The sequence below is a fragment of the Chelon labrosus genome (assembly GCF_963514085.1).
Source record: "Chelon labrosus genome assembly, chromosome: 17".
NCBI classification, from domain to species: Eukaryota; Metazoa; Chordata; class Actinopteri; order Mugiliformes; family Mugilidae; genus Chelon; species Chelon labrosus.
The window spans coordinates 5,664,135-5,783,409 of record NC_140350.1 but is presented as its reverse complement, the minus strand read 5'-3'; the positions used below and the strand labels follow the sequence as shown (position 1 = coordinate 5,783,409).

The following is a 119,275-nucleotide window of genomic DNA, read 5'->3' as shown; positions in this document are numbered from 1 at the left end:
TAGAAAACACAAGGAAATGAGGATGGGGGAGAACATTGACTAATTTGGTGGGGGGAAGAGAGACTATCATGGGACTGATAAGAAACCAGAGGGGCTCAGTTCAAAGGGTGAAATCGGCATTTCAATACAAGTCTGATTTTTTTCCAGCTCACTCGGGGCATCGTTGTTTATTTGTTTCTTCACAGGGGTAGATACATAGACTCCCTGGGGAGAATAAGAACATTTTAATAGTTGGTACCATAGAGAAATGATCAAAGAGCTCAGAGGCATTAGTGCTGTGGGTAAAAAAAAGAAAAAAGAAGAAGTGGTAGCGCTGGGTGTTTTTGTCATTAACAGTGCCACAGTGAGCTGTTTGTATGACGGGGTCTGAGGGGGCTGGTAGAGGAAGAGCAGCCTTCCTGTCCTTGGAAGCGGGATATCCGCTGCTGTGTCCACGCTCTACGGTGCGATGTCCTCATGTCTGCAGGTTTGGCAACCTCATGTCCTCTGAGACAGGGACACAAATAAATGACACTCTCATTGCGGCCTTTGCCCTAATATTGTTTCTGTTTGCTGTTTAAAGGTGGTCTACGTGTGTTATTTTAGTTCTTAGTCTCTATGATTGACAGTAAATAGACATACATTCGATCAGCCACAACATTAAAGCCACTGACAGTAGAAGTAAATAACATTGACCATCTTGAGACAATCCAGTGTCCTGCTGGGAAACTTTTGGACCTGGCATTCATGTGGACGTTACTTTGACATGTAGCACTCACCTAGACCAGGTACCCCCACCCCATAGCAATGACACTGGGGGCCATCCCCAGCCGGATGCAGCCTGACACAGACACAAAAACAATTTAGGAACAACTAAAAAAACATGAAAAACAGCACAAGGTGTTGACCTGGTCTCCAAATTCACTAGATCCCAAACTGATGAAGTATCTGTGAGGCCCCTCCCCTCAAAGACCCCCACTAACAAAATTCTGTTGCCAGACACCACAGGACACCCTTAGAAGGCCCATGTCCATTCTCTGATGAGTCACAACCGATTTGGAGGCACAAAGGAGACCTACACAACATTAAGAAGGTGGTCATAATGTTATGCCTGACCACTGTATGTCATATAAATAGTGGCAGTGTGTCCCTTTGATCATTTCAGTCAATGATATTATTAATTTAATATCATTCAGATGATGGCTTAATGCCGCCTTTGAATTACTTTGCTTCTTGGCTACAAGGAGCAGCTGCAACTTGTAGCTTTGACAAGATGACATCAGGAAAATCCTGAAGGGAAAATAAATGAGTAATACCCTCTCCTCCCTCCACATCCACTCTGAGGGTAGTGAACTGGTCCAGTGGAGCTGCTCAGTGGTGATCAGCTGCAGTCTGACAGAAGTGTGTCAGGGGGCACACGTAAAAATAATGTATGGTCCGGTATATTACTGTCACGCAGATTTATGTGACAGTAATATAAGTTTCAGAGGCACCCAGTCTTGATATGCAGGGCAGCAACGTCATTGCTGCAGGCAAAGTGGATGGAGTGTCCTCCTCAGACTCCATGCTAACAGCTCCATGAGTGCTTTGAGCTACATGCTAATGTCAGCGCAGTGGTGCTAACAAGGTATATTATCCATAAGAATCATTCTAGCTTGTTATCATGCTAATACACAGTGGACACCCCAATGGTTTTGCCATGTTTTTGTCTTAAAAGTCAGTATTCAGTGTGGATGCTGAGATACTTCTCATAAGAAATTCAATCTTTCATGTGCAGTGTTAGTGCTACACAAAAAGAATATTAAGTCACCGCCTCCAGGCTCCATGGATGTAAATATAGTAGTAGTAATAGTTGTTGAGATATTTCACTAAAAGCCAAAAGTGCCAGTCTATTGTTGCTGCAACAGGAAAACTCGGCATGATTCATCTTCTGGGAAGAAGAAATGACTGAACACAATGTCCTGGCAAACAGTTTGTGAGATATTTCAGGTTGGAGAGAAGTGGTGCATGATGACTGATTGACACTGCTGAAAGCCATGCTGCTATCATGACTAAAACGTTACAAGGCCCAGACAGTGTCCCTAGGAGTATCCATGTCTCTGCAAGATGATTCTGCTGTAGTGAGACACTATCAAAACTTCACACTGAAATGATGATCCTGGATTCTTCAAGAATTAGGTAGAGAGGTTTCATGTATGTCAAGTAGATATTAGTTTGGGCCTGATTTTGTCTTTCTCTGTGTCTCCGTGAGAAACGATATTGTAGCAAAAACACAAGATTTCAAATAAACTGTGAAAGAAAACCGGTGTTGCCGACATTCCGCCTCTAAGGGCTGATTGTGAACCACATCAGACCCCTGTCGGAAGCTTCTCTTACGTTCCAGCATGTAATCTGACCTCAGAAATATTTTCACAATGACAAATGTAGACCAACATGATTCAGGAGAGGTTTGTAGCTCTTCCTGGCTCCCTATCCTCCGAGCTAATAGTAGCTCTTCCGGTTTCCAGGAAGTTATTTCCCTTCACAGAACATTTGTGGCAGGCAATCGTTGGTGGTAGGGTTAGGGTATTTCTTTTGTTTAGTGCGTCCGCAACCACCAGAACACAACTATAAGTAGCCCCCTAGTTCTTATGGAGTGTTCAGACCAGCAGTGAGAGAGCCAAGTTACAACACCTTTGCTACCTTTGTTAACGATAGTTTGAAATGCTTCAGTGGATATGAAGCGACACACCGACGTTGCCACAAGTTGGGAAAGAGGAGCGACATGAAAGCAGTGCTCGCCTCAACTTTTTTTGACGCATCTCAGATGGGGCGATGTGTCAACCAGTCAGGCTGGTTGCTTCACTCATTGCCATGTACAGTGACACTCAAACAGGATCTTGGCGACAATGTTGTAGCTTTTGTTGCTCGTACTGTCAGCGCACCATTTGGTCTATTAAGTAAGTATGCTTGCATATCTTTTTTCGTCAACCTTAGAGCCCCCTTGCGACTTTTGCCATCTACTTTAGGAGGGTCACAAACCACATGTTGTGAACCATGGATTTAGAGTACTCTCAGACAGGACTGAAACCGCAACAGCAGACTGCACCTGGTGAGACTACAGAAAGAAAACCAAAGCCAAACAGACATTGTCGAATAATTTATCAAAACATTTTATTTCCTTGAACAACAATACAATATGTCACAGAAAAATCACAGAGGGATTTAAGACAGGTCTGGCTCAGGTTTTCTTCTATGTGAGTTCTTTTTGAAACAATAAGTGCAGCATAAATCAAACAAGAGAGGGGAAAAAGAGCATCATTACATCCTCCAAATAATACTAATAATGAGGACAACACACAAAAAACCTCGACGCCATTACAAGTCACATCCCTAAAAGTCTCTGCAAAAGTGTCAAGAATTACAACTACTGCTAATGCTCATCAGAAAACCACTAATGCCTCACACGATTATGAATTTCATACAATGGAAAAAAAGGTTAAAAAAGATCTTGTATTTATCTGTTAGATACAGTACAAAGACATCATTCCATTTCTGTTCCCAGTCAACTGTGTTGAAATGGTTCTAAGCACCAAATGGTTTAAGTTGTATCAATGACTTATGTTCATACATCATTATATGCTGTTTAATGAGGGGGCATTGAGGCAAGGAGGGGTCTAGCACCATGAGAATTAAACCGCCCCCCTGATTGCACTTCCCCTATCCACACAATATGACCATACTACATTTTTAAAATACCTTGTAGCCTCTCATCAAGTGAAGTATCCTTTGATATGCAATAAATATATAAGAAAACAACCATGTACAGTATAAATAATGTCACAATTTACAATTTTCCATTTTCTCTGTAATCCAAAAAACAGAAACTGACAACAAAAAGAGGTATAAAAGTGGGAAGAAATTCCCATTGCAGTAATTTAAACTAGAGTGAAACTGGATATTTTTTAGGGTGTATTATAATATAGCAACAACAAAAAAGAAACAACAACAAATGACTGAGGTGGACAATTTTGACCATTTACAACTTAGATTTCTGATTGAGAACAAAACTACATAAGCTTTCTAGTAAACCTCAAAAACAGATATATTATGTACATGAGATGGTGTGCACAGACTGGTATGGGCAGAGCTGTGATCTCGAAGCTTGAGTGGATTTTGTTGGAATTATTGAGCCATCCATTGAAATTCAAAAACAGATGTGAATACGGTCCAGTGCGGTGAGTAATAAAGACATTATGTGTGGATTATTGTAGCAGAAACTGCACGGCACAGAGATGCCAAATGACATCTGAAGTCATTTAGAAACAGTGCACTGACGAGTAAAATGTATAATCGGCATAACCATAGACTGTGAATGAAAGATTGTGCATTACCACTTTAAAGCCTTCATTTTTGCTTTTGTCCATAGCCATCCCGTTTTTTTTTTTTTTTGGAACCAAGTAACCACATTTGGACTAGAAGGAGGAGCTGGGGAGGAGCGAGGGGTTTATCAAACTGAGAACCAGACCTGTTAATGATCTACTTAACTATGAAATTATTTTTCTAAAAGATTTCCAGCGCACTGATCAGAAGAAGTGAAAGTAAGCTAGATACATGGTAAAGACTTAAAATTTGGTGACTTAGTATTTTAGAAAAACAAAGAGATTTTTAAATGGGAATCTATTGCACCACCTAGTGACAATCAGCGGTATTGCAGTTTAAACTACTTGTGCAATGGCATCACTTTTCAGAGTCAGAGGCTATATCCATCTTTTATATACAGTCTATGATCATGATTCCTAAAACAAACGAATAAACTAATATTATAAAGGATCTGTGCCAACCTTGTTTATGTTAGACGTTTAATAAAATTGGTCACTATGGCATTAGAACGTGTTTCAAATTCCCAAAAACAATCATAATTAGTATCAGTCAGGTTATAAGTTGTCATCCTTGCATTGGTCCTTTGTGTAACCAAAATCAGAAGGGGAATTCAAAATACAAAATAATGACCAAAACTGGACTGTTAAACAATGGCACCTGGGCCTTTCATGTAATATTTCAGTTCATCTGTTCTTCCGCGTTACGGTTCAACTGGAACTAATTCAATATTGTGGCAGTGCACGGAGCTGAACCTCATTGGGACGGTTGTTTGGTCAAACTGTGAAATGCCCTGCAGCCTGCGCGTCCGTTTGGCCTCACTGGTTTTTGCATTATAAGATTATGATTGAGTGTCTCTTTGGACATGTTACTTTATGGGCACTTCAATGACACAAACATCAATAGTGACTCCCTCCAATTTTATTTTCTCTCTCTCTCTCTCTCTCTCTCTCTTTCTGCACCCCGTCTATGCACACCACTGTGTATTCCATAAATTCATTCACAATTTACAATTCTTTATTTTCTTTTCAACAAAAGAGGTATAAAACTGGGACGGTTTGACCATTCCAAAAATAAAAACGACAATATGTCTGTTTTTCCGGCGTATCATAGAAACCACACCAACCACCGTTTAGCTGGGCTTTTGAAAAAGTAAACAAATATTTTTCCAATTTCCTCTCTACACACTTGATTTTCAACTAAGAATGAAACCATATTAGTCCTCCAGTAAACCCGTATTTTAGAGAAACTGATAACAGTTGTTGATTTGTTTTATTTTAGTTTTTTTTAATACTTACATAAAACCTTATTTTTGTGTGTTTAATCCTCTAATTACCTCTCCTCTAAATACAGTTCACAAGGCCAATGTGGTGTACTTCTAGGCTGGTAAAATATTTTAAGTATCTAACGAGAATAAATAAGATTGGAATAGCACCTCGAAGAGTTTACAGACAGGAATAACAAATGTCAAGAGTTTACCTGAATACCAAACAAAAACAAGAACCAATACGATGCCAAATGTGACAATCAGCTACTTCTCCTGTGAAGTGATTCCCCTGCTGGTACGTTAGGATCACAGCAAATTCATGGACATATAGAATAACTAGATTGGTGTAAAAAAGTTCTACTGAATTTGCATAAAAGTACCTGAATCAATACACAGAACCGGCTACTTGACGCTTTTGAATCACAGCAGTGTCCGTTGAACATATATAACCTGATTTTCAGTGCTAGCAGTGCTCACATTGTTTTCTTTTTGAACTCGTCTGAAATGCTTTTCATGAGAAGAACCAGTCTAGTCATTCTATTTCAAAACACACGTCCAATCAGCAGCTGGTATGGGGAAGACAGTGAGCTATTGTTGGATTGGCTGAGTATCCATACCTTATTGTGTGATGTAAACAATACTGAGTAAACGTGATTGGCTGATTGAGAAAGTGTTAGCAGGAACAGATTGCCTTGAAGACAACATTTGTGCTGCCGTTAGAGTTTTGGTTTATGGCTGAAAGACAACGTGGAGGAGTCCTCACTTTGAAAAGGGTGATGGAGTCTGGAGGAGGGAATAAAAGAGGAAGAGACAGAGCTCAGCTGGAAGAGCAATAAACAAGTATTTCAAACACAAAATGTACAACCACAAACTGCATATTTTGAGGCATAATGATGGTATTTGTGACATTATATGCATTTTCCAGCTGTTGCTTAATTTATTTTTGTTGTTGTTGACTAGTGTTAAATAGTTTGTGGTGCAATGTGGAATTAATCCCCTAAAATATATAAATTTTACACATTTTATTCAGACATTAAAAATACAGTGTAAGAAGGGATGAGATCATATACAGTATGACCTTTGTTGCAGGTTGAATGTTCAAGCATGTCAGCCCCCCATGCTTGTTTTCTTTACATTATTGCTGACCATTTTCCAAAGCATAGTGTACGTCTTAACGTGCAACTCTTCGTCTGGGGGCGGTAACTTGAGTCGTATGATCCTGCAGGAACTTAAAATCAGTGCTAGAGACAGTTGGTGACCCACCGCAGTGGACAATAACTTTGCATCACCAAACTTAGATTTACTGTTTCCTGGCTGTGAGCAGAGAGCGCTTCAGGGAGGATTTTTACGCCTTCATTAATCATTTAGCAGATGACTGGAAACGTGGGGGGAGAAACACGGGAAAAAACAGGCAACAGGTTTACAGCTGCACTGTACTATTCATGCTTGGCCAAAGGCTGTTTTGAAAAATCTTGCTTTCTTTTAACTATGTCTGCTGCCAAGATAGAAAGCAACTACAAGCAAATAAGGCATTTAATTTCAAGGCACCAACGAGGTAGAGCCTGACTGCTGCTACACTACTGCAGAACAGAAAAAAAATGAACCGACAGCTGCCTTAAAGACATAAAATCAGTCTAAATTCTAATATTGTGGATCTTTCCATAACAGACAGTAGTAATGTAAAATTGTAGTAAATGAATGGAATTGTGATAGTTCTCATTTTGCTTCCAGCTTCACATTTATGACTGAGATATTTAAGTACATACCAGCACAAAAGTGTCGTAGATCCTCATCAAGTCCTCTACTCGATACTGTTCCAGCACCACTACCCCTGCCAGCAACGGGCTCTTAGCTCGGGCACAGTCCTCACAGTGCACCACGTAGGTCTTTTTACTGCTGTTCTCACTGGTCACAAACAGCAGGTCAAACACCTCCACCTGCGCAAACACGGTTTGGAGCATTCAGGTTTGTTTCATGTTTGCATTGCATCTGAGCCACAGCAGAGGATGATGGACTCACATCACAATCATTGCAGTAGTAGGCCGGCTCGTCCTTCACACGGCTCTGGTAACAGATTTTCTTCCCTGCAGCCACCAGCTGGTCTCTCAGAATCTGGATGTGCTTGATGGACTGCATCAGGCAGTGTCTGAGAGAGACAGGAGAGCAGACAGAGTTAGATGTGAACAAATGCCCACTCTCACACACACACACACAGATGCGTGCAGACACATATCTTACTTGATCATCTTGAAAGTATCCTGATCTGTGATTTTGATGGTGCGCGCCACGTTCCAGGTAACGTGGATCATGGGGACGATTGACTTTACCTTCTTCACCTCGTTCCACTCAAAGCGCTCCAAGGCCAGTTGATATTGGTACGCTGGGCGGGTGGAAAACACAAACAGTGGAGTGGTTGAAACACAGCTGCACAGTTAACAGTATATTTAATTTGTTGTTTGAGAGGAACAACACCAGACAATCGAGGTTCCAGTTCAAGTGTTCTCTTCATTTTGGGTCTTTGTTGTAACTCACAGTTGAGCGGTCCAACATTCCATGCGATGTTGTTGCACCAGCCCACTGCCTGGACCCAGTGTACAGTTCCTGCATTAATCCACACCAGGTCTCCTGGCCTCTGAATGAAGCGGTACACAGGGATGTTGGAGCTGTAGAGGTCTTCTAGGACTGGCCACCAGGACCCTGTAAGGTAGTCTACTCCATGCCTGAAGGAAAAGACAAAGCAACTTAGTGGAGACAGATGGCTTTTACTAGGCCTCGCTGTCAGACCTGCTCAAAAATAACATACACTGAGTAAATCTCAACAACTACGGGGTTTATTTGTATAATCTTTGTGTAAAGTTTACTTCAGAAGTGTATGAATGGGTCAGGTCAACACCTTGAGCTGTTCTTCATGTTTTTTAGTTGTTCCTAAAGTGTTTTTGTGTGTGTGCCTATGTCAGGCTGCATCCTGCTGGGGATGGCTGCTGCCATCAAGGAGTGTCATTGCTATGGGGTGGGGATGCCTGGTCTGGTCTAGGTGGGTGCTACATGTCTAAGTAACATCCACACAAATGCCAGGTCCAAAGTTTCCCAGCAGAACACTGTACTGTCACTGTCATTTACTTCTCCTGTCTTAATGTGTATGTTACTATGTCAGAGACATTGTAGATGGTACACAACATAAATTTAAGATTTCATTTCTGTCTTACAAAACTGTACATTTTAACAGTGAATATTTTGTTGGAATGATGTAGTGGCAGCCAGAATAACATCTTTCTATTACCTGTACCTAGACTAATGCTAATAAAGTGAAGCATAGACTGAATGTTACGGGCATTTAGCCGTGCTTCTTCCTGTTGGGGTATATGCTGCATGTGTGGGTTGCTTCATGGTTACCATGCCCTTACATTTTATCACCAGATGCCGAGTAGCCCATTCTAAAGAGGGCTCTTGAGTTCTTTAGTTCACAGCTTCATCTGTTGTTAAGTTTAACAACCCCTCAACTCACTTCTCGCAGAATTTGTTGATAGATTCCCAGTAGTGTTCATGGACGGCAAACCACTCACAGTCACCAGGCCCGATATTGATGTTGACGGAGCAGAAATTGTTGTTTTCTTGATGACCTGATGAGACATGCAAGCCGTTAATTCATTCAAAATCAGAGACTCCTAAATACCTAACCGTAGCATATTCCGATACCGACCTGGCGTGCGGCTGCCTGGCACCTTCATGTAGAGCTGGACAGTGTTCATGCCCAGGATGGTGTGACCGACATGACTGAGCATGTTGTTGCTTGATTCCACTCTCATGAAAGCTGGCAGCTTGAGCAGCTCCTGCAGCTGTGGCTTCCACCTTGTTAAAAAAAACGGCAAGTGATGTGAGACAATGACCCTCAGTGAGCTCAGCTGAAGTGGGCGGAATTTAAAAACAAGATCTCACCTTTTAGGGTCAGAGAGGTCAATGTTGGTGCCAAATTTAATGATCTTTCCCGCTGCTTTCTGCTCTGAGCTGTGGGGGGGAGAAGAGTGAGGTCTGAGATGCGTATTGTTTAAAGAGTAAAACAGTGAATCATGAGTTTGTGCTGACCTGAGTGTGCTGGTGTCGTGAACAGGGTGGGCTTTGCTGAAGACGGGAGGAGAACTGGCTGTCATGTTCATTGAGGTGAGACTGCCTTTACTGTTGGCTAATGCCAGAGCAGTTTTTGTGGTGGCAGGTGAGTCTGAGGTCTGCTCCCCTTCCTCCTCATTCTCACTCTCCTTCTCGTCCTATAACACATCTACATGAGCTTAGCTGACAGCATCATCAGGTAGTTAGCTTATAAAGTTCGTCCTGGACAGGGACTCAAATCACTGTTTCCTACCACATGAGTTGATTTCATTAAATTCGTGCTTAGTTCAGCTATATAGTGAAAGTGGAACTAAACCACATCAAATACAACCACTAGTATTAGTAAACAAAACCAGCCCTGAAACATTGTTTCACACCGGAAAGTGTTCAAAGAGCTTCATATACTTTTCAAGAATACTATGCTTTCAATGTTTCTTTTACTCCCTATTCTAGAAGAAACTCACAAGGAACTTTTAACATTTTTCTGAGGAATCAACAAACTTTCTTCTTTTCTACACCTGAACTTGCCATATAAAGCTACTCACAAATATTCCTAAAAAGAAGCAGTCGCAGGGGACGTGACATTCACAGAGATATTGGACAAGAGAATATTATAGTCTTCAGTAGCCTACAGGGCAACAGTGGCTGCCTCTGGACATTAGCCTGCAGCCACCACAGTCAGTGGCTCCGAAGTAAGGAATTTACTAATAAGCACTGACCTGTAGAATATAACGTGGTGAGAAATGCCAGAAAGATCATAAGCTATATAAAACCTCAATGTGCCAATTTAGAATAGAGCTGTTCGTAGGAGTGGTTCTGTGTCTGTAACTCATTAAAAGCATTTAAAGCAGAGTCGGTTTTCAAGCTGATGTAAGTCAGTTAATAACGCCTTCAGTTACCGTGTGTGTGAATGCATGTGTCATGATAGAAAATGTCTACCTGCAGGCTCTCCTGGAAGCTGGAGGCCTGGTACTGGGCGTATTTGGCAATGGTGGTGTGCGAGCGGCTGCTTTCACAGGGCCACGTCTGCGCCGAGCCACTTGGATCCCAGTTCTCGTCAGCAGGCTGCTGAACCTGAGTCCTCACTTCCACTGCGTGGTCCGAATTGGCCTCCACCAGAGATTTGGTGGAGAACAGACCAAGGTCTCAAATAGGGAAAAGAAAGCAGAGATAATTATAAGACAAATACAAATGTCTTGACAGATTTTGGTCAATTTTATATTCATCAAGACACTGGGCACTTTAAAAACACTCAAAAAAGTTGCACTAATCTATTTTTTCTGGCTAAAAGCTTAAAATACTTGGTAGTACAGATACACAGAATAGGTGTAGAAACAGAAATAAGCTGAGTTTACCTACACTGACGGTTGTAAAATACAAACACTGAATAAGCAAATGTATTCAAAGCAACAATCCTCTATCAGCGTGCAGCCTCCCAGTAGCCCAGCCACCACGAAACGATAAGGCATTCAAATATGGAAGATAATGACACAACGTGACGTGGAATGACCGTGTAAACGTGGCACTGTGTGGTTCTTTGTTGGCAAATTCTCTACACAGAGTTTTCAAAGCACAGTATTTCTTACAGGCGACATGTTTTGCCAAGCGAACCCAGAAACCAGACGTATGATATGCTACATGCCCAGCTGAAGAATCAGTGCCTTCTTTGCCTTTCTATATATTACTAATCACTAAAAACATAACTAAAACAAATGTTAAGTTAAGAGTTCAGTTTGAGTAAAATCACTGAGATGAGTGTGGCGGGTAAACTTACTAAGGCGGAGGGAGCCAGCAAGGCCCCTGATTACCGTCACAGCATTCTTGGGATCAGTGCAGAACTGAAGCAGAACCGGACTGAAGGCGTCCCTCTTGCTCTCCAACTGCAACACAGTGTACGACGAGTGGTCAAACACAGCAAAGGAATATATTTGTCTTGACAGCAAAAATGCAAAATGCTGATGTTAGGTTGGAAGTGTAGACGTAAATGTCTTGAATCAAAGTGCTATAAAATGTCTCTCTGACGATCTTTTGGTAGGGACAGCCTCTGTGAGGCTTGGAGCTAAATGCTAACACAGGCATGTTAACATATTAGCTGACCACATTCAGCATCTGATTTGTACTGACTAATTAGAGCTAACACCCATCAGTCCCCCAAGTCTCACTGTAAACTAGCACGATTACCAAAGTCAGCAGGGAAGGTACCGTTCATCTGTCAAGAGCTACGTGACATTACTTGCTACTGCGCTAACAAGTGTGCACTCACATAGATGCTTGGTGTGGGAGGGTTCAGCTTCTCCCGAGGAATGGGGATCTTGACGGCAATGTTGGGTTTAACAGAGAAGGTTGGAAGTAGGTATGACTCCTTGAACTTCCCCTTCATCCTCGTCCCCCTACAATAAAGATAATACAGCAATTGAACATGACACCAGACAGAAGTAAATGAAAACTCTCGTGTCTGAGCACTCACTTGCATGCTCTGATCACTTCAGTGGCCGAGTTGTCGATGCTGATCTTAGAAAGCGGGATCCTTTGCTCCTCCACCTCTGATATGTTGAATGTTTGCCTTCCAGCGCTCTCGACTTTAATCAAGAGGATCTTTAGCTCCTTAGACAGGCCCATGGACAGTGCTTTTAGTTTCAAGGGGTCCACTGGAGTTGATGAGCAGGGAGGTTTACTTGATGGTGTCGGAGCACCTGTTTTGGATGTACTTATTGTTACAGCTGATACCGAGTTTGAGGTGTTGGTGTCTGGGTTCCCCGCTGCTGAATTTGCCTTATTTTGTACCTCACCGGCCTTTTCTTTCTTCTCAGTCCCTTTCTTCATATCCAATTTTTCTCTCTGGGTGTCTTTGCCATGTGGGGTTTGATTTTCCTGAGCAATCTGGCCCTTCGTACTGTTTTTGAGAGGTCTGGGTGAGTTTCTGGAGATGGCTGAAGATGAAATATCCCTTACTTCCTTATCCTTCATTTCATTTTCCTTTGTTTTGGAACGGATGACCTTGCTTTCTTCTGTCTTGATCTTAATCTTGATCTCTCCTTCTCTTCTTCCATCCTTAGCCTTGTGTTTTCTCTTTCGCTCTGTACCCGTGTGTTCAGTCTCTTTGCTGTGTCCTCTTTCTTCCTTGGTAGAGACAGTAATGAGGCTGGTGAAAGAGGCTGTGTGTGTTGTGGTCAGTCGCAGCTCCGCTCTCAGCGACCCGTCCAAAAGAGACGAGTCTGTTCTCTCTGGCAGGATCTCTGTTTCATTGTCCCCTTGCTTCTGTTTTATATCAATCTCGGTTTCTTCCTTCTTTTCCAGCACTGGTGTGGTGTTGGTGACAGACTCACTCAGATCTGTCTGACTGGGGAATTTTGCAAGTGGTGAGGTAGTGTGAGTTGGTGACTGATTACCAGGTTTCGAGGATGCTGCAGGATCGGATTTGGGGGAGAAATCTGGATTTTCAAGACATTGGATCTCTGGTCCTAGTTCAAGAGAAGAAGAATATTTCACCCCTCTTGTGGAACTGGCAGGAGGCCCACCGAATGGACCTCCTCGACATGTGACCCTCTGGCCTTCGAGGAAGGTGACCAAACTCTTGAAGACATCGTCCAAACCTGCTTTATGGTGGTGGAGCTCATTAAGTAGAGAGCCAGACGTTTCCCCGCTGCTGTCCACCTCCTCATCATTTTCTTTCTCACAAACATGTTTTGTTGTACAAGGTACATCACAGATATTAGACACATCACTGTGACACTGATCATCCAGTGTTCCCTTACAAGGCTCCTTATTCATATGGTCATTGCTTTCACTTTCTACAAGAGGAGGTGAAAAGCACTGGGTGGGGCTGGGCTGGAGGACAGGTCTACTTAACACTCCTTTTTCTAGCTCCTCGTCTTCTCCCAGAACTGATACTGGAGAGCCCTGCCAGCTGAGTACAGGAGGAGTGTTGGCAAGGTTGTCTCCTATTTCCCTCAAATTTCCCAGCACAGCAACAGGTTGAAGGTCTGGGGCATTGAGAACCCCTCCCTGCCCACCTTCTTTTTCTTGGGTGGGCTGCTCTAAGCTAACAGAACATGCTGTACTGAGAGGGGCCAAGGCTTTAAATAAGAGAGAACGGAATGTGTCATCAGGTTTTGTCCTTTGTCCATGCTCTGATTGGGTTGAGACACTGGTGGGCTTCTTGTTGGTCTGACTGGGGCTGGTTTTCTTGGGGACAGACTGTACTCGATGAGCCTTGGGTTTCAGGGAACTGCTGTTCTTTTTGGGCATTTTGTGATTTTCAGATTTGGAGCATGGCTTTTGTGTAGCGCAACTGGAATGAAGAGTACCTGTGGACGGCCTGTGGGATGTCCTCACTGCTTGTCCACCCTCCCTGTGCCTGTGTTTAGGTGCCGTCTGGCATTGATTTTCTGAGGAAGCCTCCATTTTACCAATTTTGGCTTCGTCTGGACAGGTTGAAGCAGAGATGGAAGGAACCATTTTCTTTTCTGTGACTTTAGCGTCTGTGCCAATTTTTTTTTCCTTTTTAGTGGATTTTTCTTTTTTCTTTTTCCTCTCACCCAACCTTTTTTCCTCTTTTTTCTTCCGCCTTTTTCTTTCCTCACCCTTTCTATTTGTCTTGAGAACTTCAACCTTTCTCTCGTTTTTCACCGGCTTATCTTTTAGCTTGTACTCAGGTTTTTTGTGTTCTAACTCCTGCTCATCCTTATTTGCTCTCGACCTGTCGTGAGGAGACTGTCGCGAGCAGAGGGGCTGGGGGGTCTTTCTATATTTAGGGTCAGAAAGCCTGGCCTTAGAACCAACGTGAGATGTGGTAGATGTGATGCTGGGTCTCTGGGTTTGACTGGGGCTTTCTTGGGCTTTCTGCTGTCCACTGAGGCCGGGAGCACACTGCTGAATGACTGATGGATCTTTTCTGCCACCGGCCGCTGTGTATGATGAAGGACTGGGAAAAACGCCTGGACTGCTGGAAATAGAACCTCCCTCTTTAGGACTGCAGTGGTGGGATGAATAGAGAGCAGAGTCCACACCAGAAGACTTGGAGAGGGCTGGATCCCTTGAATTTCCCCTTAAATGATTGCGCTGAGTTTCCTGCAGATTTCAAGTTATATTTGTTAGGGTTGTTTTCTTCAGAGATTGAAGACTCAACTATGTTTAGGTCTGTATAGTATGTTTACTTTTATACTGAGATAAAAGATAGTAGAAAACTTGGCCTTTTTAATGTGTGTAAAATGAAACCTTGGATAAATCCTGCGAATGCATACAGATTTATATGTGAGCAAATGTTTATCTCTTACTGTGCTTTGTTTGTGGTGATGGCTCCGTGAGTCTGTTCCCTCCAGAGGCTGTAGCAAGGTGTTGTGCTGCGGGGGCCTGGGGTGGCCTGTGTGCCGTTGATGGTGGTAATGATGGTTTTGGTGGCTGTAAGGCACACGAGTGTGGTCTGCTGGTGAAGATGAGATTTTCCGGTCGATCTTCCCTCTGCTTCCATGATGTGGGGGTCTGCTGCCGCAGCTCTGGTTCAGGGGTGTTGGGTTATTGAAGCCATGTCCTCCAGCTCGCGGTTTAGCAGAGGTTTCCTGCAAATTTCAAAAACAACAACATAAATAAACTGTATCATTAGTAAGTATTCAGAGGTAATGCAAGCTTACCTGTTGCTGTGTTGTTGAGGTCCTGTGGTCAGAGTGGTGGCAAGGACCTGCCCTGTCATTAAGAGGCTTCCAGTCATCGTGGCTGCAGTGGTGGTGGCGCGGTGGTGATGGGGCATGGGTGAGTAAAGATAAATGTCTTGATCCAGGGTGAGATGGCTAAACAGAGAAGCATATACATATTGTCAAACAGTTTGCCAATGGAGGGCGCTGTTGTACAGTAATGAAATAACATATACAGATGAACAGGTTGTGTTTAAATGAAATTAAGTCTGTTTGTGTAAAGTTGAACAGGTTTACCTGATCAGGGCCAGAGTCCCTTCTCCTCTTAGCTGGACACTCACCCCTTCGGGCTATAGGGTGCTGTGGGGGTGGACTGTGATGGTGTAGCTGCTCTCGCCGCTGGTGGTGGGCCGGCCGTTTCCAGGGTCCTGGTCTGTTGTTTACCATTCTTCCTGGAAAGCTCCTGTTGCAGTCTGAAGGGGCCCATCTCTCTGGTGGAGACTGGAGATCCCTGTTGTTGCGATGCAGGCGAGGACCCCCGTGCTGACAGAAAGAGAAAAAGGACACGCATGATGCAAAAAAAAATCTTCAAGCTTTGTTGCTAATACAAAGGCCTTTCAGGATGACAACGTTCCAGATCGGCGGGTCTCACCACAGAGTTGCTGACATTGTTGTCCCAGTTTGTGTAGCGTTCCCCTGGTCCCGTTGGATAGCTGTTGTTGGTGCCGGCTCGGTTGTGGAATGAACGGGTAGAGTTGTGATGCCAATTCTGAGCCTCAAACGTTTGCTCCTTACCATCCCAAATTCGAAGCTGCTGCCGCTGCCCCTTTGAGATACCCTTTTCCTGGACATGGTTGACTGTCCTGTCCCCCCTAAGAAAAACAATTATGCACAGTAAGACACAAATTAGATATAAATGATAGCAAGACTTACTTTTACTATTCATGAAATGGTTTTAGCAACAAATACATTGTGCAACTTCCCTTGAATCCACACTACTTGATCGATAACCACAGTTTCACTGACCTGTTATAAAGACGACTTGATAGTAAATGATGTGACTGATTGCGCCCTTCTTGGCATCTGTTGTAATGAAAAAAAACATAGAGAATCGATATTGTCTCAAGATAATAATCCAGTTCATGTGAAAATCTAGCAAATCTGGGAGCTCAGACACTTTTGCGAGTCACTAGAAGGAGATCTGAAGCCAGACCCTCATTTTTTTTTTCTTCACTCTTGACATACCAAGCTGTCACTTTTTCTTCACACGTTTCTGCTGTGAATATATATTCTTTCTCTGAACGCCTTAATCAAGTGTACCCTCACAGCTGAAAGCGACTTTAGAAGTCCACAAAAATGAGACACAGCATCCGAATATTTCCTTAATAGTGCCTCTAATTAACCATGACTGATTAAAAAAACATCCACTTTTGTGGCAATTAACTTATTTGACCTCACTCAGTTGCCACAGCTTGTTAATTAAATGTAGCTGCAAGGATCATTTAACCAGAGGGGCATGTTATAACTGTGACCCAATTGAACTCTCTAAAGAAACAACTTGATAAGTCAATCAATTCTGTCTCTTACTTTTCCCTAACATTTCCTCTCCACACAAAACATCTTATCCGTTAGAGTTCAGCGTCACATCTCTTTATCAGAGTCACAACTGTTTATATTTACCAAAGCCACAAACAGATACGCAGTTGCAATCGTATTCCTTTGAGCTGCGCTCGACTGAATAGTTTGACTGAGGCTCCTGTCAGCTGCAACTGAAGATGCCACAGTTTCATTCACCACAGTCCTGCCTGTTCGAACTGCACATTGGCTCATTCTCACAGCTGCAGCTGAAATAAGAGCTTTTCATGAATATGCTCATCAGAGTTTCAGTTAATCAGTCAGCCCCATAAAGTGGTGCTTATTTTGAATCGGCCCAGACAACGGGTGAGGTTCCACCTGCTGGAATGACCCGTGTTGAGGATGTTGAAGATTCACGTTACTCCACACTACCAACTCCCACTCAGTTTGAATTTATTCAAAAATGTTGCATTTTTATAGTATCTGCCTTCTTAACTGCTTCAGCCAACAGCGTCTCCCATGACAATGAAGGTTAGTGTAGTCTTAGTGGGAGTTTTGGCTGGCGTTCAAGACTTCAGTTCACACCGGCATAATCAGAACAGAAGTGGAAAAAAAAACACACAAGCACACTCACACACTAGAGTACAGTAAATGCATAACAGGCTGCATCCGCTGCATCTGAAATCAAATGTGTGACCCTTGTTAATGGAATACAGCCCTTTTAGAAATAAAAGGTTAAAGTATGGAAACATTCAAATATGTTGTGATGCTGCTGCCGCTGACCTTTGTGTGTGGCTCCAGGGGCGACTGTTTACAGGAGCCCATTGTCCTCTGTTAGGACCTCCAGCTGGATAGGAGTCCCATGTGTTACGGCCAGAGTAGAGCTCTGCTGGGTGATACATGCAGCCTGCAACACCGAATGTATACAGCGTGAAAATACTGTGACACTACAGAGTTCTCCAGTGGTGAACATAACATGCAATGCTTGCGTTGAAACAGTCATGCCTACACAAAGTACAGTGGTTACCAGTCTTGGTCCGTGTTTGGGAGGCCCTCTGCTTCACACCTGGGAGCAAAAAGAAGCCACATGCTTGAGTGAAACTGACAGAGAGGCAGAAAAAAAAAACATTAGGGCATGTCTACAAATTATTTGCATTTGTTCCGACTTCATATAAATATAAGCTTTTTATCAGGTGGGTTTGTGACCGAGCCACACCAAACTGTCCTTTTGTGTTTCAGTAGCAGATTTAATTCCTCATGCTGTATTTTCTGCTGCGCTGTATCTGTTCATATCATCAGTCAGCCAGAGCTGCATTGTGCACTCAGCCTCTCTAATCACTGCTACCCAGAAGCCACCTCAGCCAGTGGCAATCCAATGATAGAAAGAAAAAAAAAAACATGGCAGTAAGACCGAGGACCATGGCAACCCCACTGTAAGAGGAAAGAAGGGAACGAAAACATGGTGGCCTGCTGTGGTGTTTTTCTCACACTTCCTTTTAAGCCATGACTCCTTCATTTACTGGGGGAACTGGTGGTTGTTGATGTGACACAAATCAACATCACGTACCCTCAAGCCAGCTAGTTCAGCAGATCTATATTTCCGTATATACAGTACCACTTACTTCAAGCACACCAACTTCTAGATGCATAGATTTTCCTCGCTTCAAACTAAATTACTACACATAGTATTTTTGTTACCACAGACAGAGAAGATGGTTTACTGTCTCTACAGCTGTTGCGTTGAGGTGACCTAATGTAAAGATGTGCGTAGAAGATAGCATAGCTGTACTGGTGACAACCTTTCGTGTGCATGCATTTCCCACAGCCATTTTTAAATTCTATCAAGAACTGCCGCACAACATTTTACCACTTCCCCAGTGGTATATTTCTTTGTACTAAAAGTTGGTTCCACAGGTTTGTTTGTGGTGAGGCTGCTGCAGCTGTGCTATATTAACCTTTCTGCGAGTGCTCAATGAGAAGTAAGCAGCCTCTCTGAGAGGTTGCTAGAGCAACTGAAGCCAGACAGTTCTTCCTGCTGTGGCTTTAGGCTTTTTAGACTCAACTGCATTTAGATGTATTTTTAGAGCAGAGAGAGGACACAACAGGCCTTTATGTGCGTACAATGTTACACTGCAAACATACGATGAAACAACACCGCAAGCCTCTGTTTTCACATGCAACACCGTGCGCCTTTGGTGGCTGCATAAAGCTGACACAACATCCACACTAATCCTCGTATCACCTCCTGTTCCACTAAACTCTGCCGTTTCAACAGACCAGCTCTCTGAGTGTCTTTGATTCTCTACAAATGCTCAAATGATCTCTTCATCAGAGTAGTAGTACTATGTGTTTTTTTTTTTAAATTTGAGACACGCCTGTTTGGGTCCACAAATAGCGGCTTAGCTTAATGCCACATTGTTGTCAGCTCTGAATAGTGACAAAGATGTTCACTGTGTGCTTATTTCAAGCTGATTACTTGTAAACTGTGCTTCATAGTTATTATTATTTTTTTTTACAACATTTTTAGACAAAGTGTTGCAGCTGCTGTGATTGTAACCCTCGGCTTGCTAGTGCAGCATTAGGCAGGGAGTAGATATACCATCTGTTGTTGACCCTCCTCGCTGCTGAACACTGGAACGCACACTTTAGTTACATGGTCGTAGGGGGAGCTGTCAGTCAGCAGCAGCTTAAATTTGACTCTACACAACAATGGCTCCATGCTTCCATTATTAAACCCATGTGTGCAGGGTTAACTCAAGACATCTGGAATTCAGCTCTGAGGCAAAATGATGTAATGTGCAAAATGGGTTAAGTTGCTGTTGGCTAAACTCACACTGAGATAACCTTAAAGAAACTATGCGAAGTGCAAACAGTCCAGTATGTAAGAGTGCCATGTATTAAATACCAGCTGTTGTGTTCCTGTGAAGTGTGCATGAATGATGCTTTTCATTTGTTACGGTGTCAGGTGATCAGTTGACACAGGCGATCCCTGCCGCTGCATGTGTCAAAAGTAAACATGCTGCAGTTTAACCACACACTGATCCCGTTTGCAGAGTGTAACTTGGAGACGTTTATTTGAAACCTTAGAAGGAGTCTGTGTGTGGGGTGGGTGTATGCATCCATGTGAGTCTTACCTTGCAATGAGTGCTGAAAGAAAAGGGGGAGACCGACTCTGTGGTCCAAATTCAGTGATGCAGTTGGTCAGGAATAGAAAGACAGCAGACCCGTGCAGTTTCAGATCCCTTTAAATAGGCATGCTCATCCTCTGCAAGCTGGCAAATACACACACACAGACACACACACAGTGGAGAGACTGAGGAAATACCATAGCCAGTTGGTGCACAGATGTACAAGACAGCAAGGTTTTACTGTTTCAAATCAGATCTTTCCCCTGTCCCTCTGGTATAGTAGTTGCCGTTCTTTTAGTTCCAACAACAGCTGCACAATGTTGCACTTCTCTAGACAAAGAAAGAACGTGCAATGAGATGTAAGAAAGAGGAGAGAGAGAATATGGGCCAGCACTCTCTGACAGGCATTCTTTTCTCCTGCCTTTCCTCTTCCTGGCCATGCTCTATTGCCTTTGCTATCTTCAATACTTGTTTCAACAAGGCTCCTTTTTTTCTTGATACCCAATATCCCAGCCTCTTGCTTTCCCTTTCAGGCAATGTGTATGGCTCTGCCTATGCCTCGCCCTCCCCTTTCTCTGCACGCTGTGTCCTTGTATCCCTGGCAACCGATGATATCATTTAGTCCAGAGCTGGGAGGAAGGCCTCAAGCAAAGAGGGGAGTGTTTGCATTTGTGTGCGATTTTGACATGGAGAGAGAGAAACGGGGGGGGTGGAGACAGTCTGTAGGATTTAGTGTATACGAATTCCCTGTTCACTCTGTTTAAAGGTTTGCAGAATACACTTAAATATGCAATGCAAAGAGCTGCAACTACACTACAATTGGAGTGTAGGGGCAAACTGTCACATTCATGCATGTCTCACAGCATGCTCGCTGCAGTGAACCGCTGCAGCTGTGCATCTCGTCTTGAGACCTTATGTGTGAATGTGTGTGTATGTAGTAAGAATACCGCTCCAGTACCATAAAAGGATGGGCTGCAACAGAGCAGACATGCCTCTGGTGGCACCTAGGCTAGCGAACACGAGGACCAGAGATGTGAGGAGAACAGATGGAGGGAGAAGCAACAACGTACAGACAGACAGACAGAGGCTGGACAGGCAACCCACCCTGAATGCATGCACGTGCATGATTTTATTGGCCACGGGCCTGAAATAGCTTCATGATCACAGAGAAAGAATGTACAGTACAAGCCTGATATCAATCACATTTCTAAAAATAACATCCCTGCAGCCCCGCTTCCCTCCGCTCTATCCCCTTCTCCCTTTCTATAATAGCAGCTTCTCCCGGCGTATGCTCCATAAAGCACAGCCCTCTGAGGGGTGCTGGAATGTACCAAGGCAAGGTCAAGAACAAGAAAGAGGGGTGTCTTTTGGAAAACAATACAGAATGTAGAGGTTTTTTGTGAACAAAGACAATGAAGCAGGTTAACAGGTTTGGAGAAGACAGTGAATGCATGAGCAGGAGTGTGTGTGTCAGACAGCTGGGCTGTGTGTGTAACGGTAACCTAGAAATGCACATCCAGGTAGACGTCTAAGATGACAATCATATCAGCTGAAATCATACACCGGTTTCATGCTGTACGTTCGTGAAAGTAACTATAGATGCCCTTTGATGATTCCTCGACAAACAAATATGTATGTCAGATATAAAAGAATGATATTTGGGCAAATTATTATATTAAATACACTGTAAAAGCAAAATAAAAAACAAAAAAAACCTGTAAAATGTGTTTAACAAACTGAACTGAACTTTAAGTGGAGCTGACTGCTGTATGTTACACTGACACAGTTCAGACTCTTACTCCAAATCAAGGTTAATCATTCCACTTGGCCACACTGTAGCTTCTTAGCTACTACTGCACACCTCACACACAACACACACGCACACAAGCAGGCTGTTATTCAACAGTTTTGTAGAGCACAAACGCGACCGCAACACAAGTGCAGCCGCAACAGTTCCCCCTCCACTACATTCATCATTTCACATCTCTTGCTCCTGCGCTCAGTGTGTCTGCACGTGAGCATTGCATGTGCATGTATGTGTGTGTGAGCTTCATGCATGAATGTGCAGCAGTCTGCAGACACACACTGCAGTATGTTCAGCCAAGACAGATCGTTCAGAAACAGTGACAGGGGAAATTCACAAAATGAACAAATGCAGACCAAACACCAAACAGAAAAGATACAATAACATGCACACACACTTCTTTCTCAGTGTCCAGTGCATGCAGTATATTTCCATTTAGCCATTAAAGCAACATCAAGTTGCTCCACTCTAGTTCTCTTTACCTCTTTTTTTTTTTTTTGTCTCCGTTTTCTTTGGTCCACACGCCCCTCTGCTCCCCTTTTCCTCCCTTTCACTCCTCGCCACCTTGTCTCACCCGATCCTCTCCTCTGTCTCCTTTCTTCCCCTCTCCTCCTCTTCCTGTTTCCACTCCACTCTCTGATGCTCAGGCTCTCATAGCAGACCGATCCATGTGTAGAGACCGACGGGGCGGGACGACGGCCTGCCAATCACGAGACCCGGGCCAATGGGAGGCGAGAGATTTCTTATCTGTGACATTTTGCAGTGAACAAGAGGAGGCAGTAGGAGGGGAAAGCAGCAGACAGAGAGAAATAAGAGGGGCTCTTTATTTCCCTTCCTCTGTGTGAGTGTGTGTATACTGTATGTGTGCGTGAGAGGAAGTTGGAACACAGCCAGTACAGTAGAGGAGATATTTCCAATCCCTCCTTGGCTGTAAAAGAATCTCTATGGAGGTGATACAGGAAAAATATGCAATATCATGCATGTTACCTTACTGGCAATATTTTTGTGTTACAGCACTCTTCGTGTTACCACCTATTTTTTAATCCTGGGAAAAACGAAGGTGTTAGAACTCATAGAAACACAGAGCACAGTGTGCGCATGGGCTATGCATTAGTTTCTCCCATTTCTGCGGCTCCCGAAGCTGAATACCCTGGCACCTTTTTGGATGAACTGAGGCAGAGTGAAATGGTGACAGAGGGGCTGCCAGTGTTGGCTGAGCTCAAATGTCAAGTGACAGGATAACCAGGGGAGGTGGGGCTTACAGCTCTCGGTTCATGAGGGAGGGTCTAGCCTTTGTGGCTCACAATGCAAAACAACCACTCACTCCTCTGCTCATTTCACCCGTCGCCGACCAATAAAAAGCAGGCAAAGCTTCGAGCCCTGAGAGCGCAGCGAGTGGCAGAGACCGAGGGAGAGCTGATGAGGAGCCAGACGAGTGTAAGAGTGAAATGGAGGAAGCAGACTGCTGACAGATTTTTTTTTTTTTTTTTTTTTTTTTTTTACTTCTGAAGTGCCTTAGCAACAGCCCCCGATCAGCTCAAACTCTATTGGTCAGCGCTCTAGCCCATGTGGGTATTTGGACCAATCAGCAGGCTTTGGTGCAGAACTAAGTGGGGATAGCTCCATAGGCAAGAATAGCTGCTAAATGATGCCCCCTGGTGGCTGAGTGAAGGAACAGACTCTGTCAGGGATGCGTTTGCGATGTTGCCTGTGAACTTCAAAAGCAGTAATACTAATCTGGATTTCAGTAAAAGTAATGTTTGTTAAAAAAAAAAAAAAATAATTAACAACAAATGTGAAAACAATTATAAAAACTTAAATAATATACATAAATGTACATTGTTGAAAAATAACACTGTGATGCCTAACATCTACTTAGATAAATTCAAATTCTAATCGAATTGGCCTCAGGCTTCAGACTCATTGAAGAGTGTCAAAGCGTTTACACATTTACGAGGGAAGAGTTTGAGGTTGGATTATAAATAATGTTCATCATGAAGCAGGAAGTAGGAATAAGCAACCAACCAGTCTACACTGCCCCCACGTGGACAATATATGGTACAGCCTGATGGCAGAACATAAAGTTGACCTGCTACGAATATTGTCTTTATTATTGTTATTTTTATATTATTAGATAATAATTAATCATTATTAAAAGGTCATTAAATCTCTGCAACGGGTTTATCAAGTGAGCCAAACATTTCTTTCTTCTGAGATGTTTTTAAATTTATTCTAACTGACCACTTTTGAATGCCAGCCCAAGGAGCATTTTATTTAATTTACATTTGTAAAGGACTTTGTATATAAGAAGTGCTCAATCACACAGAAAGCAAACATACAGTCAAGAAGACATTGTCTTTGGCACAGATGTCTTTTCTCTACTGGTGAGCAGCAGAGGGCCTCTGAGCTGGTCTGCACTTGGCCTGAATTTATAATTCTAATTGGCAAAAACGCTGACAGCTGAAAAATGTCGGTTCACATAACTGCATCATCAGCCCCAGCTACATAAGTTATGATTGTCATAACTCAAGATTAGATTAGAGAGGCAAGCTGCTCCCTCCATGAATAACAACACTCAGTCACTCAAATTGACTTATTAGGGCGGTGAAGGATTGTTGCTCCAACTGATCTGACAAACGGTTTCCATTTGCATGAGGCAGAGTTTAGCAGAGGGCAGTATATAACCAGAAATTCCAATGATGATCAAGGGGTTACCAATCATTCTTTTCAGACCTACCCTGACAGCCCAAACATGTTTGTTTGAACTGATTTTAAATGGGCAAACATACTTACACATATCTATCTATCACTTTATTACACACTTATTTAACACTTATATAACCTATTTATGGTAAATGTCCTTGTTTTTATATAGTGATTTTCTACCTATTGGTACTCAGAGCGCTTTACAGTCACAGATGCATCTACCTATTCACTCACACAAACACACACACAGTGCCACTGCACTGGGAGCAACTGGCGGTCCAGTGTCTTGCTCAAGGACACTTCGGCATGTAGCACATTCGAACCGCTAAACCTCTGGACAACCCGCTCTACCTACTGAGCCACAGCCGCCCCCATATATACTAATTGTGTATACAGTATATTTATTTAAACAATTCATCTCTTGTTCATAGGGATTTTATTTATCCTTCACATACATATCTGCAACTATTATTCCATTATTTATAACTGTTTCAACTATTTATCCATTACTGCTTGCTAAATGTTTGCTAAAAGTTGAAAAGCATTCAACTTTTCTGTTCCCTTGCTAACTAGTTGTTCTGAGAATCTTTTTATGCAATGAAATTGACCAGCTGAGGCAACGTCACATGCTGCAAGGAGTTTAGAGAAGAGATATATAACCTGAACAACTATGCAGTACGGTTCCAAAAACTGTTATGGAAGACTGAGAACTAGAAAAATAGTGTTGTAAACAGGAAAAAGTTAAATGAACTGCTCTGTAGAAAATGAGCTGCTTAAACAGGTGGAGAACCTATTTTGGAAAATAGCTAAGCCATTTGCTATGAAAGAGTTTCTTGGCGTCTTCACATTCATTAATAATTTCACAAACTCTTCTATATACGTTTCTTGTTTTCCAGTGATATTCTATCACAGCAAATTGCCTTATTTTATTCCATCCCAAGTTCAGCTATACTTTTTTCGATTATATAACAGCGAAAACAAATGAGGGTGTATCTATGCACGGGCCGTCACTTGAAAATTCATACGCTCTCTGTCAATATGCAGTTCAACTTTCATGCTTTATCTCTCTTTGGTCCATTGGCTTATCCACTACTCACACAGGGCAGCATAGTACCTCTGAACCACGCTGGTCACTGAGTCTTTTGTCCACCACTGAGAGAGATTAAACAGTTTTGCATTTCACGATTACACTGCAGCAGCACATTCCTGAATATCTCATGCGTTGTATTCATCACTCTGCAGAGTTCAGGCTTCTGTGGGTTTGAATACCAACAGATGAAAAAAAGACGTCTTCACTGTACATCACTTTACCCCTGGAGGAGTCAATAATCTAGTATCTTGGTGCCCGATCCTTTTGATTACACGTTCAGTATAATATTAACCTTGATCTCAAATCAATAACTTTTAAAGGACTCCCAGAGACACACCTGAAAAAATAAGTAGCCACTGAGATGACACACCTAACATAACAACATCAGCTCTATAAGTTTAATTATTATTTTATTAGTCATTCATTCATTCATTCATTCATTCATTCATCTTCTGTAACCGCTTGTCCTGTGAAGGGTCGCGGGGGGGCTGGAGCCTATCCCAGCTGTCCTTGGGCGAGAGGGTGGGTACATTCTGGACAGGTTGCCAGTCTATCACAGGGCTTATTTTATTACGTTAAGTGTAGTGTCATGCTTCAATGACCTGGATATTCACACCCACATGTGTTAGGAGGCCTGTCTGCTGGTCACACTCTTCCCGCTTTGCATATCTGCTCTGTGACATTTAAATCATAACTGCAGACTTTTTTTCTGTCATTGTTTTGCAAAGGGCACAGCAGGAGACTTTGCAGAGACGTTTTGACCATGGGGAAGCTGACGCCTTTAGTTTTTGCTCTTATAATCAATTACCTCACATCGGCGACCGTCGTGCATGACTTTAATCACGTAGAGAGATGCAAGGACTCCCTGTACATGGGGACGCCACCACGGGGGATCATCGACGTCAAACTGAAGAAGATCTGTCAACGCTACGCTGACAAACCTCGATTCGTGACCCTGTACGACCCTCAAAAACGGATCCCGGTTTACTCGGCTTACACCTTCAAGAAAACAGAGGGAGACAGACGTGTGGATTACCCTTGGATGTATGAGCCACAGGTCAGTCTTTTTAGGAGAAATATCTGTATTCATAAAAGCTAAAAATGTTTTTCAAAGAAACTTACAGAAGCTAAAATGGCCAATAGGGCAACTCCAGAAGCAAATTAGGATAAAGCTGAGGGAACTAAAAGTCCTCATAGATGATACTGCTACTTGGTATCTGTTTTTTTTCCAGCATTTATTAATAACCCCTGTCTTCTTCCATGTGTCTGCAGCTGGCAGAAGTTGATGGAAATGGAAACATGCTGCCCTTCCCAACTGGCTACCTACACATGAAGTTTGAGGACAGCCAGGCCGTGCTGGATGACTACTCTGATGTGGTTCTTTACGAAAGAGGTCACCTAAACCCAGACCAGCACCAGTCCACTCCACACGACCGCGCTGCCACTTACACCCTGACCAACGTGGTCCCAGAGATCCGGGAGTTCAACATCGGGCCTTGGCGCGAGTACGAGGAGCGGATCCGAATCCGCCTCAACAACTTCTGCCGTGGCACTGCCTACATCGTCACTGGAGTGACCACCAGGGGTAACACGATCCGCCGCAACAACCAGGACCGCGTGGCCATCCCAGAAGATGTGTGGTCTGCTTACTGCTGCACCGACTACGACCGAAATGCACCCCACAACATTCGCATCCGCTTCCCGTCCCATGCAGCTTTGGCCAAAAACGCCAAAGAGGGCAACAGTGTCCACGAGATGACCGTCCAGGAGCTTGAAATCTTCCTGAAAAATAACATGGATGTTGACCAGAACCTTCAGATCTTCTACGACAACTGCATCTCTCCCTCACCCCTTCCTCTCTACCTGCAACACACCATCTGAAAGCTCTCCCAGTTACACCTACTGTGTGTATGTGGCTTTCTATTTACGTCCATGAATAATAGATATTTGTGCTGTTCTGCAAAGCTTAATATAAGAAAATACAATCAGATATACTCATAATTCCCCTCACTGGTGATTTAATTTGCAGCTTATTCTTTCAAAAATAATTCTTAAGGAACTAAACAGTTTTTGTTGTCAATGATATTATCTAGATGCGGGTTTCCTTTCATTACCTCATTACCTTTTCATTACCTTTGTTGACATGAATTATAATATAAGTGTGTTAGAGGCTATAAGAATTGGCTCATTCAATAAAACATCCTTAATTACTTCCCTGAACTGTGTTTGTGTTACTTCCATGCAAAGCATTTTTATATGTAAAACATGAACAAAAATGTGTCATTTTTACAGCGACACGGGACAAAAAAAAAAAGAAAGAAACACAAGAACAACCTTCTTTCACTGAAACTACTGTCCCCTGTAGTCATATACTAATGTACAGTTGTGGTGGGACAATAAATGGTTTCCCTTCATCATATTATAAAGCCAATGACAGTTATGCCTGTTATAAAAATTAGATTTGAATTTTATGGCTGCCTGATGGGTTTAGTGTCTTTAATCATTTGGTTAGAAATAAAACACTTCTAAAATATATTACTACATCCACAGGCAGACCCATACATTTCTTGTGAAGCTGTATAAAATTTTACTAGAACACCAACGGGACTGGAGAACTCGTACAAACATAACATCTACGTTTAATAATTTAAAAGAGACTTAAAGTCATAGTTGGTTATCCAATCGAACTACTTAATTTTTCTGATAGTAAGGACACCTTCTTCCTGTGAGCTGAGGAGTTAAGTTATCCTTAAATACAAGGTTAATTCATTTTAGAAGCGGAACGCTTATACTGAGGCAGGCCTGCTTTGGATACATTTTAGTTGGACACTGCCATCTAGTGTCTGAAGAGAATTATTGTCTGATTCTGGCTTGCAGAGAGCTCAAGAGAGTATCATCTGCAGAGCTAATTGAGTTGAGCTCAAAAGAAAAGTGCTATGACATTACAATGTGCATCAGTCATCTATTAATGATGAATCCTATTAGACCTAGCAGGGTGTAATAACTACATTCTTATTGCAGCAATAACTCAACACAGTTATTGAAAGAACAAATACATATTTGGTGTTTCAGATATAGAAAACTATTAAACACGAACAATATCTGATATATAGTAATCCTGTTAAAAATGACTGCACACAATTTTCTTTCTTTCCTTTAGGGAGCTCTTGTACATTAATCTGAATATGTTTAACACATAATCTTGCAACACAGCTGCAGGAAAAATGAGTATCAAACTTATCTATCTTTATTGTTTTGCCAAGGCTATTATTTACAGTCTACCCGTGTTACTTACAAAGCCAAAGGTGTAATTGAAAAATGAAATGATCAATTGATTAGGGAATAAAATGTGACTTTGGAGAGGTAAAAAGAGGAGCAACACACTCTTAACAGTACTTACTCACCAGTGATAACAAACGAAATAAATGTAAGAGTGGCGAAGAAGGTATTAAATTATTTCTACACTGGGGCTCGAATGAATGGAAAGCTGGCCGTTAGAAGAAATGCCTTATTCAACAAAACCGGTGCGTCAGTGTGGTTCGGTATATTTGCTATAATAATCTACTGTGTACAACAGCTGAGTAAACATAGATGAGAGGACAACTCCCCTTGTAAAACTGGTGCTTTCGTTGCCAGTGCCCTCTTCTATGGTCTAACCTGCTGGGGAGGCAGCACTACGAAGAAGGGAACCTTGCGGCTGGACAAACTGATATATAAGGCGGACTCTGTGGCAGGGGCAGAGCTGGAGACCCTGACATCGGTGGCTGAGGCAAGGACCTTGAACAAACTCCGGGCCATCATGAGCAACGTCCACCACCCTCTACACGACACCATACTCAGGCAGAGAAGCGTGTTCAGTATCTATCTATTTATCTCTTTAATACTCATAATGGATAAGCTTAATTTACTATTAATACTTGAGTAAAGGTATGGAAGTGTATAGAAAGGATGAGATTCTGTAAAAGCTAGTGTCACTCCTTAATGTGCACAACACAAAAGTGAACCTATAACATATTAATTTAATGTATGATGATAAAGCACAAGTTTATTGTCAAGCCATTTCCGGACTTAGCTGAGATTTGGTAGCTTTGTCGTCCTTTCAGTTAGTTTACAGATGGGAGCAACTCATAACATAATGATCGGCAAGCAGCAGGGCCTCAACCATGTCAAAAAAGTATTCTTGTATAACTTGGATAGCGGAGTGTGACCTTTGAGCTCACCTGAGAGTTGGCAACTCACCTGGCTGGGTAGGTTTGAGTCTGCGCTGCTCAGACTGATTCTAAGCTAATAAGCACGTGTTGCAGTCAGTCCAAATATCATACTGAATGCAGCAATATCTTCTATCTTACGCTCTCCCTTTTCCGGGAGTGAATCACAGATGTGACCCGTTTAGTTATTATTATTATTGCTATTTTGTTCATGTCTGGACACATTTTATTGAAAATGTATGTTGCAGCTTGAACCGCACAAAGACACACGTGTAGAGCAAGGTGAGCAAGCTAATCTGTTCATTATATTCACTGTAGTGGAATAAAGTACTCAGGTAATGTACAGGCAGTGCAGTTTGGACTGGAGGGACGTAGTGTATAATGTAGAATGCTAATATAAATAGACAGTTTTTTTTTTCTCCATGCTTGGACTGGTGACTAAAGCTAGCTAGCTAGCGCCTTAGCTAGCTCTAAATTTTAAATATTTTTGCAGCCATTATATTTTCAACAAAATAATAATAATAATAAAAATGGTACAAATAAAAAAAGTTTAGAGGTTACAAACTTTCCTTTAAGGAATTCTAATATTATTTTCTCCAGATGTTTTCTAATGAATTTATAAATGTGCAATTAAGCGGTAGATTAACATTGGGTTCGTCAATAGTTACACCAAAAAGAGACAGAGCTAGAGACAAAAGGCAACAGTAAAAACACACAATTAACCAACCCGGTTAAGCTCTTAGACTTTGTTAAGACTTGCATTTGTCTAATTCTCTCTGCTGTTTTGTGAAGTTCATAACACAGACGTTAGCAACTGAGCTAGCTATAATGACAAAAACCCTTTAGCAGCTCAGGACCGCTAAAGACAACTAAAGATTTTTATTCTGAAGTTGGTTGAGACCAAACCAGAATATTAAAAGGTAAATAAATACTGGACTTAAATTCAACAAGCGGCCAAAAAATAAAGCATTGCTCAATTTTTTCTGGTTCTTCTGCTTCAGGTTAGCATAGCCTTACTAGTTGATTGAGTCTATTTAGTTATCACTGAGTTCTTCTGCCCTCAAGTGGCCGAATAAAGTCCTACAGCTTTTAATACCACATCTCTGATAAAAAAGAATGGCAATGCTTTTGTTTAAGAATGTCTTTTAATGTTTTCCAGTTCAGATACACAACATACAGTGTGTAATAGCCTCTATTTGAAATAGAAATATTAACTTTAATTCTTTCAACCCCTTCTGGTCATTATGCTCTCTCACAGTATCTTAAGCCTCAAGCAGGTTACTGAATCAGACTAAATGAAACAGACAAACAGGTGCAAGCCTTCACTTTACGATTCTGGCATAAAATGTTAGAAGAAGAAGAAGAAGAAGAAGAAGATATTTGGATCTGTGTGATGCTTTTTCCCCCCGTTCCTTTGCCTCAAGCCAACATCAAAACTGTAGTGTAAACATGTAAACCTGGTGAGTGTGCTTCCATTATTGGTTGGCCGGTCCAAACCCTTGTTTTAAAAGAAAAAGAAGTAGTATTCTGCAATGCTGTTTTTGGTAGCATGGGGCAACTCACATCAAACAGCTGGGTCAATAATCCCATAAACAGAATGTGCAGACTAAATTGCAAAAGGTGACAAAACCACTGAGATTCGGAAATAAGACCAAAAGAGCACCAAGGATTTCACAACCTTCCACTTACAGGTTCAACTGTATGACAATGCTCAAGACAATGCAAGACACTAACAATTAAATCCAACAGCATCGCAAGTAAAATTCCTTGATTTGCGGTTTGTTTTGAGCACATTTGAAGCATCCAGCTCGTACCTCTCGAATCCTCCGCTTTCCTTCATTCCTTCATCTGTCTTCTGCAGCTGTTCTTTGGCTTTTTTCACCAATGAAAGGACTCATTTCACTCAAAAGCTGCCCCCCCACAACTGATGGGATAGTGCCAGGTGTGTATGTTTTAGACAACCATATAAGAGCATTTTTATATCACAATATCTAAACTAACCTGAGCAGTAAGCATTCTTTTTCATGTTTATGGTGACCTCAACCATGCTGTGGTAGTTTTATATATATATATACATATACATATATATATATATATATATATATATATATATACATGTATATATATATATTATTTTATATATATTTCTTTTTTTAAAATGCATTCATACTCATGTGCCCATAACCTACTGGGATCTGACCTTGAAATAAAGGAAATAAAGGAGAATCAAACTGTACGCATGAGTGCTAAAATCATGTAAGTCATCTGAACTTGCACCTGCTGTCACAAAGAAAAGTTCCGGCCAATCACTCAAACCAAACGACAAACATAATATTTACAAATTCCAGTTTGTTCTCTTACACTTAAAAAATGTACAGTTTGTTTTATGTGTTCCTTTTTTCCTCGCCGCTCGCTCCAGTCCAGCGTGAGGGATGGCAGTCTGGCTCCGGAGTGTCGCTTATCCTGAGCAGACAGCAGACAGGATACAGGACGTTACAAGGAGGAGGAGGAGGAGGAGGGAGGGAATTAATCCCGCTCGCCTTGCTTTCGTGGTATATGGTGCGTGAGTAATGTCTGTTAAATCAGGTTGATTTTTTTTTTTTTTTTTTTTTAAGAATGCATTCTCTGTGCATTGACAGATCCTACTGATGACGAGCAATTTCGTCGCCACCTCCTCTGATTCACTGTCTGAAATTGTCCAGTGTTGTCCTAATGTCACTGTTGTTTTTCTTTTTCTTTTTTTATAGAGTTGTCCAGAGTGTGACCCGTCTCTGTGTTCAATTGTGCGAAAGATGTGAAACGCGCATACAAGGCTCTCTGACCTTTTGACCATAAATATATATCATCCGTTCTCCCGCCTTGCAGAAGCAAGAATCATGAAACAACAAAAGAGCAGACGAAAAGATAACTGTCGGGCAGTCTTCGAACACTTGAAGCATGTGGTTAATGTCAGTCACAGACAAAAACCTTATTTAGACTATTCATTTAAAGTAGTCTCTCTTTTTTTTGTAACTTAAAAAAGTGCTATCTTCAGGTGAGATTGAGAGACAGTGACTGTGCGGTTGCAAAAGATAAACAGCGTAAAGCAAAAGGAGGGGGCAAATTAAAACTCATCAGTCTCTCTGGTAGTTTTGCAGCACTGCCTCAGTGTTAGGAAATGAAAAAAAAAACTTGAGGAAATATTTACTCTCTTTGTTATAGTTTTACACAATATTCATCTCTTAATACTTTCTGAAGTACCACAAAGTGCAGCTGATATTAAAATAGAAAATTAAAATGATTTTCAAAATTAAAGCAAAATAAAAAATAAATGAAGAACAAGGCAAATCATCGAAATGACAAATTCCTCTGTCCACACGCTTTAGAAATTAAAAAAAAAACATCATGCAAATATTCCACACAGCAAAGTAGTTAATAAAACTTTATATATATATTTTTTTAAATGAGGATATATTGAATCTGATTTCCCTTTAAAGAAGAGACCAGCCACAGTGCAACATTGAGTGTAATAAAAAAAAAAAAAAAAAAGAAGTGTGTGGTTCAAAAAGAAAGATGAAGGGGTTGGCACTTTTTATGATGGTAATTCCTTTTGTAAGATACAGTCATGATGGACCTCTCCAGACGCTCCACTGGACGCCAGTGAAAGAGGAACGTTATCACAGTACTTGGCACCAAGAATGCTGGTAAAAACGAGATATCAGAATATCTTTTTTTTTTTTTTTCATTCATATCCTTACAATTTATTAATAATACATCATTTACATTTGTGTTTTTGTATAAAAGACTCCAAAAGGAAAAGAGAGTCTAGAAGTGATTGCGAGAAAGAACTTGAGATGGAAATGGAATATGTTAATGGTTTAATAAAAAGAGCTACAAGGGCCGATGCAGAGCGAGAGAAAGAGTGCGAGGCGGCGAGAAGAGAGAAGCGGTTAAATGAGCCGAGGTGGGGGTACAGACAGAGAGATAATGAGCGAGAAACAAATAAAGTAATGGACATGATTAGAGCCTGCGAGGCGGAGATGCAGCGAGCTCTAATGGGCAGCCTGGATTCCAGGTTGCGTCCCACAGGCTGAATGGGACTCGGTTATTTCCTGTGCTGCCTGACAGGTGAAGCCCCAATCTGGAAATGTCTCGAAAGCAGCGGCAGTGAGTATATGGATCTTTGAGATGATTTTTAGGTAGCATCATAACCGAAAACAGGTACATACATTTGTAAGTGGAAGTAATGATTTAAGATGAAAAACTCATGCTTCGCTGTCAAATAGCGCTCATCCTTGTACTCCCAGCCGTGTCAATACATTTCACACTAAACAGTAATCTCAGACAGCTGTTTGGACACAGTGCTCAACGCAGGGTGCCAAATTTCACTTCCAGATTGGGACGGTAAAGCTGCAATTTGTAAGTTTCGGGAAATCAACGCTTCATGACAGACAGCTTGTTGGGGCATATGTTGCCTCATAGAAGCCGCTCGCGACTGTACTTCACTAAATAACTAAAAGGGAACATTTGTCTTCTATGTTCAACATAGTTTTACACTGACACGTCAACACATGCGCAAAACAACCAAGCTCCACATTAGATGTCTGACTGATTGTGATTTTCTCGAAACCTCTTCGAGAGAGCTCCAAGCTTAAAGCTGCATGTTTGGTGGCTGCTCCGAGTGCCGCATATTCAAAGAGCTTCGACAGGGAAAAGCGGTATGTACCTTGAGCAGGATGACAAGCTTTTCAAAGAAGCTTTTCAATCAAGTCCCCTTTGTGTTATGATTACAGTCTAGAGGTATTTCACTGCTTCGGATCTTACAAACTGCAGCTTTATTTGAGGGCTTAATGAGAAGAGACAAAACATATAGTGAAGAAGAAGAAGAAGAAGAAGAAGAAAAGAGGGCGATGAGAGTGAAGATTGTATGGAGCAGTTTGTGTGGTGCATCTCTGTAAGCCCAGAGAGGGGATAGCAGAGCTTGTGCCTGGTCCTATACACGAGTGGTGGAGTGTTGGTGTGGCAGGGCATTGTTGCTGTGGCTAGGGACGGGTGTAGTAGAGGGTGCCGGAACCGGGGGATAAGTGTTGAAGGGGTGGAGAGGCTGCATGCCGCTGATAGTGCTGGGGATCATGGTGATGGTATTGGCTGTCATCAATGGCACATCCTCCGGAGCCCGCCGCAGGGCAAGCGTGTAGTCGGGTGGGCACACGGGGGGCCGTAGAGGTTCCAGGTCGCCGTGGACGCCGCGGGAAGGCAGGGGTGTCCCGTGCTCCAGCTCCACCCTCTGCTGCTTCATTTGAAGTGACATTAGCTCTTCCTCCTGACTCAGAGCCAGGTCATTGTGCGGTGGGGCCCCCACGACTCCCATTCCAACACCCATGCCCATCGTTGTGCCACGCTGCGGGGAGAGTCGGCGGTGGCGCCTCTGCATTAGTTCGTGGCGCTTATCCCGCTTGTAATAAAGTGCGGCGAAGGCTAGCACGTTCAGGAAAAGAAGGGAGGCGCCAACGGCCACGGTTACACTCAGCTCGGTGGAGTAGTCCCTCGTCTCACTGGGGAAGGGAGAATAGCGGGGTCTCTCCGAACCATCAGGCTCGGGGTCCGGCGGATATGTGGAGATCACGGGGTGCCGCGTGGAGCGGGTGCCGGGATGAGGGACCTTCCAGCGGCTGGTGCCACCAGGCGGCAGTCGGGTGGTGATGGAGCTAATGATTTCCTCGTGTAGGCTGTGGAGATGTGGCACCAGCTCCAGCCAAAAGGCCACCTTGTTGGCACGGTAGTTATCTCTGACACGGGGTTTCAGGCCAATATGCAAGTACTGCTTGTCTTTGGAGCTGAACTTGGTCCAGATGACCTCCTCAAAACGGTTTGGCTTTGTGTGAATGAAAGTGGTGTCCTGAGGAACAGGCAGGTTAGGATCCCTGGAAGAGAGACATGAATGTTTCAATAATTTTTGCACATTCATGCTACCAATCTGCCATTCTGCCAACAAAGTCCACCAAACTCTTTGTCACGTTTGTGAGATGACTTTTGATTCGAAAGCTCATCATGCTTGAAACAACCATTAGAAGGTGGTAAATTGTGCATTTTGTGAAAATGTGCCAAGAAAAACACTCTACAAGAAACAAAAGAAAAAAACTAAACTACTCAAGATTCATGAAGCAGATGATCAGACTGAACATGTTTATACTGTATGCACAACACAACAGACGATTAAATGCGGCACTGTAACAATACTGTATCACTTGCTCCCTGAATTGAAACAACATATAGGTATGAAAGCACCTGGGGATTTCTGATCTTGGCTGACGACGGTGTAAGCAAATTATTAAGATTTAAGCAGTCGTAGCCTATCCACTTCAGTGTTTTTCCTTCTCTTTTCTGCACAAATGATCTGAGTTTCTGTGTAGCCTGTTGTCCTCTGACCTTTCTCAAAGTATTTCAGTCCACAAAACACAGGGCCTTTAGCGCCATTATGATTAAACTATAGAGGCTGCTGTGCACATAAGTCATGTTTGAACATTAACTCGTGACTTGAGCCCGTATGAGTTCATGCATTGCACTGCCTCCACATGACTACATGATTGTATAATTGCATACGTAAGCAGGCGTCGGTGTAGCAGGTGTTCCTAATAATGCGTCTTCTGAGAAAAGAGTCCGAAAGCCACACAGAAAACATTCCAGACGCATTTTTCAGTCACACATCTTCCGTCAGACCGATGTCTGATGGAACACATACGCTCCTATTTTAAGCTTACGGCTCATGTTTTACATGAGCTATAGGCCTGAGCCAAAGCTTATTTTTACGCACTGAGTCTATCTTCCCACGTTTAACGCGTAACTGCAGCGGCGGTGAACTGGGATCCGAACGCTTCCATGTGGGTGACCCACAGCTCAGCACTGTGCCTGAAGGCCTCCTGTGGAGACGCAGACGGAGCACCGAGGATGCTGCCGTTCTGCTAATGTGGTTCAAAGCATTCTGTGTAGACACGGTTTAAGTTACTAAAACTATTTTCACCTTCACCTACAACGTGCTCTTTCCTGGGATAAGTTTGTCATAATCACGTCCTATTTCTGACTTCACAATTGGGTTAAGTGCTAAACGGACAACAGACTCAGTTTTCCAGACAGCACATACATACAATATATTCTACACACAGTCTAATATTAAATGATATATTTTTTTCACTCAGGCATTATACTAACCCTGTCTTGGCGAAGTTGGTCCAGTACGTCATGACTACTGCACTGAGCATTACGTCATTCTTGGAGAAGTTACAGGGGAACAGGTCAGTGGCTCCCACCATGGGAATCCCAAACACATAGGGGATCTCATCACCATGGGCAGCGTCAGCCCAGTCCGGCCTTGCCTCAGTCTGACAGTGGTGGTGGAAGGTATAGAAGTAGACAGGCGACTGGAACTCAGCGTGCAGTTTGGCGGTGGCGACAGCCGGGGCCACCCACTGGTGGTCCGTGAACAGCGCCAGGAGGGTCTTCCTACGCATGTCACTGTTGTCCCTGTCAGCCCAGTCTGTGTACATGAACTTTATGGTTTCCCTCAGGATATCTTTACCTTGGAAGAAACAAAAAAAGGAATGTGAGTGTACACGCAGTGGCAGAGTGCATGTTTATCTGCCACATTAGGGGGAAGGCTTCAAGGCTGAAATGTGAAACACAAAAGACTCATAATACACTAGTGTCATACCCTGTGCAAGATGTAACTACAGCCGTAGAAGATAACACTGTATTAATGTCACGCACAGACAGGGGTAAAATGCTAACTGGCTAGCACGCCAATGGCATGCAAGACTTTATCATCCCTGACCCTTGCCTTGCAGGCTGAAGTGGACGAGTCTCTCTTGTTACAATCACAACCATAAACCTTTCCAACCATAATCCCTACAACATGTAAAAGCTACAGATTTCAGCTAATAATTAATAATTAACTAATAATTTTGAAACAAAACAGGGTAGGATCTGACCATCAGGGTATCCATATAGATTGTCCACAAAGTTGGAGATAGTGTAGTCAAATGAGGCGGCTGATATTCCGTCCTCTCCTTCACTGTCGTCCACAAACTTCAGGCCCTCTCCCTGGTTGACCCCAAGCAATATGTCGTAGTTGAGGAATTCGCCCTGGCGTTCCAACAGACACACAGCATGACATGACAAAAGAAAATGCAGCAGTGATGTTAGAGGAGTATTCAGTCACAAGTTATTAAAAATAAATAGATAAATTTAAAAAAACGACTGGTATTATGTCTGGTAGATATAATAAGCGAAATTATTCCCCAGATGGCAGTCAAGAGAAATCACCGCTAACCTGCTGCATGAGGATCTCGGGGTCATCAGGCACCACGTCCCCATCAACCACAGGCCCAAAGGCGATGTGGTAGCGCGCAGGCTGGATGTCTTGGTCCACCAGCTCCCGAAAACTCTTCCTCCGCAGGCAGTCGACCAACTCTGCCATATCCCCCAGAGTGCAGCCGACCTTCTTCGCCAGGATCTTGGTGTACATCAGCGGTCGGTAGTTGACTGACCAGCTGGAGATGGCTGAGCCACTCTGAGCGATGGCCCTCTGGAAAAGGCCTGTACAACCAATGACCACAAGTAGCAGATGCGTGAAAATATATAACTGCTTAATCTCCATCCATTTAGATGTGTTTAATTTTTCTTTCTGACACACTTTTGCTAGCAGCTGAGGGGGCCTTCAAGACCTTACAGAAGGAGCACATTAAATAATGCATACTTGGGAGGAGGCGCAATTGTACGATGTTAGATATGAAGCAAGGGGAAGCAGATATTCTGCTGCATCTCATAGCTTGATAAAATCTTTATGAACATTTTGGTGTACAAAAAAAATGGTGTTTCCACCGCATACAACGCGAGACAGCAGCAAGAAAAATGTCGACAACTCTTCACGCAGCGGCGGGCTAGCCGGATAAAGCGGGAAAGAGAAAGAAAACGGCTCGCGCTGTTGCACCGCTGCACTGTTATGTAAAGTGGCTTGCTGTCCCCCTGTTTTATCTGCAGATTCTGTCATTAATAATTAAGCCCCCCCCATATTCTGCATGTGCCCCGCCCCCGCTCCTCTCCCTGTGAAATCAATTAAGAAGCCTCTCAGCTGCAGCTTCAGCTCAACTCCTCATCTCATCTCTCATCTCTCCTCTGTACACACATACACACACACACACAGTACCTTTAAAAACTGTTCACCCTCCAACTTTTACTGCACTTTGCAGCGTTACAGCCTGTCTTCAAAATGGAGTACAGAAAATCTAAGCATAACAAGCAGTTTTATATCTCACCAACTATAACAAAATCTGGACCAAAAATAATTCAACGTTAAACGATGAAAGAGACAGATTCTTAAAGGAATTTTGTAATAAGAGATCAAATGGAGATGAAAGCTGATGGGTCTGATCAGTATTACATAAAGTCTCCTCTCAGGTGTGGGTATTTGTCTTTGTCTGTGGGCCGCATGCAGTGTAGTTAACAAGAGCTGGCAACATGACAAGAGCTAACACCTTGGCAGATTAAACCTCATCTCTGAATCGCTTTTCCATCTCCCCCTGAATGTTTCCTGACTCGTGACAGACAAAAAGGTGTGTGTGTGTGTGTGTGTTCCCTTGCACACACACGCTGAGGATCCGCTTCCTACGGTACGTCTAAACGTGACGGTTTTTATAATCCGCCCAAGGACAGTCTGTCAGAATGAAGGTTACCAGTTTAGTAATAATCTGAATTCTTGGTAGAGTACAAAATGCCATTCACCTTCTCAACTCTACTGACCAAGATCACAACAGAAGATTAGTGACCGAGCATCTGGTGGGTATTTTAAAAGGCACGCCATTCAAATAAGTGAACACAGTCTTTAATGTATTGCATTCTGCAGCGGTTTCCAAAGTGGCGTTGTCCTATGGATGAGACGAGCGTGTTACAAGATTAATTTCTATTTTTTATACTGTGTTTTTGTACTGTTATTTCATCACGTAAAATAACAACGCTGACATCCGCTGCATTTTAATGTCATGCTTTCATTTTGAATCGAAATACCTAAATCACTCTCACAGTTGCCCGCCGTCAAAGAAATGTGACACATACTCAAGGCTTCCAGGTGCACAGCAGGTGGAAATAATGACCGTTACAGTAGTGACCAGGAGAAGCCATACAAATCAGTCTGTATGGTTATGAGTGCTGAGCTCACAGGCATTGGTAGAGAGAGGACTTTAGCTGGCCCACACCAGAATCCATTATCTGCAGAGGAAAACTGTCAAACGTGGAAACAGTGCCAAGGAGACATCTCAAAAAAAAAAAAAAAAGAAAAGAAAGGAGACTCAATACATCAGGTCATTTCATCAGATGAAGGGATTAAGGGATTAATGAACGACAATCAATAACTGTTGCATAATGTCATAGCTGTTTCTTCACCTCATATGCGAGCAAAATTTACTTTGGAAAAAGTAGTTTTTCTGGCACGACTTCACCAGAGAGGAAAAAGCAACAATGATGAACAAAATGTACTTTTATTTACTTTACCAAATATTCATTGTTAGGTTTGCATCCATTTATTTACTAAATCTGGCATCATGGACTAAAACTTTGGCTTACACTATACACCGATCAGGCATAACATTATGCCCACCTTCCTAATAGTGTGTAGGTCTCCCTTGTGCCTCCAAATCAGTTATGACTCATCAGAGAATGGACATGGGCCTTCAGAGGGTGTCCTGTGGTGTCTGGCAACAGAATGTTGTTAGTGGGGGCCTTTGGGTCATATGGGTTGAGGGGAGGGGCCTCTGTGGATCATCGCACAGATACACAGATAAGACCATTTATACCTTTCTTTTCTCTCTTTTCTCTTTTACAAAAAAAGACATGTGACTCTGTAATTTAGTCTGGAAGCCCAAATACACGAGTAAAATCGCAAAAGAGCAATTTTTAACTGCTCCTCATCTATCAAGGGGACTGAATGATTTTAAAGTTGTGAAAAAAAAAAATCTACATTGTTTAACTGGTTCTGTAGGATGCATCACATACTGAAAGTCACCTGTATGCCAGCATCTGGCTCAACAAAGACGAAAACATTAGCAGGCACTCTTAATGGCATTTTAGAGTTTCCTGGAAGACAATTTGAAAATGCTGATGACTCATTCTTCTCTCAGAGAATCATTATGCCCCTCCCTCTCTCTCTGTGTCTATACACTAGTGGATTTGATTCTCAGCTTGAACATGTATGGCCTAACTCAAGAAAAAAAGACACGCTCAGGGTCATCCCTGTCTCATTCTACACACAATCCGCTGGCGTAGGCAAGGGTTGTGGTGAGTAATCCTCGACAACGCTGCAGCCTTTTCTCAAGGCTCTACTCCGTGTTGAGCTAGGTGCTAATGTCCCTTGTTACGAAGACGGGCAGTGCTAGTGTGGAACGGTGGGCAGCGGCTGCTCGGACTCTTGCAGCTGACCAATGAGAGCAGACTACGTTTAACATAAAACCATTAGCACCTTATGGAAACTTACCATACCGTGCGAAAATAGCAAAGCAACCTAGAATATCTAACTTGGTAAAATTATATTGTCCAATAATAAATATTAGTCCACTATATATAGTGTGTGTGTGTGTTATAGGATGCATCTCTTCTTAATGCTTTGTTCAGACAGGATTAGTGTTATTGGAGAAGGACAATTCTGTCAGTGCAGTTCAGTGATCTTAGCCCCAATGACGTTATTTGGGATTATTACAGGGTTTGTGTCCCAAGATGAGTAATGTTTTTTTACGGCAAAAAAAACCCACACAAAAAAAAACCCACAACTGATTTCACCCATCTGTCGACTCCGGCAGCCTCCATACTTACAATCTGGTTTTCTTTCACATTACTCAATCTTTATAGCAATGCTACAATGCTGCAAACAGTGAGCGTCTCATTTTCTGAATACTGCGACAAGAGGAAATAATATTGGGATGTATTTTTATCAGGTTTAGGCTGTTCATGTCCTCAAACGTTAATCCCGTTTGAGCAGGGTGTATGACTACAAATGTGGCAATGACAGTGAAAGAACCTTACCCTCGGAGTGGTGGGAAAGGATGAGAAGGTTCACACAGGCGGCACCAGCTCCTGAGCCAAAGATGGTGATTCTCTCTGGGTCTCCTCCAAAGTGACCAATGTTTTCATTGAGCCAGCGCAGGGCCTGGATCTGGTCCAACAAGCCATAGTTCCCTTTAGCAGACTGGTCCCCTGTGCTCAGAAACCCTGCAGGGCAAATTAGAGGAAACATAGAAATGCCGATTATGTGCGAACGGAGGAGCAGGGAAGAAATTCAGGGGCCATGGAATAACACAGAATTGTTTTTTGTTTTTTTTAAGTATCCCACACAAACAGAAGATGGCATCCTGTTATTATCAGGAACTTCTCAGCCTCCAACTCACTGTGAGTCTGAGGAGATTTCACACCGAAAGCTTGCCAAATTACTCATTTCTAATACCCACGCTCAAAATACAACACAGTTAAGAGAACTTGTCAGCGGAGAGAGGAGGAGAGCAACAGAAGGCATGTTTCACCTACTTCCAGGACACACATTTACACAGTAGGTGCACACCCACAACAAGATAAAATAAACTGAACAAAATGCCAAACGCACACACAGAATGCTTTGTTCTGAACTACCGTCCTTGACATGCAATTTAGACAGCACCGAGCTATTTCACCTTGCAACAAACTTGTCAATTTGTTTTTACTGATGGGATGACTTCAAAACTGGAAAGGACTGGAGAGGATTTCAGTAAACTGCACACGTAGATCTAAAAGGCACAAGCCTCGATGATACTCGATGATATTAAGTGAGGTGCACCTGACATGAATTCCGGAGAACATAAGACATGCCTGACCGTCAGTACCCTGGGGAGAGAGAAATGTTGAGAATGCCCCCAATGTTGTTCTTTCACAACAGGTCACTAGCTCTCATTTTTTGCTCCACAAAACCCAAATCATAACATCTCAGTTGGAGAGTTCACATGGTGGTCAGGTGGGTAATTATTAAGTATAAAACAAGTTTGTCTTTATTCTTATGAAACTAACATGTAAAAGATTCATTCAAAAGCAGACCAGTGTAAAAATAACTTTGCAAATCTGCAGTAACTGATTTTGACCACCTGGGGGCAGCAGAAAGAATCTGTAACAAAATGGGACAAATTTCTTCTTAGATCCCTACGGCTTCAAAGAACCTTTAAAACTATGAAACAGTGATGTTCTTCGGTAGGTTTCGCACCACTGTACCATTTCTACATAAGAGTAGTCATGTTGTCCACTGGAAATATAAAAATATCAACAAGGAGCTTTGGGATTGAGGGAGATCTCAGATTTTATCCAACTATGATTAGTGACTTAAACAGATAAGATGATGAGATGATCAGCCACTAACAATCTCATCAGAAATGTGGATGGCAGACTTCCAAATAATATGTTACTACATAATACAACGCAAGCCAAACTACAGATGGATTTTCGAGTGATGTCATACTGTATATGAGATGCATGTGCAGGTGAGAACACCGGTTGGGGAGACGAGGTCAACACTGAGCTAAAACTGAAGGTGAGATTTGAACCATCAGTTTTAATATCTGTTAACTAGATTATTGCTAGCTATATATAGTAGGCTAGCCCAGAGGGATAGTGTTTACTGTCTCATTGGTTAAAGTGAAAATACAGCTGTAATCATCCAATTTTCTTATCCTAAAGTTCAAGCATGTTCGATATTTATGAAGGTAGCCCCGATGATTCTACAAGCAGTTCAGGACCTCGCATTACCAAATAATAAGTGTCGGGAGGTGCGAATCTGGGGATAAATCAGCCCCAAACCACTGTAGTCTGAGCCTGGCTTTTGAAACAAATCGAGAGCTCTGAAAAGACCAACATGTTAATTTGCTTGTGCTGCTAACTGGTTTAAACTTTCCAAAGTGTAAATGAAATGGGCGGAAAATTGCTGACTGGCAAAAGAAGGAAACATCTCTGAGATCAAAATTAGCCTTCAACTAGAGACCCAAAAAGAGAGCTGGACCGTGAAGGCATTCATCCACATTTGTGAAGAAGAAACACTGCTTTTAAGTAAAGACAGCTGTGTATGAAAGACTGTTTATCGAAGAGCACAAACGTTTGTTGGACGCCGATCAATGATTCACTGAGCAGTCTGATGAGCGCAGTCATGGCAGTCATCTTTAATAGGACATAACAAAACACATCTGGCACATTCGGAGAAAGTGGCAGGGTCTTCACAGATGCACGAATGTTATGAATATAATAAGCAGTATGATAGCGTCTTACCTTGAGCAGAAATGAGACAGCAGGAATTAAACGGTGCTTTTACTGTCTGTGGACAGTTTGAGGCACAGAGAGACATTGGAATGTCAAAATGTTTCGTATCACCCTGCTGAACACGCATCCTTGATTATTTGTACAGTATGTCACCTAAATAAGCAGAGCTGGTGAATAAATGTTTACCGTTGCAGGACTATGCCCAGTATAACCTTGCATATGCAGCATAGACCACTGTACACGAGGTCACGGTCTCAGTCTGTCATGATGTTTCTCTTAAAGCACGCATTCAAGTGTTTAACTAAGTTGTTCCGGACTTCAGAAGACACATAGAAGCGACTGACTTAAGCCATGTGTTCTAAAGGGCAGTCAGAAAAGAAGTGGGACAGCTGTAAAGTACACTACACAGGGACAGATGGCAGGAGTTGAGACAGTCAGCACGTTTTTGAGGGCGCCGAACAGCAAATTAAGTTTTATTGTCGATGCTTATAATGTAAGTGATGGCGTTGATGATGGTGATGATGATGGTGATGGCAACAGCAGCCGCGATGATGGTGGTGATGATAACCTGCCAAATTGACCTTTCTACAACAGTCAGCGTGACACAGCGCGCGTCTCTTTCCACACTCTTCACTGTACTTGCACTACAGTTAACAGCACTTGAAGCCTGGAGTGTTTTGTTGGGTTAACCTGGATTAATTATGATTCATATTACAGAGAGTACACATATTTTGTAGGATTTTCCATATATACATTTTTTTAATGGCTATTTTGCTTTGGTTCACTGGTACCAGCCACAAGATGCAAGTGTTATTTTTGTTTTATGGGAGAGGAGCCAAAAGCGTTTTGTAAATCTACTAATTTCTCACATTTAATGAACCAGAATATTGTGTGAAAAACACATAAAGATGAAAAAGACACTTGTCAGAAGCCAAAAATAACTTTTAATTAATTTTGTTTTTTATGTTTTATACACATAGTGACGAAGATATTCTACCTATTTTACTTATTTTATTGTACTTACAACACATTTAAGCTCAAGGCAGTCATATCTGCTTATGTTCTTTTACATTATCTCACGTTCACAAGTAAATGGAAATCTATAACTATCCCTAGCGTTACATATGTGCAAAATATGCAACCACAAACCGTGACCCAGTCTGGAGTAGACAATAATCTTTCTTCTTTAATAATGATAATGAGATAATGATCAAGAGAGACCAAAGTATGATTAAATTGTGATCTAGAGATAATAGGTTTGCCAAATTTATAAGAAACCACAGCTGCTCCCTGCTTCCACTGTGCAGTGTTTAGTGGATTATTAAAAACATAAATTTAAATATCAGTGCCATAGCAGAAATACTACCTTGAAGGGATTACAGCCAGTAATCAATATATAGTTTGCATGTTAGTGTGTAATTGTATTATCTTTAGATCATCCCAGCAATTGACTGGCTTTTAGCCTGATGCGACTCTGACCTGGTAACGTATCAGCGCTGACCTGTGCCGCTTATCAAAACCATGGGCATGTGGAAGTGTCTGCTGCCCAGCCGTGCTGAGCTGCCTGCCACGGTTGCCTGGCAACTGTCCAGGGCTTCAGGCAAAATGATATGGACAGACACTCACAAAAGCACTTGCATACACACATCCAAGCACTTCCATATTCAAGTAGAACAGCAGCATTGCACGCGCCCATGAACTCAGAAGACAAAGTCAACGCGCAGACGTGCAGTCCAGAGTGTGAACTGGCAGGCTAGCTTGAGCTAGCGCCTCCTGTTGCACTCTCTTTGCAAGAGCACAAAAAAGATTGGAAGCCTGGCTTATCTTCCATCGCTGAAGATAAGTCAAACAAGTTCCCTCCTCCCTTCTCTTCCAGTAAGTTTTCTTTCTGATCCCCCCTCCCATCTGCTGACTTGGGCTTACTTCTGACTTTAGCGCTGAGAGCAGCAGTTTATGAGGCTGAACTCATGCATATTCAACACTTGCTTTAGGTAACGGCCGAGGAACTGCGAGGAGAGTCATCAACCTCTAAGTAAAGATACAGGGTGAAGACAGTGAAATGAATGGATGAAAGGAAACAGAGGAGTAGTGAGCAGCTAATGGAGGGAAATTTAAAACAGAAATGCTTACAGTGTGTTGTATCCATTAACTGTGTACTCTATCACTATCAAAAAAAAATCCTCTCTAAAAGTTTATTTTATGAAATTATGAAAGCATAACGCAAAAACCAGTAGAAGCACTTAGCCTTTCTCTAATGTACACTGATGAGATGAGTCATAGCAAGAGCCATTATCCCCTATTGATATTGCATCTGCAACCGGAAGATATTTTACCATAGTGATGTATCAAATGGATTGTTTTTTGAGACAGAAGAAGTGCATTATTAAAAAAAAAAAAAAAACGCCACGTCAAAAGAGACTCTTTCCAGTATTGTGTACAGTCAGCCATTCACAAATTCGCAATCCAGAGCTGAATTGCGGTCAGACATCTGACTGTTTGACTGCTGAGATGGGAACATGCGTCTGCAGAGTAATATTTGGGACTGAACAGAATGAATGCAGCAGGTCACTGCACATATTCCTCTGAACAGAGAAACAAAAGGAGGGAGAGAAATAAAAAAAAATAATCCAGAGGTATAAAACAGGTATTAAACTGAATATGGCCCAAAGATACTGTTAGATCCTAAATGACAGAAAGGTGAAAGGAATATAGTGAAGGACATATTAGATCATTTGACGTCACACAGGAGATGATGTGCGATGTCAAGATCTAGATGATTGGAGGTGATTGGAGAGAGCAAAACAAAGCTTTCCCGTTTTTCTGTACGTGAGTCACTAAATTAATCAAGCACAGGTGGAGGCACTATTACAAAAAAGGAAAGAATAAACCTGAGCAGATGGCGAATGTCTCCTGCACACTGAAGATGATTGGAATAGAGTGGATTTGATCATTCAATACTGCTCGGCAAAGTTGGGGATTATCTGTGATGTGTGAATGTAACGGTGGATGAATATGACAGGAGAAAATCACAATGGAAAAATATCTGACTCAAAGATCTGCTGTTGTACCTCACCTCTTGCACATTCTTCTTGGATTATCAGATTTTTTTATTTATTTACTTATTTATTTTAAACACAAATCGGTTAAATACCCTTCTTGGCAGTAAAGGTTCAATCCAAGAGACCTGCTGGCAGGTCCATTTCAATTACGTATCATTCTGTATGTCAAGTATATCCAGACATTAAGTTATATTGTAACTGGGCTTCCTCCTGTTGAACTAATGTGATTTCAGCACACCACCCATAGGTCTTATGTGTCACTGAATTTATTACCACACCTATCTCATTTGATTTTTACTCACAAATGTATGCTCAAACGGCGCCGAGCTGCGCAATAAAACCAGGCTGTCGCGCAAATTTGTAAAGCAATGCTTCAAACATCATGATGACAGACACAGAGATGTTTCAAAGCTTCTCAAAGAAAGTTCCATTTCAGAAAGGACCGATCGCTGATGACAAACCGCAGTCTGCAAGAATTAAGGACCAAATTACCTCAATCAAGTTAAAATACTTGAAGCAGAAATTTTTCATCAGATAGAACACAGTTTTAGTCGGCAAGTTAATAATACAATAATAGGCAGAACTAATATATCAACTGCTAGTGGGAGTTAAGGCATCTCAACACTTTTTATTTGGTTAGTTTAGAAGCATGTGGTTTTCACCCAGCCCATCAGAGAAGATCAAGGCAACATTCTCAGGGTCAAATGTGATCTGCAACGTCCACCTTTGCATGAACGCTGAGCATAACTGTTTTATTAGGTACCCTGAAGAAGAGGCCTAATGTTGTCTAATGTGATACTGTGTATGTCTGTGTATGTTTACTGTGCCTGAATCAACACTTATGTTGTAATGGTCTTAAATACATGTTTACATTTGTATTTACAGCTGGGTGAATTTCCAATTTCCAAGTATTTAAATGAGTGTCCTATTAAGGGTTAAGATTAAGTTATGATTATCAGATTTTTGACTTCACATTTCTCCTTCAGTTCCCCCTCCTTGAGTCCCCTTCTGAGAATCTAGAGGATGGCATATGTATGGGATACAAACATCATAATATACCTTTAAATAAGTTTAGGAGCATCTGCGCCAACTGGCAAACTGTCCAGGGTGCACGCTGGATAGGCTCCAGCCCCCTGCGACCCTCTACAAGATAAGCTGTTACAGGTAATGAAGGGATGAACGTCTGCAACACACACTGGGTGTGGGAAGTACGGCTGATACACTAGAGACCTGGACAATTTCAGATGAATTTTGACAATTAATGTGATGTGTAAGCCATTTTACTTTGCATAAAGTATCTTTCTTATATTTGACAAGTCCAGCTGTGCATCTGGCTGTCAGCCCGGAAAACAGATTGGTGTCAGTTTCGGTCAATATGCCTATAAGTCATTACTGTTCAATGCAAACTTTATCTATAAGAGGACAGCAGCTGTCTTTAGCTACTGTTTTTCTGTGTCAAGAATTTGAAACACATAATCATCAAGCACTAAGCCATCTCTTAGGCCTGCTATTTAAGTATATAATCTTTAGGTCCATCATCTTGGCCTGCATCTAATTCTACCGACAACCAGAATGAAACTGAGGCAAGATTACTTAATTTTATTTTCTGTCATGATAGTCGGTGCATGACCACCAGGCAAAACATGGGGAAAGAAGGACTGCATGCAGAGTGGGAAGTTTGAGGATCTATGCATAGAGTGGGAGGTGTGTTTTATCTGTGTTTAGAGACAGCTGAGCTGTGAGAAGGCAGCGGGCTCAAATTAATTGACAGCTCTGGCTAAAAATACCGTTTATGTCATATTAAAAAGGACGCCTTTGAGAACAACAGGCAACATAATGTGAACGGACTCCCAGGGCTCTCTGAGCGAAGCAGTATTTCGTGGATACACTGACATTGTTTGACATGATTGCGTGCATGGCCTCGGAAAAAATGATGTGTGTTAAATAACAGATAAAACTGTGTTTTTAGTGGTGTCATCACATCATTAAAACTAATGTTGATGGGCAAGCTGGAAAAACAGCAGGCTAAAATGTAGAATTTCTTCAGTGTTTCAATAATTTATGCGGTAAAATAAAAATGTTGTAAATAAAGTATTATAAATCAATTATAACTACATTTAGTAAGGTTTAAAACACTGAGACATTGAAATAATGCTATAGGCTTTCAGTGTGTAATGTGAAAGAGATTGGTTGTATTGATGAATTACCGCTACAAGCTACAGCTAAGTTCTGCTAAGCCATTTAGCCTTTATTAGCTCACTGTTTTGGCTTTAGCACCCGCTGCTTCAATGTTTTAGTTCAGATTTACTGCTCATAACTATTTGATCATTTGTTCTACAAGCATCTGAAAATCTCCTGATAAAATCCACAGTTTCCTACCTCCCTCCCTAGTCCCACACGGCCGATAAACAAAACTAAGAATTAGCCGCTAAACATAGCGAAGGAATTAACATATATTTTCTAAACGGAACTAAAAAAAGACACAGATAAGGACTATGTACAGATCAGAAATTCATGAGATGACTATAAATATAGCTCCAAATGAATGTTGCTCCGTATCTAGTGAATATATACGTACATACATATATGTAACTCACTGCTTACAGGTTAGGAACAAGAGGCACTCAGGGGAGGTGCAAATCCTGCTATGTAAAGAGGGAATTTTTAAATAATAATAATAATAATAAATTTTATTAGATGATGAGATGTTCTGGACTGGCGACCTGTCCAGGGTGTACCCCTGCCTCTCGCCCGATGACAGCTGGGATAGGCTCCAGCAGACCCCCGTGACCCTTAACAGGACAAAACGGGTATAGAAGATGAATGAATGAATGAATGAATGATGAGATGTTCTAGAGTCTGGTAACACACCGTTTGGATTTCATTATAGGGCGTGTTTCAACCGATGCAGAGAAAAAACATACGTCTGCATGCCGTTGGACAGACCTACAACCACTTTGAGGCATTTCGTTGCAAGCTAATTCAACTCCACGGCGCTCGGATGTGTCACTATTACTCCTGTCCATCACCACGTAATGCCGATTGATCCGATTGGCCTGGCAGATTTTGGCCGGAGCATAATCAGTTCCAAATGGAGTGACTCCAGGCCAACTTTCGATCAAAAGAATTTAGTGGGTGGCAGAAGTAGGGCTGGTTTCCAGGGTATTTTGAGGATATTGACACTAAAATCTGCTTGCTTTAACGAATCAGTCAGCCGCTTTTTAGGAGAAAACATATGAGTAAAAAATGTGAATATTAAAAGAAACCTTTGGTAGGATAATAATCTACTTATGGTAAATTCATTTCTTCTTTAATTGGAGACACGAATGTAATAGTGTACAGGAGGAGCTTATTAAACGTGGTGCCATTTTCTTCTATATAGGTTACTTGACTACTTGCAAGTAAAAAGCTGAAATTAGGAAGAAAGTGTGGAGAAACGTTTCCAGAAGAAGCGTTTCATCTCTCTTCCTGAGGTGAAAAATGTTCTCACTCTCAGAGCCCACGATGGTGGGCCTTTCCCCAGAGTTCATTAATTAGTTAATTAGTTAATTAGTCTGAACAGATGGCTATGCAACACAAATCAGAAGGCTCTCTGGGCCCGGAGCAGGAGGAAGGTAGGAGAAGGTGAGCCGAACAGCGATCCGAAATCACAACTGTCACCAAACCTCTGAACCGGGCTGTGTGCAGCGGCGCATTTTCTTCTCATTCACCCGTTTTTATTCCTCAACGACAAGGCGTATCGTGAATTGATGAGAAAATTCCTTAAAGTATATAATTTGCTGGAAAATTACACGTGTATCTGTCAGACTGGAACGAAAGCGTAAAGCGTTAAACCATATGCAGGGGTGCTGCGGTCACACTGCAGGAGCATTTATTCGAATGAATACTTTGCATCACTGCAGATTTAAAAAAGCATTTCTGAAGGTTTATTTTTAGACTGCTCCCATCTCCCCCCCTTCTGTTTCCTTTTCCCTCACTGTCTCTCTATGATTCTCCCTCGCTCATCTGTCTCCATTCCCTGCTCTCTCTTCTTCCCTCATTCCTGACTCCGTATCACTCTCTTAAAGGCGCAGCAATTGTATGAAATGAGGTTGGCATGTGTAAGCTCCTGTGTGTGTAAGTACAGGATAATACTAAAGATTAGAACATGAAACTATTAAAATACTGTATGCCTCTGTTTTGCACTTGGACTAAACTGCACAGTGTCAGAGAGGGGTGCTATTAAAAATTCAGATGGATAGTGCATTATTCATATATATATTTTACGCACAGTACGCAACCAATTACTACACGCACACACTATCACATGCACAAGAAGGAATAAATGAGCGCAGAGGCGAACATGCATGCTCACGCCACACGAAACATACAAACACATGTGCACACACACAAGGACAGGCGCCTTAGTACAGTAACCCATTTTTATAGCATCCGAGAGAGAGCACATTCGCCCACATACCAAAATTCTCAACAATGTTAAAGGAATCGAGGACACTGCGTCATCCTTCATAATCAGTCAGCAGGATCTATCTCCACCTCCTTGCGTGTGTGTAATATACTTGTATGTATATTAATGACAGTGTGTGGAGGTTCAGGGTTATAAACATACTGTCCAATGCATGAGTGCTCTTCAGACATCTCCAGCATGAATCACAGCAAAGATGTCGGTGTAAATCGGCCACCTTTATGTTCTGGAAACAAGGTCGAGGTGTGTATAACAGAAACAAAGGAAGATACCACTGAAGAGCATTAGTGCAGAATTTTGTACAGCATTACAATCCTGACTCCAAATGGTGATTTGAAGCCCAGGCTCAGCTTGTAATGGGCAGCATATGCTGCAAAAAAGAGAACTTATAAAGCCAGAATCGAGCCAGATAATGCAGCAGGTCCAGGTCCTCGTTTCACTAACTCTCAGTTTGTCCTTGCCCCCGTTGCCTCTCCACTGGCACTGTCAATAACAGTCTGGATCATGTTACCCTCTGTTAATGCTCACTGCAATTCTTGGACTCCATCCTAAACTACTTCCATTTCTCTGTTTATCATTATTCTGATATGTTGAAACAGGCGTGATGCAATAAACAAGATCTGATTACCCAACCTGGCAACCACAATGACTGACATAGAGAGTCTGTGTGCAAACACCTCCAAAAAGATGATGGCGAATGCAAATACTTGACTCCACTGATATCCTGCAGCACAAGGGCTCGGCATACACACACACACACACACACGGCTCAGCCCACACTCACAGGCCATGCAAGCACTGCAAATCTCCACCACAATGAACAAACAGAATACCCCTTAATCCAAAAATACACTGACAGACACACATTTCAGTTCTGTTTGCAGTGGCTGAATGTACACCAAAGGCACTAAGTCGCGTCTCTGAAGTGTAGTGAGTCAGGTCCTACCTGTTGTCTCTGCACTAGAGCACATTAATACAACAATTAATTAAGCCACAGTAAAAAAAAAAAAAATAAATCTAATTTTCAAGCTAAGTGAACTCAGTAAAAGAACCTGTTTGTGTTTTATTGTGAAATCCCCGCTGCACAAATAACACTCGTTTGACAGACTAAGGAGTAGCTGGTGAAATGTGAGCAACTTTAGTAGCAGAAATGATAACTCAAGATTAACTAGACCTCATTGTGTGTAATTTAAAGACTGCAAGAAAACGCTGTATGACTGTTTAGGGACACAAAATCCCAAATTAGTAATTCACTGTACCATATTAGAGCCTATAATATCAGGTATACCTTAGAGTTCTACTACCTGAGATGATAATGTTTCAGGATCTGTAAGGTACAGGCTGGGTTTGAATGTAGTAGTTTTCAAATATAATACTAAAAAGTTTGTGTCTTTCTCTCTAACTGTACCAGTCTTCTGTGTTCACGACTGTAATATATCGTAACTACACATGCAATGGCTAGTGAAAAGCCACAAAGTAGCATTACATTAGCCTTTAACTCCAATCAGCGACAAGGGATGAAGTAAAGCAAAAATATGACCGTGAGTGTCAGGATAGGTTCAGGTCTTAAATTTAGAAGAAGCAGTCAAGTTAAAGACCCCAGCATGGGCCACTGTTCGGATTCTCCAAAGAATCTTAAAGAGTTCACTTGATGAGGCAGTTGGATCCTTGCAAGAAAGGGAAGATTGCAATATCAAAAGATTTTGTGCTTATGGACATACCGGTCAAGTTTCTGGAGATGACAACAAGAGGTGGCTGTTTTTTTCCAAAAGGTTAGTGTAGATGTTGCTAAAGCATACCGACTACTGACTCCTACACTGACTGCTTGCTAGCTTTCAAAGTTCCACAGACTGCTGCTCGAGCTTCCTTTTTAACATTCTTCTACTGCAGCATGTCATTAGTTGGTCTCATCAGTTAAAGCTTGGTTTATACTCCCACAAAGGATCTACGCAGGGCCTCCGTCGTAGGAGGCTACGCCGTTGGAAGCATTTATACTTGTGCGGTGGTGTGTCGGCACTGATTTGTAATTACGCCACAAAAACGCTAGTTCATGGCTGGTCAGCTGTCTTGAGTTTCTTTGCACACTTTACACAGTGGTGATTGGAATTGAAAGGTTGGAGTTTAAGTTAATAAATGCTGAACAACAGTTTCTTTTACCACTGCAACACAAAAAAGTCTGAGTAGATGGCATGAAGACGGAAAAACAGCTGTTGTCTGTTGTGGTCTCCCCATTGCTGAGGAGGTGCATGTCGGGCTAAGCAGTACTTACGGCCTTCATGGTTTCCAAGGACAACTTCTCAGATGATTCTGTGTAACAAACCATCTGCTGAGTCAGGTTATTAAAGAGTAACAGAACACTGAATTCAGTTTTACAACACTCTATGTATTGTAATTTAATTATGTTATCTATTGATTCCATTCCATAGTTCATCACAACAGACTGTGTTTTCCTTTCTGTTGCTTCCTCCTTCCTGCACACCTATTCTCAAAGTAAGGTCTTGCTTCTTCACAGACACTGCCAAAGAAAAATAAACTGCCAAGGTTTCTTTCCTTTGCAGACCCACAACTCTGAGGAAAAAGTGAATTGTTTGCAGAGTCGGGATTCGATTGCATTACCGAGTACGTGAAGAGGGCATTTTCAGGAACACGGCATCTGGTTGCTTTTTAAAGCCGGCGTACAATCCACCTCACGAAACATCTGAGTCTTAAGAGGTGTTTCCACACTGTTAAAAACTGACTCTAGATTAATGAGTGCCTCCTACTCACAGATGGCTAAGAGCATCTTAAAAACCTCCAGAACCCGGCAGGGGTAACCAAACATGACATGTTTCACTAGTTTTTATTGTTTGTGCTAATTTTGTGTGTACTTTTATTATGGCTGCTAATGCTCTATTAAGCTATGTCTGATGTAAAATGAATGAGGGTAATAATATTATACAATAAGATAATTAAACTAACACAAACACTGGGGAACTTTTTAGTTACTGTGGGCCTTAATTGCCTTTTTCTTCCATCTTCCACATGCTCATATAAAGTCATTTTGAGTAAAGTAACAGCTTAAGCAACAACTATCTAAAGTTTACTTTCTTAACCAGCAATCTTACCGCCCTGACTAGACTGACCAAAGCTGTAACTGATGTTTGCAACATTTTTACACTCTTTATATCTTTAAATACGGCACTAATTGAAGTCAGTTAGTCTTATAGTGTAAAGAAAAGGCAAACAAAATAATACATAGAAAACACAAATCAATGTGTTATCTTTGATGGTTACATTGATTTTGGGTTACATTGCCTTAAAGGGGGGGGGATCTCAAGGGAGTTTACACCTGTCTCTCTTTTGTACATGCTGCCAACACTTTCCCTTGCATGTCCTTCCTGCTGTGGCCTGTCAACACTGCTGAAACTATTAAAAGTTGTTACTTTATGTTGAAACTCAAATAGTATCTTTACACTGTTTCCCATTACTGGCATAAAGTGACATTCTTACGATGCTAGCTCAGAGTTAGACAGGTTGAGACCTACTACAGAACCCTGCACATGAAGGAGTGATTCTTGTGCATTCTGTGTTCAGAAGAAATTCATTTTGAAGGAGAGAAGACTCAAACGGGTGACACGTCAAACTTACCGAGCACACCGAGCCGATAGTTCATGGTGACCACGATGACATTTCCGTAGGCAGCCAGGACGCTACCATCAAACATGTTCCCCGAGCCCTCCATGTAGGAGCCTCCGTGGATGAACAGCATCACCGGCTTCTTGCGGCGATCCCGAATATCTGCACAACACAGATTGACAAAGGCGTTCGTTATGTTTAATTTCACGATTGTCCCGGGAAGAATTCTTCAGTTTATTTTCAATTTATGTGTCCACAAGCAACAAGTGGTGTGTTATAAATAAAAATGGTGCAGGCGTATAACTATAAGTGTCTTCTATGTAACATGTAGATTTCTCTATCCTCAATCAGTTGTGTGGCACTTGGAAAAGATGAGTAGTATGAAAAAATAAAAATCCCTTGGACTAGTAGTTGAAAGCAAGTATTTTATGTCTGTCCCACTCGGCCTATGCTCTATATCTTATTCTGTGATGTCTATTTCCCATGTAGTGCGCAGTGATAGTACTTTCCAAACTAAAAATTGTCTCTATGTGTGGAGCAAATCTTACAGACAGGTTTGATGCCCTCTCTGCTATTGGTGTTTCTGTGCCCATCAGTGTGTTGCTATGGTTCAGCGTGCCCCCCTCCTTTGCCAACCGACCTCCCCCTCTCCCAGCGTCTGTGGTATGGTCTGAGTGTGGATAAGGCTGAGAGAGCTGCCAGTGCAGCCCAGTTAGGATGAGCGTCTGCACTGTGCAGGGCCTGTGGATAATTTGTATGAAAGCCAGACCAAGTGGAAACATAAATAACAGCCACAGCATCTGTTTACCCTGATGAGCTTCAGCACTCAGAGATGGGGGAGACAGGGAGATAAGAGGAGAGAAAGAGAGATAGGGGGAAGGGAGGGGGGGCAGCGAAAGGAAGGAGATGAAAATAGGGCAGCATGAGAGAGAACTGGCGGCGGCAAAGAAATGGATGGGAGGTTCACACAGGGAAAAAAAAAACATGATAGCAAGGATGAAAAAGATATGAAACGTTACAAAGCAAGTCATACATAGCGAGGTACGCTAATGAACACTCAAATTCACACAGGATTCACACCGTATTCATACAGAGACACACACACACACACACACACACACACACACACACACAAACTCTTGCATAGGCAGCTGCGATGTCGAGTCGCTATGGAAACTGCCTCTTGCTAATAGAACTGCACCAGCCATTCCATTGCACCGACTCACCGAATGCCTGTTGCCCTGGTAACAAATTCTACTCACGTATTTGCACACCCGCCTGCATCACCACCTGAATCTCAGGTTACACATGCACTTGGGTGCGTCACTCACAGTCACACGCGCACACACACACACACACACACGGGCGAACGTGGTAGAAACGGCACATATGGCTTCACACATGCAGGCATCTTTTATGGATCATATGACACAAGGCGGATTAAAATAAAAAATTTCAGTCGCACACGACGCTGCGCTGCTCCTTTCCCTGCTCTTCTCTGGTGTATTCTGAACCTCGGCTGATTTCCCAGCGGACATGTAAACAAGTTCAATTATCTCTGCATTGCCAGGACAGTATAGAGGAGTGACGTATTAGCAGTCGTCATCAGCCGCATTCACAGCAATACAGTGGATTAAATCCTCAGAGAGATAGAACCTAGGATGAGACGTGTATCTACATTTCAAAGGCCCAATCAGTGCTTTCTCTTCACTGTTACACTGCTGCTGTGGTAACAAAGACCACCAGTGTAAACATACTTGGTGCCAATCGATTAGCACTGCACCGTACAACACTGTCAGCCCAACAATGGAACCAGAAGGTGTAGTCGGCTGCTGACAGTTCCAGTCTGAGAGTCGACTGTGTTCTGCTAGTAGCAGCTAATGTTGCCTCAAGCTGATAGCCTCAAGCAGAGGAGAGGTGAGCAGCAGGTTACAGAGGTCTGGTGAGCTCAGTGCTTTCCGACTCCACACTCCCAGGCTCTTTTCCTTTTCAAACTTTCGAGCTCCACCAGACGCTGACTCATTGACTTTTGACAGATTTGAAAAGGCTTTGGATAACTTACTTACAGAGTAAATAACTGTCTCGGATGTGTAAAATTGGCGGAGCTGTCCTTTAAATTCAGTAGTAGTTGTTGTAGTTTGCTTTCCTTTCTGTGTGTACAGCCCTTTGGATCAGCTGTCCTGTAAATGAAGTGCTATATAGTTACATGGTGGTGAGAATTATTTGGTATATGCTCCAATTTTTAATGTCTGTTCCGTTCCAAATGACATTATGGTTTGAGCTTTCTAAATTAAATGCAAGCACGTTGCAATTTATACAATGAAAGATCAACAGTTATATTGTCATTTAAGATTTTAGCATTCATGCACCAAAGTTGTCTTAACTCAGACACAGAATGCTGCGTTGAAGTGTGCAACCAAGAAACCGAACTGAAACTGAAAGTCAACTGCCGCACAAAGAAATACAATGAAATCCTGAAAACTGAAATATTTGTTCAATCACACCTTCAATACCTCTAATAATGAAAGAGGTTCATAGGAAGATGATCGAGTGGTGTGAAAGAATGAGAAACTTCTCGTCAGTTCGTCCTGGCAACATTGTGGGAATTTAGACGGTAAATCATCGGTTAAGCTTAAAAAACACGAGGAAGAAAAATGAAAACTGGGCGTCCTGGGGTGGTAGTAATAAACGGAAGATACCACATAATTTGGAAAGGATGAATTTTTCACAACAATGTTTAATAAAAAAAAATAATAATTAAAAGGTAGAAGAAGTGGATATGTTTTGAAGTGAAGGGAATAGTGTAATAATTGAGAGGGGCTCAGCACAAACAGGGAGGTGATTAGGGGACCAAACCACGGTCTATATGGCCAACAAGGAGCTCACTGTGTTTCCTGCCTCCCCCGAAAACACTGGCACATTATTCACTTCCATCTTTCCTACCTAACCTGATACCATCCTCCTCAACATCCACCTCCCTCCTGCACAGCCATTCTCAAAGTAATGTCTTATCCCACTACAGAAACTGCCTACTTTCTAAACTTTTTTTCCACTCCTCTGTTCCTCTCCTATGGTAATCTCGATTGATTGGGGTGTAAAAGTTTTTTTTAGCCAGCCTCAGCACCCAAATCCACACCCAGGCAATACAAACAACTTTCACAAAATAAGGTGCTAATGCTATTGTTTTCCGGCAATGTTTAAGAACCTGTGTCCAATCCATACCTGAGCAATTAGGGGAAAGAGTTCAGGCGTACCCCAGCCCTCCTGATCCTGTCAAGATCCGTCAGGTGTCGGCATAAATGTCAAGCTCGACCAGTCTCCGACTCATCCACCCTTTCACTCTGACTTTCTCCACATCTCTTTCACTTCCAAAGCTCTATAAATGTCATTTCATCATGCACTTGTCTTCATTATGACTATTTCCCCCCCTCGTTGCCCTCCCCAGTGCTCTCACAGTGCTCAGCTTTTCCTTTTCTTTCATCTCTATTCTCCTCTCCTCTCCTCAATCCTGCACGAATCCTTCCTTCTGTTTTCACCGTTAAGGAACCACACAATTGGATTAGCTACATCTGTCTCTTTTTAAACCATGGCAATTAGAGATGCAACGGAGAGAATTCAATATCCAAATAGCACAGAGCCCAAAATACAAAAAAAAAGGAGACACACACACACTTGCACAAATTAGACCACATGCACTCACGCGTAGATTTGCACATGCGCTGCTGACACACGTGCACAAAATGGGATTGTAATGCACTGCGTGTGTGTGCACAACGCTATGTGATGTACAGTGAGTCTGGGCACGTGTACAAAAACAGATGCACATGTCTGCACAGGTTTCGGCTGCATCACTAAAGAGTAGTGAGAGCGTCTTTGTGTGGCGTCGGTGATCTTGAACGTGCAGAAATGCTCCACTTCTCCACTAGCTTAAAAATGAAGGTTTGGGAAAAGCCCAATAAGATTATGAGGGGCAATAATTTAGGAGACCAATTCATTGGAACTTTAAGTGCGGGGATAAAAGCACAGCTGATGAAGGACTGAATATTGATTTTCGGCGATGCATACACAGAGAAGCCAGAATGTCAGCGCGTGGTTGATCAGCCACATGTCAACTGAGAAAGGATGGTAAATTAGCTCCTCTTGCAAGTCACCACACAACAGTATATTTGACAAGGGGGGAATGAAGAACAACTATATGCAGGTAGTGCTTGAGAAGGAATGACACATTTGTGCGCTAATAAAGGCAGTTAACAGTGAACATTGTAATGTGCACATAGAGTGATGACTCGGAGATGATTATTAATACAGATGCAAATACCACATTCCCCACGGAGTTTGAAAAATAGAGCATGAGGGAGAAAACATGCAATTAAAATACCTTCATCCCTGGGTCTGTTCATTGTAGACTCATCTTGTTTTTTTGTGAGCGGACCTGAGGTTCAAAAAAATAAAAAAGAAACAAAAAAAAGGAGGGGAGAAGAGACAAAAGACAAAATTCAAAAAGATTGCATTGGCAGTAAAACTAAACAGAAAAACAAGAGAGGGTTCAAAGGCAAGAACAGCCGAACTGTGAGACGTTACGCTCTGTTTCACTTGGGCGACTGTGCACAAGGGTTGCACGGCGCTTCCTAAAAAGATAACCCCGAACTCATCTGTTTTAACTGCTTCGGATCTAGTTAAGGACTGCCTCGTAAATGACCCCAGAGGCCACCTCTCCTCCGCTGTTCTTCCAATCAGTCCTGACACACTGCTGCTTTGTGAAGAAAAATCAATAAGCGGAATCAAGCCATCACTCTTTTCGGTCAGAAAAAGCGAAGGATTGCCAAGATACTGCGTGCCCCGCGCAAGCTCAGGTCAGTGTTGCAGTCCTGGTGATACACACACATGTGCAAGAGGGAACAGATACTCACTCCTGAATGCATGTGGCCAGGTATTCACATTAGCACCAAACTTAAAATGTGAGTGTTTCCCACCAAATGAGCCAAGAGGGAGCTGTTCTCGTTATTTAAACCGCCCGCGAAAGGCTTGTGACAGGATTTTCCTCACCAAGGTCAAAGAGGAGCTCGGCATTAAGCTTTAATGGCAACGCCAGTTAAATGCTCCACAGGGCAGAGCCAATAACAAGCATTTATCAGTGACCAACCAACACCTTGGCGTGTCAGCCTCTGTAAGTCTTAACTGATAAGGATCCCATTAATTTGCTTCTTCCTGGTGTCTGTCAGCGGAGCTTTCCATCAACAAACAATTATCACTTCGTCTTGTGTCATTCTCAGTCACGTGTCTTGAAGAAAGCCAATATACAAATACCCGCACATTCCACATACACATTAAAGATCCATGCGCTACACAAAGCATGTTAACAGTGTCCTTCTCATCTGTTGCCATCCTCCTTGTACCCGCCCAGCAGCACACTCCCTTCTCTTCAATGGGAGGAGTTGCACTCTCATTTTAAAGAAACACACTATGTCAGCTTGCCAAGGGGTTTATCGCTCTGCCAGTGTGTTGCTGACATGTGTGCTTCACCCCTTCTGCTGGAAACCTCACAGTGAAGTGAAGGCATGCACCCTTTTCACAGTGCTTTGCATCTATTGACGGAGGATACACACAGCATCACTGCACTCCACCAAAATGATGCTGCATTTTCAACCATCCATCTGTATGAATATGGTTTCCTGATATAAAATGTTTATCTCCCGTCTAAATGGGAGAGGATCAATGCTGAATGGATTTGCTGCATTCTCGGAATACCACCGTCGAGGCGCCCGATCCAGAGAGCACTTACTGCCATAGCAGGAGATAGTACAGTCATGGGTCCTGGGCTACAGGGCAGACAGGTAGCCAGACCGGTAATGGATAAAAAGGCGCATTAATTCTCTATATTGTCAGCACTTCCTCATTACTTAGCACCACTCTCAAACCACACCTTGCTACTTAATGGAGACTTCTCTTATTTCAGTCCAGTCCTTAATGCCAAGTAAAGAGCTAAATGTGATGATAAGCACAGCTCGAAGATGGTCGCACTGTGTAATGGAACAAGCAGGGTTCTATAAAACAGGGAAAATGACATGGAAGATTTAGTTTGCACTGTGTACTGGGGTTATTTTCATTATCAAAGAATCTTTGGTTTGGTGAGTTTAGACAAGTTTAGAAAATAAGTGGAAAAGTCATCTTAGTCTCCCAGAGCCCAATCTAAAGGCTACAGAACCTGACTGAATTAAGGTACAGCAGTGCCTTGAGCTAGATGCTAACACCAGCGTGCACATTTCTGATAATGCTAACATTTGCACTTATAACAAGATAAACCAAAGAATTAGATGAAATTTGATAGAGGAAAAGGTGGGGATCACGAAAGTAATTACAGTTAATCTTGAGGGGTACAGGAATGTCCACATTGAACCAAAGCCTATTATATTGATGAATGAACCACATTCTACAGCAAATTTTATCAGAAACTACACACGTAAACTTCATTGAAAACTGAGTTAACATGATTCACACTCTGGCAACGTTGAATGCCATTGCAAAATTGAGTGAATTTGGTAGATGAAATATTTCACAGGATAAATGAAAACCTTAACCTGCTGGATTATCAGCTCATGCCATTTAATCCTTCGGACATGACAAATTTGTGCATCACAAGTAGGGGTGGGACTCGATTAATAAAATTAATCTCATTAATTACAGTCTTTGCAATTAATTAATCTCGATTAATCTCATTTTAATCGCATAACAATATTTGCCCCATAAAGCAACATTTTTCAATTTACGTTTGGGCTGCCGACACGTCTTGTCCGTACTTGGACCGGGACTGCATTCATCCGATTCCTCCATTTTGGTAGCCGTTAGCCGAGCTCTGACGTGTGCATCAGTGTAATCGGTGTACCAGGAAATCGTGCACTGACAAAAGTTCCGCATTGGTTGGAATGCAAACTGCGAATAAATGCGTTCATTTTTTTTGCGCTTTTTTGTAATTAATTAATCATAATTAACGCGTTTAACTCCCACCCCTCATCACAAGTCATGAAAATCCAACAGATGTTTCAGTAAAAACCAACCCTGTCAACATGCTGGTGTCTGAGGAGGAAAAAAAAAAAGTTAAGGGATCATTATGAAGTCATTATGTTTCATCCTCTGGAGTCCACTGATGTCTATGCTGTGTGTGGATACCTTATTGCCGGGACTCCTGTATAGAAATTAGACAGTATTACTATATGCTACTGTGCATACAGTTTGTATGTGGTCAGTGTTTCTTTGTTAGGCATTTGAGCTGAAATAATCGCTCATGTCAGTATCTAGGTCTTGATGGACTTCTGAGGTTTAAAGAGACGCTACACTGGACTAGATAAGACAAAAACTAGGATGTAGCCAAAGGGAAAAACACACTTTTTAGGATAAAAAAAAACATCTTTCCCATCTGCTCCAGCACAGAAGCCTGCCAGTAGGCTGACTGCCACATGATGTAATGGGCCACTGGTCAGTGAAATGCAATGGCCTATGCAGGAGCAGTTAGCTTGGGTTGTCCCAGTACAGTTTGACCTAATGCAGCTCCATCCCTCAGTCAACAGCGTTTCTGTTCGGTTCAGTGAGCTAGTGGCCAGAACGCAAGCTGTCTCCCGTCCCTCTCCATTTCCTCAGCGAAGTAAATGGGATGAAGCTGCAGTATGTCATGTCTGTGGTGGCCTGTCTGCTTGACAAGGTGTCAGACACGGCTTCAGTTCAACCCCCCCACCTTGCATCCACGCAGCAGCTTCCAGCACATGCAGCCCTATCCTTTTGCTCTCCATCTCTTCTACTGCCCCCAGCCTCCAGCTCTATCCTTGCCTCCACTGTCCTGCCTCCTGAAATATGGTTTTTAATAAAGAGCACGGTAAATGGCTGCTCTAGCGGTAATAAAAATGAAGGATCTTAGGCCCTTGGCTGGGGAGTGTCTTGAGGAAATAGGAATGCAGTGAGACAGTGCTCTTGCCTAACATGGGAGTTAAGGTGGAACACCAGAGAAGGAGGTAAGGAGCAAGAGAGAGATAAAGGGAGAGTGTAAAACTCACTGTTCAGTCCAGCTGAACATTTGTGTTATTTACATAAATCTAGTAAGTTAACTGAATTTCATTGGAGTTGAATAAGTAGTGGGTTACATTGTGGCCCGGTGGGGAAGGACACTGAGCTCATTTGCATTCAGAACAGTGACCCCTTCAACCATCATCTGCATAAAGATGGAGGAGAGAGGAGAGCAGAGAGGAGAAGAGGCAGGGATGGTTTCAGAGAGGAGAGAGAAGGAGGGGTGAACAGATGCAGAAAGAAAGGAGAGCTGTGAATTTCTGCTTGTCCAAAAACAAACATGGTGAACATGGTCAGTGAGAGCAATTTTGGGTATGAAATAGACATACCAGGCCGAGGGTGCATGACCTAAGCTAAAATATAAAGGTAACACGTGATGTTGTACTATGGAGATGAAATGTCTTGAAATTGAGTTTTGCTGCACAGACCTGGCACCAAAACACTGTGATCCAGGCTGTTTATGAATCTGCACTGCCAATTCATTTTGGCCCACCTACATCCGCTGTGAGTGGGAATGCATCTGCTCCTTGCCAAACACAGCACAATACAGCACCGACATCCACCGTTTGTACGCTTGACCATCACTTTGGAGAACAGACCTACTACAGAGCTATAAAAGCTTGGCGTAGCTGAAACACTGTGGCCAAGCTAGTGGCCCTGTGAGGCCGTGCTTAGGCGCTGTAGTGCTTTCAGCTAATGCTAATAATAGCAAGCTAACATGCTGTGTTTAGCAGTTGCAATGCCTACTAATGGTGCAATAATCAAAAGCATACAGTAGTTCATACTCAGCGGTGTGTGGATGTCTGACCAATGCTATGGCAGTTAATCCTATAGCAGTATAGTAGATCCCATTCAAAATCACAAATCTGGGAACCATGAATGTCTGTCCCCACAATCAGTCTCACAGTTGTCAAGACATTTCACATAAAACCAAAAAGATTGGATAAAAAAAATTGATAACCCTAAAAAGGCAATAAGACGTATTGTGGAATACAAAATATCATGCCTTAGAATGCATGATTTTCTGGCATGACTATGCAGACTTAAAAGGTATTAAGCTAATGACCAGTTACATCTCCGGCAACAGGGTTGTATCGAACTTTATATCGAACTTTATTTTTTAGTGTTACCTAATCTGAGATAACCTGGAAGCCAGGCTAACATTTGCCCACCCAGAAAATTTTACTGGAATTTCAGTCTGGAGTTGCTCCATTGTGAGATAGTCAGACACATCATCTGAGCCGCTGAGCTGATTTTGTTTAGAACAAAGGAGGCAAGATGTTTAGATTCCTCTACATCATCTGTTGTAGAAGATATTGATAGGGAAATACGAACAGTTATCAACAATTTGACAACAAGCACACATCACATAATTAATTTCTGTGATTGGTTGTAGGACTATCCAATCACTTGCTGAGATGGCTGGCTAAATCTAAGAAGTTTTTCCTCCCAAATTTCTTAGATTGTTCTTTACTGACTTAATAAATACTTATTATTACTTATTAACACTTAGTTAGGCCCGTTGCTATAATGCTAAACCAGTCTAGCATTATGTAAACAATCGGAGAGATTGTGACAACGGTAATAAGTGAAAAATGCATTTGATTTCAGGGGCACTTCACTCTCCTCCAGTCTCCATTTCCCTCTCACACACAAGGCAAAACATATCCTCGGGGAGAGAATCAGCCTTGTGTAAGCGGTGACCCCTGACAATAAGTGACAGCTTCTGACAAGCAGACAGGGCTACATGTAAAATCTGTCTCACTCATTTGCACACCTTCTCTCGTGGGAATAGCGCAGCAGACTCTGCATCATCTTCTCTGGGACTATATGATATATGTAGTGTACAAGCTACATCCTGTACAATTACAAACTCTCCTTCCAGCCATGTTCAATATGTATGCACTCTTTCCTGTGGGTTGTATGAGGAATTCACTTGATAATTCCTGTTTTATTACCTCCTATGCGCTGGTGTCTCTTTATAGTACAGTGACATTCATATTTTCCACTAGCAATTAATCTGTTTCCATCGTTTTATTGGGCTGTGGAGCATTCATCAATATAATAGCTTTAACTTCAGCTTTAGTGTTAAAATACAACAACGCTTTACACCACTGTAGACTAATCCTCACATTAGACTTCATGCATTTGCAGCAGCAGTAGTAGTGCATAAACACGTCTTTTCTTGAATTCTCTGTCAACTCTCAGGTGAGCCCATTAAGCACATTTTATCATTAGCCTTGATGCTATCATCGGTAGCATATGCTTCGCCTCCGAAGCCACACTTTGATCCTGCGTTCTTCTACCTGCCCATCTGTTTTCTCAAACGTTCTCCACAGGATCATTAATAGAAGACCTACACCCAGACAGTCCATGAAGAGGTGGCGGTTCTGTATTGTAGTGATCTTCGGTTTTCGCCTAATATCACCGCCTGAGACGTAAACAAAGTTGTGTTGCATTTGTCACATATTTTTATAAGTCATTGTATAGGATGCTTTTTCAGTCAGAATTTGTTTCTTTGGCTTATTTCCCTAATTGACAGTGTTTTAACATTTGAAATAGTTTGAATTAATTACACGTGAGTCACAGCGTAAGTGTAGTGGTTCCTCGAAACTGAAAGGTGGGAGAAGAAAGAAACAGATTGATCACATTTACCACAATATATCAGGTGGCTCTTCTCTTTTCATCTTCCCAGATGAAAAAAGAATCAGTATTTTGGCTTTCTCGGGCAGAAAATACAGATCAGATGAGAAACATGCTGGTTGTTTTTTTACTATTTGATCAGCTAGATCAATAGATGAACTGACCACAAAATACTCTACAAATCTGCTGCTGTTAGGTTTGTGCTGTTAATGCTCAGCATACTAATTAGTGTTAGTCAAGCCAAAATATGTCATGTCAGAGTGTGGCTGTAAGTACAGAAATCATGTTCTGTATAATTTTAAAACATATTAATATCAATAAATATGCAATGAAAGTAAAGTGTCTAATTGCTTAATAAAGCGGAAAAAAAAAAGTTTATATTTGACTCGGCTGCAGAGCATTTATAAAATTATACATTAATCAATACTAATTGAAACAGGCGTGAATACAAGCCCCAGAAATGATCTTAATATTTTCTTTTAGTAATCTCCTGGGTGTCTTTTGGCTTACATTAAGAGGTCCTCTTCCACAGAACGTAATCCTGACTAGCTTATCAAAATGACACCATTCTCGGGAGTGCTGACACAAATACGAAATTTGAAAATGATTAGAAAAGTACAAGCTGTGCTTACACTGTCTACAGTTGTGACACAAGCTAATTCTTTTCTGCTTGATGCAAATACGCTAAAAGATCTGCTAAAATTCACAGTTACAGACAGGATGTCTCCATTACAGTGACCCATTCTGAAAGCAAAGAACAGTTCACTTCACTTGCTCCCGTATGTTGTATCAGAGTTTTGCCTCACACTATAGACTCACCGTCTTCAGTGGGTACGTAGATGTTGAGGTAAAGGCAGTCCTCACTCTGGTTCTGAACATAAGTCGCTGCAGCATCCAGGTTGTCCGTGAACCACACTGGCAGCATGATCTCAGGTAAAACCCCGTGCACGTTCTGGGGACACACAGGCGCAAAATGAGTGGCATTGCGGATCTCTTGCCAGGAACCTGGAGCTTCCGGAGGCTGGAAGCGGCGCTCGCCGATAGGTGCAGTGGCGTATGGCACGCCTAGGTACTGTTCCACTGGGCCCAAGATCTCATTGTTGAGCTCCTTCCTGATTCCACGGACCTTTCCATAGCCTGTGGACACTATGGGGTGTTTCAGGTCAACTCGTTGACACGAGGAAAGAGTCAGGTGCAGCACGAGTCCCAAGAGCCACACCAGACAGTGATTAGCAACCTGCTGAGGAGTATAGCAGCGCTTCCCACCAAAGCCATGGTGGCTGGCAGCATTGAAAGGAAAAAACAACATGTCCAAAATAAAAGCTCTTGTACTCATATTACTGGGACTTCAGCTGGGTGCAGAGAGGGATCAAAAACTCAGTGGGTTATAGGAGATGACAAAGGCAAAAACAGGACCGGAGGAAGGGGGCAGGTTAACAGCGTTCCTAGGGTGCCATGCTGAGGCCGGGGGACAGGTAGCATTCTCAGGTACACTCTGTGGTCTCATCCGTCTTCCTCTTTGGAACTCCTGAAGGGTCCAGAGCTGCAGTCAAGATGCAAATTTAACCTGCAAGACACAGACAGGTTGCAGGTATGAGTGAGTGTGTGCAAATAGAAGTGCCATAAGCCCTGTCAGTGTGTTTAAAGAGGTACAAGGTGACACAACGGGAAGCTGATTTTGGTGTCTGTTAGATGTTAATAAGATCATTATAGTATACTTCTTTATAACACTTATATTTACCTGAGGCCAATCTTTGCTTTTCTCTCTCCCACCACAGAAACAGAGGATTCTATGTTATAATTAAATCACTTGAAAATACGACAAGATGGATTACTTTGGTACAGCTCTCTTGTATGGCTTGGAAAAAGAATGACACGTCCATCAGCTGTTGCCAGCTAATTAGCAGATCTTACCATGCTACCATGGTAATTGAGGATGGAGAACATGGTAACCATTATATCTGCTATAATATCAGCACTTCAGAGTTGTGCACATGACAGCGGGCTGACATTTGCCTTTAACTGAATGCACTGCGGTGCTTAAGTACAGCCTCACAGAACTGCTAACATGGCTGTAAAGTAGTCTTAGTCTTGTTCTCTTTCAAAAGCCTAGTGAAATGTGAGTACGTTGTCATGGTAGCATCCCAAATTTAATTGATGTAGTTAAGGTGTAAATCTTAAATGAATATGAAAGCACCTATGAAAATAGGCCATTTGTGTTACAGCCCATGTCTCTGGGGATACATCGTCCTCACAGTTTGTTGCATTTTTTTTTTTTTTCCCAATTGCCATGTCAGCCAGCTTTTTTTATTTGCTTCATCCAAAACGACCATGGAGAATGATATGCATGTGTTGTTTTTTATTCTATTTACTCTATTTCTATTTAGTTATGCTTTCTTTTGTGTCACAGAACTGACATCTGACTACATTGTCAATCTTGACTTATATTTTTATGGACATTTTTAGGCTGCGTTTTATCCCTGCTCTTCATGATAAGCTGGTAACAGACTGTGTCTAGTGTGCAGCTCAAGTGACATCTGAATGTGTCTTGAAGTCAGCTTCTGTCAGCTGTCAAATCCACACTGAATATGAATACTAATAACAATGTACATCATGTCTCCAAAAGGCTCGTGTGATGGTTCCCTCATGTATTTAGGGCCTTACAGTTATAAACTTGTGACCAGATCACGTCACAAATGGGTGCAAACTCTGGAAAAGAAACAAAGACAGATTTTTGGATTTACTTTAGAGTTAAGCCCATTGCATTAAATAAGGCCAAATGTTTTTCTGCCCTTACATGCTTTCAGAAGTATTGGAAATACTGTTTGCCAAATTAAAAGCCGAACATGAACTCTCGGGATTTTGCAATTATAACTTGAGAAGAGAAGCTCACAAAGAACATGTGATGACAGGGTTAAATTTACACTAGCGTTTGGTCTGGCTGCAAAAATGTAAGTTGCGGTCACAAGGGAAACTTTTTCAACGTCCATGGCGCGGTGTGGACCCCGCTACATATTTTCATCTTCCAGATAATTACAGGACTCTGAAGGGTGAAACAATGCTTGTCTTGTAATTAACTTGGGGCACGCAGAGAACACAAAATAAATAAACACATGTTCACACATCATTCTGATAAGTGAGCAAACAAAAGCCCCATTGGCCCTGCACCCTTTTTCAGCCATCCACACTGTGTCAGAGTTAGCCTTTCCCTCTCAACTCAGTCCAGTTGCTTCCACATCATTACAGATGAATGGGCAGTGCTTATCTCACTCTGGCTTTGGGAGACAGAGCCATTTAGGTGTGATAAAGGCTTTATGTGGTGCTAACTGTTGGTCGAATGCCACCTCATCCCTCCACCCTCAGCCCTGCAGTGTCCACACTCCGCTGCCGTTCAACAGATACAAGGACTGGCAGTCCAATACTGCAGGAAGATGGTGTGCATCATCACAGGATGTTTAACGTTAGTGATTTGAGTGCTATTCTGTTTCATAATGACAAAACAGAGATAAGCTGTCTGGAAGAATATTTAGTTTATTAAAGTCCTTTGAGTGACTACATCGTATGACAAGACTACATAATCTGAGGAGGAAAAAATGCGTAAAGACAGTGTGAGTGCTCATAAAAAAAGTTAGTGTCCAACTTTGAAAAAGATTAATGTGGATTACACACAAAACATGACTTTGCTGTAAAAGCACAAGACTTGTTTGGGGTATGATGTGTTCATCACCCAGTATGTTTAAAGGAACGGTTTAGAGTGTTATAGAGCTTATTTAAACTTCTGTGTCTTAGCTCTCTTATATCTGTTTGTTAAACTACACTGCCTGGCCAAAAAAAGTCACCACCTGGATTTAACTAAGCAGATATGTATGAGTCTCCTATTGGATAATTACTGCATGGGTGATTATCTTTCAGCTGGCAACAACTTATTTAACCCCAACTGATGCAATGAGTAGCTTCTAATTTCTTAAACAACCATGTCGAAAGACACAGTCGAGGAAAAGATGTTAGTCTGTTTGAGAAAGATCAACTCATTGGCATGCATCAAGCAGAGAAAACATCTAAGAAGACTGCAGAAACTACTAAAATTGGGTTAAGAACTGTCCAAAGCATTATTAAAAACTTGAAGGATAGTGGGGAACCATCGTCTTGGAGGAAGAAATGTGGTCAGTGAGGCTAACCGGAAAGAAAGGCTTCAGTTTGCTTGGGAGCAAAAAGACTGGACTCTAGAGCAATGGAAGAAGGTCATGTGGTCTGATGAGTCCTGTTCCAGAGTGATGGGGGCATCAGGGTAAGAAGAGAGGCAGATGAAGTGATGCACCCATCATGCCTAGTGCCTACTGTACAAGCCTGTGGGGGCAGTGCTATGATCTGGGGTTGCTGCAGTTGCTCAGGTCTAGGTTCAGCAACATTATGTGCCCAAAGAATGAGGTCAGCTGACTACCGGAATATAATGAATGACCAGGTTAGTTACTCCATCAGTGGATTTTTTTTCTTCTCTGATGGCACGGGCATATTCCAAGATGACGATGCCAGGATTCATGGGGCTCCTATGTTTCCCACAGTGCAACTTACTTGTCAATTTGGGTGAGCTACACCGGTAGAGACTGATGTTAACTCAAGTCACAAGCCTCAGATTAAGATGAGGAGCAAGTTACAGAGGTCTGGTAAGCATACTTCTGCCCAACTCCCCTAAAAAAGCATTCTTTTTGGTTTTCCAGCTTGTTGTCCTTGGAACCAAATTACACTAATTGATCGAGTCTGTCAGTTGTAAGATTTTCTGCAGTTCCGCGAGCAGCACCAGCTTTATATGGTGGTGGCTCCTGCCAAATCTCCTAAGGGGTAATTGTTGCAGTGACGGCTAAGTTGACCTGTTCAGTGGGTAAATTAATGGCAGTCTTACTAGACATTGTTTCATTGCATTGGACATTTAGTTTCTGCTGTTCAACTGAATGCCACCAGTAACCACTAGATGGTGGCCATTTATCTGCACAGCAGCTTTGGATGTAAAGGCAGCTACTATAGTATTAATGAAAAATAAATTGACTCCCCACCATCGTCTCATTCAGTGCATTGCGTATGTGATTTTAGGTTTCAGCAAATTCATAATAAAGAGCACAGAGGTTGATGATATGTATTCAATTCATTTACAATTACCCCATAGCACATGACTCACGATTTCGATGTCAGAACTAACTTTCCTGGTCCCTCATTCAAAGAAGTAAAGCGATCAGTTACCCTGTCATTGAAATCTGTAATTTTCCTGACTAGTTCCAAGGAAAGCGTGACATGCACAGAGATATTTCTGACCCTGGCCGGCGTTAGGCGTTGTACTAACAAATGAATGTTAGCTCCACCTTTTCTGGATTGCAGCATCTTTGATGAAAATAAATAAGTAAACTTCAATTTTGGAGTCTAGGAGAACTTGCAATTTGCAAGAAGACCGAAATTGCCAAAAAGTAGCCAGCCAGCAGTGCTCCAGGGAATGCGGCTTGGTGCCGATTGGACAACATTCAGTTTCATGAGGAGAAGATGTCTTCAACATTGACAGCCACTGACAGCTAGCCAAATACTGTGGTTGAAGGTGGTAGAAAAAAAAAAAAAAACTTTTTTTCCCTTGGGCGTTTGGTGTCGCCCGATTGCCCGCGTGGAGAAACTGCCAATGGTTTACACACTGTTATTTCCACACTGGTAGTTCTAGCCCCAGAGGCTTCTAAATAGATTTGCACGTTGTTCTCTAATTTGTGAGCTTTCAAACTGAGGGTAGGTCATTTTTGTTACCTTTGGACTTTCAAAGATGTTAAACAAGACCTTCAAAAGACCACAAAAAAAATCCTGGATGAAAGTATCACTCAAAGAGGTTTACATGCAAAGAGAATTGTCTCAAATCTGGACACATTCTCCCTATAAACTACAAATAATCAGTAGTATTAGAATTTATTAAGAAAAAGAGAGAAAGAAATTCAGACAGAATAAAATAATGTGAGTATAAACACCCACCCCCACAAATACAATAAGACTACACAGAATTCTCTATAAAAGCTTCAAATAATGTTGGATTACACAACAGCTGCTGTCGCTGCTCATTGCTTACATTTGGTACATTTGTACACATTTTGATTTTAGAAAACCATCTGTGTTTGTATTCAGCTGGTAAATGTGAACATACAGCGAAAGCTCAAGGTCAGAGCACATTTAGTATGCATGCGAGCCACAGGGATGCGTATGCAGGTAACTCCTTCCTAACTAGGATCAAATGTTTGTAGCCTGTCAGATTGTTCTCTGTAGCGTTCGCCTCCGTGCTTTTACTAGCAGTGATGTACACACACATGCGTAAAATCCAATGAGGCATCAGATGTTGCATGCAACTGTAGACTCAGCGGTAAGTAATTGGTCCGTTGTGAACCTCTCACATGTGACTTGCAAATGGTAGTACCTTATAACCCCAAACATCTGTCCACGTCAACCATCCGTGAGCTGAAACGGCACCGAACATGCATCTCGGTGCATAAAATGGGATAAACTGACACACAAATCACCAGGCTGATGTAAGCTGTTTTCTCTTCTGTTTTATGTAATTGGTAGTTCTGTCAGCTGAAGCTGTTTGAGAGGGTAATGCCTCCCTGCCAGTGGGACACTTTTATGAAAATGTTTAAATAAAATGGTCAGAGCGGTTTGTGAAAACTTTTGCAGAATGGCAGCGTTTGAAGAAAATGCGCGTCTTGGGATTTTCATATAGCTTTGTTTCCACTTTGACTGCGAAAAAGACATGCACTGCTTCAGCTGTCAAGCTGCTCTCCCCTGCTAGTGAACATCTGTGGATGACAAGCGGCTTAGCAAGCCAGAAACAGAGTGCTGAGTTTTTGACTAAACTTGCTCAACTGCTGTCACTGTAGGAAGAAAATGAACACCTGGCAGTTGTATGTTACATTGTCTGGCCATCAGTAATATGTAGATACCACTGGTATCCAGGGGTGTGGACCTCAGTCACAAGACTCTGCACTTGAGCCAACCCAAAAATACTTTATAAAATGTAAGTAATTTGAGTTCAAAGTTGGTCTTTGCAATTTTGTGAAAGAAACGATGTGGCAAAGATAAAGAAAACACCTGTAGCATACCACTAAGTCTCTAATGGTGGTTCCCCGGCACACATTTCATTCAGATTCAGGGAATAACTGATACTGTATTATTACAACGTTGCATTTAACCGTGGTTCGGTTCACAGGGCAATCGTCACAAAGCAATCAAGACACAGTTCAGACACGCCCTCAACCTTTGTGATTGGTCATAATTTTGTTTTGGAAAAGTGGATCAGGGAATACTTGCCAAGAAGATGAAACACTCCCAGTTCTGGAACAACAAACTGGGTGTCCAAGCACTAGAAGAGTCTCACACACGCTGGCTCACTGAAGAACTCGCAGTGAAGAGATCTAGGAAAAGATGAATAGGCACATACACAGTTAAAAAGAAAGTAAGTGCAAGTAGATATGCATTGTAAAACTGTTTAATAGATTTCTTTAAAAATCTGTAGATTTAATAGAGTCCAATGCATGCAGTTTGAGTTGGAGCAAAAAAACTTGCAGCAGACATGGCCGCTCAGCATGACGCAAACAAAAAGCCAGGCATCATGACATGAAAACAGGTGAATCACACACCTGCTGTAGGACTCCCCCCTGTTTTTTGGAGAGACCTGGGAATGCTGCTTTTAGCAGGTATGATGAGAGCAGTTTATGCTGATTTGATTAAAATAGATTATTAGAGGACTTAATGTTCCTTTAAAGCTTTAATGGACCAAGAAAGATGAATACATTGTCTTGGTGATGAAGTGAGAGGCTAACAGATTAGATTTGTCAGGCTGCATATGCAGGCTCAGCCAAAAGGCCTCATCCTCTTTTCACACTAGACACTGGAGCTATCCAAAATGCGCCCCAGAGCCTCTGTGTACAGCCTGCCAGGGTGCACTGGCTGATTTAGGAATAGGAAATGAGGGAATAAGAGGCTGCCATTCCTGGAAAGTGCAGCATAATATCAAAATTAATTTGCTCAAAAGCCGTCAATACAGAAGTCAGTGTCCTTAATAATATCTAATGTGTAACAACTCTATGATGACGATGAGGCAACAGGGCATAAGTGAAAAATTTGACGATTCAGTCCTGATTGGCCAGTTTCAGCCAGTTCTTGTCACTTAGGATCATGTGTGATTCCTCTGCTTCGGGAGCCAGCTAGTTAAGGCAAAACTATTTTGTGCGCCATTCAAATTTAGATCACAACGGAATTTATTCAGTAAAAATAACATCAATAAGACAGGTTTAAAGAGTGTCTTTTAACGCGATAAAACAGATAAGCCCCTAAAACATTTTGTCTTCAACTATGTGACATCTCTCATAATGAAGACTGAAGCCCCCGGAGACAGGGGAGGGGAGGGGCTGAGGAGGGTAATGGGCAGAGATTGTGCAGGCTTTATGCCGATCGAGTTTTAAACCGTATTAGGATTATTGAAATAGGATCACAGTTGAACCTCCCGAAAAGATACTTATTTACTTTGCCATATATTCCTTCAAGCATGTGGAGATGAACGCTGCATCTCGATGTAGTTGGTAAGAATGTCTATAACATATATAGCAGACAGGCAGCATGGAGTGTGAGGAGCATTTATCAACACAGAATTAGCTTACAACTTTAGTGAGGTAGAAGTTCTTCAGTCTGTTGATTTGAATACTAGAATAAATAGAATCTCATCTTTTAAAAATTTTGAGGGCAAAAAACTAATCTGATTAAATTCCTATTAGTTTAGGACTTCATGTGCAAGAGAGTTGAACAACTTTTGAAATGCCCTGAAATCCCCCTCAGTAGCATATGCTTCTATTAAACATCAGTTCTAACTGTGGATGTCATGACAATCAATAATTCAGGCAAAAATTCTGAAAGCATGACAGTACTAGTTCTGTGGAATACCGTAAATCATAGGACCCCAACAACCAGGTAGAGGATCGATACGGGGCCTTCAAAGCTTTTGCTACGGCATTTGCAGCGAGGAGACAATATGAAATTTAATAATCTAAAATCTGTTCAGTAATTACGCTGAACTTTGCACAGTCTGTCTGTGCCGCTTCCTTTTCTCTCCACACTTCAACAACCGGGAGTTGAGCTATCCACTCTGTGACATCTTCAACTTGCTCAGTGGGCTCAATATGTCACTTCATGGGAGAATGACAACTGTCTTAAAAGTTGACAGGTAAACTGCATTCCCAGAGACTGAGGACCGGACTGCCCTTATCCCAGCTGGTAATCAGTCACCTGGCTCTGATGTTGACAGGATTTGATGTTACTTCCCAAATGCGGCTGACCCAAGAAATGAAAAGGAATGGATCCATGACTAATTTGTCAATGTCCCTGACAAACTGCCCATGTCAGTGCGAAGAGAGGCTGCAAAATGATGGTGGGCTGAAAAAGTGTGTTATGTTTCACATAATATCTCTGCCAGCATTCTGTAAGGTCAAGGTCTAAGTCAAGGAAGGAGGCACAAGAAAGGAATAACCTGTCATAGCCACTGATGCATGGAAAACATTGCTTCCATTTCCAAGTCATACTGGGTAATCTATGGGGTTTCTGTAATGAATGCGATGGAAAGTAAATTGTGGAATAGAGTACTGACGTAAGGAACAAGCTTGAACAAGATCCTATCACCTTGCAATGGAATCACCTTGACACAGGAAAACAAGCTGAGAGCTCCAACTGAGCCCTGTTGTGGATGGTGTAGTTACTGGAGATACTGAACAATAATAACATGTGGAATGGTGGCAGCAGTAAGTGTGGCAACAGGTCTTCTTGTCAAAAATAAAAGCATATGAGTTGTGACATACGAGTTCACGCCCCCAACTTATCTAAGCACCTCAAAAACAGACAGTAGGATATGTACACATAATTGCACAGCATACCAAAACAGAAATAACGTAATGCTTTGGTCCGAAGCAATGTTGCAGCTGTTCGCCAAACTGCCATGGCATTTAAGATGGGTACTGCCGCCCCAGCGGATGCAGGATGATGATGTTTTTGGAAAGGTTTTGCCGAATTTGGAATGAGTATTCTCCATGACCATTGTCCTTTATCCTACAGCTAATGAGCAGCTCACCATGAAACAAACAGAGCCATGTAATGCATGCTCACCTGAGGGCTTTTACTTTCCATTTTGGACACTACACAAGGTTTGTTTTGCTTCCATCCTTAGGCCAAATAACAACTTTGCAGCCATGTTAATGTTGGGCACTTTCACCTTCAATTTTGATGATCCCCTGTCTTTCCTTTAGTGCTACCCTCAGGACAAATATTACATTTTTAGCAAACTGCAACTATTTATCTGAAATATATGGCGACACATCTGATTTTTAGCATAATTTTGATATTATTAATTAGTGATTTAGGGTCACACCCAGTTCAGGGTGATAGAAACACACTTAAACACATCCGGAATGAATGGCATGTGCACATTTCTCTAGATATATTCTCCTGGACAGTCTGTGCCAATTTCTCTTCTTCCAGTTTCATTCCAGAGAGCAAGGCCCAAATAAAGGTTAATGTGTCTGAGAAATATTTTAGGTTGCAAGTTACTTGCTACAGTGTTCATTTTCATGGCGACCACATAATTGTGAAGAACAGCGACATTGTTAGCGCTGATGAAGGAGTTGAGCTTCGTCCCGCAATTTGTTCTATTTACTATAAGCTCTCCAGGCTCCAAGAGCAGCTCAATCAGATACCGTGGCCACTCCATCTGCCACTGCGTTCCCATCCTCATCACTCTGCAGTAAGAAAAATGCGGGAACATCCGCAAGGAAATATTACTTTTACACTTATTGTAATCGCAAGAAATGACTACGCACATCTCGTTCAAATGGGTTAAAGGCTTTCTGATCGAGCAGCCGAGGCCGAGCTCAGCTACGATCGAAGGACAAAACAAATTAAACGCCCTTATTTTTCTTCACTACCATGCTGCATGGACTCATCCCAATAATTAACACTGTGAAAAAAACAAGTTAAGGTAGGGGGAAAAAAAAAAGTTCACAAATGATCAAGAGGAAGTCAATTGAAGGGGCCTTAATGAAGCATCGGTGCAGGTTATTAAAGCAGCAGCAGGGATCATAAAGCAGCAGGCAGCAGGAACAGATAGGAGATGTTAGACAAAAGGCCCTCTGTCACCGCTGGACCAGAAAATCAATATGTTGCTGTTGGTCACCGCTGTTTTTTTTTCCCGCTTAGCACCTGTGGATCACATGGAAACCCCTTTATCTTACCCTTCTCCACAACAACACACAAACAGAGCGCGATATCTTGACAGCTACTGGTCGGAAACCATTAAAAATGCGGCACGGTTGCACATTGCTGCCTCTAGGGGAGGTGTTACTTTTTTTTTTTTATTCGTCTGCTTTCCTAGTGTGTGTTTGGTAATTGTAAGCTGGAGAACGTGTCATAATGAAGCCAAGTAGTATGCACAATCTGGTGACACATTAATTAACAATGATCTAGGTGAAATTCTAGCTGTGTATAGGTGTCTGTGAGCGATGCACACAGTTTGAGGGAGCAGTCTGACAGCTGCTTTGCCTCGAGCTTAAAGCTAATTCAAGAAACAGAATGGCCCACTAAGTTAAATAGAGAAGGCACCGTAGCCATGTTAACGTGATGGTCCATTCTTCCCAATACATTGTTTATGGAAAAATCCCAAAATAATATGATGATGATTTTTTACGATGGGAAAAACAAAACAGAGAAAAGAGAAAACATGGTTGCAAAGATGAAGACAATACATAAAAAAATGTGTCTTGAGGGGTGCAATTTAAAAGGAGATTTACAAGATAACATTGAATTAACTAGCTTACATTCCTTAGGCGGGCACATTCAACACTAAGGCCTTATAGCGAAACTGCAATAAGCTTTATTCTCGATTCGAGGCTGAAGGAGAGTCAAAAGAGCTTGAGAACCTCGGGCTGACAGGAAACTCAAAAATACTCAAACTCTGGATGTCGCCACGGGCCTGGCGTTGCTTTAGCCTAATTTAAAAGTGATCGCTAAAAAGAGATGACACCAAAGTAAAGACCCCCACCCAAAGTCGTGTGCGAGTTTACGTCATGCATTCAGCCTCCAGTTTGTAGGAGATTCTCTGCTTTACAGGCTGACAACTGCCTGTTTTAGTGTTTCCCAAAGTATCCCATTTGTCCCACGACTCCCAACATGCTGTCAAAGCATGTCTCGTGTTCTGGATGTGGGTGTGTTCTGAACATTTTGCTGGCAACGCGCAAGCCTGATTAATTCATTACCGTCTGTGACAGCCATGTCCTACTGACAAGCCAGTGCTTCTCCCTTTATTTGGAGAACGTCTCAACAGGAAGTGTAGTGGTTTGGAGAAAATGCAATCAAAGCCAGGGGGATAGACTAGAAATAAAAAATAATAGAAAATTTTAATAATAATAATCTGCATCATAATGATGCAATGAGAAAAACACACTGTGCTGTATGCATATTTTTTTTTCTGCTGTGAAGTTAGACATTTTAACATGTAGGTCTGCAGCATAGAGAGTATAAAGATAAAGGATGGAACAGCTCCTCAAAAGTGAAGCCAAAGCACGTAGAGCTCCCCCTGGTGACTGGCTGAAGTATAGGTCATAAGCTCCACCCCCTCCATGTTAGTGGATGGGACTTGGACCAAACTAAAACAGTAAAATATATGTCAAATCATTTCTTTTCAAGGATAGTTTCTGTCATTTCTGTAGTTAATATAATACATACTGTACATGCATGCATACTCAAGGGTCCAAGTTTCATTTTAGTTAGCTATATGGCACTCTAGAAACAGGACGTGACATCATGATGACTACAAGTCGCCATGGCAACTGCTCCATGAAGTGGAGGATTGTGAGAGTTGGAAAAAAATAAAAAATAAAAAGTACAGCGTATAATCCAACATTTCTTTGGAACTGGTGGAGGTAGAGCAGAGCGCAGCACTGGCTCCACTCTCTGGCTCCAAACTTGCAAAATGGCGCCCATATCCCCGGGAAAATAGCGCCAGTTTGGCCAGTACAAGGAAATGGTCACACGTTGTCTGTATTTATATACCGTCTACGTGAATGACTCACTTCTGGAGCCAGCCTCCAGTGGCCATTCGAGGAACTGCATGTTGTGGTACTTGCTTTTTCAGCTCCGGGGTTGACTGAACTGAGACTTAGAAGTGTACATGTCTATATTCCACTATGTACCAGAAGAATGTATAGGCTCGTAATGCGAAATGATACAAACTTTTCACAGTTTTTAATTGCACCTGGGTGAAAACAGTGACATAGCAGCTATTTGGCCGTTTACACCCACTGTATTAACCTGCATACTACTCCAATACCATTGTTTGCTACTAATACCTGGGTGCAAATAGCATCTGCCTTAAAAAACACACCGTTCTAGGGCTACATTATTTCGCTGCCATTTCAAATTGTCAATCCCACAGGAGAATTAGAGGTCTTTTTAGATGCCACTATGCCATTTTTAAATTATGGAGCTGAACCTAATAGGCAATTTAACAGATTACAACAGATAGTTTACAATTGACACTTTTTGCTAATATTTTTTGTTTAGACAGATACTACATGCTGTGTAGCTAACATTATTAAGCTCCCTGACTTATTTACTTATTTGACCGTTTTACTACACCATGTTTAATCACTCATCATTATGCCATAATCCTGTAACTGTGGCCATAATGAAGGCTTGCTATTAAAATCAGTGTTTTCTTAAGGAGGCACAATATTACAGGATACTACTCCTGCTGGTTCTGGGTAAGTAGCTTGCCGTTTGGTACATGATGTAACCTCAATCTGCATCCAAGAAAATTGATGGAGGGTCCTGATCACAGGAAGAAGGAATAAGCACACAGTTGCGAGGGCAGACAGAAAGAACAAGTTTAGGAAGACAATGTAAAAAAGAACAGAAGAGAGAGATGACTGGAAACAGAGGAAATAATGGTCACGGCAAAACAGAGGTAGGTGAAGGCGACAGGGGTGACATACAAAGTGGTTTGTTGGTTGTCAGGTTACAGCTTGCACTGTAATCCCCCTCCTAGAGCTCTTAGCCTGGCGTGGACAGACTCAATTCTTAACCAGATATTCCTATCAGAATATGAATCCGGTAACACCCCATTGGGATTTCATTATGGGGCATGTTTTAACAAGTAAAGACAAAAAATAGACATCTCTGCGTCAGAACCTTTTTGTTGTAAACAATTTCAACTCCATGGTGCTCAGATGACGTATATAATTATGATGCTGTTACTTTTCTGTCCGTCAATGCATAAACCCCGCCCAAACGTTCTGATTGACCCGGCAGATCTTGATTGTCAAATAAGGTCCCGATGGAGCAGTTCCAGACCAACTTTTATCCAAAAAGTACATTTATTGGTGGGGAAGTTGGTTTATACTTTAGCTCTACCATACTGTAACACGAACCTGAAGAAATGAAGCATAAACATACGTACAGAAGATGCTGCTGATTATCAGATATGAATACATCCTTTCCAATTTACTTGAAACAAATGGTGCACTTAAAAAGACTAATATGCGAACATATACCCTAAGCCAAAATAAAACAGAAATGTGGAGGTGGCACTTTCATAACCACCTTCATAAAGGTAGTTTCAGGGGGCTTTCAATTTCAGTCTGGTCTTCATATTTGAGGTGTAAGTTAAAGGCTCTAAAAACCCTTTGGTTGGCTTGTCTCTGCTGCTTGTATCTATGTGTTGCTGCATTGCTCCACAGCCGGGGTTTAATGTCTAAGGATGCAAGCCCTGGCCAACCAGTATGGATGTGAACGCTCTCAAAAGTACCTGAAGTCAGCACTTACCCTCACAGTCACTGCTTTATTTCAAATGTGTTGGATTTCATTCCAAACATGTCACCGTTCGAACACTTTCCGTCTGCGCCGTTCATATTTTCAAACAGCCATTCTCCCATAAAGTTTCCCTCGCAGCTCATTCCAAACCAATTCAATTTAGGAGGTGTCAAAGGAGAAGCAGCATGGCAGTTTGCGGTGATTTTATAAGCCACTGTCAAAAAGGAAAAGATCTGCTTCTAGGAGGCAATAACCTTGACTTATCTGCACAAGTACACTATGTTACCATGCATTTTTTAATATTTTCTAATTTACTGCAAAACTTTATTGAGTTTGGTAAGTAAGTAAACTTAATAAAACTCTGGTTTATTAAGCAAGCTTCGTTATTAAGTTTTAGTCAGCAAGCATAGTTTTGGAAGACTGTCAGATGAACTAGTTTGTAAAGTTTTATAAAACTGAGACCCTAAGGGTTTATACAAAATATTATCTAACTAGCTATAGCCCATTTTGGACGCAGAGTTTCAAAGCTAATATCTTACACACATTTCCAGTCAGCAGTGTGTTTCATAATTAAGATAGCTTTCAATCAATCATCAGCATTGATCTTAGGGGAAACTGACAGACCGACACAACAAGTAAGCACAATTATGCTGGCATCAACAGCCCTGTGTACTCTTTTAGATATTAATCAAGTTGTCATATTAACACTAGTCTGTCTGTGTGAATAGGATGTGAGAATAATGTGGTTCAAATGCGCCCATCCATTGTGTTCTTTGTGTCAAACAGGACAAAGGAGGACTTGCCAAGAAAGCCCAGACAATATGGTAATTTACTAGTATGAGCAAAGGGAGCAGTGGTAGCCAGAGCCCTCATTTGAACGCTTTCAGATAACATTGTGAATAATGAGGCCTCAGTCAAGTGAACTCCGTCTGTTAGGTAAGGAGAGCTCAGAGAAACAACAACAAAAAGTCAAATAAAAAGGACCTGACATTTCCCACTAATTCCTTGTGCTCAATTCTTGTCTGCAACAACTGCCCCCAGTCTAATCAAACATACCCCTGCTGGGTGAAATCACTTTAATTTCTAACCCTGTCTATGCTTAATTGAACTATTACTGCAATCTCTGTTGTCACGGTAACAAGCATGCCCTTGCATTGTTCGCATCGTATAATCAAAATAAAGTCTAGCCTTTTTAGTTTTTAAATTTGCGTGTTTTTTTTTTTTTTGTTTTTTTTTGTCTTTAAGACTCTACTTACAGGTGTTTTTAAGAAAACTGTGTAACCATTGGGAATTTTGTCACCTGTTTTTTCCCCCACTCCTGCGTGAGAAGTGCGTCCTAAGAGTCTGCTTCTTCCTTACATAAGACCGTGCGAGTTCAAAGAAAAACTAGGCTGGAGAAATCGCACACGGCTGACATTGTACAGCGCATTTCCACAGCAATACTCGTCACACAAGCGTGCAGTCAGTGGAGGAACGGGGGCAGCTGCAGTCTGGATACTGCACCAGTGTGGGCAGATAAGACAGCCGATGCAAGGCTTTAAATGACGTGAAGCGCAACAGAACAGTGGGAACTCCGAGCACTTTTATTGAGTGATGTGTAGATGTAATGAGACAATAAGACCGCAGTGCACTTGCAGATAAGGTGCGAGGATGGTGACAGATGAGAGGCGGGAATGAAAGGGAAAGGTGTGGTCGCAGCGGCATTTAAAACAGAACACTTTCATGGGGAAATCAATTCACTTCAGTGGAATCAACGCGCCCTGCGGAGCCACACAAATTTTGCCCACAGCCAACAGCTAGCTGTCCTGTACTCCTGTGGTGGCTAGGTGATCTACAACACGAAGTGATCTGCAAAAAGGTTTGAGTTAGGGCTAATATTGACCCTCAATGGCTTTTCTGTGGACTTGGTTGAATAGCTCCTGATTTCTTTTTTTCCCACCTGGCATCCAATAGTCAGTTCTTTAAAATGTTGCCATAAAACAATCTCCACAGATTAGCAGTTTGGCACGGAAGAAAGAATTTACTTTCCCAAGCATTCTGCGTCAAGACAGAAGGAGTTCTTCTTTTAATTGGTTTATGAAAAGATTTAAACTTCATCCTTTGGAGCTGGTTTAGGTCTTATATGGAGCATTCTTATTCTGTTCGGACTTTTAAACAGATAATAATTGGATAGAACTGGAATATTTAGCTCTGTCTGTCAGCGTCTAGAAGCCAGCAATGCTAACAGTTTGGAAAGCAAACAAGCGGCCACAAGCTCCGAAATATTTAGTAATAAACTTGGACCTCTCCAAATAATATCAGCCGCTAAGTGAGAAATACTGTCCCGCACGAGGGCGCTGTTCATATCGAGCTTACTCGAGAACACAGTAAATACGGCACCATTTGAAGGTAGCAAATGTACAAAAAAAACGTAACAATTGTGGTGGAAAATAAGAAATCGGAAGACTCTGATCTTTCTGTGTGTTTAATTCAGCCGCTGCAGATGGGCTCACAGCGCCGACAAAGTACCAAGCACTGACATGAGGTGAAGAGCAAAGAATACACAGTGTAGATCTGTTTTCTACTTCTTATCTACTAGAGGTCACATTGTTCACTCCTTTCAGCTATCTGTCTGGCTTCCAGGCACAGGCCCTGAAAGAACACACGAATACTACAGAACACTGACATATACCTCAATAGACTCATAGCTTGAAGCAGCATCTAAATATTGCATATTGATTGTGTGAAACATTTTCATTTCACAGCAAAAATTTAAAAAAAATAAATAAATAAAAAAAAAAAGAAGAAGCAGCTTGGGAGCTATTGCAGCTAACTACTGGTAACACATACCCAAATGGCTAGCATGCTAGTAGTTAGTCCAGCTCCAAGTAGTCACCTGGCTTCTTGGAGTTCATTTTTGCATTTTCTGGTGCGACCATGGTTTAATACTCTATAATAAAGACACAAGTATTAATATACAACATATTTTTTTGTTGACAACAACTGAGATGTAGCTTTGTAATGCACGGCTAGTACTTAGATTGGGTTTGAAACCATTACCTGAAAATTTTGAGTCATATTTTACTAATACTGGCGTGTTTGTGAATTTTTTTTCTGCAATAAACTTTGTTTCACTTCTTTTATTTTGAGAGATTAAAAATGAAAGCTAAGTAATACCGTATGCTAATCAATGGGATTTTGCTAACATGGATCATAAACAGTAAATCAGCTGCCATTGCTGTAGCAAAGGTTTTTGTCAGTGAACAACAGGTTGGATAAACTTATGACGACGGCAGCCTCAACCCTGGTTCCTATAATCATTACTTATTCAAACCCAAGCATTATCAATGAAGCGTTCAAGTCTTTACCTCCGAGATGACGCGCGTTGAGTTCCACAGAAAAATAGAAGCTTTAACAACACGCACAATACAACACAACTGCGCATTCTCAATAAACTGGCATATAAATACTGAATTCACGTCGAGGGTATGTAAGCCTTTGTCCAAACATCTACATTTACAAATATCAGTGTATGAGCTGAAGATTCTTTAAACTATTTGTAGCATGTTTACACCAACATGGTGCTGCCTCTCTCTTTGGGACACAGCTACTGTCTTTCTTTAACCACATGGCATCCATTTGGGTTGCACGATAATGTTTGTTTAGTTTGTGTCCTTCCCACTGCTGAGACCCAGCTCCCCAACTGCTGTGGTAATGTACTGTAGTCCAGCGATGAACAGAGTTCCCAAACAAATTAATAATTTAAATGTTTTCAGAATGCCTGTGATAACCTGCATGTTTTTTTTCCCTCTTTGGCAACACACCAAGCATTTTGCTCTGAAAATAAACCAGAGGAGATCCATATGTGTAAATGCATCCACTCCCTGCAATACCAGCAGGGGATCCCGAGAATAACAAATTCACTTTTTTTTTCTTTACCATTGTTTATTCAGAAAAGGGAAACTGGCCTTTTTGTATTGAAAACCAAGCACCAGCAGAGACGGCAGTAGTCTGTGAACCGTAGAAAATTTGAGATATTTAAAACCAAATGAAATTACTCAAGAAATTGGGAATTAGAGATGCACTCATTGGAGCCGACAAATTGGTATGGATTAGTATGGGTGTTGATATTGACCTTATTAAGTGGACTGTTTATCTGACAGAAGTGGTATTGGATTATTATCTGTATCAGCACAGTGAGTATTTGAATCCAGACTATGACAATATTGGATGGATGACTACTGTGAAGAACAAAGCTTGCTGCACAACCCTAATTAAAAGAGGAATAGCATTAACATTTTTATTAATGACTATTGGCATGCTTTCCTAACCTTGATTTGCTGCGTAACCCTAACTCTAACACTTAATTTATTAAAAGAGAGATGATTATAATCTTTACCTAACCTTAACGATGGGCTATAACCTCAGCAGTTTTGGGCCGATTTAGCCCCAGATTCACCCCTACAAATATCGGAGAGAGAACCTCGCTTGGTATCGAGGTGCGGTCCAGATTACGTGGTAATGTGAGGGTTTACAGATCCAATCTTCAACCTCCTGAGCTGCTCGCAGACTAATCTGGGCCACCTGGATTAATATCAAACATGTTTGATATTTAGGATTTAAAATCAGGATGATTACATCTGCATCGCCGCAGTGGACGGTGAGAGGAATGAGTCTACAGGGACAGGGAGCAGCTGATGGTGTTGTCAGGCAACAGTAAGCATTCTAGCTCTTATGGTCAAGTGTAGCCAAGTTAACATCTGTTAACATGCTACTGTTGACAGTACTGACTTAAAATCTCATCTCCAATTCTAAATAAAGAGCAGACACCCAGTTTTAACTGTATCCCTGCAACCATTTTCTTATCCATAGTCATTTACATCCTGCATTAGTTTTCCCTCCTCACTGCAAAGTATTAACTTACAAGGAAGCTGTTGCTGTCCTTCTTCTGCTTTTGGTTTGACTGGTGGTTGTACCTTTACAACACATGTAACTCTAATCCTTTTGATTTTAGTCTCAGCGGATTTGGTGAAAAATGTAGAACATCAAGTGTGGTTTCACACCGCAGGTCCCACATTTCTGGGGGCAGCTCCTCGAGCACCGATGTTTTCACAAATGCAACAGAAGAGGCAATGGTGCACGTGTTTCCAGAACAGCCAACAGACTCACATTGTTTTAATAAAGACACCAGACAACAATAGGCTGCCTTTTAACGTCGCGCACAATCTGAGTTCTGGCCACACGTGGCGCAAGTAGGTTTTCACACAACAGCAGGAGGTTGCTGAGGAGTTATAAATGTGCAGCCTGTTGTCAGCATCTAACAACTTACTGTAGCTGCTTCTCCTTGTTACATCACTCCTTTTGCCAAAAAGTAAAATTAGCCAAAAATGACCTGATCTTGTTTGTGCTAAATTTGGTGAAAACCTATAAAAGCCAAACTGTTTTTATGCAACTGGAAAAAAAAAAAAAGAAAGAAAGAAAAGAAAGCAACTTCATCACTTAAGGGTTTTGCAGAATTGTCCACTATCAACATTCCGGTCTGGCAACAGGGTTGAGGACTCAGTAAGAAAAATAAAAAGACCAATTGGAGCATCCCTATGAGAAACATAGTTTCCTTTTGATCTTCAGGAAAAGCATGATCATATGTTTTACATCTATATTTCATGAGGACCTGCAGCAGTTGAATCTATAATACTGTTTGAGATGCAACACATACTGTAGATCAAGTGTAATTACACTGTGGCATAAATCAATGCATACACGGGGCGAATCAATATTATAATAATTTGTCTACAGCCATAATAAAGGCCATTCTAACCTCATATTATACAGTTGGGGACGCTGCACAGATGGGATAAGAAAGGAGCTGCCATTGTTATTTGGTAATGGAGATGCACACCATATTGGAAGCATGGCAGATTTTAAAATGGAGGTTCGATCACAAATTGAAACCTTGGGAAAATCATACGCTGTAAGTGTGAGAGAGCAGGTGCACTGTGTTTCAACACAGACGACCATAATAACGGGTAATACAATCCACTACAAGTCGTACAGCTGGTCCTATAGCTACGATAGCAGCCTGCCTTCAGTGTCTAGCCAGAGGAGCTCAGCAACATGGAAAATGAGCCCGTCTTATTGTCTTACACTGGGAGCATTCTGACTCAGGATCATCATTCATTTGAGTAAATACATACAGTTTACTTTGCCATGCTATTCAAGCTGCCACAACACAAGACAGCTGGTGAAATGTAAACGTCGCCTTAAGAAGGGTGTCACGTTCAGAGGAAGGCGTACCTTGACAGATGGGCCGGCTGCATTGATGATGTGTAAGTTAGCTTAAGTGGAGCGCTGAGACTTGCTGTGTGCGTTGCGTTCTGCTGAAATGATTTGTATGCCTAAAAGTGTTGAGAGGTTCCCTGTACTCTGAAGGCACTGCTCTGAGGTCAGCTGAATAAAAGATGGGGGAGGTGTAATTTGGGTTCCAGTGCAAGCTCTGACTTATAAAATGGATCCATTGCTTACTAAATGTTGACTCCTCCTATGCAATGTTTATCATATCGGTAAATTTAATTGTCGATTTGACGGAACAAAACCCACCCACATCGTAAAATATTTCAACAAAAAGTAGACATAAGTATTTTATCTGCACCCACTGTCTTTGTAATTAGACACCATACAGCCTCATTCATTCTGAAGACTCATATAAACATGTCAATACTAAATGATGAACTGTAAGTGAATTACCAGAATGTTAATTGCAGCACCTTTATAAAAACATGGACTCCAGCATCCCATCAGCTGATCAGCTACAACTCCCTGTCAGATTAAAATATGGTAATTATACGGTCTTGATGATGTGACAATCCATACTTTCACTCCTGTCATTATTCTGTTATTCTCCTCTCTTACGGCTCATGCGTCACACACTCTCTCCCTCGCTGCCTGGACTCAGCTGCGGAGCGCCTTCAAATGCAGAGCAGTTTTCACAGAGTGCATCTGGACATCTACTTTCAATAAATCCTCCTGAATCCTTTGATGTAAGTGTCTGACTGAACTACCTGACATTCCGCAAGAGCACTACAGTCTAGAGGTCTTAGTGGCGGCAGTCCACACTATAACCAATTGGTTGTATTCATCTGTTTTTTGTTATAAAAAAATAAAAATAAAAAACTTCACAGCAACCGACCTCGCTGTCCAGGAGTGTCAAGTGATTGGCCAAAATGTAACTTGAGGACACTATGGAGTTTGATTCACGCTGGCTGCAGTTACTGGATTCACTGGTAAGGGAGGAGAAAATGTGCACGGTTTTTCGCACCAAGTTCAGCAAACCAGTCTGGTCAGTGTTGACCATTGATCCAGCATATGCCTTGTCATAGATCGGAACCTCTTTGTCCCAAGACCATTAAAGCTTCATTTATAGTTGCATGTCACTTTCATGCTGTCGCTACGCCCTAACCTATGGCGTAACCTGATGTGCACCTCCCTAGAAATGTAACTACCCGTTGGGGTGGCGCAAATCTGTATGTCTTTAATACATTCCCTTGTTCACGCGTCTCAGCAAGCACAGAACGTTCTCCCTTGTTCAAACCATCTCCTACAGACCATCCTCTCTATGTTCAGTGCTGCAGTGATTTCCGTGAAACTAACTGTTGATCCACATTTAATAACTTCGTCTCCAGCATGAGCCGCTCAGTTCCACTGGCCATTGTGTGAGGTACAGAGTGAAACTCAACACAGCTCACTAGTTACTGCCTAGAGTTTTAGTGGCGCAATTACAGAACATTGCCGACACAGCATAGACCCCCTGCAGCATAGACTCCACGTAGACTGATTGTATAAGCTTAAAATTCAACAGGTTCAAAAAAAAAAAAAGAAAACAGGAAGAGACTGTCCCTTCAATGGTCAGTCTAACTAGGTTAGTAACTCCCTCATGAACTTTACTAACAACATGTTGTATAATCTCTCAATCCAGCATAGTAAAAATATCAATAAGTTGTTTCTGTCCAATAAGAGAGTTGTCTGAGCAGATATATCTCATGGTGATGGTCACTTTCCTGCATGACCAGCTCTAAAGGATGCCGAAGACAGTATGCAATGTCCATCTGTGGTACATTCAGGATATCCGTCCTGACAACGTGACACGCGTCTGTACTAGCTGGCAAGAGTTAATTTTAGCAGATCACAAAAAGTCACACTTAAACTGAATTTGTTAAACATCCAGTTAACCCAGTTAACCCAGTGGAAAGTGTAGGAGAAATATCTTATTTTTAATTTGGGATTCTGGATCTAAAATATTCTTGCTAAATCAGTTTTAATCTGCTCTGAGGCTGCTGAACCAAATTTTGGCTCCAGTCGCACCAGAGTTTTCACCACAATCTGTGAAACAGAAGGACCAACCTTTTGAACTACCGATGAGCATTGGGCATTTTTTTGTCTTTGAAACTTGTGAGGACACAATAACCCAGGTACAATATTTGTACGTGTTGGAGTGCTGCTTATTTGAACAAACGCGGGTATTTTTTAATTAACAAGGGTGGACAATAATGGTCTGTATCGCCGACTAACCCAGAGAGCTTTAATCATCAAAACAACTACAACATACCACACTTAATGGATGTGCGAACCGTTGACCCTCCGACTTGAATCACTTCAGACACAACAATGCACCGGCAATCCTGTAATTTACAGCTCTGCCTACATGTAGCACAATGTGTAGCATGAGTAGTACTTTAGCAGAGCCGCAGCTCATGTGCTCCGACTTCATCTGCACAGGAGGTGTTCAGGAAAACAGGGCAGAAAACCCCATATGCAGTGACTGTAGTTATGCAGTAAAATACAGAAAGCCTGACTTAATGTGCAAAAATACAGCTGGGGTCACATTACAGAATGAAGAAGAGCTCTAGTGACTTCATTGAAAAAATAATGTTGGGGGCTTTGTGGGATATTTGCTGTTTGCACAGTGCTGCGACAGGGCAGTGACTTTAATATTTGCATTATAAAAGGTTAAGTAAAGGGTATGTTTGATTTGAAAAATATGAAATATCTTAATTAAACACACACAAAAAAAACCAATGGTTGCTATTGTCACATTGTGTTTCGCTTTCAAGGTTTGCCATTTGCAGTGATGTGTCACAGCTAGCTTTTTCCAAGTATCTGATTTTCCAACCAAGGTCTTCACACTGATGCGCCTGTTTCTTTCACTGCCTGCTTACCGTGTTTAATGCAAATCCAAACCATATGAAACCCCAGCAGGATCCGAGTGAGGATTTCTCCACTTGGGTGTGATTCTGTCATCATATTCTGAGTAGATATTCCTCTGAAGCTTGCCTTTGTACCTTTCCAACACAGTGGCGATGGATTTTTCAAAAATGAGTACAAAATGCCCACCATTTAAAGTGTCAGTTAAAATTTAAGAAAGGCCTTGTCAGGTCTCGGTATTACTTAGACTCATTCAGTGCTCGTCAATGATTGATCACAGCTAATCTGGGTCTTAAAATGTCGGTGGATTACATTGTCTAACGTCTCAGTTTCAGCCTTCACAAGGTCCCTCTGCGGTTACAGTCAGCGGATGTCAATCATCGCTTGTGTTTGCGAGCTGAATTATATCTTCAACTTTATTTAAGCTGCGCCAGACTACCCACAATGCACCGAGTGAACTGCCTTGCACCTGACGAGAAGCACATACTCCGGTGTTCTTTGCACTGAGCGACAGTTCAATTCGGCACTAGTGGCACTGAGTAGGCAGGGGGCACAGGTACTAACATTTCCTTTATCACCACATTTCATTTTTCTTCACTGTCCTTCACTGTATTCAAAGTCACTGAAACTAGAATTTTCTGCCTTCATAAGGTAACTATCATGTTCCCTGCTAAAAAAAAATAAAAAATAAAAAAAAAATGTAGGAATTGACATTTATATAATAGAGAATGTGCTGCCATCTTAATGTACCGTGTAGGCTACATGTCGAACTACCTATGTATCTCACTCATGGCGACACCTCTCTAAAGAGCACCATCTGCCTAATAAGTATAGAGTTCAATGACACACTGCCGCCGCTTGAAAGAAATAATTCTTTTTTTTTTTTTTAACAATACATGTTTGAATGCCAGTTCAAGCTTCTGCATCACTGCCCCAAAAAAATATCGGCGAATTGAAACGCTGCAGATGCTTAATGGATCATGTCTGATGAACTGAAGGGTGGAACTGTGATTCAGGAAATGTCACGTGTGCCATTTGAATGGGCTTGTGCCTCTGCCGCTAATAAAAGACACATTAAATGACCAGATATTTGAATGGGGTTTGGTGTGATATTCTTTCCAGGCTGCAGAAGACAGGATGGCCCTTATCCCGGCTTATCTTATGGATGACTGTTATGTGATATTGTTCAAAGGAGGTTACACAAGATGGTTACCATGGCATTTGCACAGGCGTTTCTCCAGCTTCACTTTGCTCACAGATAATGGGTCAGGTCAAGCTATTCTACTGCCTTTCTCCTCCATGGCCGTGACGTGACTGAGAGCTGGGTCATTTTAACCTCCCTTTTTTTTTTTCCTGACTTGACATCTTCACGGAGAAATTAAAATCTCAGAGCCTCCATTACGGCAGCTACGCCACCAAGACAGCATTTAGTAAATGCTTTATGAAAAGATGCTGACGAAAAACAAGGCTGGTCATATGGTGAGGATAGTGTGGATGGTAACAGCTGCTCAAATACAGTGTGGGATGGATTTTTGTGCTGCTTTGTGTTGATGATAACTGTGGAAATTAAAATTTACAACAGCACTGATGCCTCACAGTAAGAAGGTTCCGGGTTCGAATCCAGGCTGAGTGGGGCCTTTCTGTGTGGAGTTTGCATGTTCTCGCTGTGTCTGCGTGGGTTCTCTCCAGGTACTCCGACTTCCTCCCACCGTCCAAAGACATGCTGGTTAGGTTCATTGGTGATTCTAAATTGTCCGTAGGTGTGAATGTGAGTGTGAATGGTTGTCTGTCTCTCTGTGTTGGCCCTGCGATAGACCGGCAACCTGTCCAGGGTATACCTCGCCTCTTGCCCGATGACAGCTGGGATAGGCTCCAGCGGTTACGGAAGATGAATGAATGAACGAATAATATAATTCAGTAATATACAGTATATTATTCAGCATAATCAATTTTCCTTTAAGTACAGTTTGATGCAAAAACGTTTGCGCTTATAGTTAAGTAAGGTTTTGAATACAGGACTATTGCTTCTAAGTATTTTCATTGCTGCTGCTTTTTCTTTAGTAAAAGGTCTGCAGAATTCCCAGCGTGTGAAATGAGACTATCCGAGGAGCATGTGAATTTGCTATTTGTCCGACAGAAGTCAGAGATTTCTGAAGAATGTTCTTAATACATCTCCGAGGGCCCAGGTCAGTCCCATGCTATATAAAGGCTAAGAGCATAAGGGCTCTCTTGTGGGCTTTTTTGAACCCTTGATACACACTTTCTGCAAGTGCACAATCCTGCAGACTCTCCTTAAGGGACATGGTGTTGTGGCATTAAGAAAAGAAAAAAAAAAAAAAGGAAAAAAAAAAAAGGAAAGACAGGATGAACCCCAGAAGCATCCCAGAAATGGTGTAAAAAAACAACGTGATGCCACAGAGGGCTGTCCCATACACCATGCTCATGCTTTTGTCGCCCAAATTACATCAATCAAATCTGGTGGGGTTCTACGCACAAGCATGGAGTGCAAATTAAGATGGGGCTGGTGTCATAACATATAACGTGACTTTTATTACAAAAGTGTTCACTCTCATGATCAGATGTCCTCTGGATTAAAACATGACATTGAATTCACCAGCGATACCTGGAAGAGAAGATCCCCCTCACCTCCTCTCATCCACAGCCTTGAGGTGCTGGTATTCCGTTAAAATCATACGATAAATTCACTTTGAGTGCAACTGGTATAAATGAGAATACATAATGTTATTTGCTCTTCCCAAAGTGAGAGTGTGTCATGGCCATGAGACCACTTGTTTATTAACACATTTTTCAGTGCAACCTCTTGATGTGACGGCGCCATGCAGAAACTGTACAGTATTTAACACTCTGAATGTTTACACAAGTTTATAAGAGAGTTTTAATATATGCTTGGGGGACAAGAGGAAACTCTGGTAGCAGCAAAACAAATGACTGAAAACTGATATCTAGGAATTTAAAATGGATAGATTGTAACCTAAGCACAGACTATAAGTTCCAACCTTTGTAGTATCTTTATCATGTTAAGTTAGTTGGTTATACATATTTCAGTTGAACAATTTTGATGCACTTGGGTATTTCTGTTTTCTGTTTCTTTATGCTTCTATTTCACTATGTTACACTTTTATTCCACTCCAGTTATTTGTTGTAACTCTAGTTACTTTGCAGTTACATTCATGTTATTCATATCTAATATAATGTAATTATAGAGAGACCCACCATTATCATCTGCAGCATGAAATGTGAACACATGAAAACATCAATAATTAGAATCCAGCAATATATATTATTTTGAAATAAGATGCACCTTGACCTTTAATAATAATAATTTAATAATAATAACGTTTGATTTTCAGGCACTTTCCTCTTTTTATTCCAACTTATATAAATTACACTATCACAATCATTCTATGAGAAAAGGTAAAAAAAAAATATTTTATTCCAACTTTACGGGCAACAGTGCATATGATGCTAATACTACTGCTGGATTTTAAAAATAGCTGTTCTGGTTCTAATCGATCTTCATTTGAGAGATCCATATCGACTCATCAAATCCTAGAGGAGGATTTTTAAATATATGCCGTTTCTCTAATCGCCTCGTTATAAATCTCGCTGCAGCATCGCAAGACTGGTTTCATTTTACTGGCCTCACATGAGTCCACGTGTGAGGGAAATCCAAAACATGACATAGGCTACAACTCTGAGAGTGCCATTGGCCCCGGAAGCTGATATCTTTGGATCTGAGGAGTATTTAAGAAGTATGACGACAGAGAAGAGACGCACAGAAGCAAAGCCATACGGCTATTTCATAACTATGCAAAATTGTTTTAAAACTGAAACGTCCCCAAATGAATTGGCTTTGAATTTATTCGATTCAAATTCATACTGTATTATTCGGGATCAAATTGATTCAGGAAATCAGTAGTGAAGCTAGTATTTTTGTGCTTCTACTTAAGGTTTGAATGCACGACTTCTACAGTATTTTTACACTGTTGCATTGATACCTTTATTTAAGTCGAAGCTCTGAAAGCTTCCATCTCACAGCTTAATGTGAATACATCATTTCAAATTGAAATAATCCATTTCACTTGTGGAAGACTGGAGATGTGGCGGCACATCATTTGAAAATCCAAATCTTGGAGTGGAGCACTGGTGCAAACACGGTAACACAAGTAAACAAGTTGAAGTAAAACATGCACGCTCAAATAGTGACGAAAAAACAGTTGCAGCTTGCTTTCATAAATCACTTTGCATTTCCAGATTCATTTCGTGTCCTTTTTTTCCCCTTCAGTTCTACAGTACCATTACATATTACCTAAACAATATAACACACCAACTATGGTTGTAACTGCCCGTGGCCATGCAGCACCAGTATCGCCTGCAGGCTCAGGAAGCTAACGTGCAGATCACTTACTGCCACATTCTACACAATGCACATAATCTCACAACCATACTGAGCCAGTGTTACATCAGTCAGATATCAAGGTCTTAGGAGCCTGAGGAGGAAAATGGTTGAAATAGATTTGCTTGCTTAGATGCACAGGATTCAAAATTTCACAATTAAATTAAACAACAATGAAATAGTAAAGAAAAAACAACTGAACACTCTTCCTTGTCCTTTCAGGAGACTCTGGTTTTATGGGAGAAGAGAGAATATCCCATCGAGTACTTCCGGACACTTCACCTTGCTCACACACATATCACCCCAAACATACTTCATTAAACATTAAGACTTAACGCGATTTGTTCTGGATTGTAAGTCTCCACCTCGCGTTGTCATCCAACCCATTAAGCAGCCATTCTTTCTTTTTCTTTCCATTTATCTTCACTTATCGTCTATTTTCTCTCTGGAAACCAACGGGCGCTGGGCTCGCCACAATATTAGCTTTATTGGCCCTTTACTGTAGTTTATTGGATACAGTGCTCTGGGAATGGTAGCAATCACGGTATCTTCTTCTTGGAGATTAAAAAAAAGTCTGGAAAACCAGTTATAAAAGTACCAGCTGCCCGGCTGATAACAGTGGGTGCACTACATTTGCCACCACATCTCCAAGGCCCACTTGCTGGTGAATAACTGGACACAAAATGGATCACTTGCAGACACAGAAAATCAAACACTGGCTTGGAGAAATGAAGGTTTTAAATTTTTCTGGGAGACATTTAAATGTGGGGTTTGTGGGTGTATTTCCGAAACATTCTGTCGGCCATTTGGTTCCCAGTCACTGCTGTGTACACTGTGTGCTTTCCTCTGATATGTAATGAGACAATTCAGATTGAAAATGCACTGAATGAGGCAACACCGGTATATGAAGTCATTCAAGTCTTCAGCCATGTTCTGTTGCATCTGAGCAAGCGCCCAAATGCCAGTAACCAGGCCGACGTGATGCCGGCCTAAGAAAGCAATCACAGCTGTTTCAGCAGTGCGCCGACAAGAGTAATACAAAATTCAGCAAAAGTCTACAAAAGCACTTTATTGGTTTTCTGATGGATTTTAAATGTCACTTCTCCGTAGCTACGGGCAACATATCAGCGAGAGGAGGGAGGGTGAAAAAAACACATTCATTCCCCCCAAAAAATGAAAATATACCATTTCTCATCCGTGACCTGCCAGAACAGAGGTCCTGTTGTCTGCCATTAACTGAGCACTGCTCAACCACCACTGAATATTAATGGAGCCTTCCCCTGGATCATTGGAGTGTGTGCATTTAATTCACAATCCTATCTGCATCTTTCAGGGCACGGGCTTGTGTGTGGCTGTGTGCGTTTGTGTGTGTGTGTCTCTCTGAGCTGTTGTGAGTTTGTTCATTAGAGAGGACGTCTTCTGAGTTCAAGGCCTGTCACACACTCTGCTTAAGATTAGTTATATTGCAGCAGACTGCATGTGTGTCTAATTAAGCTGCCATCGATGGGTGCAATAAAAAGGCATTATCAATAAGAATCTATACCTTTCGCAACCAGGAGAAATTAGAGCCCACAGGAGAAGAGCAGCCAGTCTGATTGGCGCATCCAACGGATGAACTGATTCCAATTAAATCACACTTATAGGTTCTTGTTGGCGGCACCACTGAATGCTGATGCTGGATGTGGACTGATCATGTTAAGATGTGAGAGCTCATCAACAGGCAAGGCCAATCGATGGCTCCCACTGAAAGGAAGAAAATGTGTGCTATAGCAACAAAGTGGCACAAGGATTCTACACTGAAATCTCATTCTCCCCCCAAATGTGACAGTGCGTCAAGATGGGCAACGTGCGCAATGTGCGGAGTCACCAAAGCGTACATATTGCGCACACATAAAGCCCACGATGGACAGAAAACCTCCAGTCACGTTTAGTAGGTGGTGGTGGTGGTGGTGGAGGAGTGTGTGGCTTACCTAAAAAGACGCGATGCGAGCCCCGGAATTAAGACGATGACGATGATGATGGCCCATCCATCTAAACGCGGTTCTTCTTCTCTATCCTCTGTCGCTGTGTCGGTGATCTCTTAACTAGGCCATTTCTTCCCGGATCGCAATTATTTCTCAGGAGGGCAGCGCGTCGCAGGCGTCCGCACATCAGTACACCTTCTCGGCGTCCGTCTTTCTCCGGCTTTTCCAAAAAAAGCACACCTCACACTGCCCCCCTCCTCCTCCTCTCATCCCTCTCTGACAACACCCTGCCCTGTTCCTTATCCACAGATATTTGACTTTTATAAGGTCGAGATGCAGCAGCGGCTACAATTCAGAGAGAGAGAGCGAGCGAAGGGGGGGAAAAAAAAACACACTCACAGTGAAATAAATGCGTAACGCTATAGCGTCAAGACTGCGCGCGTTGCTTCACAAGTCAACGCAGCGATCTGTCCTCTTTTCCCCATTTGTCCATGCTGATAATAATCCACAGTGTCTGTCTGCCCCCGCTGCTGCACCGGCCGGGCCTTTGGAACGCGGCTCGTTGGACTTAAAATGTGGGGGCAAAAAAGACACCACCACGAAATCAGGTGTCCAATCTCTTATTTGCGCGCTTGCGTGCTGCTCGTCCTCGGATTCACTTGGTATCTGATGATGGCAACAGAGAACAGAAGCTCAGCCCGAGAAACAGTGCGCCGGTCTTCCGTTTAGCCCTCATGCTGTTGGGGTTTTTTTTGCACCATAAAGGCTTTTAAATATAAGGAGGACGCGGTGGTATTATTTTGCAGCTCGATGTCTGCACTGAAGAAGATCCCACAGCTTGTGCTTCAGCTGCCTCTCTCTCTCTCTCTCTCTCTCTGTCTCTCTCTCCCTCTCTCTCTCTCTCTCTCTCTCACCGACTCTCTCGCTCGCAGGACACCACTTGCAATATTTCAATCTCACGGCTAGTTGTCATGGCGAGGAGGCTCGACGCGTAATTCAGTGAACAAGGCGCTCGTTCTGCAGAAATCGCCATGTGAATAACAGAATCTGCCTTTTGGGGGGGGGGGGGGGGGGGGGGTGCTTTGATAGTTTTTTTGGGTGAGGACCCGCAGCTGACGTCAGATTTGTTTTTGTTTTTTTTGGTTTTATTCTCATTTACTCTGTGGAGCCAGTAAATACTTGGTTTGCCTGAATAAATCTGTCTGCTAAATATTCCGGTCGGATTATGGATGTCCCATTGTAACTCCTTCGCACCCTGGACCACAACTCCAACAAGCAGTATACAACCAACTGATTGTAACTGGTGCCAGCCCTGTCACTCACATAATATTCTAATATAGTTAAAAAAAAATTAAAATAAAAAAAAAAGATAACACAAATGAAACATCAACACATTCTATATGGAAAGTTAAAGTGACCAGCAATCCACTCAAAGAAACTACGGTAGCTATTAGTAACTTTTCTGAAACAGAAGATGGCGTGGAAAGAGTCGGGTGTACATTCTCCAATGGAAATAAAGTATAAATCCTTAATATTCTCACTTTGCTAACACACTTAGTGTAACAGGAGGGATTTCATGTTTCATAGTGGATCAGATTAGTCCTAAAAAGCCTTTTTAAACTCAGCAACAGGGCTGACCAAACACTTATGTACAGTAGATGTCAATTATATCCGAAAAACAAACAAAAAACAAAAATCATGTAGCCTCAGATGGCACGGGATATTTTTCTCTGCGATAATGTGCTACTTTATCCAAACAGGGGCTTACAGAATGTGAAATCAGTACTTTGAACAGTTTTGGTATAATGACCCATGCAGTATAGAAGATACCTACTGCACCATAATAACATATATATATATTAACATATAATAATATACTAAGGTCATGCGTTCCATAATTTCCTGTTGGTTCCTGATTTGGTATGAATTTTATTAATACTGGTACACTTTCACTTTAACCTGCATTGATTTGGCCACCTGAGGCCAGCAAAACAAGCTGACTGACAACAGTGGGCGTTTATTATTATGTATACTTGTCTTTAATATTTTTTCAAAGTTTTTGTGGACTTGTGAAAAATTCCCGGGAAAGTACGCATTTGCATCTGACCAAGTACAGTCCAATAACCCTGGATGTGTACTCGCCTCGCCCATTTTTGTCGAGGTTGCACCGGAAGGTGACCTGTGTGGACTTGGTACAATCAGGTATCCCAGAATGTGTTTCAAAGTATGTTGCTGTTCCAATTCCAGAATAACCATCCTGCATCGTCTCGTCCTTCAGGATCGAATTCGTCAAGTCTGAACTACCAAGTACAGCAGTCCAAAGTTAGCGTACTTTGTATTGATTAACACCCCATCACCCATTTTAGCTTCTGCCGAACCTGTCGGTGAGGGCAATGCTCGTGTTGGACAGTGCTGAAGCGGGCAAACTAGACATTGTCCAGTTGTACAATTGTTTTTTTGCTGTTCAACTCAGCTGGCAATACCAACAGTAACCACTAGATGGCTGCCATTTATCGGTTTAGCAGCTTTGGATGTAAAGGCAACCCTTTTAGTATCAGTGAAATAAAGCTGACCCCTCGCAGTCATTTCAGGTGAAGCTAACTGGCTTCCCCAGAGATAAACACAAACACACACAAACACAAAAGTTACATAACAAAAGCACGTTAGTGAAAGGCATTGCAGCAAAAAACAAAAAACAACCTTAAAATGAGGTTGTCGGAAATTGCCAGAAGGGGTGGGCCAGGCATTACCCTGATTGGACTATATTCAGAGGGAAAAACTGTCTACAACAAGAACAGTAACTGTCAGCTAGCCAAACATGGTACGAATGTGGTAGAAAAATCTTCTTCTCACTCCCTTTGGTGTGACATTGGCCCAGTCGACAGCCATGATCAACGATTTCTCTGTATTAAGCTCAGTTTTGTTCTCCACCAACTCCTGGGGGGGAAATGCCTGGCTCTTTAGCTGCTGAATACTTTCTCTCTTGGTCTTTTTGAATTGACCTGCTGCATCTGGAGACAATGCTGATGATAGTGGTGAGAGTTGTAAACGGACTGCACTTAGCACATAGCGCTTTGCAATTTATGAATCTTGCTCATCTGCTTTTACACACACAGTCTCATAAGAAGGTGCTCACCTGCCATCAGGAGCAACTCTGGCTTCAGTGTTACAGATGAGGACAGTCCAGCATTTGGACTAGATTGGTGGAAAACCTGCCCTGAGCGCCCTGAGCTGCAGCCACCTCCTAGAGTGAACCTAAACTGTGATGCCATAAACTGTAATAATAATAATAATAATAATAATAATAATGAATAAATAAAAAAAAAAATAGGCTGAAATATGCGTCACGTGCTGTGGAGTTGAGGGGAATTTCAGAGACAAGCGATAATTATCTATGGATTCATGACAGATGCACGTGTTGCTGAACTGTGGTATTATATAAGGAGCTGTCTGAGGCTGACACTCAATTTACTAGCTGTGGATCTACATTCCAACAATACAGCTCTCTCCCATTGGCGTGAGCTCTTTGTAGTGAGTGAGAAAAAGGAAACAATAGGGGGCTCCTTCCACAAGATGACTGACTGAAGAGCCAAGTGAAATGCTCAGGCCTCTACAGAAAGACATCAGAGCCAATAAATGTGTCTTTATGCTGAATGGAACCAGTCGAGGTGATCCTGCCATCTGATGACGATGGCCTTCGGGACATCTCCCCCGAGGTGTTTTGGGCAACTGGAATAGATGTGAGGATGAATCTGAAAACACCAGAGGGAGGAAATATTCCATTTGGCCTGGGAATGCTGCAGAAGGCCTCAGGAAGTGGAAGAAAGCTGTAGAGAACGGACGCCTGGTTCCTTTCAGCAAATGTGGATGTGTGGCAGGGAATGGATGGATGGATAGATGCACACCAGAGAAAACTTCAATTATTATAGCCATTAGCTTGATTGGATCTACATTGAATGCAGAGGAACGGCACTGCAGGCCCGCAACTCACAGTCTAATTTCACAATAAATGTTTGATGGTTGGTTGAAAACAGAACACAATCTCCCTCAAGCAGACGTTACCTGATCTTATTAAAACCATTTCTTCTCTAGGTACTGTGGTGAGTCTCTGTAGAGCGAGCCAGGACAGTGTATTACTCGAATTAGCTATTAAAAGAGCACAAAAACAATTTACACTAATTGCGTTTAATTCAACTGTGAGAACAACACGGGAAATATGCTCACCTGATCGAGCTTGCAGACAGATTAAATTATGGATCTGAGTTGAAAAAAAAATAAAAAAGAACGCTACATCCTGGAATTGCTATCATGAATGTTAAGAAATTTAAATCAGTTTTTATTGCTTGTGACAATTCTCAAAGTAGGTTCAAAAAGAGTTACTGTTTTGCGGCGTCTCTTCTGAGTAGCTTAAAGTCTCGATGCAGATCTTAAAAACGCACTGCTATTTTAACTTTAATTACGCCATTTAAAAAAATATGAGCTTCAGGTTGATAGTCATTTATATCACATTGTTTCTGCTAAGTTAACCCTGGTACCTATATAACTTACCTCAAGGCGTCTTTGCATTGACTGTCACATTCACTAAAATCAATAATGATATTGATAATGTGCCATTGTGGATAATTTAGTAAGAAGAAAAATTGTATTTCATTACAGGAAAAAAATTGGAAGAGGTTTAGCACAGAAGATTGGGTCAGAAATTTGCTTTACATGAAGGCAAGACAATCCTCCTGTACTGGTCAAATGTCTTCTTAGTGATTAGTTTTACAAAGCTGGAGTTGATAAAAAAGTGTACCATTAACAGTTAGAAATCTAGAAAAGGAGCCAAAAAGGGGCTGCTAACCACAATGCTTCACCCTGGGTCACTACAGAGCCTTTTCTTAACAACCCTTGTGCAGAAGGCAGATCTCAGGTGTTATATTAAAATGAGAGGGGAGATACTGTAGACGCTAAGGTCCCTGGGGCTCTGACCGCTTATCATAGGTCAGAGAGGAGATTAAAAGGAGCCAACAGCTGCAGCAGTATCATCTGCTTACTGAATATTATTAAGGGCAACAACAAAGCAATATCTGAGCAGACTGGTGCAGACTTATTCTGACAGAAACAGTGAGGGGGAGTGAATGTTTTTTTTTTTTTTTTTTTCCCCCCTATCTTGCATCACAAAATTTTCATAGTGAAGGGTAGTGAAACTTTTTACTGTTGAAAATATTTTCAGCTGCCTTGGGTTGCATTCAGCCGGGATAAGCTTAGTTGTTTCATATTGCAAAAAATGGCTGTGCATAGCCTAGCGTAGCCAGATTAAATTCTTATTAGAGTATAAGTCTGCTGTTTTTCCATTTGGATTTCATTATGGCGTGTTTCAACAAATATAGACAATAAAATATGTCTGCACGCTACAGTCCTACAGCCCATCAGAGCAGAGAGAACTCCACAATCCACCAATAACATTGCTGTTACTTTCCTGTCCATTACCGCATATTGGGCAGACAGATCTTTGCTGGGAGCATAACCACCTCCCAACAGAGTGAACCCTGACCAACAGCAAAACTTTTGTGGGTGGGGGAAGTTGGGCTGTCTTTCAGGCCAGGCTGTGCTTTATGTGCAGGAGTTGACATGCAGCAAGAGGTACATGACTGGAAGAATTCATAAACCAAAAAGCTAAATGTTAAAATCAAGCCTGGATACAATCGAATTTGACCTTCTCATATTTCTTTTCCTCTTCCACGCACCTTGGTTGCAGAATTAGGTGTCCCAGGAATACAGTTTCTTCTACTATTAATTTTGTACCAAAGGTCAGCACTGCTGTTCATTCATTCAGTCATTCATTTTCTGTACCCACTTGCCCTCTGGAGGGTTGCAGGGGGGCTGAAGCCCATCCCAGCTTGGGCAAGGGTCCGCTAATCCGGACAGGTCAGTACTGCTGTTACGTGGTAATAAAATGCTCTAATTTAAAATGAACCAACCTCATTCAAGTCTAATCATCCCTATCGGAAAACAGTAATCCAAAGGGCAGACAACTTGATTTATATAAACTTGCCTCTGGCATGAAAAGACTACAACAGTATTGTGTTGAAGAAGTCTCAACACATGTTGCAGTAAAAGAATCATGTATGCACATGGTAAAATAGCAGAAATACACTCACTGGCATGCTGCTGTAATGGCTAATGTGGTAGAACCAAGCAAGCAAGGGAGTTTGAGGCAAGCCACGGCACCGAGTTCAGTGATGCTTTTTAGAGGAGATGACGCATTTCCAGGGTTCAGTTGTTGGAGAACAGCTCACTCTGCTGGAAACATGCTGCTGTTGCATTCCCTTACATTCACAGCAGCTCAAACACTGTTTCACATGACTGTTTAGTGATGTGTCTCAAGTGCCTGCCATGTATAGATATGAAGAGGGAATACATTCAGTTAGCACATTAAAACCTTTAAAGGTACTTGTATGAATATACACGCACTCTCAGATAAATAATACACTGCCTGGTCCGATTGGACAATTACTGCATGGGTGATTATCTTTCAGCTGGCAACAAGTTATTTAACCCCAACTGATGCAATGAGGAGCTTCTCATTTCTTAACATGTCTAAAGACACATCCTGTGGTCGTGAAAAAGATGTTAGTCTGTTTGAGAAAGGTCAAATCATTGGCATGCATCAAGCAGAGAAAACTCAAAAAACTCAGTCTCTAACGAGATTGAAGAAACTACTAAAACTGGGTTAAGAACTGTCCAACGCATTATTAAAAACTGGAAGAATAGTGGGGAACCATCGCATCAGGGTAAGAAGAGAGGCAGATGAAGTGATGCACCCATCATGCCTAGTGTCTACTGTACAAGCCTGTGGGGACAGTGCTATGATCTGGGGTTGCTGCAGTTGCTCAGGTCTAGGTTGAGCAACATTATGTGCCCAAAGAATGAGGTCAGCTGACTACCTGAATATAATGAATGACCAGGTTATTCCATCAATGGATTTCTTCCCTGATGGCATATTCCAAGATGACAATGCCAGGATTCATCGGGCTCAAATTGTGAAAGAGTGGTTCATGGAGCATGAGACATCATTTTCACACAGGGATTGTCCACCACAGAGTCCAGACCTTAACCCCATTGAGAATCTTTGGGATGTGCTGTAGAAGGCTTTGCGCAGTGGTCAGACTCTCCCATCATCAATACAAGATCTTGGTGAAATATTAATGCAAACACTGGATGGAAATAAATCTTGTGACAATGAAGAAGCTTATCGAAACAATGCCACAGCGAATGTGTGCTGTAATCAAAGATAAAGGCGGTCCAACGAAATAACAAAATGTAACGAGTGTGACCTTTTTTTTTGGCCAGGCAGTGTAATAGAGGGTTGAGTACAAATCCAATGATCTAGCTACAAATCAACAAGCTGACAAAAGCTAGAGGATTCATAAAACTGAATTGTTAAAATATATATTTAATGAGGCCTTTGAATTATAGAGCTCTTTTTCATTAACCTGACAGCTGTACTGAGCCAAGAAAGATGCAATGATGGAGCTGGAGTCCTCATCTGGATATTAGAGTGGAAAAAGCATTATGTTCTACATTATGTTCTCGGTTGGGCAATGCAGTGATGTCAAAGACAAGGTTAAAAGATTTTGTCTACCTTCATTTTCACACTTCATTACCAATCCATACATCAACTAACAATCTGATTTTTGACACTTAATGCAATGCTCATTTGTTGGTTAGACAATAGTTCACAGGAAGATGCTCTGAAGCAGATTAAAGAGCTGAATAGTTCACAGTTAAAGCAGGTAAAGTGCTAAATAATTCACAATGAATCTCCACAGATAAGTCCACCATTTTCTAATCCAATAATGCAAATTGTAAACGTAAAAATGTTTTCATCCACTTTATAGTATCCTGGGTTAATGTTCAGTTAGGATATGCTTTTAGCCACTTTGAAAAAAAAGAAAGTTCAACAGGTTGTAGCTGTTAGCATTTCTGATAAAATAGCTCAGTGCCTAGAATGCAGATTATTTACCGGCTACATTAACTACAATTTATGTCACAAAACACATGTTCAAATCTAGCTCCCTCGTTGTGTATTGTTTCCACACAGATTTCTATCATATTCTTTTAAGTAAAAGGATATGTTTAATAGTATAAACTACTTTGACACAACAGTAAATCAGCACTGTTTTTCCTTGTTTCTTTTCATTTATCACAACACTGCAAAGCTAAACTAATAGAAAAGCACTAGAAATAAATGAGCTATTAATAAGCCAAAGACACTATGTCAAGTAAATATATGTACAGCGCAGCAACGCACCAGCTGAGCTCCTTGTAAACAAATTTATCGTAAATGTGTCCAAAGACAAAGGATCCATGTTTTGGGATTTATTGAAAGTGCAGCCAACAACATAGTAATTCAATAGTGCCTTGTTTTAAATGGCCTTGTATTTATATAGTGCTTTTCTACCTATTGGTACGCAAAGCTCTTTAAAGTCCCAGTGACATCTACCCATTCGCTCACACAAGCACACACACATTCACACACCACCACTATGAATGTGTGTGCGCCAAGCACCAAGCACTGGGGGTTGCTCAAGTGTCTTGCTCAAGGACACTTTGGCATGTGGCATGTTCCAGGGAACAACCGCTAACCTGGACAACTCGCTCTACCTACCGAACCACAGCCACCCAAGTGTTTATGCAGTTGCTGTCTGTACGTGGGTTTGTTTTGCCCAAAAAACTGAAATTACAACATTTCAAATGGATGAGTATCCTCCCTCCCTAAAATAAATCATATGAGACCATTTGTGGATTTAATTTAAAACATTACACCATATGCAGTGCCACTGAAAACTAGTCTGGCACATTTCAGAAAAAAGAAAAGACAATACATTAACCTCAATGTGCACAAATCCCTACTCTAATAGTTAGTCAGAATTGAATTGATTGACATTTACTCTTCCTTTCAAAAACATTCCAGGTCTGTCAGATTGTGAGGACATTACTCGTGCATGGCCCTCTGCACGCAGACACACTGACTGCTACTTGGAGCTACTCTTGTTGCCCCCCACCTTCTGTAAAGCCCCAGTTTCAGCTTAAGAATAGCAGCACCAAAGCATGATGCTGTGACCACCGTGCTTCACCATATTGTTTTTTTTTTCTAATGCGCCAACAAATACCAAAAGAACATCACAAAAACCTGCTGACTTAACAACAGCAAATGTGGATATTTGTATCTAATGATCCAATGTATACCTAGTACCCGTAATGTATACAGTGACAGTTGTAGAAAGCAATTTAAAAGTCACCAAAAAAATGACTTCTACAATAAATACGCCCTCCCTAAAATATTCTGATACCTTGAAACGCATAGCCAGGGTGTAATTTGTTTGACAGTATTCTAATACAATTAGCACTAATTTAAGATCAGCCCCCATCCAAAGCAACACAAATATCAAGATGTCATCCACATACTTTAAACAAGATTCTAAAAACAGGCAAAAGCGTCAGGCCCAAAAAAATACTTGTATCTTAAAAAAAAAGCTTAAGACGTTCTGACACATCTAACCTGAAGAAAAAGGCATTATTTTAAAGTCAATGCAAAGAAAAAGAAGTTGTATTCGTGGACGGCAGATAATTAAAGGTCATCCAGGCCAATCTACAAGACATGACAGCAACAACATTTAAAAGCCTGATTGGAGATAAAGACGGGACTGGAATGATGATTTATTCCCTATATTTAACACCCGTTTAATCTCTCTCCCTCTCGTTTTCCCCTTTTCTCCTTCTCATTCAGTCCCCCTCCCTCCTGTACATAACACTTTAGAGTTTCCCTCTCCATAGCTATGTCTTTAATAGGATGAGGGAAATCACGTTAAAGGATTTAAACCCTCTGCAGTGAAACGCTGTAGCTTTGCCAAGCTCACTCTGTCGTTCAGCTTCTCATTCTCTGTCTCCTCTCAAACACTCTCGCCTCTCTGAATTACTTAGCGCCGGCTCACACTGTTCACTCCCACAGACTCCCGACTAATGACAGAGAGGTCCGGCAAGGACACCGCAATAAAAGAAGGAGCCGTAGTGAATGTCTGGCTGTTTGTGTCAGTGTGTTTTCTCATTCTGCATACAGCACACGCCACGTGAAAAGTTTAATATTACTGACATCCCTGGTGCGTGCAAGCATCATTTGTGGGATTTCAGAGAGCATGGAGAATTGGAGAGAAGACTCAAAAAATAAAAAAATAAATAAAAGAGCTGTTTAGTTTCAAAGAGCACGGCTTGAGGCTGCTGCTGGAATCAGAAATGTGAAACACAGAGGGTAGAGCACGTGCCGCCGTGTCCCAGTTTCGTCATTGTATCCAAATTTGCCAAAGACCTTTTAAATCAGTTGGAAACCATTCTGTCTGGATTAAACACGGATGCTGAAATTACATTACAATCTGATGCTCTGGGAAGAGCACCGTGTTGTATTTAATGGCTGTTTGAACATAATACAGACGGGAAACGGGCCATGTGGGTCATTCGTCTATTTAGCAAAGCAGATACCACATTTGATGAAAATATTTTGCTTTCCTTCACTCAGTTAATTCTGAGGGGATTAAATGGTGCCACGTTACAGTCGCCATTTGCTCCTAATTTGAATTTTTATGACAAAAATGATACAGATCATTATCAATGACGAATGATGACTGACTCATATTGCTCATTTGGTACTAGTAAGATTCTAAAATCTAAAAATATTTATTTTGCTATGGCGTGACAAAGAGAAAAGCAGCAAATGAAAAGTGACTCAAACAAGAAATTTATCAGGAAAATCGATTTTCTTTCCATCTAACTACTAATCAGTGTATCCACTCTACATGTCATGACTCACTCTGGGTGTTATATTCGTAAGATATAATGTTGCTTTCGTGTAGAATGAGTCTGCCACATAATGTCGCTAGATGAAATTCAGTCCGGAGCGACTCGCGTCACCTTCAGAGCTCCTCCAATCAGATGTGGACATTTCAGAAATACAGAATAACACCGTGAGATTAATCATAATACAGATCTTAAGAGGGGCTGTGGTTGGTTTTGCACAGTGGATACCATAATGTAAGATTTATTACTTCATCTCTTTTTCATTATGTTCCGCAGACGTGTGCCGAAGTAATTGTAAAAAGCCAGAGGTGGAGCAAGGAACATGCCGGTGACTGAACTGAGAAATGCCCTTGCTGTGTTTTTCAAGGATGCAGCAGACCCGTGAGTCAGTTGCGTTTCACATACAGCAGGAGGTGCTGCCTGACTGCGCTCGGCTCTCTTCATCTTCCCCTAATCCTGTAGCGGCTCTGTCAGTGGGAGATAGTCACGGTATGTGAGTAAGACTATCAAGGAGGAGAGGGAAACCAGGATCGAAAAAGAAGATGGGAGGATACACGGGGACTGGCAAGGCAAACTGTGCTTTAGTAAAGTGTTAAGATGAAAAGTGGGGGTATAGGTGGGTAAAGTGTTGCGAGTACACACGCAGATGTGTGCGTGCGTGTGTGTGTGTGCGCGGCTGCTCGATCATGTGGGCTAAAGCTGGATGGGTGATCCTTAAGGACATAGTTTGCTTTAGCAGAACCACTTTTCTCCTGAGTGACTGCCTTTCCTCTTTCTCTGTCTTCCCTCACTGGCTTCAGACCAAGCCTTCTCCTAGTGTTACATCCTCTCTCATGCCCCCGATGTCCATCTTCTCTCCCTCTTTCATCCCTCCCTCTTGCTCTCTGTTTTCTTCTTATCACTCTGTGAAATACCTCCTTATCCTATTCTCTCCCCGAGGCCTTTGTCTCTTGGAGTTGCAGGTGAAATTAGAGGGTATTATTTCCTACAATCAGCAGAATCTGGTCCACACCACCCCGCCCCCACCTCTCCCCTGCTGCCCTTCCGCCATCCATCCACCCCCTTCTCACACGAATCCTCACCATGGCCAGGGGCAGAGGAACACCAGCAGTCTCAGGGAGAAACCTCCCTTCGTTCTCCCTTCACGGGGTCACTTTCATCTTCTGGTTGCGGGGAAAGAACAAACCGACGCAGAGGAAAAGAGGCACTAATGAGCATGAAAAGCAGATGAGTGGATCCCGGTCCAGTGTGTGTGGCGAGATGGAGCGAAGGTATATGGAAAAGGCTAGGGTTGAAAACGTGGAAGAAAAGGAAGCAAATGAAGGGCGATGAAGAAGAGGAGGAGGAGTGGCGGGGATGGGAAGGAGGATAAACAAAACCGACTCCCAGACACATGCATGCGCACATCACCTTCAAGCAATCTCCCACGGATAAGAAGATTATGCCTCTGAGTTTCCTAGAATGTTCTCTGCTGCACCCCCCTCAACCATCCGCCCCTCGTCCCACAGAAAACGCTCAGTCTCTCTTCTCCAGGCGGTGTCCTAGACTCAGGGATGGATGCCCCGATCCTCCACAGCTCACCTTCAGCTCCCATCCTCTCCCGTGATGCCCCCCAAGCCTTCAGGAGAGCCTGTTTGCAGTCAGTTAGCCTCATAAAGCATCTTAGCCACTCAACACCGTCCCAGATGCTTTAAAAGCCCCAAACAACTACCTTTTGTTAACTCTGAACAATGCAGGTCCAGGAAATGCTTTACCTTTTGGCTACTTGTATACTTTTCTTTTGTTTCATGTCGAACAAAGAAGTTTTTGTTTTCCCCCTGCGTCGTATATTGTGCTACACTCCCTCCAATACTGAAAAGGGACAGTGGACTTTAATTATTTGGAGAACAGCTTTTGTTTGAAGGTGTTTTTCACCTTTCCTATTTCTCAACTAATGAAATCTATCCATCTTTCACTCTGCTCTGCTTTCTACCCACTCGCGGAGATTTGCAACCCCTCCACCCCCACTCATTATGTTTTTTCTTTTTTGCTCTTCCATGTCTGTTTGTTGCTCGCATCCATTAATCTCCATTAACACAGTGAGAGCAATAACAGTCTGAGGGAGAGGAAGAATAGGGAGCTGTTGGGGCTATGGGGGGAAATTACAGTGGTCAGAGAATGGCTGATTTGATTTACATCTTCCTAAAATTATTATAAACTTCAGTGGAGAATGGCTGAAAGAAAGTATGCAAACATGAAGTTAGGACTTGTTAAACAGGCAGATTATCAAGCGCTGCGTACGTGGAAGCTGCTTCTGGTCGGCTATCTTTCATAATGCAGCCAAAAGAAATACAGTTAGGATAGGGTCATTGTTGATGATCAGTCATCTCAATCATCCTCTACATGCTTTGCTAAAGCCAGACAGCGAACATCTTCCGAATGAGCCGCTGCTCTAAAGTGGGGAGAGCAGATAATGCTAATGCTGAGTTTACGTCAGCATGACTGATAGACTGAGAGAGTGATTCAGCCAGAGTCCGGTATTGCTAATTGGACTTAAAGAGCCTGTCTTCAAGGTGACATGTATGCTGTGTGCAAGAACAAGTAAAACGAATCTTTTCTGAGAACCTCAGAGCGGACGACATTGACGCCTGTATCCATAATAACTACATGGATGGCTGTCGACATGTTGCTTGTGAGACATTTCACAGACAAAAACAGGACTAAAATGTTTTTCGCTGACTAAACTAAAGCTAATAAATGTTAATTTGACTAGAATTTGTATACATTTTTATCAAAGGACTAAAACTAATTTAAAATTAAAGACTGATGGTTGAAATAAGTATATTGACTGTCAAAAGGTATTCTGAAAAAAAAAATATGTGTTTATTTATGGATGGGTTTAAAAAATCCAATTAAGAAACTTAAGTACTCTGTGGTCCCTTGTAGGGCAAAGCAACACTGAATCATGACAACAGAAATCCAGTGCGGAGAATTTCTCAACCAGCTGAATTTGTCCATTTTTCTCAGGGCTGATGCTGAGTGGCACAAATTCAGGTTTGCTAACAAGCTGAAGATTTATTTTCTGGCTCTGACTTGACTTGATTAATTAGTATTCTCTTTGACAACTTTTTTTCTCTGGTTTGAAAAGGAACTCTTGGATGCAACATAATTGGCCACGGCTCAAAACCTTTGAAGTAAAATTGCCTGGGTGAAGTCGACTATTGTAAACTGGATTAAGAGTCAAGGGGGTAATAAGTAATCAGTTTTTCATTCTCTATCAACTTTCGCTCCCTTGCTCTGCTCAGACTTCCACTCTCCCTCGCTCTGCTTGCGTCACCCTTTTTACTCGGTTCTGCTTCTTTGCCAATCCTCCGTGCTTTCTGCTCCATTTTCGATTTGAGCAGCCCCAGCAGTCAAAAGTACAGCATTTTCTCCCTGCTACATTGTTAACTAAGGTGCACAGCCAGAAATAGACATTTTCATACCCTTTAATTGCAACCCTGCTGCAATTCCAGATTAGGAGTGGCATCCTTGACGGAAAAATGCCTATGACAACAGAGATGTTCATAGTAGATGATGCGTGAATAAATGAAGAGGGAAAGAAAGAGAAAACTTGGAAAAAAAGAAAACAGACTCCTAATGGAGTGTGACAAATTGTTTCTTAAGCCATGACGCACAAGATGGGCTGCAGTCAGGAAACAAGGACAGTAATTACGAGAAAAACCTCCCCCTCTTTCCGGCACAATCTAGCAAAAGCAATGCAAGTACTAAATGTGAGTTTAGTCTGCAACTGAAGAAAAAGCCTTTCACCGATCAGCCACAACATTTAAACCACCCACCAGTGAAGTGAACGACATTGATGATCTCATTACGATGTAATGTTCTTCTGGGAAACCTGGGTCCTGGCATTGAGATGGATGTTACTTTTATACCACCAAGTACATGCTCATAGCAAAGGCAAGGGTTTATTGCATCCTTGTTCCCCAGCAAAGCAACACACACACACCTACACACACACACACACACACACACACACACAAACACCTGGCCATCCACGTGATGCAACAGAAAACAACGAGCAACCTTCTCCTGTGGTCCAGTTCTGATCCTAATGTGCCCATTGTGGGTGTTTTGGCAGTGGAACGCCCCAAGATGGACACCTTGACCGGTCTGTGGCTACACAGCCTAATACAGTGTGGGTGTTTGGATACCTTGTGGACACCTTTCTATCAGAACTAGCATTAACTTTTTCAGTTTTCCCTATGTGCATCAATGAGGCTGGTTCACCCCTTTTCCTTCCTTTCCTTCCTTTCCCCCTGATAGGTACTACTTGCAGAGTGGGAACACTCCACAATAACTGCAGTTTTGGAGATACTCTGACCCAGTCATCTACCCATCACAGTTTGGCACATGCCAAAGTTGCTCAAATTCCTTCCACTTTCCCATTTTTCCTGCTTCTAAGTCATCAACTGTGAGGACAAAATGTTCACTTGTATATCCTACCAACTGAAAGGTGTCATGATAACCAGATAATCAGGCTTATTTACTTTACTTAATTGCTGGTCAGGCACTACTAGGGGAGGAGAGGCAGCCAAGTCTGAGCTTCAAAAATGTAAGTACACAATACAGGATTTGTTTTTAGCACATCATAACACAATCATTCCCCAAATTAAGCGTAATAAGCTCCCTGTGGGTGTGTAAAACATATCAGTTAAGTAGGGAAAAGGGATAGGGAACGTTCAATAAATTGCTTGCGCTATCACCATTACCGCTGTATTTTCTTGTACATATAGATGACGAGCGCTGACATTAACTAGGTTAAGAACTACAACACAAGATGTTCAGACATATTTTCAACACAAAAACCAGGTTTGAATTCACTGCCAGTTTTATTGGAGACTGTATTTCCTGTCTTCGGGTCTATAAAGTCCGCTCCATCTTCAGCGTGAGGCATTTTATGCCTCCCAATTCCAGCAATTTGTGACTTGAGATTCATCTCAGTTTATAGTGTTTATTGCCAAAAGCTTATGTGGTCTGCTTTAGAAGCAGATTCAGTGGGCTATTAAACCTACATATTACCAGGAGGTAAATTTTTACTGCTAGAGCTATAATATGTTCTGTTCTTCAAATAACGGCATCTGTTCCACAGACGGCAGGGACAAAGTTTCAAGGTGTCAGTTTTAACTTTGCAAGTGTTAGTCTTCATGTGCTGCAGACTATCTTTGAATGTGTGTGGATTTTTCAGATTTAGTAATAGCAGCATAATAAGATTTAGTAGTAGCAACAGTGTAGGAATAAGGAAGTACTATGGTTGTTTGGAGGATTAAAAAATATTAGTTTTCAATTTAAAGTGAGTCAATGTTGCAAGTGCTACATGCTAAGGAGGACATCCAAGTCACGGATCATTGTTTCAAAGGAACAGGGTCTTTTGGAGATGAGGTTGGGGTAGATGGATGGGTCAGCAAAATATGGAATTGAAAGCCAATGTGCCAATAAGGACATTAGATTTTTTCATCCAGAACGCCCATAAAATCCGACATTTATCGTTAAACTAACGGCATAATCATTAGTCACAGGTATAATTTGTTTAATTAGTGTTAATCAGCAAACGTGACACCAACATTGTGTAAACAAAATACCTGATAAACATTAGCATGTACTGTGTCCGTAAGCACTGCGAGCATGTTGCTGTTTGTTCTAGCATTTAGTTTAAAGCACTGCTGCGTTTTAAGTGCAGCCTCACAGAGAATCTAGCTGGCTAAGACTAGGCTACTCTTTAATTTAATTTCCAATATATTATGCATGGAAATTGCTTAGCTGATAGTTTGACATGGAAATGATACTCATTTAAAAACAAAATCCCATAAAAGGCAAAAGAACACGCAAGAGCACAGTGGATTCAAATGACAACGAGAGACAGCCGCATCCACACACTGGTCTCATCTGATAAGCTGACATAAATATCCACTTGGTTTGTGTGTGTGTGTGCGTCTGTGCGTGCACAAGAGAACATCCGCACTCACAACACACCCACTTGTGCCACAGTGAGAGCATCTGTCGGGATATTGCTGCGTATCTAATGTGAGTAAAAGGTATCATATTAATATTTTAATTACAGGCAGTGTTGGGACTTCTGTTGAGAGACAGGCTTAATGTGGTGACAGATGAGGGTTGGGGGTAAACAAGAATTTGGCTGTCCTCCACAGGAATTGAGAGGACAGAGTCGGTCGATTAAACAGCAGGTTTTGGCTTAAAGACACCTAGCCCGTGGTAGCATGGATGCAAATCCATGGGTTGATTACCAGGGACATGAGCATCAGGAACCATATACTAGTTAATTACACAATCTCAAATATGAGATGTCACATTTCAGCTCAACAAACACGCTTATCGTGCGTGATTAATCCGGGATGATTGGACGGGAAATTCAGATGAAGCCACAGAAGCATGTTTGCCATCAGTAGGCTGCAGGACAGGTGTTAATTAAGCTGTATTTGAAACCGTTTGGAAAGCCATGGAGGGCCACTGACTTGCTCTGTTACCTCACAGCATGGAGATGCTGGTTCCTCTGAGGTGAGAATGTGACTGTGATGGTGTTAATCTGTTTTACCCTTGTGATGGACTGCCAACCCGTCCAGTGCATGCTGGGATAAGATCTTGCCCTCTGTGGGGTAGCGCATGTCATTGTCTCATTTGACAACACAATACTGAGCAAATTACATCAACAAAAAGCCATCACTTGTTTAAAAAATGTGTTTATTTGTCTCATCTGCAGACACAGAACTGAATCATCTATGTGCTAAGTTGGACTTTAATTACTCAGGGGGATTGGCACAAGACCCATACCTACATACAAACATACAGTCAAATACAATTTGCACTGTGGCTTGTACCTCACTGCACCTATTTAAAGTTGGCTCACATCGCATTTATTTTATGACCAAAAATATTTCTAGCCATCTCAAACCATGCCGGCTTAGGAGACCACAAAAGAGCCCCTCGGGGACAAAAACAGGCATAGTAAATATGATGCATGTTCTCCCTCAGCTTCTCTGAGATGAAAACAACTTGCTCGGCTCATTTCTAGTGGCACTTACTCTGGCGCTTCCTCTTGCGTGTCATTTAATTGGACTTCACAGGTGGGACAGTGCTTGTTCACTGACTTGCTATGTGGCTCTGACAGAGCAAACAAACCCTATTTTTACCACTGTCAAGATCTACGCGTGTGTGTGATGGTGCATGCGTGCTCGACTTAGTATCACAGCAGGTAATTAGCTATCATATGCCAGCCAATATGTGTTTGAACGCTTTGTGTGTGTGCTTTTCATACAAAGTCACTGTTGGATTTTTGACATTCCAAGTCACAAAATCTACAAACACAGCCTGGATGACAGTAAAGAAAAGAGAGATCACAGAAGGGCTGTTGTCAAGTATAAAACCTACAGTTTATTTGCAACCGTTACTACAGTCCATGTTACAACTCTACTGCCCACACAGACTCTCCCCATACACATCATGAAGTCTGAAACACAGCCATGCATGCCATGTAACAACCCTTCTGTAGCATCTCCAAAACAAACAGAAGATCCCATGGTGCCGCCTCTGGCTGGGCCATATGCGGGGCATGACTTGTGGTAAGTTGATAATAACAAAACTCTGTATGGCCTGCTCACCATAGCACAATCAAGCCCCCAGCAAGAGACTTGACTGCATATCCATTAATCCACCGCAGTTTCCCACTGGTTCAAAGGCTGTCTTGCAGCGGAGCTCTGCAACATCAAAGAGTGCTCCCTCTCATGAAGGATAGCGGGAAAATGTGGAACTCTCGGCTCAGCTATCTACCACGCTGCAGAGGAACGTTTGGAATTCACCAAGAGATGCAATTAGGCTCGTTTGATTCAAGTGACCTCTACATTCATGACATGTTTAAGGTGAAGATTCTGCTTCCGCTTCTAGCCCTCTGATGACATCACCCGTCCTTTAAGGGGGCGTTTTATTAAATATGATGTTTGGTTGGCAGCCAAGGTCATCTTGGTTGTTCCCCAACTTAGTTTCATATATCAACAACCAATGCAAAAGAATGAAAACGTCATATTTGAAAGCACCTATGTGCCTTTGAAATGTTTTAGGAACATATTGGTTTTCCATATGTAGCTTTATTTTTCAACGTACACTAATTGCATATTCGGTTATGTGCTTTGCTAACACGGTGTGTAATTTCATGCTTGGTGATAGGATGTCACTTGCAAAATTGCAGTTCTTATGATCACAGTAATATACTGTATCTTTGACCTTTTAACAAAGCACATTTATAAGAATCTTTTATCAAATTTTCAATATTCATCCGTAGAAAAATCTAGTACTTTGTGCTGATCTACACTAAAATCAATCTGATTAGAGATTCCAACTTAACCGTTTACATGGACTCTAACTGAAACAAGCTGAACATGGTACAGTACTGTATATGTGATTAAATGCCTCAAAACATCGGTCAGAATGTAACTTATTCAGCAAGTGGTTCTACCCGCTGTGAAGTACTGAATGTGAAGTTTATTTAACACAGAATGGAATCAAAATGGTCTCAGGTTCTCAATAACACATCGAAGAAACGATTTCTTTATTCCAACCAGAGAGAAACAACTGACTCAGTTATTAGGTGTTAATGTTTCCTAATGAACAGATAATCAGACGGTTTACACCACCCCTCTCAATCCAAGTGAATTTTCTTCCCAATTCTGTACCAACTGAAGTATCAGGAAATTTTAAGCTGATTGGCTATTTTTAGTGATTAGTGATATTTTACAGTACATATATACATATTTTACATACATAAAGACTGTTATCAGTCCCTTCGGGGCTGCTGTGGTTCAGTAAGTAGAGTGCATTGTCCATGAACCATTCCTCGGTATAAGAACCACACGCCATAGTGTCCTTGTGCAAGACACTGAACGCCCAGTGCTTGGCACTGGTGTGTCAATGTGTGTGCGCTTGTGTGAACGCATGTGACATTGTGACTGTAAAGTGACTTGAGTACTAGCAGCGCTATGAAAATACGATACCATTTATTCTCCCGCAATATAGGACAGATGAATTCCTTTTTGTTCTTATGCAAGGATAAATATACATATGAAAACTGTCCTATAGGTCTACAAATGCTAAGGTAAAGGCATACAGGCTTCACCACTCACCTCACCTCTCAAAAGGCTTCTGCGGCTCTAAGTGACTAGGAGGAGTCCAAGGTATTTAACCTCTGGTGGGGTCATTAAAAATCATTGAGGTTGCATGTGACTGGTTGGCGCTCCCAGTCATCATGTGAGTCATTAGGGTCGCATGTGTCGATGTGTAAGTGTGTGCGCGTTCTGAAGACTGCATTCTAAGTAGCTGATAAGTGGTGTTGTAAACCATCTCCTCTGTCCAGCGATGGCCCATGACTGAGAATCCTCAGACTTATACTGTTCATATTGACACCTGACAATTGGGTAGCTGTCGACCCCTGTAATAAACTGTTCACACCATCCATTCTCCAGATGATTATCTTGTCTTTAAAAGGTCAACCACACATTTTCTCCTCTTGGATTTATCTCATCCTATCATTGCCACGCCCTTAGAGGCCTCAGAATCTGTAAAGGTCACGTTTGTTTCACTGAGCTTTCAATTTGTTCACAGTTCTCTGCTATACCATAATCCTGCATGAACCATCTAACTGTGAGCATGTTATGTCTCCACTGTAATCTGTTTGCCTTGAGCCTAACAATCACTAATTCTGCAATATAAATTTCTACTCCCATACTTTGGGAGTGTATTCATGTTTTTTTTTTTTTTGTTAAAAGCGTGGTTCATGCCTCTGCAGGACATAGACGGCGTAACCTACACATGTAGCCTATTGCTTGTGCCCTCATCAGTCTTACTCGCTCCGTAAAAACGCCACCCAAGCGCTAGTTGGCGCTGTGTCTTTTTTTGTAAGTGGGGTTAACAATGGCGACTGAAACTTTCGCCGAAATTTCACCAAACATGCTGTGTATGACTTATGAGACGAGTCATCTGAATGTTTGTATCTCCAAACCTTAACCTTTTCCATCTTTATTGATCCAATACAATCAATTCGAAAATTGTAGAGATGGAGAAGCAGCCGGAAATACTAAAGTGAAAATACACTACTACCAGGTGGACCAATCACAGCTCCTGCAGTCTACATCACCGCAACACATAATTACATTTCTGGGGAGGTGCATGTCCGGCTACAGCGTCAGGCAGTGTTTGCGCAGGGTCTGGGCTGTCACCGTAGCTACGGCATCAAATTGACACAGAAGCATACACTGCGCATAAGCCTATAAACTAGTGCTACCTTTAAAGCCAGAGCTAGTTTGTTGAAGGAACAAACATCATTAACTTACTGTGACCCCTAAATAAGTGCTGGTTTAATGAGTGTCACTGGAAAGTGAAGAAGCATTGACCTTTGCTTTGAGCCAAGACCCAACCCTCATCTAATGAAGCTACTCAGTGGCCAGCAGATCAGACTGGTTGTACTGGGCACGCTCCACATATAAATAAACAGTGTGAGCTTGAGCACTGCTCTCAGTATAAAAACTGTGTGAACATGAAAGTTTAAAAACTACATAATAATATAGTGGCCGCTTTGACCTAACCTCACGTGCCTCTAACCCCACTCTAGGGACATCAGCACCAGAAATGACTTCACTGTAGGAGGCTTTAAGTGGATTTGTTCGATGGCTGCTGTGACCACCTGATAGGTGTGACAGATGAGAAAGCAAGGCTGGAAATAGACTGTATAGTGACCATAAACAGAAACCCATAGCAGCAGTATCGGTGACACAGACGAGCTGTACACCTTGGACAGAGATCAGAGGTGAACAAAGAACCTCACAGCAAAACTGACAGACACTATGATCATGTGCGAAAATAGGTTACTTGATTTATCTCTAAAATACCTTAAAACACTTGATGTGGCAAGTAATGATTTCAGGCTCTGGGTTCTACTAAAACATCTTGAGACAATTTGTATTGTTATTTGTGCTATATAAATAAAATACAATTTAACTGAATTTAATTGATTTGTTGTGAAACAGTTAAATTAATGCTCAGTGGACAGAAGATAGCATGTTGGATGAAAAAGAATAAGCAAGCAGACCGACATCCTGAAAGAAGCACAAAAGCAGCTGAGATACCAATCAACACGGGCGGTAAGAACCTTCAGAATAAAACCAGAGTGAAAAGGGGGATGTGGAAATGTGTTATTTGGGCCTTCAGGCTTGAGCTAAAGTGAACAGTTTGTATCATATGCACAACTAATCATGTATTCACATGAGGTCTGCTAAAAAATTGTGATTCTGATCGCGGATTGTGACTCAGATGGGATTGATTGCTCACACATAAGCAGGTAAAATGTTATGCAGACCGAGCTAGCGTGCTAACATACTCAGGGCCAAACACAAAGTGCAGCTGGCAGTTGATAGGAATGCCATTAGTTTCAACGTGAGTAGAAACAGTGCTGCATGAAATGGCAGGGGAGTTATTATAGTTCATCCTGTGGAGGACATGGATGTATATGTGCCAAGATGGCAGTGACGTGTACATGCAGCGGCTCAGAACTCCAATCTGAATTTCACTGTACGCACCGTGGAATGACAATAAAAGAAATCTTAGAATTTATTCAGTTGAGATCATGAACGTTGGTGTGCAACAGAAATCTCTCAGGTAACTTTGATAATACTGTCCTCCCTGGAGTCTTGCTACTAATATAGCTAAAAATGCATTTAGTATGAGCATTCTGTCCTCTTTATTGTGTTTTTAATTACTTGCATTTAAAGGGATATACACATGAAAAACATATTTTCAATGTTCCTCCTAGCTTAGCTTTAACTGGATAAATAAGTGTGTGTGTCTCTCTCTCCATCTTATGTAGTAGAGCAGCAGCAGCTCCGATGCTCCATGTGGATGATCAAGAACAGGGCCCAGTTGCTGTCAGAGCCTAATACACAATCCTTGTAGCTACCTTTGTAAAACACCAGGAAACAGACTTGGAAAGCAAAAACACGCCTCATGTTTA

At 41.9% G+C, this 119,275-nt stretch overlaps 3 protein-coding genes across 7 annotated transcripts; 1 reads left to right on the top strand and 2 right to left on the bottom strand.

The window, feature by feature from the left end:
• Positions 1-2,926: 2,926 nt before the first annotated feature.
• kdm6bb (lysine (K)-specific demethylase 6B, b) lies at positions 2,927-22,539 on the bottom strand. Of its 5 annotated transcripts, XM_084564780.1 has the most exons (22): positions 22,329-22,539; positions 20,049-20,186; positions 17,924-17,980; positions 17,698-17,821; positions 16,366-16,422; positions 15,992-16,211; positions 15,637-15,882; positions 15,340-15,495; positions 14,986-15,267; positions 12,177-14,779; positions 11,973-12,099; positions 11,484-11,589; positions 10,649-10,854; positions 9,689-9,867; positions 9,542-9,610; positions 9,306-9,454; positions 9,111-9,225; positions 8,138-8,325; positions 7,844-7,985; positions 7,625-7,751; positions 7,372-7,542; positions 2,927-6,388 (listed from the first exon to the last, which is right to left on the bottom strand). In XM_084564780.1, the coding sequence occupies exons 4-22, from the start codon at positions 17,814-17,816 to the stop codon at positions 6,365-6,367; spliced, it is 5,286 nt and encodes a 1,761-aa protein (XP_084420906.1). In that variant the 5' UTR covers positions 17,817-17,821; positions 17,924-17,980; positions 20,049-20,186; positions 22,329-22,539; the 3' UTR covers positions 2,927-6,364. The 5 variants fall into 5 exon arrangements, with proteins under 5 accessions (XP_084420906.1, XP_084420902.1, XP_084420904.1 ...); XM_084564776.1 differs by having other exon boundaries at positions 9,542-9,867; XM_084564778.1 differs by having other exon boundaries at positions 9,542-9,867; positions 17,942-17,980.
• Positions 22,540-26,405: 3,866 nt separating this feature from the next.
• Positions 26,406-27,523, top strand: LOC311502135 (endonuclease domain-containing 1 protein-like; the record flags this gene model as incomplete). Its single annotated transcript, XM_084564268.1, has 2 exons — positions 26,406-26,699; positions 26,915-27,523. 2 exons carry the CDS (start codon positions 26,406-26,408, stop codon positions 27,521-27,523), a joined length of 903 nt encoding a protein of 300 aa, XP_084420394.1.
• A 7,299-nt stretch (positions 27,524-34,822) lies between these two features.
• nlgn2b (neuroligin 2b) lies at positions 34,823-68,050 on the bottom strand (the record flags this gene model as incomplete). Its single annotated transcript, XM_084564408.1, has 8 exons — positions 66,796-68,050; positions 59,657-59,710; positions 55,291-55,440; positions 41,896-42,081; positions 38,156-38,421; positions 37,815-37,968; positions 37,039-37,405; positions 34,823-35,753 (listed from the first exon to the last, which is right to left on the bottom strand). Exons 1-8 carry the CDS (start codon positions 67,310-67,312, stop codon positions 34,823-34,825), a joined length of 2,625 nt encoding a protein of 874 aa, XP_084420534.1. The 5' UTR covers positions 67,313-68,050.
• Between the last annotated feature and the right edge of the window lie 51,225 nt (positions 68,051-119,275).

Coding starts and splice junctions, on each gene's coding strand:
- kdm6bb (XM_084564779.1), bottom strand. CDS start 17,816: ATGTATCACCCAGCAGAGCTCTACTCTGGCCGTAACACATGGGACTCC. Junction 16,212..16,365: donor TCAAGTCGTCTTTATAACAG/GTCAGTGAAACT, acceptor TGTTTTTCTTAG/GGGGGACAGGACAGTCAACC. Junction 8,326..9,110: donor ATCAACAAATTCTGCGAGAA/GTGAGTTGAGGG, acceptor CTTTTCCTTCAG/GCATGGAGTAGACTACCTTA.